Raw genomic sequence first — 133,410 nt, forward strand, 5'->3', positions numbered from 1 at the left:
TGAAAATATCTCAAGAAGGAACCCCTACTGTAGATTGTATGCAAACTATCAAAGGCATCACGGATGTCTTAGCACTAGTCGCTCACTTTTTAAGTGATGCTAAAATTATGGCTTACACTCTCAATTGTCTCAACAACAATTTCAAGGAACTAACAATAGTTATTTGTGTGCAAGACACACTTATGACATTCGAATAACTGCATGACAAAGTCCTTGACCACGAGACTTTCCTAAAGCAAGAAGAAGACGACAAAATTGAGTCTCCTATCACTACTCAGTTTGATAAAAGGGCAAAAAATAAAAATAGATTTGGTAGCCAAGAGAATCAGTTTCAACTCCAAGGGAATCAATTTTAGGCTTTGAATAAAAGACATAATTAGCAAAATTCCAACTCAGGACACATCCAAGGCAACAACAGAGGTGCATAGGAAATTCGATTTTCTTAAGACAATGCATCTTATCTTGATTACAATCCTAATCTCTAGTACCCAAACTAGCAACCACGTCCTAGAAACCATCAACCTATGGCATGTCAGTTATGTGACAAACTTGGGCACTTTGCAAAGACTTGCAAATCACATGCTAGGCCAAAATTCAATCCCAACTTACCTCAAGCAAATTACATGTGTAGCAACACCAACACCAATTCCAATAATAGCAATTGGATAGTTTACTTCGGTGTTGGGATTGAGCCCCTAAGAACAAGACATGATGTAACAAAGATATATTTAAATATTCTCTTGATATCCTTTTGGTGTATTAACATTGATTCGAGCATTCGGCTCATATCTCTTACATTGTACGTGACTTAGGTGCATTAGAAGTTGCACATAAAATACAAGTCATGGGTTTCTTGTAAGTAGATAAGTTGTCAACAGTCAGTTCATGGATTTGGGCAGGCAATCTAGTGTAGACTGTAGTGCACTACCTCTTAATTGGAGGGATGACTTGTCTTGGCCATCGAGAGGAGTTTCTCATGGTGAGTACACTAGTGTATGTGATACATACTTAATAGGACCAATAGTGAATCATGATGCAAGACCATCAATTGTCATGATTTACCAAGTTACTATACTACATGGACTCTCAACCCAAGAGGATATTGAGTTTATGCAAAAATCAATAGGAGGCTTTGACCAATGGGTAAGATCCTAAAGTGGTCATATATCCCTATGGATTGAGTCATTATTGATGGAGGCTAGTGGCAACAGGTATTCTCAATATTGGCACCATGATATCTTATAGATGATCCAAAGGATATATGATCATAAAATATGTAGCCATAGTAATTCATTTAGTGGAATTTAATATATGCTCCTTAGAGTTAGAGTATGTCAATTGATCACATAATAAGTGGGATTTGTAACTTAAGCATTTGAGAGGTAATCTTGATAGGTGATAGCACTACCTTGTTAGATTACAGACACCAGTTCATAAGGAGTCTGCATGTAATGAATATAAGTCACAAACCCAAACACTTGGTGTCTCGTTGTAATATATATAGGGTACTAGAATGCAATTAACTCTCTATAGTGCGATGTTGAGTCAATTTCAGAATTTGATTTTAAAGGAGCCAATACTCCTATGGGTCCTAATGGTCTCCACTTTAAGCTCATATTCCTTGTGGTTTATGAGGGTTGAATGGGTTTTTAGTTCACTTTTGTGCGTAAGGGTGTTTTGGTAATTACACAAAGTTGCACGGGGATAAGTGAGTAGTATATTTGGACTAAGTTAATTGAATAATTAGGGTTTTATATGGTTAATTAATCAATTAGAAACTTTTTTGGGGCTAGATTAAGTGACCCAAGCCTATGGTGGGCTTAATTCACTTAAGCCTAGTAGGAAGCCTATAAATACCCTTTTAGGAGTTAGAGTTTCTTAAATCTAGTCATTCTCTTTTTTAGTCCAACCCTAACCTTCACCATTGAGATCTCCGCTATCTCAGTGCCTATACATAAAGAAGAGTTATCGGGTGAAAGTTCTTGGGTGTACAAGAAGCACACTTGAATCACATAAGCCACACGCACAAGAACTCCATGGGATGTGCACAAGCCACGTGCACGAGAATCACATGTGATTTGCACAGGCCATGTACATAGGAATCGCACGAGAGGCACACATGAGTAGCAGCATGAAAAGAGATTTTCCAATTTTTATAAGCATGTTCTTCACCGTAAAGAATTGATTTGGGAACATCCAGATCCAGATATGAGCACTTTTTTTCTAGATCATTATTCTATAATGGTTTTTGAAGCCTTTATTTTCCTTTACGTTACATCTAGAGAGCCATAAGGATAGATACATGCACCCAATGAGATCCAGGGCATGAGAACGTAGTAATCCAGTGTTCCTAACATCCAATGCATCTCACCACATCACCTCAGACTTCCAAAATCTCTTCATGATTCAGAATATGGTGGAAATGAAGATATTATGGTTGGTGATGGTAAAAATGTTCCTACAACTCATATTGGGGTTCTAATATGCTTAATTCTTCAAATTGCACTTTCAAATTTAATGATGTTTTATGTACTTTTCATATTAAAAATAATTTATTCTCTGTCTCTCAATTATGCAAACAAAACAATAAGTCAATTGAATTCTTTTCTCATATGTTTCTTGTGAAGGAATTGAGCATGGGAGCATCCTTAGTTTAAGGTCAAAGTAGAGGCAATCTTTACAAGTGGCCATCATTGTTGTTGACTTCCACCACCACATCAACGACTCTTCACTCCATTCTTATCATCTCCCTAAAGTTATGGCATAAATGTCTTGGTCATCCCAACATCTCCACCTTACACAAAACCATCTCAAGTCATTATTTTCCAAACTCTAAACTTAATTATGGTGCTTCCCATTATGACTCATGTCTTTCTAATAAAAATCACAAACTTTCATTTGGTTTATCTTCAGTTTAATGTAATCAATTGCCTGAAATAATTTATACAGTTGTTTAGGGACCCACCCCAATTCTCTCATTTGACAAATATCGTTATTATGTGATCTTTGTGGATTATTTTACTAAGTACACCTAGTTCTAGTCACTCAAGCAAAAATCCGACATTCCATTCATTTTTTAGCGATAAAATAAATTAGTTTAAAATTTCTCTCACTCATTAATCAAAACCATATATTCTGATTATGAAACTGACTATCAAGGTCTAGCACAACTTCATTCCTCTCATGGCATCCAACACTTAAAATCACCATGATACACACCACAACTAGTTAGCTTAGTTGAACAAAAACATTGTCACTTAGTCGAAATTGGCCTCACCATTCTTCATCAAGCCTTATTGCCACTCTATTTTTGGACTGTCACCTTTCAAATAGCCACTCACTTAGTTAATCACATGCCTAACTTGATTCAAAATTTCGAAAGTCCATTTGAAAAAAAATATCTTAAATAACATAATCTCTAAAAACTCAAGGTGTTTGGATGTCTGTGTTATCCATGGCTAAGGCCATACAATAAATACAAACTTGAACCTATGTCCCCACCTTGTGTATTCCTTGGTTACTCCTTAGAACACAATGTATTCTTCTGTGTCATTTCATATTCAATTTATTGAAACTATATTTCCTTTTGAAAAGCTTAGTCCAAATACTCCAAGAGTCAACCTCGACATATGGTTTCCCTCCAATGCATTCTCACTTTCCTCAAAACATTATGAGAATATTTTCCCTGTCATAACCCAACATTTACCTCCACCACCCACACATCTGCCTTCTTTTTTACTTTACATGCCTTCCATATATCATACCACACCAACTCGTTCAACTGCACCCAATATAACAAGTTTCATGTCTCGTATAACATTCTAAAATGATATTCTTTCACATGCCTTATGTGATGTCATTCTCTCTCATTTTGGTCAACCAACCTCCACTGAGTCCACTTATAATTTATTTCCATATTCTCCTCCAATGGCTCATGATCCCTGGATGCTTGACTCATCTTTGGTTTGTGTTTCTCCATCCCTAAATATTGACTCCACAATACTCAATCAATTCATCGACACTCTTGCAAGGCAATTCTCCTTGAAAGATCTTAGCTAACTTAAATACTTCTTAGGCATTGAGGCAATCACCACATCAAATGGTTTATTCTTGTCCCAACAAAAATACATACGAGACTTATTAACCAAAGCCAACATGATCAAAGCCAAATAAGTCACAACTCCATTAGCATCCAATGAAAATCTACAGTTGTCTAATGGTAGTCCTCCAATTGATCTGACGCAATATTAACAAGTTCTTCTCTCCGTCTAGTACTTGTCTTTCACAAGGCCAAATATCTCCTTTGTGGTCAACAAATTGTCTCAATCTATGCATAAATCAACCATCTTTCATTGCGTAGCTATGAAACATATTCTTAGGTATCTCAAGAGCATCATGCACCATGGCCTACTACTTAGAAAATGCTCATCTTTCAGTTTCCATGCACTTGCTAATGTTGATTGGGCTAGAAATACTGATGATCAAACCTCAAGATGAGTCTATATAATTTTCCTAGGGAGCAATCCTATCAACTAGTCATCCAAGAAGAAAAAATTGACTGTCAAGTCATCCCCAGAGCTTGAATATCATGCAATTGCAACCACTACAACTGAGCTTAACTGGATCAAAAACCCACTGCAAGAGATTGGAATCTCATCCATTTCAACTCTAACAATTTTTTGTGATAAAGTCAGGGCAACCTATCTTTCTATCAATCCTATTTTTCGCTCTCTCATGAGGCATATTGCAATTGATTTTCACTTCGTTCATGATCAAGTTGTCAACCAATAATTTTGGGTATCACATGTTCACACTAAGAACCAACTTGCAAATTCTCTAACCAAGCCCCTAACTTGCAAACCTTTTCTTCTACATTGCTCCAAGATTGGGCTCCATGATGGATGCTCCATCTTTTGAGGGCATGATAGATCACAATTATAGGAACACTAATTATTTTGGATATGTTACAATTTCCTTATTCTATTATACAACTCTCTCCATCATTACAACCACAACAGTATGTATTGATTTGTTGATTAGCCGCACTCTAATCTGTATATATTGGACTTTTCATCATTAACTAAAATACAACCTTTATACCATTAAATTTTGAGCTTTCTTATAGCTATCATAGGTTTTGGTTCTTATGTTTAATAGGGTTTATTACTCTTTACCCTCCCCCCCTCCCCCCCCCCCCCCCCCCTTTTTAAACTATACTATGTTTTGCACATTGTCACCTCGAATTTAAAATCGAGTAATGTACCCTTCATGCTTTATAATTACATGCAATGTATATTTTTGGAGTGATGGTGTTGCTTGTATTGGATGGAACGCGTATGTGATCTTCACATGACCCATTTAAGTGAGGGTAAAAGGGTCATTTTCATTTTAAAACCCCAAATTGCAACCCTACTCTCCCTATCGATTGTTACTCCTAACCTACTACTATTGAATCCCCAAATTGCAGCCCTCCTCCTTCCTCACCATTTATCCATATGAAGCCCTAAAATCCCAATCCCATAAGGTTGTTGCTAAATCTGCAAATAAGAGTCGTCATCCTTTTCCATCGGGTATAAATTTGAAAAATCCCCAAATAAGAGTCAAAACCCTAGAATCCCACATAACTCCCTAAAGAGATCATCGAAGCTAAAGATTTGTGAAGAAAAATGGTAGTTGGAATATTAATGGATCCTCCGATTCATTGCTATTATGGTAATTAGGCTTGTGTTATTACATTTTGAACAAATTTAAATCCTAGTAAAAGGTTTCTGAGATGATAAAAACAAAAGGTAATATTGTGTTTGTTTGTCAAATTTTTCAAATTGATCATTGGTGTTTTTGTTGACATTTGTTCAATTTATTGGTACAAAAGTATAGAGGCTACGAATTCTTTCAATCGTATGATGCTCCCATGTGTGATAGATCAAAGCAAATAATTTCGGGATTGAGGAATGTTGTGAAAAAAAAAATAGGATGAAGCTATGGTGAATTGAAAAAAGGTGCATGTTTTGGATGATGATGATATCATAGATGATTTGTTTGCTTCTTCTAGTCATCCCAGTACAAAGAAATGTGATCTTTTGGATGAAGGCTTCAAAGCTCTATACACAAAGTTACTTGGAAATTTGTGAAATGGCAAAAGGCTTCCAACTTGGTTTTAATTTTGTGTTTTGTGTAAATAGTTTAAATAGTTGAAGGCTCCTTACTTGGTTTGAATTTTGTATATTGTGTAAACATTTTGAATAGATGAGGAGTAGTGGTAGGGGCCTTGATGGAATTATTGTGTAATTTTGTAGTTAATGGAATTAAGAAACTTGATTGGAATGAACAAATTGAATTACAAATTTGATTTTTAATTAATGGTTTTGAAATGATTTTGTTTGGCACTATGCATTATGCATTCTGAGCAAATGCTTTGTGATTGTTTCAGCAAGTATGGATTGTAGAAGCACTTCAGACTTTCAAGTAAATGAAGTGAACGTACCTAGGAAAGCACTTGAGATTGATTCAGAAGGCAGCATTGGATAGCACTTGAGTTGGTGATGCTCGGAAATGGAGGATGAATATGAAGCACCCTTGCCTAGGGAAGCACAATAAGCTCTAGTGCTTTGTTTACCAGTCCAATGGTAAATAGATGAAGTAGAACAAAGATAATTGCAGGCCTAGAACCCATGTTAGTGCCAAAGAAGGTTCTTTATCAGACTTTAAGCTCTTGAGAATGTTAGAACTTGATTTAATTCTGAAAACTCAATATCTAGCTAGTATTATAAGTAATGATTCATCTTAAAAATAGGCAAATAAAAGTATACACTATCTATTTTAGATACATTTTTTTTATAAGTTATCTATTTAGAAAAAATTAAGCATCACTATTAAAAAGGGCACAAATAAGTCATTGCTAAGAAACAATACATTTGGCATTAATGGTTCCATCTCATCCTTATAGGTGGACAAAAGGGTTGTCTTTAAGGTGGATTTTGGATGGATTGAGATATAATGGGCTTTGAATGTAGATGTTGGAGGTTGATTTATGGATGTTTGACATTAGTGATTTGGTTAATTTTACTGTTTCAATTCAATTGGAAGGCTAGGGATTGGATTTAAGGATTTATTATCCTATTGTGAAGAAATATCTAAGCAATGATGGATAGAAAAAAGGCAATAGAATTGATTTAGTTCAATCTTGTCTAGACTGTCAATGCCTTTAGAGAAAAAGCCTTTAAGTAAAGATTGATAGTTGAAAATGGGATGTAGGTAACAAAGCTGATTTTGTTTGATATAGAGGAAGAGTAGCCTCCTCCAACCACATGCACACCCAATACTTCTCCTCGGGAATGAGTTTGTGAGGCCTAAGCCTACTCTTCAATCTTAGTTAATCCACACATATAAGTTTGGGAAATGCAAGATTTAAAGAGACCTTAACCTATAATTTTGGTACTAAAATATGACACAAACATACATAAGCAAAAGACATACATAGTTCAATTTGATAATTTGATCCTACATTTCCAACAAGGGACAATACAATCCCATAAAGCACAATTGACAGCCTATACTAAATAAGAATAACTTGACGACACAATTGACAGTCCGCACAAAACATAAACCTTGACAAAACAAAGGACAAATGCATTTGCATCTTGTGTTCCTTACATAATCAGTATCACTTGTTCATCTTGTGTTACTTACATAATCATGTAATATATTTTCATTCTATGGCATATAACTATAGTCTGTGTTACTTACAAAGCATGACATACCATTATATTACAAAAAAAAATGTGTTTTCATGATGCCTAACAAGTATAAACCTATAACATAAAAGTATCATTCCCCAAATATTGTCTTTTCCACCCAATCCAACAATTGTATACATTCATACAAAATATACCAAAAAACTATTCTAGAAAATGAAAAAAAAATGTCTTCCTATCAAGTTTTTCCATATCACTTTGTAATACCTAAGATTGTAGTTGATTGTTGAGTGTCATATTCTAGTTGTGTCTCATTTTAACCTTTCCTTGATTTACAAGTTCTTTTGTTATGACCTTGCTTGTCACATACCCTACACTTCATCACTAAATAAGTCATCTTCAACTTAAACACATTCTAACTTAGTTCATCAAGTTCTCTTCTTCTCAATGTCTTCGGTCTTTTAGGTTGTTTATGATATCGTGGAGGATGTACGTACTATAGACATGTCTTGTTTTGGACATATATTAGTTTCATATATTCAATTGATAAGGTGTTCATAAGTCCTTTTATATGTTGCCACATGATAGCATGGATGCACAAAGTTTTTTACTTCCATATTCCTATCAAATATAGCTAACAAATGTGGACAAGGGATACCAGTTAAGTCCCATATTTTGCATGCACATTTTTTATTAGTAAGATTAACAACATATCTAGCACCATGCATGTAATTGATTTCAAACTTCAATCCACCAACCCAAGTAGGTATTGTAGACCCTCCATTTTGTCTTCCTAGCACATGTCCTATTAAGTATTTGTCCGGTACTTTACAACAATTCCTTGGTGGCCCATTACTACTCGTGTAGCCTATCTTTTCTAAGCCACCTTGGGGACTTTGGTTGAGGGATTTATCTAACCCCATTGTGACTCTTGGCAAACCTAATTTAGACTTATGCTCACTTAGGCACTCTAAACCCACTTAGGCACCGTAGGCCCATTTAGGTACACATGGCCCATTAGGCACCACCTTAGGCCAGGTTTCGTCCTTAGCGGCATCGTCGTTGACCCAGGTTTTTAAGTCCTTGCCTCCTAGCACTCTTGCCGGACCTCCATCTGTCATCTCCACCACTGCTCTTCCTCCCTTCTTGACTCAGGTATCAACTTTGTCATCTCCTATTCTCCTCAAATAAATTCCTTCACCCTATTCTTTTCTTCTTCTTATTTCTCTACACCATCATATCCTTCTGTTCTTCCTTCTTCTTTGTCACATTCTTATCAGTTTTCTATTTCGAATTCACTGCCTTCTTCCACTCTACTTGCTGCACCGAATATTACCAATCAAACTTGATTCCACCAACTATCTTCTCTGGAAAGAGAAATTCCTCCCTGTTTTAATTAGCAACGACCTCTTAGGATACGTTGATGGCACTTTTCCTTGTCCTCCTCAATATACCTTAAGCATCCTAGACCCATTTAGGTACACTTAGCCCATTAGGCACCATTTTAGGTCCACTTAGGCACCCTAGGCCCATTTAGGTACACTTGGCCCATTAGGCACCACTTTAAGCCCACTTAGGCACCCTAGGCCCATTTAGGTACACATGACCCATTAGGCACCACCTTAGGCTCACTTAGGTCACATTTCAGGTAATTTTTGCATGTTTGCATGATTGAATTTTTTGTATAGCTTGCATGACTTGACTTTTTATTATTTTATTTTTATTTATTTTATTTACTATTTTGTCTATTTCTTCATTTATTTTATTTCCTTATTATTTTGTCGCTTTTTCGTAATGCTTGTCCTTACTTATCTATATTAATTTAATAATTTTGTTTAAATGTTTTATTATTATTATTATTATTATTATTATTTTATTTTATCTATTAACTTTGACATTTTGTAGGAAAGTCCACCAATAGAAAGGTTGAAGGAAATCATACACGACTGCATTTTGGTGGGATATTTAGAATACATTGGGAGTGGCAGCTGGATATACGAAGAAATTCAAGGAGGGACCACTCATAAGGAAAAAGAAATGGGAAGGTTTTAGAGAAACGGTGTGTTTTTTGGAATGTGGATAATCAGTCCGTGAAGAGGAGGTCATTTCGTTTTTTGAAATATGGATTACCAAAGTTGTGAGGGGCAGAGCAAAAGGAAACATTCAGTGTGTATATGGACAAAATGAGGGTTGTGTTTAGGTAAGGAGGATAGAGAATGAGGAGGTTTTTTTGGGAATGAGAGCATCATCAGGGGGAATCACAGGGAAATTACAACAGCCATGGAAGAACTAGGGGGAGAGGTGATGATGAGTACTCTACTTCGCATCCATGTTTAGAGGGAGATCACTTGAATTCTAGATGAAGAAAGCTCTTCAACAAATGATTCTCACTCTCATCTGTACGGTTACCTTCATCTCTACAATTGAGAATGACTCCTGTGGAATCAGGAAATCTGCTAAATGAGTCCATTATCCATTAGGGTTCTAATCCGATAGCCCAATCAAACTGAACTACTGCAAAGAAGAGGATGGTCTTGCTAAGGAGAGCACTATTAGAATGTTCAAAGAAGAGCACTATGATATTGCTCGTGGAAAAGATAAGGAGAAATGACGTATCAGATGGGATTTCTCCTATGGACAGTAGACATAAAACGTTGGGATTTTCCACATGAAGGGACAACCGCCATCACCGACAGAACATCTCCACACAAGCTGGTGGTGTTTTGGGAGAGAGATGGAGAGAGAAAGAAAAAGAAATGAGGAAAAGGGATTTGCAGCACCAAAAACTGGAGAAGGTGCAGTCGCACCATGGGAGAGGGAGGGAAGGAGGATAGCTTGGTGAGAAAGAGGAGGTTGGGTCAAATTTTTGGAGAAACAATTAGCTTGTGATTGGAGAAGGTTTTTGGGAATCTGAGTAACATATTTTCAAGAGTTGAGAGAATTTGATCTGCATGTGGAGAATTGCTTTTGTATTTGGTGTTTGTGATTGTGTTCAAGTTTGTGTTTGGTAGAATTTGGAATCTGGGGATTGTGATTTTGTTTTCCGGGTTGTTGATAAATGGAGCACAAATTCGAAGGTAAAGCCAATCATTTGCGTGGTCCAACGGTGTCTGATTTGAGGAAAGTTGGGAAAATGGCTCTGGAATGGGATTCAAATAACCAGAAATGGGATAGAGATCTTTTCAAGGCTACTCAACTGAACTCCATGCCATCAGATTGTGGGAATGATGGGAAATGATAGAAGAGGAAAGAAATTCTGATGCAACAGGCTGGCACCAGAAAATTGGACATTATTGAGAATGTTTAGGGCACAAATCCCCATAATATGATTATTCACATTCTGGATCCCATCATGGAGAATGCCAAAGTGGCGGAAGCAAAAATATGGAACCATTTCTGTAGCTTCTACAGACGCTGGCCATCAAGAAGGTGTACAGGATAGATACCACTTTTTTTTAATAGCAACAATTCAGGAAGCACATATATAAAAGGGATAGGATGTGAAGAATGGCAAAAACGGTGTGGATCATGTGTTAAAATGGATCACTATCTATTCTTTCAGCAAAGAACACAATCAAGCATGTGGAACATGAAGATCAGTGATTAGCATTTTAATATTAGGAAGACATCAAATATGGAAGGTCTCCACTCGACAGCATGCTGAGTACGGTTGGTTGGGAACTCACTAGCCTTATCAAATAGGATTTGACTCGGAAACAGGCCTCAAAAGATAGGAGCACATCCAAACAAGCCTATGGGTGGGTATCTCCTGCTTCCGATATAGGGGAACCAGTATTCCACGTCGTAGTTTGAAGCCTGATCGGATTAAGAACAACACACACTCCTTCAGTTGGGTCTCTGCCAAACAACTTAGTGGTGCTCTAAGCTTACATCTTGGTGCACAATCTCCTCCTTCATTTGTTTCTTTGATCAGGAACTTTCAGTTTTGAATTGAATTTTCACATCAATTTTTAACCGAATAATTTCGGCTTCAAAAATTCATCATTAGACCTCTTTTCTAGACAATAAAATCCTTACTTTCAATGAACTTTTGCTGCCAAATTTCCTTTCGGCATGCACCTTCCTAATTTTCTCTATTTCTTTTTAGCAATTTTCTTGATTTTCGATAAGCATGAACAAACTTCATGGTTCCAAATAATGGGATTGATTGAATTAATTCGTGCAAAAGCAATTGGGGAATTGGTGGAACCCCTACATCAGAAAAAATTTCAAAACTCTTCCTCGCTACTAGTTTTCACTCAGCCACTAACCCTTTAGATTTAAAATTAGTTTTAGCAACTTTAGAATGTTTTGAAAATTTTCTAAAACTTGTATGACTTTCTTCACTTCTTGAACTTGAATTTAAAGTTTCGTTTGAGTTAGAAAGTCATTATGGAATAGAAGATATAAACAAGTCTTTATGGGGGCTATGTTTTCACCCAAGTCTAGACACCTGAGATCTTTCTATAAAAATAAAATAACAGATGACTTTTTTAAATTTGATTCGATATTTTTCCTTAATTCTAGGCTTCTTGAAATTGATATTATACATATAATATTAAAAAAAAATGCTTTTTTTTTAGGGAGATATGATTTTTCAAAGTCGTACCTATTGTGCATGTTGAATTCTAGACATCTACTTAGCTTGAGTGTTTTAAAAATATTTTTGAGTACTATCTGACCTCGGATTCATTTATTTTTTGTATGATTTTATGTGATCATTTATTGTTTTTAAAAAATTCATTTATGCATCTCAGTTTTTCTTATCTAATCTGGACTTTGTAGAACCTTTAGGTGTCTTCACTACAATTTGTCCTTTGAATGAGAGTTTAACCTTCGGTATGTTGATCTAGATGTGTAGGAGTTGTTCCTTGAATTTTTTTCGTAATTAAATTCCACTCTAAGCCATTTTTTAGAAATTATTTTTTTTTATGCTCCCTTTTCTAATTGCATGCTGATGGTTTTATACTTTACTTGAAATTGTTATTATTTTTTTAGTCATTTGATTTATCTTAACTCAATTTTGGCTTTGGTACTGTATATTAGACTGTGAAACCAAGGTTTGGTTAATCTTGATTTTGATGATAACAAAACAAGGTTTAGAACTAATGATCATATTTCAAGTGTGATTAGGCAAGATGATTTCCAAAGTGGCAATCACAAAGACAAATCAAGCCAAAGAGAAATCATGAAGAAGAAGACCACCTCAAAGAGAAGAGTTTTTCAAGATCCAAGTTTCATAAGATCTCTCTGTAAGGTTGTTGGTGCACTAGGACTTTCATGCATTTCATTCTTTATTTATGCACCAAAATCATCCAAGAGTAATATTGTGTTAAATATCTTTATAATTGGATGATTTCATGTTTTCAACTAAAACCTTGTGTTAAAGGTTTTAAGTTGGAAAAGGTTGGGTGTTGAGCCAAAAAATGGCTCAACTGATTCAACCGGATGAGGAACCGGTCGACCGATTGTGGTCGTCCGGTCAAGTACCGATCGAGGGAGCCCAAAAAGTTTCTCTCTCCCAGTGGCCTTCTCTTCTCAGTCGAGTTAATTCTCTTCCCGATCGAGGTCCGGTCGAGGATCGGTCGAGGTCCGGTCGAGGACCGGTTGAGGTCCGGTCGAGGACCAGTCGAGGTCCGGTCGAGGGCCATTCAAAGTCCAGTTGAGGCCAAAGGTCACCTGCCAAGCATTAAATGCTAACGGCTAGTCAACCGGTCGACCCCTAACTTGACCGGTCGAACCCCCAAACGGTTAGTTTGGCTTTTCTCTTCTATAAAAAGGCTCTAAACTTCATTGTTTAAAAAACTTAACATTCCCAAATCTTTCTTGATTATATTTGAGCCTTGGAAGAGTATTTTTTTTAGTGCACCATTATTTTAAAATTTGCATATCTTTAGTGCACCATTCAATCCTAGTTTTTCTTGTATCAATTGAGCTTAAAGTTCTTGTGCTAGGATTTTTGTGAGATCTTTTATTTGTAAATCCTTGAGAGGAAGTTGTTCGAGAGAGGGATATCTCTTAAAAAGTGTAAAGGGTGCTTGGAGCCAAAAGTCCAAGATAGTGAATTGGAACCATAATCCAATTGTATTGCTTGAAGGCTTGGTTTGGAAGCCTTGGATTAGTGGAACCTCAAGCTCGGGATTGAAGCTAGAGGATAGTGGATCTAAGCCAGGTTGCACCGAACCACTATAAACTCTTGTGTTTGCATTTTCTCTTCCCTACTCTTTAAATTTATATGCAATTGTTTATATATTGATTATTATATAATTGCATATAATTGTCTCTTGCATTCACTTGTGTAAATTTGCGAAAAGAGACCATCACCCTATTCACCCCCTCTCTAGGGTGATTACCATAGGTTGGATTAGCCTAAAATTCCTAACATAGACATAATAAAGATGTTATATAATATATACTTGTCCTAACCACTCTATCCTTTTTTTGAGGAATCTTATAAATTATGCATGCTATCTAGGTACGCTCTCTATCACTTACTTTTCGAAATTCCATGAACATGCATGTTGTTGTGGGCCTCATTTATGCTTAATATCATCCTTAGGTGCTTAGATGTATGCTTGATTCGCTATGATTAAATACATGTTGTGTGTTATATTTCTATACTAACTTTGATGTTTTATGATAGCGCTTGAGAAGAGATTCAAGCATGCATCCTAACTCTCCTTTATTATGATTTGATCTTGTTTGGCATGCTATTTTTTGAAATCACCTTAGTCTACCTAGATACCCTTAATCAACCAATTAATTACCACATCTCCCTCAACTTAGTCAGTAGAGACCTCTTTAGGGCTTAGAAGGGTGCTACCTCTTAGAGGTACCTTCCCAATAGGTAACTTGATCCCCGGACCTAGACTCGGGTTTTTTCAAAAAACACGTTTTTCCAAAAAAAACTGTGGAGTCAATTTTTTTAGGGTTTTATTTCTTGTTTTATTTTCCCTTTAAAATAAAATAAAATAAATGGTGACCCTGACTTTTTCCAAAACTAAAATTTTTCACCAAATAAAAGGTCAGTCTCGTTGATCGAGTAGGGGCGCACGTGAAAAATATAGGTCCACAGGTATGCAACCACCTACCTCAACCTTATTCTTCTCCAAAATCTTATAGATATTAGGACATAACATTCCATCCCACTTAGTCATGTAAATCCTCCTTGCATTCACCCATCTCATCAAATATACCCTTATGTCCTTCAACATACTTAATATTAGCTTCTATCTTACTTTTGCATTAAATGACTCACACAAATTGTTGAGTAAGATATCACACTTAAATGATGTGCCGAAATGGGATTTTGACCAGTGAACTATCAACTTAGAGGCTAACTAGTTATAAGCATCTCCATTTTCTTTTTTCATACATTCCATGTGTCTACTAAAACTAGGCACATTAGAACCAATGAATGTTTTCCATACTCTATCTTTCAATGCTACTCCCTTGAACTTTTGCTTGAAATTGTTATACAAGTGTCAAATAATTGTTATGCTTTGACTTGGGCACCAATTCCTCAATAACAGGTACCAATCCCTTCACTCACAGAAATAAAATCATTGCCAAAGAAGAGAGGAAATAGAAAATAAATAAAAAGCACAAAAAATTATCCTTAAACCATGCATACAGTTGGGGCATGCCATGATATTACAAATGGAAAGCAAACAAAAATTAATATTCTACCATGCATACAGATCAAACTAAATAGAAAACAAATGGAAAGAAAAAAAAATTACACTTAAACCATGCATACAACTAGGGCTACATAAAAAACAAATGGAAAGAAAAAAAATTAAACTTAAAACAATCATACGATTGGGGTTAAATAGAAAACAAAAGTTCATAATTTTATATCTTCTATTTATTGCTAATGAAATTCCAAACCTCTAAATTGTTGATAAAGAGGTCTTGAATCAATAACTATAGAAACGAAGACCAACTATCTTTTAACTCCACCTCTATAACAGCATAGCATGTTGGAAAGATATAATTATTTGGGCCAATGCCAACAACTATCAATAGTTGCCCAGGGTGTGGCCCTTTAAGACAACACCCATCAAGACCAACTAATGGCCTATAGCCAAATAAACAACCCTTCTTGCATGCATTGAAGCATATATATATAAATCCTTTCAAACACGAGCTTGTCATAAACCAATTCTGTTTTCATAATCATTGTTGAACCTAGATTTGTTTTGTTTATTTATTTATCTTAGCATAGTAGTCTAAAAAGCTTAACATATTGTTTAATATAGATTCCCTATATTTGTTTTAATGTCTTCTTTCTTGTTCTATAAGCTTGAGTTGGAGATACCTCACACGCAAGTGACCTTCTTACTGTATTCATGAATGCTCCAATAGATAACTTGGGGTTGTGTTTAAAATGGTCAACAAATTTGTTACACAAGTACTTTGATGTGAGATTATAATTTTTAAATACCCTGCCACAAGTATGCTCTACATTATAAGTCCTCACTTGAAAGGTCTTCTCATCTCTCTCTTAAGTTGCATAAACAATCCAAGGGCATCCAATTAAGCACATTACCCTTACTTTGTCCTTCTCATTCTTAATGAACTTCATATTTCTTCCATTTTTTATGGCATATTCTCTCATTGCAACTTTGAACTTAGCTGTACTTGTGAAAAGTAGCCCTACACTAAACTAAGGATTGATCATGTATGTATCAACTACAAGTTGAGGATTCCAATGCTTATCTCTATTAATTCTTCTTCACTGCCATTATCTAAACTCCTCATGCCATCATCACAAAGGTTTTTCTCACCCTACACATCGTTGTAACCTTGCACATAATTCATTGTTATGTTTTCCTCTTCAACTCCCTTATCTTTATCTTTTTTACTTCTTATCCCAACCCACTCTTTATTATCAACATAATTATCATATAAGTCATCATCATCACTAACAGGATGTTCATCATCAACAAACTCACTTTCTCCAAATGTATCTTCAGTTTCATCAATAACTGCATCTACATTGGGTGTTGTTGTTGCATTGGTCCTAGAGCCTTCACCTTCACACACACTTTTAGTAGGCTGATCGCAAACATTTGAAGACCCAATCTCAGCTTAAGGCAGATATAAAACCTCTAGGTTCTTGACAAACACATCTACTTCATAATCCTTTGACAATGAGTTGCACATCTCTAATAGAATTTGATCTATTAAGCACCATACCAATTCTCCATTCTTATTAGCATAGTAATACCCTATGCAATCATTATATCCTAACTACACTATTATATGATCCAACTTAATCAATGACATTAAATTTGGGCCACAATTATCAATACAATCTAGTTTTCCACCCATGTAATCACTAATATTTGGTACACCTTCCTTGTTGCCCCTAAACCTCCTTTCATAATGTAATTTTATGGTAAAAGAATTAGTTGGTCAATCTGCAAACATAGAATACATTAAAATTGTGTTCATATTAGGTAAACCGATAATAAAACAAATTAAAATTATCATAACAAATTGCAGATAAGCACAAGATTTAGTTTCCCTGAATTTTCCCCAAATTTTTTGAAAAATCAAAAGGAAACCCTAACCCTAAAAGTAAAGTTTTATTTTCCCCAATTTTTTTGAAACATCAAAACGAAACCTTAACTTTTTTTGCCAAGATTTTTATACCTATTAAAGAAATTACAAGACAAAAAACATATTGTTGAACTTCATGTCTTCTTTTCGATGTTAGCCTTGCATTAACTTCCTTGGGATTCTAAGGTTTCAACTATAATGTGGGATTTTGGGAGTAATGGTCGATAGGAGAGAGGAGGGCTGGATTTTAGGGTTTCAAAATGAAAATGACCGTTTTATACTCACTTAAACAGGTAACATGGAGATTATATGCGTCTTTTGTCCAATATAGGTAATACTATCACTCCAAAAATGTACATTACATGTAATTATAAAAGTATGAAAGGTACATTACTTGATTTTAAACTCAATGGGACAATGTGAAAAACAAGGTATAGGTTAAATAGGTCGTGTGGAGAGCATATGCGTCTTTCGTCCAATACAAGTAATATCATCACTCTAAACAATGTACATTGCATGTAATCATAAAGTATGGAAGGTACATTGCTCGATTTTTAACTCAATAGGGCAATGTGTAAAACAAGGTATAGGTTAGGTGGGTAAAGTGTGAAAAATGGTATTGCTCTTGATACCACTTGAAAAATAACAAAAAGTCAAATAGGAAACACCTAGATGAGGAGTGAATGGGTGATTTAAAAAATGAAATAAAAATTTATATGTTATATCAAAATTTTATATTAAGAGAGATATCAAGGATGTCCCAAATAACTAGATAAGATAAACCTAAAATCTTTAGGTTTATAAAAAATATGATTTTTAACATTTTAGGGATACCCTACAATTGATTAGGGATAAAAAAAAAATATAATTATTAATATCTAAAATATATATTGAGATATGTTAGGGATAATGATTACTACTCAAAACATGCTATTTTGTAGCTTGTAATTAGCTCTTTTAAACACCCTTGAGTAGTAATTATTACCTTTTAACTCAATTGACATGTTAAGGACCCTTGCAATCGTTTCTAATCAAATTGTGTTAAGTTTTGGTGTTTTTGATAGCTTTTAGCTACACCAAAGCAATCCAAGAATGAGAGAGAGCTGTATATAGTTCATGGCAAAGCTTTTGGAAGCTCAAATTCATGAAGAACCAAGCTTTGGAGCTCCATAGCCCTTTTCCAAAGTCGTTCAAAGTATGCAAGGAAAGAACAATGGAGAAGAGGAAAACAGAGTGAAGAAAACAGAGGACAGCAGCTGCAGTCTTCTTTCACACTTTTGGAGCAATTCCCGAAGTCCATTTTCTACATTCTATATACCATTTCAAAGCTCAGGAAGTCAAAAATCCAACGCTTCAAACCATGTACGATTTGGAGCTGAAATGAGGAAGATATGGCCTTCGGAAGACAACTGCATCAAGCCATGGGAACACCATTTCGCAAGGAGATTTTCTTCATGGTGCGAAACTTGGCCATTTTGCACCATGAAGAACCACCTCGAAATTTCGCAAGGTGGATTTAGGCACCTTGCGAAAATGCCTTTGAAATCCCCTGTTTTGAGACGCTGTTGATGACATTCCACTGCCAGTTCTCCAAGATATTTTGCTTGATTTTTAGCTTTGTAAATACCTATTTTACCCTTGTAATCAACCAATGAAAAGGTTGCTTTTGTAATAGCTCTTGTAATTTAGCTTGTTATTGTCTTTAAATAGAGGTGAAGAGCCTCAGACAAAAATCATCTTGTAACCTGTAACTTTATAAGTTATAAGAGCACTTTTGTTCAGAAGCTTCTTTTCTCTTTTCTTTCTTATTTTCTTAGTAACCAAACATCCTTGGAGGATGAAATCCCCAAGGATGAGAGGCTAAAACCTTTTAGTTTCTTGAAGTAATGGATGCCATGTGAAGCTCCTGTGTCAGGATGGAGATTTCCAAGCCATAAATGTTAGTAGTTGAGCGTTATAAATGTTTTCATTCAAAGTAAAGCTTTTAATCCCTCTGACTTGCTTTGAATGGCCAATACTTGATAACCTTTTGGTCTCAGTGGATTCTTATTGTTAGATCCACTGACGTTCATTAGTTATCTCCTACGAGCCATTGTATTGCAAGTCGAGGAGATGACCTATATCAATAAAAGAGCATTTATGAGGTTCAGCTACCCTTTTTGTAAGTTTTCAAGGACTAAAACTTAGTTGCTAAACTCATACCGGTTCGGGAAGTAAGCATCACCTTAGTTGCTTCCCCAACTCGTCCCAAAATCTCCATTTTTACACAGTGAGTTAAGCATGGCTATCCAAAGCTTTGAGAAACTTCTTTTTCCATCTTTTAACCTATTTTCATGTTAGTTTAGTTTACAACACCTTCATCTTTTTATGTTTTCATCTTAACCTAATTTTTATTAAGAAAAGTTCACTCCATCCTCCGAACTTCACCAGTGTTTGCGAAAACCCTTCCCAGTGAATGATCCTAGAACCACTATGCTATAGTAGCTTGGCTACTTTAGTAATAGTATTTAAGGTATAAATTTTGTTGATACGCCTTTAAAGCTAAGCTACCATAAGTCGCATCAGATAATAATAACCACCAGAATAACTAACCTAATAAACTCAATAACAATCCCAACAAATCAATCAAAAATGATCTTGAGAGTAGTTAAGGAAACAATATTTGGTCATAGGTATAACTACCACAACCACCAAGATAATCAACCCAACAACCTTAATAACCAACTAACCAATCAATTATAAGGTTATCAATATCATTAATCAGATATCAGAAGAAATAAAAATATATGCAATGAGGCATAAGATTTTTATGTGGAAAACTCCCACAAACTATGGAGATAAAAATTCATGAGGCCTAAGACCTACCAATCTAAATTCGTTATTTGAAAGCAATTTACACAACTTGATCCTCGTTTGGTTACTCTGAAGGACTTAAGGTCTTCAACCAAATATTCAAAGAATTGAATCTTTTAAGTTAAAATAAAATAAATTATAAAGGATCACTCTTAACAAGTTTAGTAGAAAAATCACTGTCTTAATCATTAGTGAGCTAAAAGGGCCTAAATTATTAGTCTTATTGAGGCTTAAAAATTTAGTCAAGTAGTGATGTTTGTCTTTGAGCCAACTTAACTTCATATGCTTGAAATAAAATTCCATAGTTCTATTCCTTAAATTATAACCACCAATGTGAAGGAATTTAGCAACTTGTTCTTCTACATTATTATGTGTATTATTTATAAGACAACCTATTCCTCGAAGTATGTTTATTAGTCTTGCATATGCATCCTTCCTCATACATAGTTGGATATGACTATCTTCATTGTCCATTAACACAAGTCTTTCTAGTAAAACATGTCATTCATAATCTCCTTCATCAGAAATTAACCTATCTAAATGGTTTGAAAGATAATATATTGAAACAAGAACTACTACATATGCAACATACATAGCTACACAAGTTATAGTCCATCTTTAAAGCCTTTGAATAAGTGTACATGATAGAAAATTTGTGAAATATATATGAAATGATTATTCAACCTCAAAATTAAATAACCTAATGTAACTTTCTTGAGATATTGGAAAGACAAAAGCATTATGCAATAAAAAACCATCCAATACTAGTAAGCTAATACCCAATCAAAGGACAAGTTTTGGTATATTCTAACAAAATAAAACTCAAAAAGATGTTTGCATTCACCAATTAAATCTCTTGCCAACAATTTGACCAATTAGCATTCAACAATGTATATATCATCAAAATTTTAACATAGCCTCCTAAATTTAGACAAGTAATTGATAAAATAATTAAATAAAGTGAAAAAAATACTAACTTTAATATAATAAAAAAAAACTAATACAGAAAATAGACATTATACTTAATTAGAGCACAAATTTAGCTTACTAATATTCATCATATGAATGTGGGAAAAAGTGCTTAAATTTTAGGAATAATAGCCAATTTATAAAATAAGGATTATTACACTTTGTTAGGACATTGAGTCTTATTTATATGTTGACAATTTTGTTTCAATTAATATTTGGTCATAGAAGTCTTTTTAAATAGTAACTTGCTCTCAATTAAAGATCAATGGTTGTTGTTCGTCCAACTAGGAAGTTAAAGGTACATCTAAAAAGGTTTGGCTTGTGGGATATAGGCTTCTTTGAGGTATAAAAAGGTTTGGTATCATTTTTAGATTTAAAATGTTTTAAAATCATTTTTCAAAAGAAGTAGGGGTTGCACAAGTGGTTAATCCCGCTCAAGGGGTTAATCTCAATCAAGCAAAGCGCTCAAGCAGTCTAAGTCCGCTCGAGCGATCATGATAGTCCTGTCGAGTTTAGAAATGGATTTTGGATGAATTTCACTCAAACTCTAATTTTTAAACTTAAGATACCAAGACTCTTTTGGCTTTTACCTATATATACCTTTCTAATAACCTCTTGAGGAACGGGCAAAGAGATTGGAGATCATAGAAATCTTATAGTTTGGAGAATTTTCACTCTTAAGAGAGGGACTCCTTAAGAGAAAGCCTAATTGTCATACTATTCCCTAAAAAACCAACTACTTTTGGCTCCATCTTATTCTCGAAACCTACCCTTAAGAGATTAGAGAAAAAGGAATTCAAAAAAATATGAGTTTGATTTTTCTTAACATGTGTCTTATTATTTATTTTGTTTTTCTTTCTTTCAATTTTTCAATCCTAAAAAAGCATACAAAGCTTAAAACCTTTGAACAACTTTTATACTATCATTTAAACTTATAAGGAGATTGCATAAGCATTGGAATTGGTTCAGAAGCAACAATCGGATAACACATCTCTGTGATAATATACAAGGGCACACATCACCCTAGCTCTACTAGTGAGAGTGTTGCTCCAAAGATTAGTCTATCATAAATATACTGGCTAATTGGGACTTTACTTTAAATATGCATAAAAATGACATAATTTCCAAGTAAATTTTGATTTTTTGTTGTATTCATTAAGAATATTCAGTTCATGGCTTAACTAAAATATTCTTAAGTTTGTACAATTTCACCAAGCAAACTCCAAACAATAATATGCAAACAACTCGAACAATTATGACAGGTCTCATTTAGCCTAAGTGATGAGCAAGCATTGTGCTCAATCCTAGGAAACAGTGAAAATATAAAGTGCCCATATTCCTTTGGAATTCCTCTCTAACACTTTTCTAATTTCTTCATATTTAGTTTCCTAGATTGGCCCAAAACTAACTCTACCTAATACAAATATGGTTCTCTCAACATAATGCTCCACAATCACAACTCTAAAAACACTTATTTAGACAATACATACAATATTGAACCAACACAAAAGGAAAACTAAATGAAATAAAACCAAGAAAATAAGAGAACCCCTCTCTAATAAACAAAATTTGTATATCTCAAGGCCAAAACCAAAAATTCAAAGCATCGAAAACAAACAAGTATAGAATTGTTAGAGACCCATTTGTTGAAGTAGTGAATTCTAGTTCCAAATCAAGAAATAAGAGTTTATACATTTATTTAAGCTCAACATCCAAGTAATAACACTAAATCTAGCTTGTTTGCTTATAACTAAACACATGAAATTCTTCAATTAAATTATGAAGAACCTTGGGTATTAGGATTTTAGAAAATAGAAAAAAGAAACCCTTATGAAATTACAATATGTTGAACTTAATATATAAATCAAGATGTAAGGTTGAGGGAAGGGAGTTGTCAAACCTCACATGAAAGCCATTGGCTCAACTAGATTCATCTTATTCGATGGATGCGGTTCATCCATTAGAGGTTATCATTCAAGTGAAGGTGGAGTTTTAAAAACATTGAAAGGTGGATAGAGAGATAGTGGTGGCTATTGGAAGGCTCATCATCAATTAGAAGCCATGGATGAATTATGGATGGAGGTGAAATAGGTGAACTTTGAACTTGTGAAAAAAGTCCTCATGAAAATTTTCCCATTTTTCTTTCCAATATTCCTCACTATTTTTTGAGGAAAAATAATAGGGAAAATATTTTAACATTTGTCATAGTGTTTTTCTTCCAACTTTTTTCCTCCTTATTTTCCTAGTCATCCAAATATAGGAAAATGAATTTTCATTAGTATTTTTGGGAACCAAACATACTCAAAGGTAAATTTAGGAAGAGGAAGAAATGCTTTGTCTTAAATTAAATATTGGAGTAGCAATATTGTTATCCCTTAAGCTTAGTTAGATACAAAAGAGACTTAGGAAAAGTTGTTAAAGAATTAATCAATTGAGAGTCAATTGCTCCTATCATAATAGTGTATATTATTTTTTTGATAGGTATAAAAAAGGTATCACTACGAAAACAATATCACGTGTACAACTTGGGTACAATAGTTTTGTATTTGATTCTACTCACTTTTTATCATTTATAAGTTTTATTACTTTGTATCTTGATCTCATCTATTCATAATTTGGTCCCAGTTTGTTTGTATACTAATTTTATTTCTTTATATCCCAATTTCATTTTTTATTATTATTTTATTCAATGAGTTATAATTTATTATAGATTTTCAATAAATTAGATTTTGTTTCAATAAAAAAAGAACTTTAAGTAATAAATAAAAATAATTAACTTATTTTTAAATCTACATTTTTATTTTATTTTTTTACTTCTATTTGTCCTAGTTACATTTATAGTCTTTTTTTTGCTGTTCTATAACCTCCATTGTTATTCGACCTTCTTTATCTTAATTATAATCGATAAGAATAAATATATCAATTTGATAATTTATAATAAATTTTAAGTTAATTTTTTTAAATAACTTTAATGCTTAAAGTAAAATTAAAAATTAAAAATTAAATACATTTTAATTTAAAATAAACTTAAATCAATAAATAATAAGTATTAAGTTTTATCAAAGAATCTTTTAATAAATTTTATTTATTTATTTATTATTATTTTTTTAATATATGTTAAAATAAAATAATAATTTATTTAACAAAAGAGGGCACAACTAAAATTGAATGATGGTATAAATATTCTCACTTTTTATCTTTTCGGATCCATTTTGGCAACCAAATTCAGAAATGATTTTTTTTATTTAATGTTAGATGTAGAATCCATTATTTGGATTGACATTTTTCTAAAGTTAAAAACTTGTTTTTGAGTGGACTAAAGATTTTTATTATGGTCATGATAATTTTTTTAAAAATATATTTTTTTTAAAATTTTTTTAAGAAGGTTTTTGCCAAAAAAAAAAAAAAGAGTGGTAGAGATCATCTTATTTCTCATAAAAATAATTTATTTTAATATTTAATATAATAAGACATTTTAGACGTTAAAAAGAATATTTCCCGGTGCCAAACAGACCCAAATCTAAGAATCTATATCTAACATTAAATGCTAAGTAATAAAAGAAATGGAAATATATAAATTAGGTAGGTAAAAAAAGTACAGTTAGCGCGGTCTGCACACACAGCATATGATATGGAAAACGCACCAATAGGAAAAGAAATAAAAATAATAAAAAAATCATTGCGTGAGACGAGTCTTCTCTCTCGTACTCCATTTCTTTCCTTTTTCTTTATTATTAAAATTTTTAAAAATAAAAAAAATAAAAGGGTTTTAAATTTCGCAAAATCCGTACTTCTGACAACGACCACTGAGGGATGGTGGCACATGCCTGGTGTCATATCAGTGGGAAATGGACGGCCGAGATTCGCAGGTACGGATCCCCGAATGGTGGGGATTGGAATTTCCAAAATCTCCCACTCTCTCTTCTTCTCTCTCTCTATCTCTTTCTCTCTCCTCTTCGCCTCTCTGCCATCACTTCCAGCTTTGCTCTCTCTCTCTCCCTTGTTCTCAGCTCTTCAAGACTCGCCACTCTCTCTTTTCTCTAGTTCTCCTTCTGCTCCCTTTGTCTCCATCCTGGTAGTTTCTCTGAATTCGACAGCGATGGCGTGATGAACTGAAAGCAAGCTCAGTTCTACTTTGTTTGGTGGCGATCTTGGAGGAGAGTGGCTTTTGTGGGTGTGATGCTGATGTGACCTCCTCTTAGGGTTTTTGATTTGCTCAAGAGGAAATGGTGTGAATTCTTGTGGTTTTTTTTGTTTGGTGGGTAATTGGAGGATGCAGATGGCAATGGTTGGTGAGAGGAGGATTTGGGTGAGGAGAGAGGAGGTAGAAATGTTAGACTGGAATAGTTCTAGGGCTTGAAAAGTACCAGAAATGAAGCTTTCAACATCAGGGTTGGGGCAGCAGCAAGGGCATGAAGGTACCTTATATCTATATAATATATATATCTCTATCTTTATGTGTGCGTGTATTTGTAGTTATTGGGCTTAAGAAAGATGAAACTGAATAATTGATAATTCATTTGTTTTATTTCTTGTGGGATTGTGGGGAATTGGCGATAGGGGAGAAAAAGTGTTTGAATTCAGAGCTATGGCATGCTTGTGCTGGCCCTCTTGTGTCCCTGCCTACCGTTGCGAGCCGTGTGGTTTACTTTCCTCAAGGTCACAGTGAGCAGGTGGTGTTCAAAATTGAAATTTATTGTTACTACTGCTATTGTTATTAAATATTGTTTTTATTGCTGTTTTTGGTTTATCATTTCAATGGAAGTAGTGGTCTGATAATCCCAATTTGGACTCAGGTTGCTGCCACAACTAACAAAGAGGTTGATGGGCACATACCCAATTACCCGAGCTTGCCACCGCAGTTGATCTGCCAACTTCACAATGTCACAATGCATGTGGGTCTTTACCGAATTTAATACTGTTGCAATTACAAATGTGGATGTATTTTTAGTGAGAAGGATTGTAAAATCTGCAAGGGAATTGATTATGTTGTGAATTATGTGTGTGACATTTCAGGCAGATGTGGAAACTGATGAAGTGTATGCACAAATGACTTTGCAGCCACTTACACCGGTAATCTTGAGTTTCTAGTTCCAAATTGAGTTTCAGTTGTGATGTTTAATTATTTCCTTGAGTTATATTGAGTTGGAAAATTGTTTGTTCTCTGGTGTATACAGCAAGAGCAAAAGGATACATTTCTTCCTGTGGAGTTGGGTATCCCGAGCAAGCAGCCCACCAATTACTTTTGCAAGACTCTCACAGCAAGTGATACTAGTACCCACGGGGGGTTCTCTGTTCCTCGTCGCGCAGCTGAGAAAGTTTTCCCTCCATTGGTAGTCTCCTTTCTTATTTTCTTTGGTTTGATGCTATTCTAATACTGATTTATATTTTAATATTTGGGTTCACAGGATTTCTCTCAGCAGCCTCCAGCTCAGGAACTTATTGCAAGGGATCTCCATGATGTTGAGTGGAAGTTCAGGCATATTTTTCGAGGTAGTGTTTATACTAATTGTTTTTTTAATTGTTTCTGTTCTTCTAAGTTCATAAGAATCTTGCCTTTTGGTATATTTTATGTTTTTCTTAGTTAAGAGTATAGACTTGAAACCATATACTAGTCTTTCAATTTGTATTTTCTATTAAATTTTTAGGTAGCCTTTGTTCTATTCTTATAACTTTAAGGTGACATATAGAACATGTAAATCACGCATTAGATTTACCATTCACCTTGAGGTTAAAACCTGTTTGTGTTTTGGAAACTTTATAATGTTCCAGAATCTGTATCGTTCGGTCTTAACTCCTTTTTACTGCTTTGCTCTCGCCTAATTGTGAATCCGGTCAGTTGCTGCATTGCAAATGGTAGTATTAGAGCTCCTTGTGTGACATAAGTAATAGAACTGGAAAATAGAGAACATAAATTAGTTCTCTTTTCGATTCTAACTTACAGCCATCTCTTTTTCTCTCATTTTCTTCTGTTTTCTTAATTTACAAACTGAAGAAAATATTCTTCTTTTTTTCTGTGTCAAAACTGAATACAAAGGACCTATATATATACAAGTGGGATTCCTAATCTAAGCCATATAATATGCACAATCACTATCTCTAAGGAAACAATAACTAATTAGGAGAGATTCTCTCATCCATAAAATAGAAAGTATCCTAACACAAGGAGAGATTCTCTCATCCATAAAATAGAAAGTATCCTAACACAATCCTTCTAATCTTGGCACTTAATTACAAATCATAATCCCATATTTCCACACTCCCCCTCAAGTTGGGTGGTAGATGTCTAGCATTCCCAACTTGCTTTTCATGTTTTCGTAGGTGGCCTTTGGAAGTGCTTTTGTCAGAATGTCTGCTGTTTGACGACTTGAAGGAATATACATAAGTCTGATTGTTCCCCCTTCAAGTTTCTCCTTGATGAAGTGACGGTCTATCTCCACGTGCTTGGTTCTGTCGTGTTGAACTGGATTCTTTGCAATACTTATGGTAGCCTTGTTATCACACAAAACTGTCATAGTGGAGTTTGATATAATTCCAAGTTCCTTGAGTATTCTTTGGAGCCATATTCCTTCACATATCCCATGAGCCATTGCCCTGAATTCTGCCTCTGCACTGCTTCTCGCCACTACGGACTGCTTCTTGCTTCTCCAAGTCACCAAGTTTCCCACACATAGGAACAATACCCAGTAGTTGACCTCCGATCTGTCAAGGATCCTGCCCAATCAGCATCTGTGAATACCTCAACTTCCCTACTTGAGGTTTTCTTGAAGTAGAGTCCTCTACCCGGGCTCTTTTTAAGGTACTGTAAAATTCTGTATACGGCTTTCATGTGTCTTTCAGTGGGATTGTTCATGTAGCGGCTTACCATGCTCACAGCGAAACCAATATCAGGCCTTGTGTGAGTTAAGTAGATCAACTTTCCTACTAACCTCTGGTACCTGTCTTTGTCAGTTGGATGACTGTCATTATCTTTATCAATCTTACCAATAGGATCCATAGGCGTGTCCACTGGCTTACAACCTAGCATTCCAGTCTCCTGAAGTAGATCAAGGACATACTTCCTTTGCGTGACCACAATTCCCTCCTTAGTTCTGCCAATTTCCATGCCAAGAAAGTATCTGAGTTGTCCAAGATCTTTGATTTCAAATTCTCTTGCTAGTAGCTTCTTGAGATTCCCTATCCCTTCTTCATCGTCTCCGGTAATTATAATATCATCAACATAAACAATGAACAAAGTCATTTCACCTTCCTTAGAGTGCTTCATAAACAGTGTGTGATCTGCTTGACATTGGATGAACCCATGTTTTTTCACAACTCTAGTCAGTCGATCAAACCAGGCCCTATGTGACTGTTTTAGACCGTATAGGGACTTTCTCAGTTTACACACTTTTCCTGAATTTTCTGGAGTTTCCATACTAGGTGGAATCTTCATGTAGACTTCCTCTTCTAGTTCTCCGTTGAGAAATGCATTTTTGACATCAAGTTGGTGCAGATTCCAGTCCAAATTTACTGCAACTGACAATAACACTCTGATGGAGTTGAGCTTTGCTACTGGTGCAAATGTCTCTTCATAATCAATGCCATAGGATTGAGTAAATCCTTTAGCTACTAGTCGAGCCTTGAACCTGTTTATACTTCCATCTGGATTGTGCTTCACGGTAAATATCCACTTGCATCCAACAGGCCTCTTACCCTCTGGTAATTCTGAGATTTCCCATGTCCCATTTTTCTCTAATGCTTGTATTTCTTCCTGAACAGCAGTCTTCCATTCAGGTTGTTGAAGTGCTTCTTGGATGTTGGATGGGATATGATCATCTTCAAGAGAAGTGATGAACGCTTGGAAATTTTGTGAAAGCTTTCCATAGGACACATGATTATTGATTGGATGCTGAGTGCAGGATCTTACACCTTTCCTTAAAGCAATGGGTTGATCAAGATCATCAAGGTCATTATTGGAATTTAGATCATAAATTGTGTTACCTGGTTGTGAGTTTGGGTTGCTTGGATCCTGGTCCGATTCTTGGTTCTGCTCAGGTGAAGTGCTGTCCTCGGGCTCCTTTTGAGGAGGTTTCTCAGGCTTTTCCTTTAAATTTTTTCTAGAATAAACTATTACCTCTTTACTGCCTTGTGTAGTTGACTCAGGTATGACAGAAGGGACATCCAAGGAATTGTTTTCGGGGACAGAAAGAGTAGTATCTGTTTGAGGAGGCAGTGATGAACTCAAAGGAGAAGTAGTGCTGATTTCGGTTTCCCAGAATTGGAATTCATCTATGGACCAGTTCTCCCCCTGAATTGCAATTTTGGGGTAGAAGGGTTGATTTTCGAAGAAAGTGACATCCATGGAAATGTAGAATTTCTTGGTTGTTGGAGAGTAGCACTTGTATCCTTTTTGGTTTGGTGAGTACCCGAGAAAGATGCATTTAGTGGCTGTCGGATCAAGTTTACTACGTAGGGACTTATGGATGTGAACGAAAGTAGTACAACCAAAGACTTTGATTGGGATAGACGAGATTATTCGAGCGGATGGATATGCAGCAAGGAGGATTTGACACGGGGTTTTAAATTGAAGAATCCTAGAAGGCATTCGGTTGATCAAGTAGGTTGCTGTGAGTACAGCTTCACCCCATAATTGTTTAGGCACGTTTGAAGCTATCATGAGGGATCGTGCAACCTCCATCAAATGTCTATTTTTCCTTTCTGCAACTCCATTTTGCTGTGGAGTATCAATGCACGAGCTTTGATGTACGATGCCATTCTCCAGAAGATATGACCCAAGAGTGTTGTGATAGTATTCTCGAGCATTATCTGTCCGAAGGACTTGAATTTTTGCCTGAAACTGCGTTTGAACCATGTTGTTGAAGTTTTCAAATATTTCCCTCACTTCTGATTTCTTCTTCATAAGGAATACCCAAGTCACTCGAGTGTGGTCATCAACAAAGGTGACAAACCATCTAGAACCTGTAATGTTGTTGATTCTAGAGGCCCCCCAAACATCACTGTGAATCAAGGAAAAAGGATGAGATGGTTTGTATGGTTGAATGGAATAGGAGTTGCGAGTATGTTTGGACAATTGACATATTTCGCATTGAAAATTTTTGGAATTTTTATTGAATAATGATGGATATAGTTTTTCAAGATAGGAAAAATTTGGGTGACCTAATCGGTAGTGCCATAACATAACAACACTATCCGTCTTGGTACTAGGGTTGGAAACTACACAAGCAGTCTTCCTTGGTAGCCTTCGAATTTCCTCAGCTCTCAGAAGGTAAAGTCCAGCACGCACCTCAGCATTGCCAATCCTCTTCCCAGAGTTCAAGGCCTGAAATTCACACATGTGAGGAAGGAATTTAGTAACACAATTAAGATCCTGTGTTAGTCTACTTATAGACAATAGGTTGCAATCCAATTTCGGAACATAGAGCACGGAGTGAAGAGTAATATCCTTGGAAATAATAACTGAACCTGTGCCGAATACCCTAGAAAGGGTTCCATCGGCAATTCGAACAGAGGAATTGTTATGGCAAGGAGTATATTCATGAAAAACCATGAGATTCCCAGTCATGTGATCTGAAGCTCCTGAGTCCACTATCCATGTAGTGTGATTTTCCTGTCTAACATTTAGGGCATGGGAAAAAATACCTTTCTGGGCTACAGATGCGGTACCAATAGTTGTTCCAGTTGATTGAAGAGTCTGTTGGAACATTTTCTGTAGTGCCTCCAATTGCTCTTTGCTAAACGGTCCAGGATTTGAGCTAGTGCCAGATGTGTCTTCTTCGGCTGTAGCGGTGTAACCCCGGCCTTCTCTGTTTTGCTGTGGCCGAGAAGGTTTCCAATCAGCAGGTTTACCGTGTAGATGCCAGCAAGTCTCTTTCGTGTGTCCAGGTTTTCTACAATGGTCGCACCATGGACGATTCTTCTTCGTTTGGTGGTTGTTGTTGTTGGATTGGGTTCCTCGTGCAACTAGGGCTGAGTTCTCAAGATTTTTGGAGGAATTTTGGGTTCCCAACATCACTTTTTGTCTGCTTTCCTCTCTGCGAATTTCAAAAAAAACTTCCCTAACACTAGGTAATGGCTTAATACTTAGAACTCTTCCACGTACCTCATCTAAATTCTTATTAAGGCCAAGTAAAAATTTGTAGATGCGTTCCTTTTCAATGACCTTCTTGTATAGGAGTCCATCTTCGGGACACTTCCAAACCAATTCTTCATAAATATCGAGTTGTTGCCAATACCGTGTAAGGATATTAAAATATTCGGTAACAGTTGAATCTCCTTGTCGAAGATCCTGGAGAATACTCTTGATTTCGAAAATCGCCGAGGTATTATCGATGTTGGAGTAGGTCTCTCTAGCTGCATCCCATATCTCCTTTGCTGTGCCATAATACATGAAGTTTTCTCCTATGTCATTGGTCATAGAGTTAATTAACCAAGACATCACCATACTATTTTCCAACTTCCAGGTTCGGTATCCTGGATCATCTTCCTTCGGCTGAACAATGGCTTCCGTAAGGTATTCTTCCTTACCTTTCCCGCAGATGAAGATCCGAACAGATTGAGCCCATTGAATAAAATTCTGCCCATTGAGTTTATGACCTGTTATGGGAAGAATGATGCCGTCTGTGGTGCTGGCACTGCCGGAGTGAACTGCTTCAGGTCTGGACGTCACCTCCGAGTTTGATCCTTCCGTTCTGCTCTCCATGGAAAAAGATGATTTTTTTTTTTTATACGTGGTTCAGATCTGAATGCTCTGATACCATGAAGAAAATATTCTTCTTTTTTTCTGTGTCAAAACTGAATACAAAGGACCTATATATATACAAGTGGGATTCCTAATCTAAGCCATATAATATGCACAATCACTATCTCTAAGGAAACAATAACTAATTAGGAGAGATTCTCTCATCCATAAAATAGAAAGTATCCTAACACAAGGAGAGATTCTCTCATCCATAAAATAGAAAGTATCCTAACACAATCCTTCTAATCTTGGCACTTAATTACAAATCATAATCCTATATTTCCACACAAACTATAGAAACTTTTCCTCATTTTTCTCTATTTGGTCAAAGTGTTGAAATGGATGAAACAACTGATTCATATATTGCCATTGTTGGGTGTATGATGCTGATGCTAGCATCTATAAAAAAACACAGGAGGTGTGAGTTAGATTGCTCTTTTGGGTGCCCGGTGTTTTAGAAATCTTCATGACCACTTAATGTGTTTCTGTCTTTTGTCATACTTGATTTGCATACAGGCTCTTTTTGAGGGGGAAAGATTTGATGTTCAATGAGGTTTGGCAATTTGTAAGATTGATTTGCCTGTCTATGTGTTGCTGGGGCTATCTTTCCATTATTCAATTCTCTCCTGAAGGTTTTGAATTATTTGTGATTCTTGACCATGGGTATTCTTCTATTGGATGTCATTTGAAGTTTGTTAGCTTTGGCTAGTGACTAGAAGAATTTTGTTGTTCTTTCCTCGTCCAGAAAGCCCATCTGTGGTCTGGTTATTTGGCATATTTGAGAAGACATTTGGGGTTACCTCAATTTCAATATTAAGAGGAACTGGAAGTATTTTATGCATGATCAGCTGTTATGATGCCCTTTTTTATGGGAGATGTCACCCGCATTGTAATAGGACAGCTACTTGGAACAGTCCTGGCCAGTTATAAGACTTAGTGGAAGAAGGTAAAAGCTTGGGAGCATGGAAGATATTTGGAACTACATGTATCATGTGTATTACATTACAAGTGGGAAGCCAAGAATTGCTTTAATGGTTTGTAGAAAGGAGAGAAAAAGAGAAAAGAGAAAAGAGAAGGAAATATAAGAACAAAAGGGAGGGAGAGAAAGGAAGTGTCCCCTTTAGATGATTAGCCTTCACCCTAAAGGCTCTTGTTTTATGTGAATTGAATATGATGTATTGGATCCATAATTAATGATGCACCACTTTATGTTTGTATATCTCACATTTTTGACATGTTCAATACCTGATGAAACACATAGCTGGACACTCTTTTGGTATGGACCTTTGCAAGTTGGTTGCAGAGTGGGAAGGGATGATGAGAAGAGTGTAGTAGAGGTTTTACAAGTGTTATATTTTGAGCCGAGCCCCTCTACGAGCACAATGGCGGTGGAAGTGATCTTTGGAAATAATGGCAACAACTTTTTGAAGGAGCAGATTGGGGAGGTAGGCTCTGAGCCCTCTGTGAGTCCCGGTGAGGCTCTTGATGGGCCGTTGGGCTTTTTGCTTCCTAAAGACAAGGTAGAGGTTGGCCCATGCTCTTCAAAAGTGGGCTTAGGTGCAATGGATAAGAGTGGTCCTTATGGCCTTACCAAATGGTTCTTATTGGGTTAGCCCAAATGCACTAAGAAGCCGCCCATTTTAGAAGTGTTGGTGGGCTTGTCTTGGATGGGCTAGGGTGTAGTATTGGTGGGCTTGCCAAGGACGGGCTAGGGTCTTTTTCAAGTGACTCAAGAAGGTTACCTTCCAAGCCTATTAGAGGGGTTTTGGGCAAGGTTAAGAAAGCCTTTGAGGGTGTTCAGTACCTTCTGTTCAATGGAGAGAAAGGTAGCAATGATGTGAGGAGAGGGTTTTTGACGACCCCATTCTTTAGGTGAGGTCTCAAGGATCAGATGGGAGGGGTTCGGCTGTTCACGACACTTTCTTGATGGAAGCAACAACTTTTGAAGGTAGGTCAGCTCTCTGCTTTGGGAAGGGACTTCTTGTTTCTCTTCTCCTTTTGCTTTTGTGGCTAGGTCGCTAGGTAGTTGTAAACCTTTGATTCAACCCTTGGGAAACAATCGTGATTGGAAGAAGAATTCTCAGCCGAAGATGGGGCTTTGTGAAGATCCGTTTGAGGGTTTGAAGAACATCGTGGAAAGTCCTTTAGGCAATGATTTGGTGATCAGGTTTGAGAAGCAGGTGTCTTTAGAGTTGAAGTCTTTCATTTAGCAGGTGAGGGAAGAGGTTCTTTTTGATGATCTCTTTTCCAAGTTGGCTAATTTTAGTAGCCTTATGGGGATGCTTGTCGAGGGATATGAAAATGAAAATTTTCTCCCTTTTGAGGAAGATGGAGACAAGAAAGGGGCGTGGTGTTTGTGTCTCAGGGGGGAAAAATAAGCTAAATTCACCTTCCCGTTTCAAGAGGGAGATCCAAAAATTGGAGTGTTTGGTTAATTACAAAAACTCTCCTTTGTTAGTTAGGGGCAAGGGGAGGAGTAGCGGGATCACACAGACCTTGTTGTGTGAGGTTTTTGTTAGGTTTCAGATGTTGGCCTTGTTAGTTTTCACATCTAGAAAGGTTGTTTTGGGGTGTTGTGGGCAGTGGGCACTGGTGAGGTGGTTACACATAGTTTTGGATTTTTGGATTGTTAGGGTGGGTTTGTTCCTAGCTTTTCACTTTCTCTTCTTGTAAGCCTTTGGGCCCTTGTATAATTCATGTGTACTTTGATGCGCCTTTTGCTTTTTAATATATTCTCTATTTATCGGAAAAAAAAAAGAAAAGAAAAGTTGGTTGCAAGCTCAACTTTATTGGCATGAGACATAGGAAGCTAAAATTCCAGTATTTTGAGAAGTAGTAGAACAAGTCTAATTTGCATTAATGAAGGCATAGTCCTTCTATGGCCATGTATTGAGAGCAAAAGCCTTTGCTAGGTTCAAACACTTTTAAGTTGGTGACTCCATAAGGAGAAAACAGAGGAAGGTTTGGAAGGCTACTCCCCTATGCATATTTTAAACTTTGTGGAAGGAAAGAAATCGATGAGTTTTTGAAAACGATGAGATGTTATATTATAAGTTGAAATGCTTGTTCCTGAGTAACCTCTTAGCATGGGCAGGGATGTACATAAAAGAAAGCTTAGAGACTTTGTTTGATTTTGTTGATTGGTTACGTTCTTGTTGAGTGAGAGAGGGAGGGAAAGAGGAAGAGTTGTTTTTTGTGTTCTCTCTTGCGTGGGTTTGCCTTGTTGTGCCTGTTGTGTATGTCCTATTGTTCTTTTTTTACCATATGTATATATCTTTTTGGTTGCTTTGTATATGTTGTGTATACCATATTCTTTTAATATAATTGCCTTTACTTATAAAAAAAATAACCTATAAAAAAAAGCCTTTGCCAGTTTCAAGTTCCTGGATACTTTTTGAGTAGCCTCCAATTGATGAGGAGTGGAAGAATGCATTTTATTAATGACAACTCTGATGGCATGAATGGCAACACTAATTACAAAAACAGTATTTGGTCTGGTAAGTGTACTAGTAGATCGGTCTTCATATGCAAGTCTGGTACATACTTGGATTTGTTTGCGGGGTATCATTTTCATCAATAGCTTATGATTCACCTAGTGCATCAACAATTTGCATCTCAATACCCCATTTCTTTTAGCAAGTACAGACATATTGCATGAACAATGTTGATTGCATGAATGGTGACACTAATTGTATCTAGTGAAGGAGCAGTAGATTCCTGGGTCTATTGAGAGTTTTGCCTTCATCAATTAACTTTTGCTTCACCACAATTGGTGTCTCAACTGGTTTATCTCTTAATATTCCAGTTTCCTTTATCAAGTGAATACATATTTCTTCTGGCTTTTCGAATAAGTCTTTCTATATCGAGCAGTGTCAAACATAATAAGTTGTCTGAGACTACCCAAGTCCTTAATCTCAAACTCCCTTCCCTGGTTTTCTTTTAACAAGGAATGCTTGGTGGCATCATTGCTTGTTAACACAGATATAATTTGCATATATATGGTCCTACCAACCTTATGCTAGCCAACAAGTCCAAATAAATCTAATTTGCAAACCTTGCTTTAGGGGATTGTTCAAAACTATATGGAGCTTTCTTCAATTCTCATGGAAAAAAAGGAGATCTGCTCTAGTCACACACTTTTCCTCACTTCCTAAAACTTTGAGTCCTAGAGGAGGCACCCTACATACTTCCTCCTTAAGGTCACTATGCTGGAAAGCATTCTTCATGTGTACTAATGAAACGCCAATCTGGGCCTATTAAAAAAAAAAAGGTAAAAGAAAAAAACTAATATGGGTAGGTAATTCAAATTGTGTCATCTCAGCAGAGGAGCAATGATCTTCTGATAGTTAATCCCATAAGTTTGTGTAACATGCTTGAACTTGGCTTTATCCCTCTCAAGTACTACCTTTTGAACTATGTTTCAGCATGAAAGCTAGTTCCATGTCATAGGATTCTTTTATTGGTAGATCAATATTGCAGAGTTTTACATTTTTCCATAACTTTTATTATTTTACACATTTCCCTTCTCTAGTTGGGTTGTGACATTGCTTCCAATACTGGTAAGGAACTGACATGGAAGATACAAAAGACAAAAGTAGGGTATTTAGAAGAAAGCTGAAGGTTGGACACACTCTAAAAGTGAAAGCAGGTAAACATTTACATTGGGAATATTTGTGGATAAAGGGAGAACATGACATGAAATTGGGTGAGCTCTAGAGATGAAGACGCTAACAGTCCTTGTTATCTATATAGGTCTCCATGCTCTTGACATGAATAGACCCAGTGGGGTAGCGAAACAATGTCTCTTGAAGTGAAGATAGGATGCATAGGCAATGCCAAAGAGTACTTTTGACTTCAATTCATCAATTAAAGAGTACTTTTATTATAAAACCATGGAACATATTAAAAGTAGCTATGATCCATATGAGTACATTTCTAATTGTAGGATGGTGATGGTGATAAACTATTTGGATACAACGTCTCCTAATAACACATGTTTTGGAGCTTTAGTTTTGAGATTAGTGCAATCTAAATAATTAATATGAACATATTAGACATGCTTGGACCATTTAATTTTCAAATCCTCCAAAATAATCTTCAACATAGTAGTTTACAAACTCCTTGGACCATTGCTCGAAATTTTGCTTCTACACTGGACCTTGCCACCAAACTTGTTTCTTGCTTTTCCATGTCACCAGACCACTAAAAAAGGTGCAATACCCAATAGTTGATCTTCTATCAACTACAAATCCAACATAATTTGCATCTATGTATGCTTTAAGTACTAGTCGTGAATTTCGTTTAAATAGGATGCCCTTTCTTGGAGACCCCTTAAGGCCTTGTAGTACTCGGTTAGCAATTTATAGATGAACCTTTTTTGGACTATGCATGAATTGGCTAATCACACTCGTAACATATACTATATCTGGTCTTGTGTAAGAAAGATAAATGAGTCTTCCTACCAGACGTTGATACATCTCTCTATTTACTACAGTATCTTCAGCCTTGTGAAGCTTATGATTAGGATCAATTGGTGTGCTTGTTGGTTTACATCTCTCTAGATAGTCCATGCCATATGTCTTAGTGTATCCTTTAGTTATCAGTTTTACCTTGTACCTCTCTAAGGTCCCTTTTGCCCTATACTTGGCAGTATATATCCACTTACATCCCATTGGTTTTTTCCTTGCAGACAAATCTACCATCTCCCAAGTTTTATTCTTTTCCAAGACCTCCATTTTTGCATTCATGGCTTGTCTTCAATTTTCATTAGATAAAACCTTAGATAGAGTGATAGGAATATGGATATTTATCTAACTTGTGAGAAAACTCTTATGGGATGGAAACAACTTTTTGAATGACATAACATGAGAAAGTGGATACAAAGGGGGTTAAGTGCGTTCCCTTGTTCTTTTCTAGATGGCAATAAGGAGATTTTGGTCTATAGATTTTTTAGACTGAAGTTCTGACTTGGTTTATGAGGAAGGATGAGAAACTGTTTCCTCATTTTTAGAAGCCAGTTCAAATTCTTGAACTTGTATACGTTTAGGGATTGTAACTTTCTTCCTTGAGTACACCTTGCTAGTCATTCGATCTTTAGGAGCAGGCTTAAGTGGTGGCGACTCGGGTTTAGAGAAGTAGGGTGCGGATGTTGGACCAAAGACTGTAAGAGGGTTAATGAGAAAAGGGATTAATGAGATAGGAATCCTTATCCTTGTTGTCCTTGATGGAATTCTCCCCCTCAAGACAAGGAGCGGGAAAGTAGGACTCACTCTCGTTGAAAGTAACATTTGTTAATGGTAATGCTTATACCCCTTTCGAGTTGAGGAATATCCCACAAAAATACATTTGATTGCTCTTGGGTCCAATTTTCCCTTGTTTAGACTGTGAACATGCACAAATAACACACCCAAATATCTTAGGAATGAGATGGTTTGTGGTTCTCATATTAGGATAAAACGATGAAGTATGTCCATGGGACTTTTGAAACCAAAGACTTTGGAGGGTAACTGGTTTATGAAATGTGTGGCTGTTAGGACGACTTCCCCCCAATAAAATTTAGGCACATGCTTTTGAAATAGAAAGGCTTGTGTTACATCAAGAAGGTGACCGTTTTTCCTCTTAGCAACTCCATTTTGTTGTGTAGTGTTGACACATGATGATTCATGAATTATTCCTTCATGTTGAAAGTATAGAGTTAGGACTTGATTGAAATAATCTTTGGCATTATCGGATCAAAACCTCTTGATAGTGACACCAAATTGGTTTTTTATCATTTTCATGAAAGTTTGAAAGAACAAAACTCACATCAGATTTGTGTTTCAGTTAGAAAATCCAAGAGATCCCAGTATAATCATTGATAAAGGACACAAACCAACGTGCCTCAAATGTATTAGGAAGAGGGGAAGGGCCTTGAATAACACTATGAATTATATGAAAGAGCTCTAAACTTCTTGTATTATTATTGGTGGGGAAGGTTGAATGCTTGTGTTTGACAAGTTCACATACATCACAATGGAAACTCTCACATGTAATTTTCTAAATAAAGAAAGAAACATAATCTTAAGAGTTCTAAATGATGGATGTTTAAATCTACAATTATTAAGCCAAAATTTTTCTATATTGACAAGATGGTGCTTAGAAAGAAAAGATACAAATTACTCGCTTGATGTGTCAAGGTAGTATAGCTCGTTCCATTCCTTAGCAAGTCCAAACATCTTCCATAAGGCCTAGTCCTAAAATACATAATGAGTAGGGTAAAAAGTCACATTGCAACCTGAATTTTGTGTAAGCTTTTGTATAGAGACAAGATTAGTGGACAACTTGGGAACATGAAGCTCATTTCTAAGTGTGAGTGTAGGACAAATTTGGACATCTCCTACACCTATGACAGTGGTTAATGAACCATCTACTTTGGCTATTTTCCTATTGCTTGGACAAGGGTTATAGTTGTTAAATTGGTGTGATGAATGAGTCATGTGATCTGTGGCGCACCTGAATCTAAAACCAAGAATGTGGCTATTTTCCTACTACTTGGACAAGGGTTATAGATGTTAAATTGGTGTGATGAATGGGTCATGTGATCTATGGCACCTGAATCGAAAACCCAAGAATTGGCAAAGGTTTCATTCAAGACTTTTAATCTAATGGAAATAGGAACCTTACTTGAAAATTCTAGTGAGAAGGTACTTGAAGATTTGTTATTTGAAGGTTTCTCAAGAGTTCCCAAGAAAGCTCTTAATTTTTCAATCTCCTCCTAATTAAATCCGCCTTGTTTTAGGGATTTTTCTTCAATTGGTTGAATAGAAAACAAGTTTGCTTGCCCGTTATTCCTTTGCTGCCTTCCATTTTAACCCCACTCATTGCTAGATGTGGTTGGCTTACCTTGAAGCTTCTAGCATTTCTCCCGTGTATGTCTAGGCTTTTGGCAATAAGTGCACCATAAGTTATCCTTGTTATTACAATTTGAAGGTCTTGAACAATCAATTTTTTTTGTTATCAGCAATGCTTGCCTTTTGATCACTCTCTTTGTTAGCAACCATAGCCGAGGTTCAAGCATGACACTTCTTTTGCTTTCTTCTGCTCAGATGATAGAGATAGTCTTATTCAAAGTTGGAAGCTCTTTGCTTAGAATTTGAACTCTAACTTGGTCAAACTCAAGATTGAAACCAACTAGCAAATCATAGACTCAATCTTTTTCGATATAATCCTCAAGGATTGTTGCATCCTCAGGACATTTTATTTCAATGCATCAATAGTAATCAAGTTCTTGCTATAGATTTTTCAACATATTGTCGTACTCTGTGACTGTCTTGTTTCCTGTTTCGTTGCTCCATCTTAACTTTATTTTTGTACACTTGTGTTGTATTTAGTGCCTTCGAATATGTTTGGTGAACTACATATCAGATTGACCGAATGCTTCTCACCATTGTGAGAATTCCATTAAATAGAAAATCTGGTAGCTATACATGGAACCTCTAGCTATACACAGCCATACATTCCAACTATATACGACAAAGCTAAGAAAGGAAAACCAATTTGTATGGCTAATGTAAATAAGGTAAGAAAGATATAGATAGAATCTGCCGATCCTATTGACATCCCCGCTCAAATTGATGCGGGCTGATCAAGAAGCATCAATTTGCCAACTAGAAATTGATGTCGTGGTCGAGGCAAAGCCTTGGTGAAGGCATCTGCAGTCTGAAGATCCGTAGATATATGAGGAATACTAATTATTTTCTTGTCATAGGCCTCACGTATGTATTGACAATCGACTTCTATGTGCTTGATTCGTTCATGGAAGACTGGATTGGCAACAATCTGAATAGCACTAGTGTTGTCGGCATAAAGAGGAGTAGGCTCGCTTTGAGAAAAACCAAGCTCGCCTAACAACCCACGAAGCCAACAATCTCAGAGCAAGCATATGACATGGCATGATACTCGGACTCGGTGGAGGATTTGGAGACCTTAGTTTGTTTCTTACTTTTCCACGAAATAAGTGCATCGCCAAGAAACATGCACCAACCAGTAACTGAACGATGATTATTCACACAACCAGCCCAATCAGCATCACTATAAGTCACCAACTGAATTGGTGATGCAATAGGAAAGTAAAGACCACGATGGGAAGTACCCCTTAGGTACCGAACAATGCGACAAACAACAACCAAGTGTGGAAGACGAGTCTGCATAAACTGACTAACCCGCTGAACTGCAAAAGAAATGTCAGGCCTAGTGATGGTCAAATAATTCAAGTTGCCGACCAATTGTCAATAGAGAGAAGGATTAGGTAAAAGCTCTCCCTCATCCTTATGATGCTTCACATTCACCTTCATGGGAGTTTGCACAGAATTCCCTTCCTGGAGACCTGCCAATGCAATCAACTCTTGAGTATACTTGTGCTGATGTAAGAAAGTACTAGCAGGAGTAGTTTTCACTTCAAGACCCAAGAAATACTACAGAGGACCTAAATCCTTCTTATGAAAAGAGGCTTTGAGATGTTGGAGTTGTGGAATCAATATAGAATCGGTCCCTATAATAACGATATCATCCACATAAACCAAAAGCAACACAATACCACTAGCAGTTGTACGCAGGAACAAGGAAGAATCATATTGGCTCTGGACAAAGGAAAAATCAAGTAAAGTAGATCGGAACTTATCGAACCAAGCCCTAGGAGCCTGCTTCAACCCATAGAGAGACCGTTTCAATCGGCACACATTTGAAGGAGTAACAAACAAGCTCTGTGGTGGAGTCATATAGATCTCTTCCTTAAGATTACCATGCAAAAAGGCGTTCTTGACATCCATCTGCAGCAGAGGCCAACCTCGTGAGGCATCTATGGCTAAGATAGTTTATATTGTAGTCATTTTAGCCATAGGAGCAAATGTCTCCTCATAATCCACCCCATACTCTTGTCTGTTACCAGGCACCACCAACCGTGCTTTATACCTATCTAGGGAACCTTCAAACTTTAGCTTGATGGTATATACTCATATACACCCAATGGGCTTAACACTAGATGGACAAGAAACAATATCCCAAGTATGGTTCTCTTGCAAAGCTTGCAACTCTTCATCCATAGCCTTTACCCAATAGGCTTGCGCAGTTGCTTGAGAGTAAGAATTAAGTACATTGATCTGAGCTAAAGTTGCATTGAGCGATGTGTGCAAAAAGCCATACCTTTTCGATGGATGAGATGGTCGGGAGGACCACCGAGGTGCAGAAGCTTCAGGACCAGAGGCTAGATCAAGGTCGGGAAGGGGCAATGATAGAAGTGGAGGTTGCTGTCTCTGATAAACAACACCTGGTTTAAAGTGCTCAATAGGTCGAGATACATCATCAAAGTTAGGAAGCATAACCAAATCAGAATTAGGATCGATATGGCTTTGAAAGAAATATTGATTCTCAAAGAAGATCGGATATCTAGAAATACGAATGCGATCAGCCATAGTATCAAAGTACACAAAGTCCTTTTGAGATACACTGTACCCCAAGAAAGCACATTGAACAGATTGAGCAGCAAGTTTGTGATGTTCAGGAGAAGGTAGATGAACAAAGTACACACATCCAAATGTATGCAAGGCTTGATAACTAGGTTGCAAACCAAATAGATGATAATATGGTGACTCCAAGTCCAAAATTTGAGATGGCAGGTGATTAATTAGATAGACAGCAGTGGACAAAGCTTCCACCCAAAACTTAGAGGGTACGGAGGCCTTTAAAAGCAAAGTCCAAACAACATCTAACAAATGGCGATTCTTGCAATTAACCATAACGTTCTGTTGAGATGTATAAGGACAAGAATGCTGAGAAATAATACCTTTCTGCTGCAAAAAGGCTTGGAAAGCATGGGAAATATACTCACCACCATTATCTGACCTCAAAACCTCAAGACATGTAGAAAACTGGGTCTCAAGGTAGGCAACAAAGGTCTGAAAAACTTGAAGCACCTCAACCTTAGAACGGAGGAAATACACCCAAGTAAAATGACTATAATCATCAATGAACGTCACAAAATATTTATGACGGGCATGCGAAGCAACTGGTGTAATACCCCAAACATCACTATGGATAACATCGAAGCATTTGGTAGCATGACTACCATGCATAGGGAAAGGAAGAATTTTTCTTTTGCCAAGTTTGCAAGAAGTACAATCAATAGACAAGCCATGAGCAGGAAATTGATCTTTATTGCCCAGAAAACCATGCTTAAGCAAATGATGTAAAATTAGAGAATTGGGATGGCCTAATCGCTTGTGCCAAACCTCACTCTGATTGCTTACAGTACTACAAGCCAAAGATAAAGCGCTAGGAATAGAAAACTGCGGAGGAAACAATTGCCCCACTTTAGGCCCCTTCATGATCACCTTCCCCGACACCTGATCTTGCACAAGACAACCACCGTGAGAGAAAGAAACGTTACAGTTATTATCCACTAGTTGTCCAACTGAAATCAAATTAGCAGATAACCCAGGAGACACAAACACATTCTGGAAGGAAGGGCCAATATCACCAACTGCATTAATGGGTAGATGACTCCCATTTGCTATCTGAATGTATTGAGGACCATTATAACTCTGAACATTAATCAATGATTCAGACTGACCAGTCATGTGATTGGAAGCTCCTGAATCAACAAACCAAGGAGAGGAGACTGTCTTACCATTACCTTGAAGTCCAAATGTAGAAAAAGTTGAGATGATCATCTGCTGGACCATCTCAGGAGTGAGGACAGCTTGACTAGTACTTACTGGAGTGACTGTCGGACCTACAATAGGTGAAGATTGTGCCGCTGGTGTAGCTTGGACAGCAGCTTGAAACGCTTGTGCCTGCCGATTTTGAGGACGGATTGGACACTCTTTAATGATGTGTCCTCGTTTCCTGCAATAATTACAATATGGCTTTGTGCAGCTGGTAGCGATATGGCCAAATTCTTTGCAACTGTAGCACTGGATTTGACCTTTTTCTCTTCCTCTTCCCTGGGTAGCATAGGCGACATTCACTATCTCTAAATGCAGCCTCTCTTGTCCCATTTCAGCCTGAGTAGCCAATCTCTGTTCTTCCCGCAGCAACTCTCCAAGACAAATATCCAAGGTAGGAACTGGATTTCGTTTTAATAACCCAGCCTGTGTAGTTTCATATTCTGCCCTTAATTTCATCAGAAATTGATCACATCTGCTCTCTTCATGAACTGTCTGAAGTGCGGACAGCACCTCCTTGGGTACCTTAGCATATATAATACCAGAATATTCGGCCCACAAGTTCAAGAAACCAGAATAATACTGCTCAATAGAAAGATTACCTTGAGTGAAATATGCTATCTCCAATTCCAACTGAAAACAGCGTGCATTGTTATCTTGATTATATATACGCCTTATATATTTCCACATCTCTTTAGCTGTAGAAAAAGACCTGAAGTTGTTCACCATATGTGGTTTAATGGAGCCCAACAGCCAAGAGACAATACGTGCATCCTTTGCCTCCCATAGACCGAGTCCCTTGGTGTCTTTGAGGGTTGAAGACGTCCCATCAATATGTCCCCACAACTCCTTTCCTTTCACAAACATCTTAAACTGAATCTCTCAACTAAGATAGTTTTTGCCATTGAAACAAACAATAATATTTTCTCCAGACATTACAAAGACAAAAATAGTCCCAAAAAAAAAACACCATCAAAGAGCCTAAATCTGAGAACAAACCTCCAAATAACCTGAGAAAATCAAGAACCAAAGATCTCCAAGAGCCCAAAAGCGAAGAAACCCAAAGAAAACTCCAAGATAGCACCACAAATGTGTTGCTGCAACCATCGGAAAAACAAGAACCCAAAAGCTAGGCTAGAGTCCGAGAGCCCCTAGGGCTAAGTCCAAGAAAACCCAAAGAAAAAACTAGAAAGCGTTTAAACTCTAGGTTTAGAACACAAGCTCTGATACCATATCAGATTGACCGAATGCCTCTCACCATTGTGAGAATTCCATTAAATAGAAAATCTGGTAGCTATATATGGAAACTCTAGCTATACACAGCTATACATTCATAGCTATACACGACAAAGCTAAGAAAGGAAAACCAATTTGTATGGCTAATGTAAATAAGGTAAGAAAGATATAGATAGAATCTGTTGATCCTGTTGACACTACATCCTTAATATCTTTAGTAGTTTTCAAGAGCATACAAGTGTCACTAATTTCAGGATCATTGAGTTTCACAACCATGCCATAATCATTGATTCTTGCACATCCCAGGCATCAAACCAAGGGCCTCATCTTCTTGGTCTCGTTCCTAAGAGATGACCTAATTTCCCTTTTCCCTTCAGAAAGGTATGAACAAACTACGACCATTTTAAATAATTTTTCCCATTAAGCCTGTATGCTGCTTGAATATTTTGCAATTCTCCTGTGTTGTGACTGGTAATCACTCCTTCACATTGAGCAATGATAGAGGTAGTTTATAATATGTTGGACTTTTTTTTTTTTTTTTTTGTCTTTTTTTAAACAAGAGCAAACTTTTAAAAACTTTTTCTTTTTTAAAAATATAAAAACAAAACTAAGGGTTTAAATAACACATTGATTCGTGTTACAACCCTAGTGGACAGTGGTCTTTGGTTTCTTTCGTGATGGGTTCCTGATCTTTGGTTGTATCAATGATGCAAAGACGACGATGGTCATTGGCTACTTTTGCGATCTGTACTTGTAGTGACGGTCATGAGGATGACGATGGAGATGGTTGAAGCGATCTCAATGAAGATGGTGTAATGGTAGTGCAAGGGGGATATGACTATAGTGCGAGGATGAGACGTTTGGCGAGGATGAGATGTTTGGCGAGGTTGAGGCAAGGTCGACAACAAGGGGCGACAACAAGGTAGAGGGCAACGACCCAATCTTTGATCTGTAATGTGATGATGATAGTTGTTACTAGGTCATTGGTGTGAAGCGGAGGGTGCGACCTTGGTTTTGTAGCAATGGCTCGACTTAGACAAGAGTAAACTTTAAGATGGATGATGAAGGTTGATTATGGTTTTCAACTCGGCAATGAAGGTCGAAAAAAGAACTTCTCTTACCAGATTTACAAGGCTAAAGCTTTGATGCCATGTAGAAGAGAGATGGAAGGAATACAAGGTAAATTTTTTTATCCTTAATCCTTTTTTGTATAGAGATTCACATATACACACACACAATCACATATATATATAAATCCTAGCACCTAAATTAGGAACTTTCCTAACTCAATTACAACAAATCCCTTTGATCACGGGATTGTTGGATTCTCTTTACAAAATCACAACTTCCCTAATTCCATTCTTCCATAATTTGTGTTGGTTCGAAAATTGAATACAGTCATATTTCTCTTGTACCTTGCAGCCAACTTGAATTGGTCTTTAAAGTAGTTAGATGTCAAAAAATGCTTTATTAAATGGTGAATTAGAGGGAAGAAGGGGTTATGAAAGAAGATTTGGAAGTGAAAAGGTATGTAGGTTGAAAAATTCACTCTTGGATTGAAATAGCCACCAAGAGATTGGTATAATAAATTTGCTTAGTCCATTAGAAGCCACAAGTACTCACAAAGCTAGGCTGATTATACTCTCTTTTACAATCATTCTAGTGATGGCAAACTTTCTATAATAGTACTATATGTGAATGATATCATCCTTATTGGTGATAATCTAGTTGAATTGGAGAGATTGATGAATTTTTTGGCTAAAGAGTTTGAGATCAAGGATTTAGGAACCTTGAGGTGCTTCTTGAAAATAGAGTTTGCTAAATCAAAGGAAGGTATTTTTGTACCACAAAGGAAGTATACACTGAATTGATTTAAGAGATGGAATTGCTAGGGTGTAAACCAACTGATACTCTAATTGATCCTAATTGCAAATTAGTGCTATAAGAGAGTAAGCGTGTTGACAAAGAATGCTATTAAAAGTTTGTGGGAATTGATATCTCTCTCTCATACTTGACCATATATAGCTTATTCACTAAGAGTTGTGAGCCAATTTATGCACTCTTCAAATTAAGAACACCTTAAGGTGGTTTGTTGGGTTCTTAAGTGCCTGGAACAGAGTCTAAGAAAAGACTTGATGTTTAGAAGCAACAATTGCCTTCATATTGAAGCCTACAACAATGATGATTGGCCTTGGAGTATAACGGATAAGAGATCTACTTCAGGTTATTATTTTGTTGTAGGAGGAAACATAGTGACTTGGAGGGGTAAGAAATAGTCTATTATTGCAAGAAGCAGTGTTAAAGATGAACTTAGAGCAGCTATTCATAATATTTGTGAACTTCTTTGGTTGAAGAAACTACTTGAAGACCTAAGAATTCCCAATGAGAAGCCAATGAAATTTTACTGTGATAGCAAAACAACTATTGACATTGCTCATAATCTAGTTCAACATGATAGAACTAAGCATGTTGAAGTGAACCGTCACTTCATCAAGGAGAATCTTGAAGCAAGGCTGATTTGCATGCCTTATGTGCCTACTGAAGAACAATTAGCATATGTTCTAATTAAGGGACTTTATAAAAGAGATGTTTATTTGCTTAATTAACAAGCTGGGAATGACAAATATCTTCAAACTAGCTTGAGAGGGAGCGTTGAAGATTTCCGAAGTTTAGGAACTAGTTATATTCTAATTGGGTGCAAAAATAGTTAGGATAGTTTAGTTTTATTTATTTGTATTTTTTAAAAAATGTTTGTTCCTAGTTTATATGAAATTAGTTGTATAGTTTGTGTTAGATAGTGTATAGTTATTTAGGTTATTTACTTTTCTTTTTTTTTTCCTTTTCTTTCCTTATTGTATTGTGGGTCCCACTAACTTGTATATATATACCTAAGTCCAATGTGTATTCTTTACAGTTTTTTAATAACAATAATTAGGGATTCTCCCTTTTCTCTCTCTCTCTTCACATGGTATCAGAGCCTAGGGAGAAAAAAACCCTAATTATTTTCGGTTTATCCGTGAATCCATTCTGGGAAGTCTTTCAGTGACTGTGTTTCATTCCGGTCATCCTTCCCATCTCCTAAAGCTTCCGATCAACCGTATCGCCGTCAAAAAACCCTCACCGCCATCAGAAAACCCTCACCGTCGGCGACTTTTCTGGCGAACTTTTCCGGCGACTTTTCCGGCGAAGTCCTTTTCCGACACCGACCATACCATCAGGTGCGCAAGGAGGAGATCTTCAACTTTTCTCAAAGCATCGGAGGAAGAATCCTAGCCACGTGCCAGCCACGCGCGTCTCTTCTCCGGCGGCCTGAATCTCACGTGCCGGCGCGTGAGGGCGTGTGAGGCACTTTCCAGCCACGCGCTTCCACCTCCAGTCTCGCCTAACGCCGTCTAGCCACCCTTCACCTGCTCTTGTGTCATCTGAGCCCTAAAAGTGCATTTTTTGGGGTTTTTTTTTGTCTCCATTGGCCCTCTAAACCGCCTTTCTGACGACCTCCGGTGACTTCCTCTCCACCCCGAGCCCTGCACGTGTCTTAGGAAGTCCGCGATAAGCCGTATTAGGGCTTTCTTCGATCCAAACGTATTTCGTTCACCAGATAAGTAGATATGGCTACTAAAAGTTTCACTTTTTCCTCTGTCATATCTGGATCTCCTATGATTACTTCGGAGAAATTGATTGGGAGTGAAAATTATTTGTCCTGGTCTGCCTCTGTGGAGCTTTGGTTTATGGGTCAAGGTTATGAGGATCACCTTGTTACGTAGGAGGCAGATATCCCTGAGGTTGACAGAGTACAATGGAGGAAGATAGATGCACAATTATGTAGTGTGTTATGACAATCAGTTGATCCTAAGATTCTGTTTCATCTTCGGGCCTACAAAACATGCTTTAAATTTTGGAATTAGGCGAAAGGGCTATACACGAATGATATCCAACGTCTTTATAAGGCGGCTTCTTCTATTGTCAATATCAGACAACAAGACATGGATTTATCTACTTATATTGGCCAGATTGCCTCTCTTAAGGAGGAATTCTTGACCGTGATGCCTCTTACTACTGATGTTGGAGATCAACGAACACAGATTGACAAGTTCTTCATGGTTCTTACGTTTATTGGCCTCCGTCCAGATCTCGAGACCGTCTGCGATCAGATTCTTGGCAGTTCCTCCGTTCCATCCTTGGATGATGTGTTTGCTCGCCTCCTCCGTATCTCCTCCACTCAGACTTTGCCATCTGATAACACTTCAGATTCTCCTGTGTTAGTTTCTCAAACTAGCTCTTAAGGAGGACGTAGTGGTAACCGAGGTAGAGGCCAACGTTCTCATTGCACCTATTGTAATAAGCTTGGCCACACTCGTTATCGATGTTATCAGTTACATGGGCGGCCTCCCCGCACTACCCACGTGGCCCAGTCATCTGATCCTCAGTCGCCTCAACCTCCCAGTTCATCCACATCTCAGGGTATTTCCCTCACTGACAGTGAGTATGATGACTATCTCCGCTATCAGGCCACCAAGTCAGCTTCTGTTGTTTCTGTTGCCTAGACTGGTAATGCTTCTGCTTGTCTTACCCACACATCTTCTCTTGGACCTTGGATTCTAGATTCTGGCGCTTTTAATCACATATCTGGTAATAAGGATTTTTTCTCTTCTATTACTACTACCTCTACCTTACCTACAGTTACTTTAGCTAATGGTTCCCAAGCTATGGCTAAAGGTTTTGGTTTCGCTCATCCTCTCCTTTCCTTACCTCTCCATTCTGCCCTTTATGCCCCTGAGTGTCCTTTTAATCTTATTTCCATCAGCAAAATAACTCGCACTTTTAACTGTTTTATCACTTTCTCTGATAAATTTGTGACCTTGCAGGACCGGAGTACGGGGAAGACGATTGGCATAGGACGTGAGTCTCAAGGCCTCTATCACCTCACCGCGCCTTCAACTCTTGCAGTTTGCATTTCCACTGATGTTCCCCTTCTCATCCATAGTCGCCGGGGCCACCCTAGTCTATCCAAGTTCCAGAAAATGGTCCTTAGTTTTTCATCTTTGTCGTCGCTTGTGTGTGAGTCCTGTCAGCTTGGGAAACATACTCGTGTTTTGTTCCCAAAGCGTTTGAATAATCGGGCAAAGTCTCCTTTTGAACTTGTCCACACTGATGTTTGGGGTCCTTGTCGGACCGCGTCTACTTTAGGATTTCAGTATTTTGTCACTTTCATTGATGACTATTCTCAATGTACTTGGTTATTTTTAATGAAAAATCGAGCTGAGTTATTCTCTATTTTTCAGAAATTTTATGCTGAAATCCAAACCCAATTCAATATTTCTATTCGTGTGTTGCGCAGTGACAATGTCAGGGAATATTTTTCTACACCATTTACTTCATTTATGTCCCAACATGGGATCATTCATCAGTCTTCTTGTGCTCATACTCCTCAACAAAATGGGATAGCTGAACGTAAGAATTGACATCTTGTTGAGACAGCTCGTACTCTCCTTCTCCATAGTCATGTTCCTTTTCGTTTTTGGGGGGACGTTGTTCTTACAACATGTTATTTGATTAATCGTATGCCATCATCTGTATTACACGATCAGATTCCTCATTCCCTTCTTTTCCCTGACCAACCACTTTATTTCCTTCCTCCTTGTGTTTTTGGTTGTACTTGCTTTGTTCATATTCTCACTCCTGGACAGGACAAACTTTCTGCCAGAGCCATAAAATGCATTCTCTTGGGATATTCCAGACTTCAAAAAAGGGTTATCATTGTTATTCCTCTAAGACTCATCGCTACTTTCTCTCTACTGATGTCACTTTCTTTGAGGACTCACCGTTCTTCTCCACCTCTGAGTCTCTTCCTGTTTCTGAAGTCTTACCCCTTCCCATTATCTCCCCACTTGATGCAGTGCCTTCTCGCCCACTTTAGGTTTATCATCGCCGTCATCGTGTCGCTGTTCCTCCTTCTTTGGCCGAGGTACCTGTTGACTCACTTCATATCCCTTCGGTTTCTCCTGCCCCGACTTTGCCTCCTCCTGCTGACTTACCCATTCCTTTTCGGAAAGGTAATCGATCTACTCGTAATCCTCATCCTATTTACAATTTTTTGAGTTACCATCGATTGTCTTTACCCTATTCTGCATTTGTTTCTGCTATATCTTCTGTTTCTCTTCCTAAGAGCACTCTTGAGGCTCTTTCTCATCCAGGCTGGCGACAGGCAATGGTAGATGAAATGACTGCTTTACACTCCAATGACACTTGGGATCTTATTGTTTTACCCTTTGGTAAATCTACCGTTGGTTGTCGTTGGGCCTACACAGTTAAGGTTGGCCCTGATGGTCAGGTTGATCGCCTTAAGGCCCGCTTGGTTGCTAAAGGCTATACTCAGGTTTATGGTTCTAATTATGGCGACACTTTCTCTCCTGTTGCCAAGATAGCTTCTGTTCATCTATTGCTCTCCATGGCTGCTATGCGTTCTTGGCCTCTTTATCAGTTAGATATTAAAAATGCTTTCCTTCATGGGGATCTTGCTGAGGAAGTTTATATGGAGCAACCACTTGGTTTTGTTGCTCAGGGGGAGTCTGGTTTAGTGTGCAGGTTACGCCGTTCTCTATATGGCTTGAAACAATCTCCTCGAGTATGGTTTAGCCGTTTTAGTTCTGTTGTTCAGGAGTTTGGCATGTTCTGCAGTACAGCAGACCATTCCGTTTTCTATCATCATAACTCTTTGGGGTAGTGTATTTATTTGGTAGTTTATGTGGACGACATCGTCATTACAGGCAGTGATCAGAATGGTATTCAGAAACTAAAGCAACACCTTTTCACCAACTTTCAGACTAAAGACTTGGAGAAACTCAAGTATTTCTTAGGGATTGAGATAGCTCAATCCAGTTCCGGTGTGGTTCTTTCCCAAAGGAAGTATGCTTTAGACATCTTGGAAGAAACCGGTATGTCAGACTGTAAACCGGTAGACACTCCTATGGATCCAAATGTCAAACTTATACCAGGACAGGGGGAGCCTTTAGGAGATCCTAGGAGATATCGGCGACTTGTAGGTAGACTGAACTACCTCACCATTACTCGTCCAGACATTTCTTTTCCTGTAAGTGTGGTTAGTCAATTCCTACAGTCACCATGTGATAGCCATTGGGATGCTGTAATCCGCATTCTTCGATATATCAAAAGCACACCAGGCCAAGGTGTGTTGTACGAGAACAGAGGTCATACCTAAGTTGTTGGTTACACAAATGCAGATTGGGCTGGCTTACCCACAGATAGACGGTCCACTTCCGAGTATTGTGTTTTTATTGGAGGTAACCTAATATCTTGGAAGAGTAAGAAACAAGATGTAGTGGCCAAATCTAGTGCTGAAGCCGAGTATCGAGCTATGGCTCTGGCAACATGTGAACTCATATGGCTGAAACATCTTCTTCGAGAGTTGAGATTTGGAAAGGATGAACAGATGAAGCTCATTTGTGACAACCAAGCCGCTTTGCATATTGCATCCAATCCAGTCTTCCATGAAAGGACCAAACACATTGAAGTTGACTGTCACTTCACTAGAGAGAAGATCGCATCAGGATGTGTGGTGACTAGTTTTGTTAACTCAAATGATCAACTAGCAGATATTTTTACTAAATCTCTCAGAGGTCCTAAAATTAAATACATTTGTAACAAGCTTGGTGCATATAACATATATGCTCCAGCTTGAGGGGGAGTGTTAGATAGTGTATGGTTATTTAGGTTATTTACTTTTCTTTTTTTTTTTCCTTTTCTTTCCTTATTGTATTGTGGGTCCCACTAACATGTATATATATACCCAAGTCCAATGTGTATTCTTTACAGTTTTTCAATAACAATAATTAGGGATTCTCCCTTCTCTCTCTCTCTCTTCACAGTTTGTTTCCTATATTATTGCTAGAATTCAACATGTATAGTTGTATTTAAATAGGCATTTGTATTCTTATTTTCTTAGCGAAAAGATAATTAGAATTTTTCATTCTTCTCTTGGATTGCATTTTACTACTGCTTGTGGCTATTGTCCTAAGGGAATAAGCACTACTTAGCTAATTTTGTATGGAACAAATCAAGCGTTGCTGTCTTCTAAAAAGTTATTGGATAAAAGAAGAGACTTTTGCATGAAAAAATGAAACTTGATTAGGATATCAATGAATAAAAACCTTGGAGACTTTTCAAAAATCCAATTTTTGATCTAGTAGCAAGGAATAACATATATTGATGAAGACTTCCACTCTTTCTAAGATTGAATAATTGATATAGATCACTCAGATTTGGAATGTAACTTAAAACTTGAAACTCCAATTCTTAACAATGCACAAATAATAAATGGATGAATAGTTTCTGATCTTTAAAACATTCAGAAGCCTGTTTATTCGTTTCTAATACCATGTTGTATTTCTTGCTATCTTCAGGACAGCCGAAACGACATCTTCTTACAACAGGATGGAGTGTGTTTGTCAGTGCCAAAAGACTTGTTGCTGGAGATTCTGTCCTATTTATTTGGTATTCTTTCTCTTATGTTTTTGCTATATCAATCCTCAACTTCTCATTAGATTCTTGCAGATTAAGATTTATTAATTATCTACTTATCTTTTAATTTCCATCATTAGGAATGAAAAGAATCAGCTTCTTTTGGGAATTCGTCGTGCTACTAGGCCACAAACTGTGATGCCATCTTCTGTTTTATCAAGTGACAGCATGCACATTGGACTCCTTGCTGCTGCAGCTCATGCTGCTGCCACTAATAGCTGTTTCACAATCTTTTATAATCCAAGGTGGCAATTCAAAGTTTCTTATGCAAATTTTCATTCTCTCTTTCCTCTAATATCTTTCTTATGTCCAGGGCTAGTCCATCTGAGTTTGTCATACCCCTTTCGAAATATGTTAAAGCAGTATTTCACACTCGTGTTTCTGTTGGAATGCGTTTTCGGATGCTTTTTGAGACCGAGGAATCAAGTGTTCGCAGGTATTATGCTAATTAATAATTCACTATGACATTAAGTACCTTCAATTGATTCATATTTGTTGAAAGATTATGTTTCTTTAGTTAGTTTAAATTTGTGTTATTTAATATAAGATCAGATCAGATTTGTTTGTTAGGCAACTATCTTATCTGATCAGGGTGTTTATTTTTAAATTTATTTTTATGTTCCTAGATTTTAGGTCAGGCAAGAGGTTATCTTTGGCTTCTGTTTTACATTTGTTGTAACTCTATAAATTAGAGTTTGATGCAGTGGAAAAATGCGGTTGAATAAAAAATTATTTTTTTCAATTCAATATGGTATCAAAACACTCTGATTTCCTAAAAAAAGGTTATTATCCATGGTTAAAACAACAATGATTGGCCATGCTTGTGATGGAGCCTCTAGAATATCCTTCGAGGCAATTACCAAACCATCCAACTCTGTTTCTACCAGCAATATTGTTGAATCTCACACCCTGTAGATTACCCAACATAAATTAAATGGGACCAATTGTTTGGACTGGTCCCAATCTGTCCTTCTTGTCATTCGCAGCAAGGGATGACTAGGCTACTTAACAGGGGAGACTCAAAAACCAGCAGCAACTGAACATGGCTATCTCACATGGGAATTCAAGAATTCCATGGTGATGGCTTGGCTGGTAAACTCGATGGGACCTAAAATAGGGTGGAATTATCTCTCTTACAAGACAATGAAAAAGATTTGGGACATTGCTAGGGTTATGTATTCAGATCTTGGTAATGTTTCTCAACTCTTTGAACTACAGTTTGAACTCAAGGAGAAGAAGCAAGGCGATTCCACAATGACACCTTGATTGGTTTGTGGCAGGAGTCAGATTTGTTTGATGATAACACTGGGGCTTGCCCTGATTGTAGTGTAAGATATACCAAGAAACTGGAGAAAGAAAGGTTGTTTGCTTTTCTCCATGGTCTTAGCCTTTGCTGAAGTTAGACGGGAAGAAAGTAGAAAGTGAGTAATGCTCAAAACCTCCAAGGATCCATCAGCCGAATCCTTGCTGCAAAACTTTGCTCTTGTCACAAAACGTAGTAGTTTGGCCTCTGGAGAGCAGCGTCCAAATTATGGAGAGCAGCGGCCAAATTTTGGTGAGTAGCGTTGGACTCCTAACCTGCGTGAAGGGCGATGGAATAATCGTGTATGGTGTGATCATTGTTAGCGATATAACCATAGTTGAGAAAATTGTTGGAAATTACATGGGAAACCAACAAATTGGCAACCAAGAAAGCAAGGTGATGGACGAGGATAGCAGGCCACAGTAGAGGACAACAAGCCACATGGACATTCTACTTTTACCATTGAACAGATGACAAAACTGCAATAACTTTTCATGCAGGCACAATTCCAGCAACACAATACTCAACCTAATCCTACTCCCTCTAGTTCTATAGCCCAAAAAGGTAGCTTCTCATTTGCCCTGACCACAAAATCAGCAACTGTCGAGTCATGGATTATTGACTTCGGTGCACTCGACCACATGACGGGCAACCTTGACCTGTTTACTAATAATACACTATGCCTTGGGATTTTTAAGATTTAAATTGTTGATGGCTCCTTGTCATCTGTGGCTGGCAAAGGAACAGTGTCCATTTCACCTAATATAACACTACACTCAATCCTCCATGTTCCTAGTCTCAATTGCAATTTGGTTTCAATTAGCAAATTAATTAGGGAGTTGCAATGTGTGGTTAAATTTTTTCCTTATTGTGAGTTTCATGATTTGTATTTGGGGAGGACGGTTGGCAGTGCTAAGGAACATGATGGTTTGTACTACTTAGAGGATCACAAACAAGTCGTGAATAAACAAGCTCAAGCTTTAAGTAGTGGATCTGTTCTGATTCCCATTTCTGTTTCAGATAAGATTATGTTATGGCATAAAAGATTAGGGCATCCTAACTTCTCCTATCTAAAAAGATCATTTCCCTCGTTATTTTAAAGTAAAGATCTAAATTTATTTTAGTGTGAGATATGTCAATTAGCCAAGCATACACGAGTTGCTTATCCCATCCGACCTTATAGAATGTCGAAACCGTTTTCAATGATTCATAGTGACATTTGGGGACCTTCGAAAGTAAATAATATCACAGGAGCTAGATGGTTTATCACCTTTATTGATGATCACACATGTCTATTTTAGGTCTTCCTACTTAAGGAAAAATCTGATGCTGAGTCCACCTTCCATTTTTTTCACCAAATGATCAAAACCCAGTTTCAAACCCACATACAAATTCTACACACAGATAATGGTCGCGAATACTTTAACGCTATCCTTGGGACCTACCTTAAGAATAATGGAATTGTTCATCAAAGCACTTGTGTTGGAACCCCACAATAGAATGGCATAGCTGAATGAAAAAATAGACATTTATTAGAAGTTGATTGTCCTATAATGTTCACAAATAATGTCCCTAAGTTGTTTTGGGGAGAAGCCATCCTCACTGCCTCTTATATTATAAATCGTCTTCCATCTAGGGTTCTCCAATTTCAAACTCCCTTACAAATCCTACTCCAAACCTATCCTCACCCACGATTAATCCAAAATCTTCCCATAAAAACCTTTGGTTGAATTGTCTTTGCTCATATTTCCACTAATACCAAGCTTGATCCTTGAGTCACAAAATGCCTTTTCCTCGGATATTCACCATGCCAAAAAGGATACAAGTGCTATTGCCCTAAAACTAGAAAACTGTTTGTCACCATGGATGCTACTTTCTTTGAGGACCAACCATGCTATCCAAATCCTTCTCTTTAGGGGGAGAAATTAAGTGAAGATTGTCTTTGGGATTTCTCAACTATTCCTCTTCTAATGTCAATCGGGTCACCAAATTTGTCCAAACCTCCAGCTGAGTCAATTATGGTACTAATAATTATGGAAAATATAGAAACAAAGTTGGGAACAGGAGGAGATTTTCCCATGCTTAATCACCAACCTAAGCTTCGTGTTTATTCGCGAAAGACAAAGCATCAGGTTCCTCAGGAAGTACTTGCTGTCACACTCCAATAGCACTGGCAAGAGACTGAATCGGAAACAAATCCCGAATCTAAAGGAGTCTTAGGGTGGGAAGGAGTCTCAAGTTTCCCGGGCAATCAACAAGAAGATATGTTGCAACAACAAAATGACTTGGACTTTGACATGCCAATTGTAGTCAGGAAAGGTATTAGATCATGTACAAAGTATTTGATATCCAACTATCTGTCCTACAACAACCTATCTTCACCATATTAGGCTCTAAGTGAAAAAATTATAGTTAAGAACTGTAAAGAGATGAGCCTTAGGGGAGGAAGAAGTCGATTTGTGGTGGAGTCCAAATTATTTGAGATTGTGGTTGAGGATTCGAGTGGAAAGTTGAAAGGATGTATATGGGAGAGAAGTAGGGGTTTTGCTTCTTGGATTAGATTTGCGGGGGCTAGCCTTCGTTGTCTTTTGGAAGGCGTTGAAACCAGTTGTAGAGAGGTGGATGATCAAAGATGGGTTATTGAATGGTTGGAGGGAAACAGAAAGTTTAGAATGGAGCGACGGTTGAACAAGGTAGGGAGGTTCATCCTATGCTCTGTTTGAGATATGGAAGCAAAAGATATAGCATTATCTTCCCTGAAGGGAAGGGTTAGGCCAGTGGATGGAACACTTTGGCCGTGAGGTTGAGAGGTCTTGGAGTGACACCGTCAGAAGGATTAAAGTTCATCAATGTGCCAGAGGCTCCGTTCAAGCTGAAGGGAGTCTTGAAGGTTCAGTGGAAGGAAAAGGGGGTGGAATGAAGTCTTTTGCAGAAGCTGTTAAATCGACCCCGAGAAGGGCGGGTGAGTCAGTGTGGTTAGAGGTAGGGGAAAAAGAGGTGTGTGGAAGATTAGAGCAACTGAAACATTGTCTAATAGGGAGGTGGGGTTCTATCTCAGCCCCATTACCTGATTTGGATTACGTTAGGTTCTGGACCCGTCAAAATTGGGAGGTTAAGGGGAAGTTGTCGATTGCCGTGTTAGGCAGGGGTATTATGATGTTCGATTTCGATCTGGCTCAAGAGGTTGAGTGTGTTTTGGCCAGAGGCAAAAGAAGCATTAAGGAAAATTGTCTTATCTTGGGCAAATGGAACCCAGAGGTGGGGTGTTCCTGCAAGAACTCCATTGCCGTAGAGACATGGGTAAGGGTGGTCGGGCTCCCACTCCATTTTTGGAGTTTTGAGGTGTTTAAAAGAATTGGAGATGGGTGCGGAGGATTTATAGCAGTGGATGAAGGAACCAAATCCATGTCTGAGATGCAATGGGCGAGGATTTTGGTGAAGCGTGCAGATTAGGAGGTCCCTAACTCTGCTCATATAGTTTTGGGGACGGGGTGCTTTTCCCTCCATCTATGGTGGGAATCTGCACCTTGGTTCTCGCAGGTGGTACCGGCGGGAAGCTCTTCCGGGAAGGGCGGGCTAAGGGTAGGCGAAGAAGTTGTTGGGTCTCATCGGGTGGCTTGTTGTGGGAGTCAAAGGAAGGGGGTGGAACAGTTGTGGTTGTAGGCGGAGGTACAAGACGTGGCGCGTAATGGAGGGAAACCACCCATACCTTCTGATGAGGCCTCTGTAGAAGGGACTGTTGAGAGGAGATGGGTTGGTGGTCCAGCCGACCTAGTGGGAGGGGGTAGGGAGTCCTCTCCCATCAGTCTGGTCAATTGTGGTAGTGGGCTGGCAGGCCCATGCAGTGGGCCTAGCTGTGGTCCTTTAGCTTTAAGCTGTGGGGAGGCCCAAGACTTTAGTCTTGTAAGCCGGGTGGTTTTGGGCCGGGATCCAAGGCCCAGTCCCCTAAAGAGCTCCTTAAGAGAGGGGGTGTCGGGTGAGGCTTGTGGGCCTGTTTAAGCTGTCGCAATGGAAGATGGGGCCTTTTATGGAAACGAGACCCAAATCTCGCTTCCTAGGGCTTGGATTTTGTAGTTGCCTTCCAAATCCAGGGGTGCAAGTCAAGACTCAAGAGGAGAAGCCGATCCCCTTGTCGGGTTGCCGCGAGACTCGATGATGCGATACTCCTCACAGATGATGGATCGGGGGCTCTTGACTGACGAAGCACTTTGCGAAGAGGCTTCCGGTATGTCGATCTCTGTTTTATTCCTTTGGGGGGTCGGGATCTCTCTTCTCCTTCTCCTTCTTTTTTTGGACGGGCGACGTTGAATGAGGGGTCCTTCGGTGTTTCGGTTTCTAAGGTCAACGAAGAGAAGCAGACTCCGTTGAGTATCATTCTGGCTGACGGTAGCAATGGGGTGCTAGCCTCTAAGGAAGAGAAGCCAATGGCTGGAGAAGGTCCAGGTGGGGAGTTTGAGGGGTTGCTTTAGGATCTGGATGGTTGCCGGTGGGACGACAGTTGCCTGGAGAGGTTTAGCAAATTCTTAGGATTCTCCACGGAAGGTTTTGAAGGCGAAATCCTGAATTTGCTCCTAAGGACTAAGAGAAGAAGAGAGCAAAATTTGAAGAAGGGCACGTCAGGGACCATTAAGTTTGATCGGGAGTTGAAAAAACTTGAGTGGTCTATCAATTATAATGGGGCGAGAAAGGAGAATTTTGTAGTCAGAGAAGGTGGGGTTAGAATCTCGACAGTTAGATGAAGCTAAAGATTCTATCTTGGAATGTCAGAGAGGCTAATGACAGAAATAAAACATAATCAAGGCCCTAATCAGATCGCAAAAAGTGGATGTGGTGTGCTTGCAGGAGACCAAAATTCAAGAAATGTCCCAAGGGGTTATTCATAGTCTTGGCGTGGGAAGATTCTTAGGTTGGGGAGCTGTGAATGCAAGAGGGGCAGCTGGAAGGGTGGTGGTTTTCTGGGATAAGAGAGTGTTGGAGTTAGTAGGCCTGGAAGTGGGAATCTTCTCAATCTTGTGTTGATTCAAGAACTGTGAGGATGGGTTTATGTGGTTCTTTACGGGGGTCTACGGCCCTACTTTGAAAAGGTATAGAGAACCTTTTTGGGAAGAGTTAGGTGCAATTCGAGGTTTGTGGTCTGATCCCTGGTGCATCGGTGGGGACTTCAATGTTATTAGATTTCCCAGTGAACGTAGTAGAGAAGGAAGATTGTCTGGTGCTATGAGAAGGTTCTCGGAGGTGCTAGATGAGCTGACTTTAAGTGATTTGCCTCTTCAGAGGGGTCCTTATACGTGGAGTGGGGGGCTGAATGGCCAATCAAGGTCAAGACTAGATCGTTTCCTAATTTCGGAGGACTGGGAAAACCATTTTAGTGGAGTGTCTCAGTGCACACTCCCAAGGCCTGTGTCTGACCATTCCCCAATCCTGTTAGATGGGGGTGGAGTTAGGAGAGGTCTTATTCCTTTTCGTTTTGAGAATATATGGTTGAAGGAGGAGGGATTTAAGGATCTTCTGAAGGGCTGGTGGCAAGGTTTAATTACAGTGGATCTTATAGCTTTGTCCTCTCAGAAAAACTAAAGGCCTTAAAAGTTAAGCCGAAGAATTGGAATAAGGAAGTCTTTGGTAAAGTGGGGGTGAACTTGAGGATGGCTTTGGGCAAAGTTTCTTTTTGGGATGATCAGGAGAGGCAGAGAGTGTTAAATGAGTAGGAGTTAAAGGCTAGAAAGGAGGCCAAGGAGGAGTTTAAAAAGTGGGCGATTATGGAGGAAATCTCGTGGAGGCAGAAATCAAGACAAACATGGTTGAAGGAAGGAGATAAGAACACGATTTTCTTTCATAAGATGGCAAACTCCAACAGTAGAAGGAATTGTTTGAAAAAGATTAAAGTCAATGGTAACTGGCTTTTAGAAGATCAAGAAATTCAAAGGGGAGTGGTGAGGGCCTATCAGGACTTGTTATCGGATCCTGGTGGCTGGCACCCGAGTATGAGCAGCATGGAGTTTGATAGAATTGGGAGAGAGGAGGCTGCCAGGCTGGAGGAGATGTTTTCCTTGGAAGAGGTGTATTTGGCCCTATCGGAGCTGAATGGGGACAAGGATCCTGGACCGGATGGATTTCCCATTGCTTTCTGGCAGTTTTGTTGGGATTTTGTCAAAGACGAAATAATGGGCTTCTTTAAGGATTTTTTTGAGAGGGGGAAATTTGTTAGAAGTCTTAACTCCACATTCCTGGTTTTAGTCCCTAAGAAAGGCGGGGTTGAGGATTTACGTGACTATAGATCCATCAGCTTGGTGGGTGGTCTGTACAAGATTCTCGCCAAGGTCCTAGCCAATAGGCTGAAGAAAGTAGTGAGTAAGGTGGTGTCTCCTACCCAAAATGCCTTTGTTGAAGGAAGACAAATCCTTGACGCAGCGTTATTGCTAACGACGCCATAGACTCGCTGTTGAAAGGGGACGAAGCTGGTGCGTTATGCAAACTGGACCTAGAGAAGGCTTACGACCATATTAACTGGGATTTTCTGATGTCAGTGATGCAAAAAATGGGTTTTGGGGAGAAGTGGGCTGGTTGGATCAGGTGGTGCATCTCCACCGCTTCCTTCTTAGTTCTAATCAACGGTTCGCCTATGGGTTTCTTCTAGAGCACTCGAGGGTTAAGGCAAGGGGACCCCATTTCCCCCTACTTGTTTGTCTTAGGAATGGAGGTCTTAAGCTGCCTCATTAACAAAGCGGTTAGGGGGGGCTTCTTGACCGGCTACAGGTTAAGGGGTAGGGGTGGAAATGGGATTCAAGTATCTCACCTGTTGTTCGCGGATGATACGTTGGTCTTTTGTGAGGATTCCCAAGACGAAATGGCTGTTCTAAGCTGGCTTTTAATGTGGTTTGAAGCCATTTCTGGTCTGAACATCAATTTGAACAAGAGCGAAATTCTGCCGGTGGGAAGAGTTGAGAATGCCGAGGTTTTGGCTTCTGAATTGGGTTGCAAAGTGGGTTCCCTTCCCTCCACTTATTTGGGGCTACCTCTAGGTGCTCCTCACAAATCGGTGGTTGTGTGGGATGGTGTGGAAGAAAGGATGAGGAAGAGACTCGCTTTGTGGAAGAGGCAGTTCATTTCTAAGGGGGGGAGAATCACTCTCATTCGGAGCACTTTGGCTAGCATGCCGATCTATCTTATGTCTTTGATGCGTATTCCAAGAGTTGTAAGATTGAGGCATGAGAAAATCCAAAGGGATTTCCTTTAGGGTGGGGGTGCGTTGGAGAAGAGGCCTCATCTTGTAAAGTGGGATGTGGTTCGCTCTCATAAAATGAAGGGTGGCTTGGGGATTAGAAAATTTTCTATCCTCAATAGGGCCCTGTTGTGTAAATGGAGCTGGCGTTTTGCGGCTGAAAGAGAGTCTTTTTGGAAGCTTATTATTAGCACAAAGTATGGGGAAGAAGGAGGAGGGTGGATCTCTCGTGAGGTTAGGGAAGGCTATGGGGTGGGGTTGTGGAAGGAAATTAGAAAGGAAGGCGTTCTAATGTTTAAAAACGTTCCCTTCACTGTAGGGGATGGTAGAAGGGTGAAATTTTGGAAGGACATTTGGTGTGGAAACATTCCCCTTTGTGAGGTTTTTCCTTCTTTGTTTGCCTTTGCGGTCTCTCAAGATGCGTGGATAGCGGATTGTTGGTATTCTATGGGGGATGCAGGGGGATGGTATCCTTGTTTTTCTAGACCATTTAATGACTGGGAGTTGGAGGCGGTGGCGAGTCTCCTTTCGTTCCTTCAAGGAAAGAGGCTTAATGTTGGGATGGAGGATAGAGTGTTGTGGAATGTTTCTAAGAATGTGATTTTCTCTGTAAAATCCCTTTACAATACTCTTGATTCTGGTGGTGCAGTCCCGTTTCCGTGGAGAATCATATGGAGCCCTTGCGTGCCTACTAAGGTGGGTTTTTTTGCTTGGGAAGCTTCTTGGGGGAAGGTGCTAACCCAAGATCAACTCAAAAGGAGGGGTTGGATTTTAGCAAACAGGTGCTTCTTATGTTGTGATGACGAGGAGACAATAAACCACATCCTTATTCATTGCCCCAAGATGAGGGTGTTGTGGAATCTTGTGCTTTCGTTGTTTAGGGTTAATTGGGTCCTTCCGCTTACGGTTAGAGACACTCTCCTTGGTTGGTCCGCTTCCTTTGTGGACAAGAAGCGTGGGAAGACTTGGCGGGCAGCTCCCCTTTGTTTATTTTGGACGATTTGGAAAGAAAAAATAGGATAGTTTTTGATAATGTGGCTTTGTCGATCCAAAGATTGAAAATCTCCTTTGTTTGTAATCTTTCCTCTTGGTCTAAGTCTTGTTTAGATGGAGAAACCCGCTCCTTAATTAACTTTGTGGATTGGTTGGGTTCTAATTGAGGGTTGGTGAGTGTATGCTTCCTTGTGTTTTTTGTTGTGGGGCTTCTCGTGTATACTTCCTGTATGCTTCGGGTTGCCTTCTTGCTCCCTTCTTTTAATAAAATTTTCTGTGTTTATCTATAAAAAAAAAAAGTGAAAAAATTACAGTTGCAGAAGTTCCTACAAGAATTCATGAAGCTCTATAAATTCCCAAGTGGAAAGCTGCAATTATGGAAGAGATGCAAGTCTTAAAAAAGAATGATACTTGGGATATTGTGGAGCTACCAAAAGGGAAATACCTAGTGGACTGCAAATGGGTTTTCACCATCAAGTATAAATCAGATGGCAATATAAATAGATACAAGGCTCAACTAGTGGCCAAAGGTTTTACCCAAAGTTTTGGTGTCGATTACAATGAGACTTTTGCTCCAATTGCTAAGCTTAATACCATTAGAGTACTGTTTCAACTAGCTGCAAACCTTGATTGGCCGCTTCATCATATGGACGTGAAGAATGCTTTCCTTAATGGGGAACTTGATGAGGAAGTGTATATGGACTTACCCTCCGGATTTGATGGGGATTATGAAGGTAAAAAAGTATGTAGGTTTAAGAAATCTCTCTATGGATTGAAACAGTTACCAAGAGTTTGGTTTGATCACTTCACAAAGTCTGTAAAAAAATATGGGTACAATCAGGGCTAGACGGATCATATATTATTCTTCAAGCACTCTCAAAATGGGAAAGTGGCTATTCTAATAGTGTATGTAGATGATATTATACTTATAGAAGATGACTCGGAGGAATTAGTACAATTAAAAGGATTTTTAGCACAAGAGTTTGAGATCAAGGGTCTAGGTCAACTGCGGTACTTCTTAGGCATGGAAGTGGCTAGAACAAAAAAAGGGATTTCTATATCCTAGAAGAAATACATAATTGACTTATTGAAGGAAACAAGCATGCTTGGTTGCAAGCCATCTGATACACCTATAGAATGGAATGACAAACTAAGAATGAAGGCAGGTAATCCAATAGATAGGGGGAGATACTAGAGATTGGTTGGAAAACTAATATACCTTGCTCACACAAGACTTGACATAGCTTTTGCAGTGAGTTTAGTTAGTCAATATATGCAAGACCCATTTCAAGAACATCTAGATGCTGTGCATAGAATATTGAGATACCTAAAGACTATACCTGGAAAAGGGATATTCTTTGGCAAAAATGAGAAGAGGGGTGTGGAGGCTTATACAGATGCAGATTGGGTGGGTTCTATTGATGATAGAAAGTCAACAACAGGATACTGCACTTTTGTATGGGGAAACCTAGTCACATGGAAGAGCAAGAAGCAGAATGTTGTGGCCCGGAGTAGTACAGAAACTGAATATAGAGCATTAGCATGAGCAACATGTGAGTTGATCTGGCTTCAAAGACTGTTGGAAGAACTCAAGATACCAAGTAAGAAACCTATGAAGCTTTTTTGTGATAACAAAGCTGCGATTAGCATTGCCTACATCCTAGTTCACCATGATCACACGAAGCATGTAGAGGTGGATAAGCATTTCATCAAGGAAAAAGTTGAAAATGGAGTGATCTGCATGACTTATGTACCAACCACACAACAAATAGGAGATATACACACCAAAGGACTGTCCAGACATATTTTTGAAGATTTGGCAAACAAGCTGGGAATGATAGATATCTATTCACCAACTTGAGGGGGAGTGTTGAAAGATTACGTTTTTTTAGTTAGTTTAAATTTATGTTATTTAATATAAGATTAGATTTGTTTGTTAGACAACTATCTTATCTGATCAAGTTGTTTATTTTTAAATTTATTTTTCTGTTCCTAGATTTCAGGTTAGCTAAGAGGTTATCTCTGGCTTCTGTTTCACATATGTTGTAACTCTATAAATTAGAGTTTGATGTAGTGGAAAAATAAGGTTGAATAAAAAATTATTTTTTTCAACTCAATAATATTTTCACATTACTTGCATTATGCAATGACATTTTTTATATTCTGAGGCTTCTATGATGTTGAAAACTTTTAGCAATTTTATGGCATTTGTTTTGCCATTTCTGCAATTTGTTGAGTTAATATCCTTTCAGTCTTTGATCAATGATGAATGAGCTAGAATTATGGGCCACTAGAAAATATTTATTATGTGGAGGAAGTGTTCCCTGCAAACTAGTATGGAAGGGCAGGCCATTTTTATAGGTTTTACCTTTGGGGCAAAGCAGATTTTTGAGTGGATTGCCAAATAATTTCTGCCTTAAAACTAAGATTTTATGTTTAAATCATTTGCCTCTATTGTAAGCTTGTAGTGAACCCCTTAGATTAGAGCATGTAAACGTAGAGGCCAACGGTTTATTTGCCTGTTGGATTGATTTGGTCTTTAAATTGGTGAGTGGTAGAAATAGCTTCTTGCAAAAGGTGCAGCCTAAATTCTTGTTGCATATTCCTGAATGGTGTGGCACCAAGGAACTGCTTTGTGGAGGTGACAAATATATTATTATTCCATGTTTATAATTACATGTATATTTATGTGTGAAGCTTGTGTGGTTCAGGTACATGGGTACGATAACTGGCATAAGTGACCTGGATCCTGTTCGTTGGCCAAATTCTCATTGGCGATCGGTTAAGGTAAATATGTGTAGTACCTATACGTCTTTCAACATGCATGCAGTTGTGCACTCTTATTTTCCTTGATAACGTTTCAGACCTATATAATGAAGTACTTATGTTCAGTATAATGTTGCCTTAAGAAAGGGTTTCTGTGTGAATTTCTTTCCAGGTTCTCTCTTGTTAAAAGTTCCACTGATTTTGAATTATTATGGTTGTTTGTTATCTAAATATGCCTTTTTATCAATCTTAAAATGCAAAGAAGCTATTTTTTATTTTTTATTATTTATTTATTTATTTATTTTTATGTCATGACGCTATTTTATTTATTTCATATTTTTTTGGGTTTTCTTTTGTTAAAAATTCCATGTGGGGCAGATTTCAATATAAGGATGTGCTCATGTATGTATTTTCAATTTTTTTTAGCTTTTGAATAATAATTTAAGAACAATCAATTTGAATTGGTAATATCTCGTGTTATTTGATGGTGCTGTTCTATCTACTCTGTGCTAGAGTTATTACCACATTTTCACTTGCCCTTTTTTTTTTTTGTTTTTTGTTTGGTGTTGTTGGTTGTAATTTGATTGGGTTGATGATTGAGTACAAGTTTCTCTAGGTAGAGTTAACATGTGGGAAAACTGGCAAACCATTCAAGTATCCATTTCTTTTAAGTTCATTGAAGATTAGAGGAGAATTTATGTCCATGATTTTTTGTACTTCAGACTACTAATGTTGAAAGAAATTATTATCTTTTTAATCAGAATCAAATAATTCATTTTATTGAATTTCAAACAATTATATGAAGAAGAATGAGTTATCCTTTCCAAAAAACAAAGCTTGTCTTGAAGGAAGAAAGAGTTGTAGAAAAGAAAGCAAAAAAGGAGAGTTAGAAGTAAAAAAAAAAAAAAAAAAAAAATCCCCAAATATAAAGCAGCTACAAAACATGAAATTAGTGCTCATGGAGGTAAAAGATTCCTTACAAAATGCTCTAATTGATTAGCTTTATGCTTAGCTAGATGATTTGCTATCTGATTAAATGCAATACAAATTGATGGTGGTGAAAGGATGTGATGATGCCTGAAAAGCACATGGATAGAGGGCATTGTTGCCAAGAGCTTAACGGAGAATGGATCTAGATATAATTGGATGCCAAAAATGCAATTATCTAGGCAATCCTAGGCAGCTGGTATCAAGGCTTTATTGACCTGAACTGGATTGAAATATTGAGTACAGTTGCAAAAGGTGTAGGACTTTGGTAATGTTATAAACCAGAACCTTACACATATAGTCCAATTTGAGAATTGAAAGGTTCAATTTCAGTTTTTGTTTTTAAGAACTTTTTAAAAAGAACACATTGTTCTTTGATTGGTATTTCAACACACACACACACAAACACACACACACACACACCTATTTGGTCATTTAAATCTATAATTGAAATTTTTGTTGATGCTTGTAGATATTGGCCATACTTGACATATCAGCTGATGCTTGACGAGTCAAATCTCTTTGTTAAGTTTCTCATCTTAGGAAAATATTCCACTAATTGAACAAATGTGAGATTATTGACTCATCACTTGGCTAATTTACCTGTTTGGACTAACTTGTTAATTCTGAAACTGTTGGAAATGAAAGGGCGAAGGAGTTTACATCATTTGTGAGACAGCCTTGTTACCAAAATGAATTGTTAGATTATCCTTCAAACAACTTGGTCCCATACATACACAAACACACACACACACACACACACGCGCACACATGTGCACATACACACACACACACACACACACACACACACATATATATATTTGTAGTTGGGGATTAAAATATCAAGATATTTCAGCGATATATCACCGAAATATCATGATATTTACCATGGATATATTGGTGGTCAATGCGGGTCAACGCAGGGCGGTTAAAACTAAAAAATTGGCTTTTTTTTTTTGCTGCTGAGGGGACTTGAACCCTAAACAAAACGTTTGGTAAGCACCTCAGCGCACCATTGGGGCAAGTTTTCCCCGTGATAAATATTTTGCACCAAACATATATATATTATACGTTATCATATAAACAAAATATTAAAATAATACTTTAATGAACAAATTAATTATAATTATTTTATAATTAAATGAAATTTTTTTATTTATTTGATTAACAAAAATATAAAAATTATCATGATAATTTTCTTCAGTGTTTTTAATATCATTAATATATTAATTAAATATTAAAAAATTATACATTTATCATCATTTATTTTACATCATTTAATATAATTGAATTAAATCTATCATAATTTTAATATTAAATATATTTTAAATTTGATATATTATAATCAAATATTACAATATTATATCAAATAATATTTGATGTAATTTAATAATCAACATACACTTATAAAATTTATATTTTTTTATTGACACATACAATATTATTGTCAAATATGATAAATTATATCACACACACACACACACATACACACACACACACACACACACATATATATATATATGTATATCAATTTCTTCAGCAAAACAACTTTAAAATGTCTATTATAATTCTAATTTCATTTCTAAGAGGTTTTTATTTTTTTTATTTTTTTTTTATGTTTTGATCAATTTTGGGTCTTCCGATATTTTGTGTCAAAATAACTGCCGATATATCTCCAATATATCTGTGATTATCGATATTTTTATCCTTGTTTGTAGTAGTGGCCTGTGTGATAGTAAAGTGGTTCCATGGCCATGAGGAAGTTCCTAGTAGAGTGATCACTAAGCAAGGGTATAAAATAGAGGAAGTTGCAAAGCTTGTAACCTCCATCTAGAACATCATCAAACCTAGACTCACAAATCAGTAGATCTTCTATCATAGGAATACAAGTAACTTGAACTAAACTTAGGGCACAATTAGGAGTCATAGCTATGGTTATAGTTTGTAGGCTTGAAGTGATCATAAGGGTAGTTGATTAGCAAGTCAAGCTTTCACTTTACTTGTTTTCTTTGTAATTCTGTGAACATCTCCAAGTGCTTCCAAGAGAAACTAAAATGCATTCGTTACATTGCTTGAAGGAGATAGAAGTCTTGGTTTTTTTTTTTTTTTTCTTTTGGTGATGGAAAAAGCTTTGAAACCATTAGTTGTGGTAAATTATGACACAAAACAATAATAGGGAGAATAATATAAGAAATGAAAATAGATAATGAAAAGCATATAAGGAGTTATGTGGTTTTGCTAACTATGCCTACATCTATAGATGAGAAAGAATCATTCAACTATACCATGGAAAATATAAAAAATAAAAAACTATTGAGCTTGAAACATTCCATGTTTTTTTTCTCCATTCATACATCTGAACCTTGAGCTCTTACTCCTGTGGGTGTCTCTCACTCTCCCTCACATTTCTACCTACTCAGTGTAGGTTTAACGACTGGTATTTGTTTTATCTATTCCATGTAATATTTGTTATGGTAGAATAGAATGATTTTCTCTTATCTTTGGATGTAGACATAATTGGTCAAATCATGTCAAAATCTCATGGTTCTGTTTGAATGATTTTGCTTTATCTTGATGTTTTAAAGTAATTTATTGTATTGAAGCTTCCACTAGGACAAATAATGCCAAAGCTTTTGCTGACGCCACAAGAATATCAGAGCTTTTTCAGCACAACAGTAGGCTAACATTAGGATGTTGATTGTCTTTCAGCAGTGGCTGACCTTGTAACATGCTGGTCTTTGGTCACTGTTTGTTCAAGTGAAATGAATTGTTCCTCTTGCTTAGGTGCACAAGACATCAATTGATTTTGCCACATCTGATACACACCTGCTATTAAGCATTCCTGGAACACACAACAAGGATGTTGGACTTGATGATTTTGTTAACTAAGGGCATCAATTAGATGACCTCTCAGAGATGTGCAGTTGAGACTTAGAGCCCTCAAGGATTTAGAGGACTGAAGATAATTGGCCAGGTTGAAGAAGGATCATAAACAACCCTAGTAGTTGTCTGTGACTATAGCTGAAGTTGTTTGTCTCATAGCTTGGGCAGGCATTTTAGAGCAAGTTACTATCATATATGGGAGTTTGGAAAAGGCTATGTCTATGACTCAGGCTTTGAGGCCATTATTTGAGGAGTTATGACTGTCTTGATGTATTGTTGAAGAGGACAGTTGACACCAATCCTCAAAGTAACTAGGAGGTTAGAACTCCAAATCTCCTTTGTAAAAGCAGCTATTGGCAAAATGATGGATGCAAGATGTAAGTAATTTCCAGAGTGAAGCCAACAAAACAACAGTCAGCAAAGTTGGTCCTTCCAAAGAAAGGAAAAATTTGTGTAAATGTCAACCTTGCAGGAATAGTTCAACTGTTGAACATGGTGAAAATTGCACATTATTTTTCCATAAAAGAAACAAGAGGGCTTTCAGTGGATCTAAGCAATAGACTAAAGGTATCTCTTGTGCGGGAGAGGCTTCTTCAACCACTGATTCCAAGAAATTTAGCACAAGATGGATATTTCTTGATCCCTTAACCCAAAAGGATTGAACTCCAGGTTTCTAAAGCATGTTTTCACATGGTCTCTTTGATACCCTTTTTGTAGTTGGTGCATTTATTTGTCTGCAGCATTTAGGTACTTCGTTGTTTTGCAATTCTTTTTATGATTGCAATTACAATTAGGACCACCCTTAATTTTGTTTTAAGGTGGATGATTATGTGCAGATGGGATGATACAGTAGCTTCTATATTTTTTCTTATGAAGTATGTTTCATTAGAGAGACTAATTATTCCATATTTGGAAGTTCTCATTTTGTTACTTCTATCCCAAAGTTGGAAAAAACACTTTCTATTGCTTGTATACAAACCCTTAACCATGTAGTACATCATTAGCTTCAGTTATGTTGGTTTGTTCTGATTCAGTCTGCTTTTTGATGGATGACTTCATTGAATATTTGGGATCATACCCACTTATATAACTCCTATCCATATGATACACTCTCATCTGTTCCCATTGGGGCGATGTCCCTTTGCTATTTGGTTGCTTTCAACTAAGCAAATACAGTGTTCCAATGCTTGAAGTTTCTCTATTGGAGTGTTTGTGTTAACAGCACTTGGATAATCTTTCCATTAACAAATATTGGAACTATTAGACTTCCTATAAACCATCTGGTTTACTTACTGTTTGCTAAAATACTAACATAGTTTCCCTCAAAATTCGTCAGCAACAATGATTTATTTTATTTTATTTTATTTTTTTGTCTTCAGACAATTTTCTTATCAATAGCTAGGATAAGATTTGTTTCTGTTTGAGGATAGCATGAGCCAACAACATATTGTTCTTTGTAGTACTTATTATTTGTTATTTTAAATTTTTTAACTTTTTATTTTGTAGGTTGGTTGGGATGAGTCAACTGCAGGTGAGAGGCAGCCAAGGGTATCGTTGTGGGAAATTGAGCCTTTAACAACTTTCCCCATGTATCCATCATTGTTTCCCCTCAGACTAAAACGACCCTGGCATCCTGGGGCCTCATCTTTGCATGGTACACATTCTAAAATGTTTCTTTTGGTGCTTTTACTTCAAACACCTTACTTTTATTGGTTAGGATGAAACCATAAATGCATTTATATGTGATGTCAAAGGAGGCTTAAGTTGAGGTGGGGAAAAATAAATCTCATGCTAGGGTTGGTGCGTTTTGAAAAATTTAAATCTGATCAAATAGTCAGTATCCATCTTAGTGTTCTGGAGTATGGTAAAGGCCTAGTTCTATTGCCTTGAATATTATGTTTTCTTATTTTACTAGAATTGTTGTATGGTATTTATGGATGAAACTACAATAGAAGTTGGCTGGAATAGGCATCCTGTGCTTACAAAGCTGGATGTACTCTTCATGTAGATGGCATGTGATCTTTTCTAGATAATGTGCTTAATACATATAGAAGAGGATGATGGAATTTAAGTTGCTCAAAGATTTACTTTCTGTAACAATATCATTTATATTCACCCCAGTAAAGCCCTTTTCTGAATGTTATCCTTGTTGATTTTAATACACGGGTATTTGGATTGCATTGGGTGTCTTCAAATACCAGACCACCTGTTTTTGTCATTTGTTTTTTCTTTTTTCCATTGTCTTGTTACAGACAGCAGAGACGAAGCTGCTAATGGCTTAATGTGGCTAAGGGGAGAAACTGGAGACCAAGGTCTTCAGTCACTGAATTTTCAAACTGTTGGTATGTTTCCTTGGACGCAGCAGAGGCTGGATCCAACATTTCTAGGAAATGATCATAATCAGCAATACCAAGCCATGTTGGCAGCTGGGTTGCAGAATTTAGGAAGCGGGGATCCTCTGAAACAGCAATTCATGCAGTTTCAGCAGCCTTTCCAATATCTTCAACAGACGGGCAGCAATAATCCATTGTTGCAGCAGCGGCAGCAGCCCCAAGTGATTCAACAAACAATTCCTCAACATATGTCGCATGCACAAACTCAAATTTTACAAGATAACTTGCCCCGGCACCTTCTACAGCAACAACTTAACAATCAACAGGAGCAGCCACAGCAGCAACATTCTTATCAAGAATCATTTCAGATTCAAAGTGATCAGCTCCAGCAGAGGCAGCAGCCAAATGTGTCATCTCTATCATTTTCAAAAGCTGACTTCCCAGATTCTAACACCAAGTTCTCATCTATTACTCCTTCCAGTATGCAAAATATGCTTGGTTCTATGTGTCCTGAAGGGAGTGGCAATCTCTTGAACTTCTCGAGAACAACTGGTCAGTCTATGCTTAGTGAGCAGCCACCACAACAACCATGGGCAACAAAGTTCGCACATTCACAGTTCAATGCCTTTGCCAACTCAACTTCGCTCCCACCATTTACGGGGAAGGATGCTGCAGTGGAACCAGAAAACTGTAACTTGGATGCCCAGAATCATACTCTTTTTGGTGTAAACATTGATTCGTCTGGGCTGCTACTCCCCACAACAGTGCCCAGTTTTGGTAGCTCAGTTGATGCTGATGTTTCCTCGATGCCATTAGGGGCTTCTACGTTTCAGGGCTCTTTATTTGGTTGCGTGCAAGACCCTTCAGAGTTGTTGCAGAATGCAGGACAAGTTGATCCTCCAACTCCAAGCCGAACATTTGTCAAGGTGTGAACCACAAACAAATGGACCTTTCTTTTATTTATTATCTGTTTAAGAGTGCTGGGCAAATCGTGGCCTGTTTACTTGTGTAGGTTTACAAATCGGGATCGGTTGGGCGGTCATTAGACATCACCCGGTTCAGCAGCTATCATGAACTGCGAGAGGAGCTGGGTCAGATGTTTGGAATTGAGGGGAAACTAGAAAACCCTCTGAGATCAGGCTGGCAGCTTGTATTTGTTGACAGGGAGAACGATGTGCTTCTCCTTGGAGACGACCCATGGGAGTAAGTGTGAAATTTATATTGAATCATCCCATAATGTTAGTAGGATTTAAAGAAGTGGCCTCAATTATCCTGCGCAAACTAGGGACTCTAGTGTTGGGTTATGATGGACTGACCATGTGTGATTCCCATGTGCAGGGCATTTGTGAATAATGTCTGGTACATCAAGATACTTTCACCAGAGGATGTGCAGAAAATGGGGAAACAGGGGATTGAATCAGGATTCAGCCCAAATAGTGCTCAAAGGATGAATAGCAGTGGAACTGATGATCGAGACCTTGTTTCTGGACTACCCTCTGCTGGGTCGCTTGAGTACTGAGAATGCATGGAAAATCAGTTCTATAACACGCCAGAGTCATTGCTTCAAGTCCTACTCTTGGGAGTGAAATAAATGTCTTGTTGTATGCATTTTGTCCGGGATTTCCACGTTATGGTGTGTGCCATTTCTCTCCTGTCTGTTTGCTGTGCACTTGTCTGTACAAGTATTGTATACAACCTGTATCACCCATGCTACTTAGTTATTGCCATGAATGGGTTTCATATATTAAAAATGTGTAGGATCAGGACTTAGAGATTAGATTTTATTGGAAAATGATAAAACATTTCTTGCCAGCCTAGGCTTGTGGGAACTAAGCTATTGAATGACACCCTTGTTAAGGTATCGCCACTCTCACACCTCTATTGTTTCATATTTATTCTTATAATTGCCAGTCAGCTGTTTTCGAAGAGTACTTTCAGACTCCTTTGAACCTTCACCTCAATTTGTGATGTATGAAAAAATGGTGACAGGAGAAATAAACAATGAAAAAATGATCGGGAGAACAATGCAGAAATTCATACAACTTTCAGTGATACAGGGGTTTTATGCATAGAATAAAAAATCCATTCTAAGAAACTGTTAAGACTGTTTTGTTATTTCCACTGTATGCACATTGAATTCTTGCCTTCCAAATTACAATTATACCAAACCAGAATAATCTATTTTCCTTTAAATACTCTCCCTCAAGTTGGAGTGTGAATGTCAAGAACTCCCAACTTGTTAAGATGAGATTTGAAAGCTATTTGCTCCAATGGTTTTGTGAATGTGTCGACAACTTGTTTCCCCGTTTGCACATAAATCATTTCAATTTTATTGTTTTGAATTTGCTAACGGATTGTGTGACAATCTAGCTCAATGTATTTAGTGTGTTCATGATACATTGGATTTGCTGCAATGTATATGGCAGCTTGATTGTCACAAAACAACCTTGCAGATTCATGGTGATCAGCGTAAATCTTGAAGCAAATACCTAAGCCAAGTAAGTTCGCACGTGATCGCTGCCATTGACTTATATTCGGTTTCTATTGGAGGTTTGGGCACTGTTGTTTGCTTCTTGCTTTTCAAAGACACAAGAGCTTTGCCAAGAAATATATATTACTTTGTGATTGACCTTCGCGTAGTTGAGCATCTGGCTCATTCCGCAACACAATAGCCAACTAATTTCAATTGGCCATGTCATAGGAAGAATAGTCCTTGCCTTGGTGCATCTTTTAGGTATCAAAGGATGTGATGTACGGAATTAAGATATGGTCTTCTTGTTTGTCGCATAAATTGACTAAGAATGGATATTGAATATGTGATTTCTGGTCTTATGATAGTAAGATAAATTAATTTTCCAACTATCCTATGATAATGGGTTGGTCCTTGAGAAGATCATCGTCAATTGGAATTAGCTTCAAATTTTGTTCGATTGGAAATTTGGTAGGCTTCACACCAAGTAATGGAACTTTTTCTAATGTCCAATGTATGTTTACATTGGCAAATGGAAATTCCAGCTTTGGAGCGTGTAACTTCGACCCCAAGAAAATACTTCAAATTTCAAGGTCCTTGACTCGAAAACAAGTGCTTAGATGCTTCTTAAAGTCACTAATCACCTCTTCATTGTTCTATATTATAATCATGTTATCAACGTATAGTAATATGTTTGTGAAAGAATCACATGAACCTTGGTGAATAAAGAATAGCTTGCTCTTGATTGTTTGAAACCAATATTTTGGATCGCAGAAGAGAACTTATGAAACCAACTTTGAGAGGCTTGCTTAAGGCCGTATAAAGATTTATTGAGTTGACATACAATTTGCTCTCTCTATCGACGAAAACCACGTAGGAGATGCATTTTAACTTCCTTAAAGAGTTCCCCATGTAGAAAAGTGTTTTGGACCTCCATTTGATGGAGATCCCAATTTCGAACAACAACAATAGTTAAGAGGCAACGCACAATGATTGGTTTGGCAATTGAGGCAAAAGTTTCCTTGTAGTCAATGCCTTCACATTTTGTAAACCCTTTGGCAACTAGTTGGGCTTTATAATGCTCGACAGTTCCATTAGAGTTATATTTAATTTTGAATATCCATTTACAATTGATGGGGTGATGACCAGGAGGAAGAGGAACCATGGTCCATGTATTATTGTTTATAAGAGCACAAAGTTCTACTTGCATTGCTTCAACCCACTTAGGATTATGGTGGGCCTACTTATAAGATGCTGGTTTTTCCAAGTGAGAAATATTATGCACAAATTTATGTTGAGGAATAGAAAAGTTAGAGTAAAAGTGATATATCGATTGAGAATGTACCATGTACTGGACGTGGAAGGAGTGAATACTCCCTAGTTAAACAACAAGGCATGGTTGACTTGATAGTCTCTAAGATGAGTTGGGGCCTTGGTGGATAGAGTAGAATGACAAAGAGGGGGCTAATGTTGTGGTGATTTGTGTGGATTCAATAGGAATGGAAATTTCCATAGAGGATGATGGTTCGACTTAGGAAAGTGATGAGAGAGAATCAAGAGAGTCAATCATGGCTGAGGGAGTAGTGGTTGTGACTTCATCAAGAGGTTTAGGTGAAACAGGATAATCATATTGATTTTTGAGTGGTGAGGTAGAAAAAGGAAACATGTGCTCATGAAAAACATCCTAAGAGGTGAAAAATTTCTTAGTATCAAGATCATATACACGAAATCCTTTTTGGCCAAGGGGATAGCCAACAAAAATGCACTAATGGGCACGCATGTTAAATTTGTGCATGGGTGTGAGGTTGGTTGCATGGAATAAACATCCAAAAATTTGAATGTGAGAGTAAGTGGGTGACTTTCCATGTAAAATTTCATATGGTGACCTGTGAGACAACAAGGGTGTAGGTAGATGATAAATGAGATAGTAAATTGTTTGGACACTATCTCCCCAAAACTCTATAGGTAAATTTGCTTGAAAGTGAAAGGCATGTCTTGAACCACACAAAAATCAGGGTAAAATGTCACATTACATTTCAATGCTTGAGTGAGCTTGCTAACTGACAACAAATTAGCTCGAAATTTTGGACCATGTTGTCCCATTAAGAATCAAATTAGATGATAACTCAATAGACCGAGTCGACTTGATTTCAACTTGACCATCATTAGTCGACAAAATCATGATTAATATCCAATTTATTTGGTGACAATGGTGACTTAGGTATGTGATTGATCACACTGCTATCCACAATCCAATTTAAAGTTGAATGTGAACCATATTGAGTATTATTGCAACTGGATGTGGTTATACCTATAGTATTTGTGAAATATTGGTTATTACCATTCTCTTTTCAAAACAAGGCCATGAGTTGATCATACTCTTTAGTGATAAATGAAACCGTCCTTATAGTTGGTCCTTTGATTGGTTCCATTGTATTAGTATGAATGTTGTGTGCAACTGGTTTCTTTAGCTTCACATTCTTGTCATGCAATTTGTGACCAAATGAACACCCAAGCAAATAAAAACAATGATCAACAAGGTGGCCATTTTGATTGCAATAGCTACACTTGAGTTGCTTTCTTGGAGTCCCTCTTGCATCGTGGAAGGTCAAATTGTTTGGGCGAGTTGTATCATCTGTTGCAAATGAGTCAGTTGCATTGCATGATGGTCAGTATTAGGCTTGCATTGCGAGGCCACATCAACTTGTCTTTCTTGTTGATGCACTGAAGCATGGGCCTTGCGCGTGTTTAGTAGAGGACTCATCATCAAAATTGATCCTCATACAGTGGCATAGAATTCGGTTAGTCCCATAAGGAATTGCATGACCCTTTCATTTTCTTTTTGTTTGGCAAGGTCATTTAGCCCACCATAAGTGTAAGCTAGGGGATTAAGGTATAAATTTAGTTCATCCCAAAGTGCTATCATTTTGGTGCAATAAAAAAAAAAAAAAAAAAAGATTGCTATTCCTATTGATGTTCAATAATTTCTTATCGAATCTGACAAATTATGGAGTCATTTCCCTATGAGAATCTCTCTTTGAGATCATTCCAAACTTCGGCAACTGTCTCGAGATAGATAACACTGCTGACTATGCCAAGGATGGATTGAGTTCAGGATTCATGAAAACACCATGTCATTGCATCACCGCCAAATGGGAAACTTTGGATCTATAGATGCTAGTGCCTCAATGGATCCATTGATGAATTTGATCTTATTCTTTGCACTAAGACTTATATGCATGACACGACTCCATTGCCCATAGTTGTAACCTTCAAGGAGTTTGGAGACAAAAACAATTCTCGAATGGCCCAAGTGATGCAAAACAAGAGGATTCGAAACATTAATCATTGTTTCTACAACCTTTGTTTCTTTGTATTTCTCTATTTCTTTGTACATACAACTTTTGGTGATATGAGGGCTTTCTACATAGAATAAAAAAATCTATTCTAAGAAATTGTTGATTGTTTTGTTATTTACACTGTATGCAGACCAATTTCGTGCCACAATCTGGATTTCATGCCTTCTAAATCACAATTATACCATACCAAAATGATTATTCCAAATCATAATTATACCAAACCAAAATAATCCATTTTACTTTAATAATGTTTGATCAATGCAAGATATATAAATGCCCTTAATTCTTTTTTATATAGAAAAAAGTATAATGACATAAAAGACAAGAAAACCATAAAAAAACTTTTCTAGACTATGTAGCAAGAGGAAAAAAAATAGTAGAAACTTTAAATATTGCATAATGAACCGAGTTTAACTACTTATACTGTGTAGTTTTACGCTTCAACTATGTTAGGACATTAAGTCTTATTTGTATGTTGACAATTTTGTTCCTTTTTTTTGTTTGACCTTAGAATTCTTTTAGATAATGACTTGCTCTCTATTGAAGATCAAGAGTTGATGTTCGTCAAATTGGAAAGTCATAGGTACGTCTAAAAATGTTTAACTTGTAACAATTTAGGCTCCCTCGAGGTATAAAGGGAATTAGATTTGTTTTTGAACTTAAAATGATTTAAAGTTAGCTTCTAAAAGGGGAAATCAAGTAAGAACAAAACCCCTAAAATGACTCCTAACTCTTGAAAAAGTTGTCTGAGGAAAACTTTAGTCTGGGTCTAATGATCATGTTACTTATTGGGAAGGTGCCTAAAATAAGTAGCACCCCTCTAAGCCCTAAGATGGTCTCTACTAATTGAGTTGAGGGAAATATGACAATTAATTAATTGATTATGAATAGTAAGATAGGTTAAGGTAATTTCGAAAGTTTGCTAACCCTAGTATGCCAAACAAAGATTCAAACCACAATCATAAAGAAAAAATAAGATGCTTACTTGGATCTGCAACTTAAATGTTGGGCAAAACACCAAAGTTAGTTCAAGTATTATATCACTCAACATGCATTTTATTAGAGGAAATCAAATGAACATCAAGGCACCCAAGGTTAATATCTAACAATTATATAGTTCTTAATGACATACATATTCATGGAATTTTGAAATGGGAAGATAGAAAGCATACCTAGGTAGCAAGCACCCGTGCTTATATAGAAAACGAGGTTAGCTCAACAAGAAGTGTAAAACAATCTCATATAAATCATAAAGCAAACTGATATGCCAAACAAAAATCAAACAATCATATCTTTTGGATTATTATTGAAGGGAAGAAATCAAGGATGATAGCCCTAACCATGTGAATTTTCACTTTAATCATTTTTCACAGTGGATCCTCTCTAGCTCCATTAAGATTGCCTTTCAACATCATTCCAACCTTTCGTACTAGGAAAATCCCAACCATGTGCACTTGCAGGTTGGTTTTGTGAAGAGATAACAGGTTGTGAAGAGATAGTAGGTTATTGTTATCTGGTTATAAAATTAGTTACATATTGTTTACCTGTTAGTTACACATTATTAGAAGTAGTTAGATACAGAGAGAGTTATTTAAGTTGTAAACTTTGTTTTCTCATCAATATGAAATACCCATTTTATCAATTCTAGTATGGTATCAGAGCCATTCTAAATGGCTGGAGAGAATTCATTTTTTTCTTTGTTAGAGAGCTCTCCTTTCATGGCGAAATTTGTTCCAGTTGTATTCACACACTCGTTGTCAATCAAATTAGATGATATCAATTTTCTTTTTTGGAAACAACAAGTTGGAGTTGCAATACGAGGTCACAAACTACAAAAATTTATTCTGGAAAATGAAAATCCACCAGAAAGGTTTCTTACGGTTGGAGATTGTGTTCAAGGGAAGATAAATCCAAAGTATCTTGACAGGGAACAACAAGATCAACTGCTCTTTTCATAGCTACTTTCTTCAATGACAGAAGTGATGCTCACATGAATGGTTGGGTGTGAAACTTCACATCAGATTTGGAAAACTCTTGAGGTGTTCTTTCCCTCACAAACCAAAGGTAAGATATCTCAGTTCAAGACTAGACTCCATAACACAAAGAAGGGTGATATATCAGTAAATGATTATTTGTTAAAGATTAAATCCCTAATTGATTAGCTAGCTTCTATTGGATATGTTGTTACAACCAAAGATCATATAGATGCAATCTTTGATGGATTGTCTTCTGAGTACGATACATTTGTTGTTTTGGTGAATTCAAGAAATGATCCGTATACAGTTGCAGAGATTGAATCATTGTTGTTAGCACAAGAAAGCAGGATTGAAAAACATTCTAAGGAGCTTGATTTAACAAATCAAGTGAATATGGCGAAGATAGCTAACAATCAACAGCCCCATAAAATGTTTAATGGAGGATAAGGTGGTTTTCAATGCAATTTTACTGGACAAAGTAATTACAGATCTCAAAATTTCAATCCTACTTATGACACACATAATCAAGGAAATAGAAGAAGTGGTAGGCAACAATGGAAGCCACAATGCCAGTTGTGTGGTAAAATTGGGCATGTAGCTGGAAAATGCTATCATAGGTTTGATCCAACCTTCATTCCAAAAAGCTCACCATTTTTTGCTTTCGTAAGATGCAACTTTCACACATGTCAAAATCAATGGACTTCAATTTTGGTAGTTTTCCTTTTGACAACAGAATCTTCATCCCTTTCTCACTCATGTGACCAAGTTTGCGGTGCCATAGGCTTGTATCAGTACTTGCATCAGAAACTGCAATTGTGTCTCTTGGACATGAGGTCATATACAGAGTACCAATCTTCTTTTAATGAGTCAATACCCTAGCTCCCCTTGTAACCTTCCAAGTACCACCAACAAATAGTATTGCATGTCCTTTATCATCAAGTTGTCCAACAGAAATCAGATTCCTCCTCAGGTCAGGAATATGTCGAACCTTCTCCAGTAACCAAACAGATCCATTGGGCAATGATATCCGGACGTCTCCCAGACCCACAACATCCAAGGCTGAACCATTAGCCAAATACACCTTACCAAAATCACCTGTAGCATAATTCTGTATGATTTCTTGGTGTGGAATGGTATGAAACGAAGCTCCTGAATCCAAACCCAATCATCAAGTGGACTGTCTACTGCAAGAAGTAATGCATCCTGTACCTCTTCTGTTACAACATTAGCAGAATCATCTTCATTCTTCTTTTTAGGACTTTTGCATTGCCTTCTAAAGTGATCTGTTTTCCCACAGTTCCAACATTGTACTTGTTGGCTTGATCTAGATTTGCTTCTGTTCATATTAGAATTCTTGGATTTTGATCTACCCCAGTTTGAATTTTTGTCATTACCTCTGCCTCTTGTCTCAAGCATTAGGGTAAAACCAGATCTTAAGGTTTCGCCTGCATCTCTTCAGCGAGTCTCCTCAGCCAGAATTAAATCTCATATATCATTGTACTTGAGCTTTTCCTTTCCCGTAGAATTGCTTACTACCATCCTCATTGCCTCCCAACTATTTGACAAATAAGCCAAGACAATCAGAGCACGAATCTCATCATCAAAATCAATTTCTATAGACGACAATTGATTTGTGATTATATTAAATTCATTAAGATGTGCTACTGATGCATTCTCTGTCATCTTCAAATTGAACAATTTCTTCATCAGATGCACCTTATTGTTTGCATACGACTTTTCATACATATCGGACAAAGCCTTCATCAGATCTGTTATGGTCTTCTCCTTTACAACATTGTGTGCAATAGACTTAGACAAAGTTAACCTAATAACTCCTAGAACCTATTTGTCAAGAAGTGCCCATTCCTCAACCTTCATACTCTCAGGTTTTGTCCCCAAAAGAGGCGGATGCAATTTTCTCCCATAGAGATAATCTTCAATATGCATCCTCCAATACGCAAAGTTTGTGCCATCAAACTTTTCTATTCCAGACACCTTTCATGTTTCCTCTGCCATTGCTCCCACTCAAACCTAACCCTAGGCTTTAATACCAGTTGAAGGGAATTAAGTCAAATTCCCAACCCGTGAGAAACAAAAAAAAAAAAAAAAAAAAAAAAAAAAAAAAAAAAAAAAAAAAAGAGAAAACACACTCCAAAGAAAAACAATCACACACACAAGACAGTATTTATGTGGTTCGACAATTTGCCTACATCCACGGAATTGTAAGGATATCACTATTATCAAGGAATAATACAAAGTATTACACAGTTTCAATATTTTTCTCTCTATATATAACACGACAACCACACCACACTAAAAAACCTTAATTCCAAAATGCGGTTCCACAATGGGCTAAATGGACCCAAAATTTTTTCTCAAGTCGGGTCGTCAAACCGGATCAAACAAAACTATGCTCCACAAAGCCCAACATTTAGGTCCATCAAAGTAACTTTTTACAATAATGCTTTTCTAAAAAAATCTTTTAATTTATTTTCCAAGAATCATGATATTTTATTTTATTGCCCATTGTATCTTCAAATAATTTCCTTTCATACTTATTTGATCTATTTTTCTCTCTCATCCATCTACTTCATTACCTTTTAAGATTCTTGTTATTTTAAAAAAAACTAGTTATTATAAATATATTAATTGAATAAAAATAAAATAGGAAAATGAGAGTATTACTTCTACAATGCCTTTGGATATATTTCCTATTTGTTGTTCTTAATATAAAAAGTTTCTATACGAAAATAGAAAATCTTTTACAAGAAGCATAAATTTACATTTAATCTCTAAAATTCATTTTTAAAAATTTAGAATATGAGCAGAGTAAAATTTAATAGCCCAAAATTTCAAACAGTTTTAAAAACCACTAATTTCTCAATGTAAGTCTATCTTATGTAAAATGTAATAGGTATTATTTTTTTTATTTTAAAAGTAAAAAAAGAGGGAAATCTATCCAAATGGGTACTTATTTAATAAAAAATGATTTTATATCAAAATATGTAAAATTTTAATATCCTTATTTGATCTCACAAATGTTTGTTAGTTGATAATAAGGCAACAATATAAATTATCAAATATTTAAATATTATTTTTGAAATATGCATGAAAACTGATTTTTTCTTATTCCTTAAAAGTTAAAGCAACATTTCATGTATCTAATTAATTTGCATGTATTCAAGATATAAAAGAAATGATAGTATATATATAATTATTTTTTTATCAAAAATTATTTGTAATTTTATTTTCAATATTATGTTTTCTTTATTGTACAAAAGATATAAAAAAGACTTATGAAAAAAAAATTTACCATGATGATATTTTTAATAATCAAATAAATCAAATTTAGAGATAAAATAATTAAATAATTTGTTTACTAAAGTTAGTTTGTATATATGTCAAAAATTTATTTTAATATTTAATTATGCATAGATATATTAGAGGGGTACTTAAATATAACAAAAGCAAATATCAATAATAAGGGCAATATAGCCTAGCTGCATGGTAAAGAAGCTATTTTTCCCCTCAGAAAAATAACAATAAATTTACCAAAATTTCGATTGAAATTTTATAAGTAGCCCTGCAAAAATATTCGGAAATTTTTGGGAAACTTCAATCAAGTGGCTGGAGAAGTGGGTTTGGTTTCTTATATCAATTTTCTTCTAGAATGACTGTCACCTTTCACCTGTATACATTTTCTATTTTTCAAATTTAAAAATAAAAATTTTAATAAAAGATGTAGAAATTCTTATAAAAAAAAAAGGTACATACATATCATTTAAAAAAAAAAAAAACAGTTGGGAAAATTAATATTAAACTTGAGGAAATAAAATTTTTCATATTCTCAATTTTTTTAAAAATTGGAAAATATTTTGAATAAGAACACACAAGTCTAAGAGTTTCTAATTTTAAAAATAAAAAATAAAAAATATAGCCAAATGTAAAATAAATTTTACATTTTATCTGTTTCGTGCCATTTCGACGCCCTTAATGATGATCATATAAGACCATATAATTTAAAGCTCCACGTTATACATAAGTTTGTTTGTTTGTTTGGTTTTTATTTTATTTTATTTGTTGGTTTTCTTGTTTATTTATTTATTTTAATTTTTATTTAACATTTTAGGCTTTAAATTAAACTGTATTCTATGACATCATGAGGGTTGGAAATGCTCAAAGTAAGGGCACGAGTTCACGAGGGTTGCTTGTGAGCAAGGGGTGGTGGTCTTGCATGTCCGGAAACTTGACCCGATTCACCAACGCGAACACCATTGCTTTCAGCCAGGTGGTGCCTGATTTGGGAGTGGTGACAAGGAGGATGTCGGTGTCCTAAGCTCGGAAACGCTGTTGGCTGGCCAGCACTGCTTGTATCTGCCTTGACGGAAACCAAAAACCTTGGTATTGATAGACATCAAAAAGCCATCCTTCTTCTGTAGGGAGGGAGGAGAGTAAGTCCCTGCATTCTTGAGTGAGCCCATCTTCTTGCAAATCCTGGGGAGCAGGGATGGGAGGTTGAGAGCTTGACATGAGGATGCGCCTTCCGCTGTGTCTCCTTGTTTTATGGCCAGTAACATATGAGCAGCACAAGTGACAGGTTTGTATAGGCTCTGGGGCAACCACTTCATCTCAAATCGTGCATGACACCGCTTTGCTTACAATTAAAAATTGAACAGCAGGTTCAAGCTATGATGATTGCAGCTCAGACGTTCAAGCCAACTTTAAATGAATTTTAAATTGTGGATCGGTTCAAGTGCCACCAAGCGAAGACAACTCATTGGTATTTATTTATTGTCATTAGATGCTGAGTTCAATCATTTAACGCCAGAAAATGACAACTCATCGATATCGTTATTATTATTGTATTGATGGTGCAAATTGTTGGCAAGCAGCATTATTAGATCTGAAATTTTTTTGGGAAAGTATCTTAATGAATTAAGCGGCTGTGAACAGCGGCCAAATGCATTTTTAAATATGATTGACTAGAACTTAAGCATGAATATCGCTCATTTTCGACCTATTATATCTAGGCTTTAGTAAAGCATGGAGGTCCAATTTCCCGCAAAGGTAACTTATATTGAACAAATTTTTCTAAAGTTAATACTATATTTTATAAATTTCATCAACCTCTAAATAAAAGGAATTCCTTTGTTATGAGAACAAAAGATCCTATAAATGAAAGATCCGTACACTATGGTTTGACGACATGAAACAAATTATTTAAATATGAACAACAATAAACAAAAATGGAAAAGAAAATAATTATAAGACGATGTTAGTGTAAGTAGGCCACACATCCATGATAGTTTCGATCATTTGGGTTAATTGATTGAAAACAAATCTTCTTACCACTATGTAAAACTTCTTGAGCAACATCCTAAAAAAAGAAAAAAAAATCATTCTATTTTTTAAGTGCTTAGAGTTACAACTTAAATAATTTTTTTTATAATTTTCTAAGCTTTTATTGTATGAGTTGTCTTGGTAAAAGTTCATCACATCTTTTGTCCTTCGTGCATTTGCTCCATTAGCCGATCAATCAAAAAGTTATCCTTTTGTCAATCCCAGTTAGTCAAATTTTTCTTTCATTTACAATTTTATGCAATTCAAATCCTTCATTATGTTCCATTTAAAACAATAAACAAAAGCATAATATATTTAAAGTATGATGTTAAGACAAAATATTGTTTGTATGATCAAGCTAGTATATATACTGTGAGCCTCTTCCATTCTTCAAACATGATAAACCCCACTTGTATAAGAAGTATAACTTGAATATCACATGAACAATATTCAAACATAGAAAGCTATACAAGAAAAATCAACCAAATACAAGAAAAATCAAGCATAAATAATTGAAAACCCTTTTCTTATTCAAAAGTTATGCTTCAAAATTGCATCATCCATCCATGGCATGAACCACAGCAAAAAACAACATTCAAATAACAATTTTTATTGATCTTATAAGTCCAATATGGAACAATAAAAAACTAGGGCTCTTTTGAATAGTGCATCTTAATCGATGGGAGTAACTATTCCCACTAGAAAGCCCGAATGAAGTTTTTTTCTTAAAATGCAAGGTGAATGGGTATGAAATTCAGAGGAATATGGATGGGGACCAAGATTGATGTACTAAAAGAAGAGAGGACTAATCTTCTTGAAAAAATTAGATATCTTGAGTCTGAACATCATTCTTTCCTTAGAAGAATAATGCTTTCACTCAAGGGATGAAAAGTAATAAGTAAATGAGATCTTTCACCCTGAAGCCAAATGCTTAAGGAAATACTTGATAATTGTAAAAGCCATGGTAATAAAAGAGGTTTGAGGTACATTAATAAAGATGAAACTCTCTCTAGTAGAGAAATTGTGTTTGTTAAAAGTAAAGATGAAACCTCTAACCAAGCAACATCTCCTAAAAACCCATCACTAAGCACACACTATAAGAAAACATGATACATTTAGTATAGGTGTTATACTAAGTTCTTATAGAAATTTGAATCTCAAATGAGTAGGTTAATGATTAATTCCCTTAAAAATAACATTTATTCATTTTTTATTTTCCTTCACTTTTTCTTTCCTCATATTTTTAACTCATTTCTATTTTATTTCTCTCATATTTTCCCTTAAATTTTATGAGAACCAAACATGGCTTTTATGTTTGTGTTAGATTTTTATATCATTTTCTCTCAACAACTTTTTGAAGAAGAAGAAGAAACCCTATGGAAAATGAAGAGAAATGATGAATTTTCTTTTATTTATTTTTGAGGGATTTATAAATTTACTCTTATGTCCTCTGTATCTTCATGGAGTACCAAAAAAACCCCTAATTGATATAGGAATAATAGGAATGACCTTAAAATCTCTACACTTTCTAAGCGTGCAAGTGTTCCCTAAAATTACTCACTTTAAATTTATTAACTAGGATCTTCATTTTTCTAGTTACTTTTAATTACTTAAATTAAGGTTGAAATTTTAATATTTTAAAATTATGAGAATTATGATTTAAGATAAATTAAATCAACTATAAGAATTAGGAAAATTTAAAGAAATTTTATATAGAAAAAGTCTTTAATTATTATAATTTAATATAATACTTTAGTCCACTCTGTTAACTTTCCTCAAAAAAGTTATTTTTATTCCTTACATTTTCTCCAAACTTTGCTATCCACAATCCTTGCTAATTTAATTAAATTCTTTTTGTTTTCTCTACATAATTGTATTTAATTTAATTTGATTTATTTTTTTTTCAAATTTTTTTTTAATCCTATCTAAAAGGCTGAGATGTTACATTGATTTTAACAAAATAAATAAATAAATAACTTGTTCACTTCCACTACACCCCTTAGCATTGAATTTTTTATGATAGTTACACCCAATTTCTCATATAAATGAAATCGAATTTATTTTTGAATAACTTTTACCTTACAATTAAATTAAACTACGACAAATTTATCTAATTTGGATGAAAATAAATTCACATTAAATTAGTGAATTTGTCGTATCAAGGAAAAAAACTGACTATAACTGAAGTAGATATTGTTTTTATCCATTTTTCACTTATTTCTTAAGAAAAATATATTTAAATTTTATTATGAATTTTTACTTTTTAAAAAAACGAACAATATAAAAATAATTTAATTTAGATAAAAATAATAATCTAAAGTGAATTTACGAAATTCCAAAACCAAACCAAATTGTTCCCCATGCAACCTCAGATTTTACCTTATAATTCATCTAATGGTCAATCAAATTAGATTTGATGTTTCACAAATATTGAAAATGACAATAAAATCACAAATTTGAATTATAAATAAATTTACTATGAATTTTCAAAATATCATATAATAAAATCGAAATAAAATATCATTAATTTCAATGATTTTCCTTAATTAGAATTAAACAATATAATTCAAACTCATCTAAGTATCCACCAAAATGAACAACTCTAGTTAATTTGAAAAATAAAAAAATAAAATTAGGATTTCATACTATTTCCTAAATTAAAAATATGAAAATTATGAATTAATCATAATAATGAAATATATATTTCAATCACAATTCTGTAAATCTGAATATAAGCAGATCCAAATAACTATTAATTTAAAAATTCACAACTTTTTTTAGCTACTAGATATAACTAGAAACCCCAATTATTATTTTATTACTAATTTTTAACTAATCACATAATTAACTATTATAAAATTTTAATTATGAGAATAAATTATAATATTTTAGAAATATGTTAAAATTATATCTTTTTTCAATTATTAGTTTTCAAATAAAAATAAAAATAATATTTAATTTTATCAAAATAATTTCATATTCAAATATGAATAAAAACAAATAACTTAATACTTAATAACGACATTCAAATATTAATAAAATAAATAAACAACCTAAAAACTTAATGGTAATAAGTTATATTCAAATTTAAGTTAAATTCAGATATATTTATATTTGAGGCTGAAAAAAAATAAAAAATAAAAAAACATAAAACACCACCTAACTTTCTTTTAGATTCAAGTTCAAATGTTCCATTAATGCTGTCCAAAAATTCAGAGTTCGAAAAATGCCATTATGGCAATTAAATGTTGTCAAGTATAATCGTACATAAGTCAATTTACAACTTGAGATACCAATGTCATATTCTCTTAAAGCTAAACATGAAACCAATGTCATAGCCTCCATCATCATCAAATAAACATGAAAATGAAAAACCAAGTAGACGTGCTACTCAGATAAACGACACTGAAGGGCCAAAACAATGTCAAAATACACATTCTTGCAAAAGAGGAGCAAAATAATACAACTTAAGATACCTCAAATTTTAAACCAGAACCATGGAGCTTCTCTTCAGTTATATGATCTAATCTATCAAGCATCTCAGCTGTCAAATAGTTCACCCAATCTCCAACTTGACCTCGTCTAAAGAATGCGCTGTGTTCCTCCCCTGATGACAGTTTCCCATTCTTATTCACCTCCAAATTGCTCAAGTTCTCAAAGCTGCACAGCTGTAATATCTCATCCACCACACATCTGGTTTCTTCCTCTGGGCAAAATGGGCACCCCAAGAACTCAGCCAGTCTCCTTAACTGAACATGGGGTTGTGCTTTCATCTCCTCATACTTCAAGAAAAGTATCTTCTCAGGCTTTTCCAAACTTTCCTTCCAATAACCCAACACATGGTCCCAAAAGGGTCCAGACAAACTCACTCCCCTACAGAACTTATCAAAAACCTCCTCGAGCAGATTAGTCCCCATATTCTCGAGTCTCAACTTATTAGTGAACTGCCAAAATGACACGAAGGTGTCCCTGGGGTTCCTACATAGATACACAAGCTTGCAACCTGAGGTATTCACAGATTCTGGCAGAGATGTGAATGGTAAATGAGTTGAAAAGAGCCTTGGAGGAGTAAATGAGGTGAGATCAGGAACCTTGCTTTCAGCATAGAGCTTAATCTCTAAGAAGGGCACGAGTTCATGAGGGTTGTTTGTGAGCAATGGGTGGTGTCGGGCATCAGGAAATCTAACCCTTTTCAATAAGGCAAAGGCCATTGCCTTCAACCACGTGGTGCCTGATTTGGGAGTGGTGACAAGGAGGATGTCAGGATCGTGAGCTTGGAAGTGTTGTTGGCATGCCACTACCCCTTTCAAATGCCTGGATGTATGCCAAAAGCCTTGGTATTGAAAGAGATGAGATGTAACCCAACCCTTCTCTCTGGGGAGGGAGGACAGTAAGTCCCTGTGTTCCTGAGTTACTTCATCTTCTTGCAAATACTCAGGAAGAGGAAGAGGGAGTTGAGAGCTTGACATGGTAGTCTGCAATGGAGAATCACCTTGTTTATGTGGGTGACGAATAGTATATTCGTCAGTAAGTCCCTTTGCTACTCAGTAAGCCCCTTTTTCATTTTGTTTTGTTTTGTTTTTCCTTATTTCTTTTTGGGACAATTGTGTTTTCAACCCTATAACCAAGATAAGGTCCTCCAACCACCCATAATTGATTATAAGAATATGAGATAGTAATCGATAAAAATACCCACTTGACTCATTTTTGTCTTTATTCTACCACTTGCCACTATTATTTCTTATTTAACAATTTTTGGATTTTTCATTATTTTTTTAAACTCTTTTATAAATAATTGAAAAATCAACATTATTTTTTATTTTTAAATTATAAATAAACAAAAATTATATTAATGATTCAAAGACTATTTTGGAAAATACTTTCTAAAAAAATATTAATTTAAATAAATAAAAATTATCTTTTACATTTATTTTTATCATTTACATTTAGAAGTAAATAATTTAATGATTAAAATACTGTTTAAAATAAATATATTCACTATTTTAATTTTTTTTATACTAAAAAGTATTTTAAAGTTTTTTTACTATTATAAAATAAAAAGTTTAATTTTTTTTTTAAATTTTCTTCCTTCCTTATTTTAATAACCTTTTGAACATGACTTTTAGTAATATGTTACATAAAATGTTACAAATTTGTTTATTAAGGATTTTTTTGAATGATTTGAATTAACTGAAAATTTATTAAAATGAGAAAAAGAAAAAGAAAGAAAGAGGATGGATGAAGAGTTTTTATTTTAAGTACTCAATTAAAATGTTTTCATATGACCTAATTTTAGAAGTGAATTATATCAATACATAGTAGAGATTGAATTTTTCTTATATAAAATAGTTGAAAGATATATTTACTTATTTTAGATGAAAACAAGTAGTTAAAAATTATATAGATTATATTTGAGTTTGGTTTTAAAATATTTTTCTAATTTTTATTTTTATTTTTATTTTTTAAAAAATAATTTTTATTTTCTATATTCTCTTTTTGAAAATACGTTTAATTAAAAAATGAAAAATATTTTTAAAAATGAAAATTGAAAACCTTGTTTAGTACTATTTTTTTTATATGAAAATAAAAAAATTATTTATTCATTTATTGCGCCACTGTGCAATTGTATTACATTAATAGTACAATGAAAATGTACTAAGTGTACAAAGTTGTACAAGGCTACCCTTTGTGAAAGATTATAATAGATTATGAGTTATTCTTTTAATTTTCTTATCACTCACGAATTGTACACATATGTCATGCACTTTATTTTGATTCCCGCATGGAAATTCCAATACTTTCCCTAATAATGATATTTGGGGAAAAAAAAATTGATCTTAAGTCATCCACCATCTTCTCAACTAAACCATTGGAAATATGGTTAAACACTCCTACGTGGACACATAACTTAGGAGGGATATAAAATTTGTGTCATTGTACAAGAGTATTACACTAACTGTACAAGGGAAATGTATTAATTGTACAAAGGTGTACAATATTACCCTTTGTGAATTATTTTAATCAATTCTAAACCACTTTTTTTTTATTTTCCTTATCACCCAAGGATTGTACGCCTATGCCATGCATTTTATTTAACTCTTGCATGGAAATTCCAATATTTTTTCCCAATAATGATATTTGGGGGAAAATTTTTTGACCCTAAGTCATCCACCATTTTCTTAACCAAATCATTGAAAATATGATTAATACATCTACATGAACATATAACTTTTGAGAGATATGAAATTTGTGTCACTTTGAATCCTTATTGAGAGATTAGGAATGATATGACAATTTAAGCTAAACCCCTCAGTGAATGTCCAACTCTAAAAAGGTTATAATGGGCTTATAAAAGCATCTAAGCTCTAAGGGATCGGTATCTCAAAGTTTCCAAACTCAATTTGCATGAAATATTTAAAATCTTCCCTATTCTGGTAGATTCTATACAAGTGCTCAAACGCACTTACCACCACTCAAGTGCCTTGGGCGTTTAAGTGTTGGTCTTGCTTTTGAGTAGTCCCAATGCTTAAGCATTGTTTCTATTACTCGAGCGGCCTTGCATTTTTCAAAATATTATTTGAATATTTTTAATTAAATAAAAAAATACCGATCCATTTAATCTTTTAATTAAGTACCTAACTTGTCACAAGCCAAACCTTTTAAGATTTACCTGTGACTTTTCGGTTGAGTGAACAATAACCTTTGTTAGGACATTAAATCTTGCTTATATGTTGAAAATTTATTACAATTTAATTTTAGTCAAATAAGTCCTGCTTAGATAATGACTTACTTTCCAATGAAGATCAAGGGTTGTTGTTTGACCAATCAAAAAGTCACAGCAACGTCTAAAGAGGTTTGACTTGTGGCATATTAGGCTCCTTTAAGGTATAAAGAGAATCGGTATTTTTTTCTCAAGTTAAACATGTTTTTATTTATTTTTAAAGAGAAACTAACCACTCAAGCGGTTAAATGGCTTAAGCCGTGTAAGTCCACTCAAGCGGTTAGGACCACTCAAGCGGTCATACCCATTTGTCGAGATTTTTTTCACATAAACTAAATTTAGAACTCTTCCAAAATCGAATCTCTTTAGGCTTTTTACTTGTATATGCCTCATTATAACCTCTTGAGAGTAAGAAATCATATAATTTTTTAAAGGGTTTCATTGAGGAGAACGACTAAAGTGTCACACCATTCCCAATCTCTCATACACAGGATTCAAGTGTTGAATCTTGAGTTAAAGAGCTTCATCCCTTCAATGAGGCTGAGATGATCCATTAGAGTAATTGAAGGTTAATGTGTCGTAGACATGAATCAAGTTGTAGGTACTAAAGAGTAGGTCTTTAAGGTAAAGCGGCTAGGTAAATCTGTGTAAATTGATTTCATATAGTAGATTTAGAATAGTAGGTCTTAGAACTTGTGATTTTTTATCTCCACAGTTAGTTTGGGTGTTTTCCATATAAAAATCTCCTATGTCTCATTGATTATTATTTGATATTTAGTTTGAATTGCCTACAATAGAAAGAATTGATAATCCTTAATAACTCATAAGGTAAAAATTGAGTATAACATATAAATCTTTATTTAAATTTTTTTAATTCACCCATTCACCTCCCTTTTGGATATTCCTTATTGGACTTTCGTTTTTTCAATTGGTATCAAAGAGGGATAAAATAAAATTGATTCTTTATCCTATTGATTAAAAATCCAATTTTTATTGATCAGATTGATTCAAAATCCAACTTTTATTGATCATATAGACAAAAATCAAATTTTATTGATCTTGTAAGTTCAATATGGATTAATCTAAAAGTGGTGGCCCTTTGAATAGTCTACCCTACTTTGAAGGGAATAACTATTCCCATTGGAAAGATCGAATGATGTTTTTCCTTAAAATTTGAGGCGAAAGGGAATATAATTCAATAGAATATGGATGGGCACCCCCATTGATCCTTGATGCTTAAGGAAGATCAACAGGAGAACTGAAACCTAAACACAAATGGGACAAAACTGATAATGAAGGTAGTGAAGTCAATGTTAGAGCTTCATTTAGTATTTTTAACGAAGTTTATCTAGATGAGTTTCGCAAGATAGCAAATTGTAAACGTGCAAAATAAGCATGGGATATTCTTCAAGTCACTGATGAAAGTATGTTTGTAGTTAAAATATTTAAATTACAAATGCTTGCTACTAAGTTTGAGAATGATGCATGAAAATAAAAAATTTCTACCTTTTATTTTGAATTGAGTGATATAATTAATTCTTCCTTGAACCTTGGAGAACCTATTCCAAACTCAAAGTTAGAAAAATATTGAGATCTCTTCTAGAGAGATTTAGACCTAAGGTTACTGCCATAGAGAAAAACAATGACATTGATTCCATGAGAGTTGATAAACTTGTTGGCTCTATACAAACATATGAGATGACCCTACGTAGTTCTCAAAGCCTAAAGACTCTTACCTCTAAGGCTTCTAAGAATGAGTAAAAAGATATTAAAATGTCATATAACATGATTAGGAATGAATTGGCTCATATGGATAAAAGGATTAAAAAGGTCATGAAATTTAATAGAAAATATTATAAAAATCAAGAATCTAGAAAAGAAAAGAGACCTAATGAACAATCATCCAAAGAAAAGGATAAAGGTTCCTTCAAATGTAAGAAAGTTGAATGCTTTAATTGCGAAGGTCTTAGACACTTCGCTGTTGATTGTCCTAGCCCTAAAGATATCAGAAAGTTTATGTAGACAATATGGAGTGACATAGAGTTTGAACAAAGTGCTTCAATAGCTTCTGAAGATGCAAGGTACGATCCCAATTAATTTTTAGCTTTCATTACATCTACGGAATCTGAGCATTATAATGATTGTGATAGTGATAGTGATGATGAGTTTACTGATGATCAAAAGGTTTAGTTTTTGAGTAATTTTGTGTTAAGCATGAAAAACTAATTAAAAATATTTAAAAGATCATGATATTCTTGAAGCTCATAAAATGAAGATTGACATGCTTAATATGGAAAGACTAATCTACTTAACCAAAATCGATTTCTTAAGTTGGAACATCATTCTCTTTTTGAGAAAAATAATGCTTTAACTTAAGAGATAAAAAAACAATAAGTCTTCTTCCTCTGTGAATGAAATCTATTTCCTCTTCTGTGGACGCACTGAAGTACAAGCCATTCTCATACAGTAAAAGTACATTTTGACTTTCTTTCACACTAGAACTAAAGTTCTTAATGAATACTTGATAAATAAAAAACCTATTGTGATAAAAGAGGTTTGGGGTACATCAATAAGATGAAACTCCCTCTAGTGGAGAAACTGTGTTTGTCAAAGGTAAAGATGAGGCCCTTATCCAATCATAATCTCCTAAAAACCCATCACTATGCATACAATGTAGAAAACTGGACACACTCAATTTAGATGTTATACTAAGTTCCTAGAAGATTTGATCTCAAATGAGTAGGCTAATGAATGGCTTTAATTCCTTTAAATTAACATCTTGAAAATGGGAAAGGGAATAAAACTAATCAAAAGCCTAGAAGTCAATCAAGTTCCACTAAGTCCCACCTAGGACCAGACAAGTCTAGATAGAAAAGATAGGGATAAATGTCAAGTAGTCTTCATTGCACTTAAAGATAGATCTTCTAGTGACTAGTACTTTTATAATGGCTTCTCAAGACATGACATGAGACAAGTCATTTTTCCCATCTTTGGAGGACTATAATGGTGGGATAGTTACTTTTGGAGATGAGAGCTTAGCTTGTGTGAAAGGAAAATGAAGTATATCTATCCTTGGTTGTCCTAATTTAGATGAAGTTCTCTATATACATAGATTAAAGGCAAACCTTCTAAGTATTAGTCAAACATGTGACAATGATCATAGGCTGATTTTTTGCCAAAACTTATGTAAGCAATTAACAAAGAGGGAAATGTCATTATCGTAGGACATAAGACGATTGATAACTATTATGCAATAAATCCTATTTCTAGAATACCTCTTGTGTGAAGTATGGAAAAGTTAGATCTTACCCAACTTTGGTATAAAAGGCTAGGTCACATAAATTATAAGGACCTTATGTACTTAGTGAATAGTGAAAAAGTTAGAGATATACTTAGACTAAGTGGTGAACCTAAACCCATTTTTCGAGAGTGCATGAAAGGTAAACAAACTAAAAGTTCTCACAAAAAGGTTAAGGAAATTAAGACCACTAGACCTTTAGATCTTGTTCATACGGATCTCATGGGACCCATGCATGCTGAAAGTAAAGAAAGTGAGAGATATGTCCTTATGGTCGTGTATGATTTTTCAAGATACTCCTTTGTGAGTTTCTTAGAGAAAAGTCATAGGCCATACAACATTTGAAGTCATTGTTCAATAGAATACAAGTGCAAATAGGTCATCCAATTATAAGGATTAGGAGTGATAGGGGGAAAGAGTTTGAGAATGTAGATGTTGACTTCCTTTATGAGCCTAAAGAGATTAAACATGAATTTTTAACCCCTAAGACTCCTCAGCATAATGGATTGGTTGAAATAAAAAATAGTGTTACAAGAAATGGCTTGGGTGATGATTCATATGCATAATACCCCTATGCAATTTTGGGCAAAGCTATTAATACAACATGTTATGTTGCCAATAGGATTTTTCTTAGACCTAGAACAAAGAAAACATCTTATGAATTGTGGACCAAGAGAAAACCTAACCTTAAGTATTTTAGAACTTTTTGCGTCAGTGCTATGTACTCATGGATGGGGAAAACCTAGGTAAGTTTGATGCTAAATCTAATGTAGGCATCTTTCTAGGTTATTCTACTTCTAGTAAAGCCTACAAGGTTTATAATCAAAATTCACAAGTCGTCTAGGAGTCTTCTAATGTGGTTATAAATTATATAGGGTATAATTGGGATATAATTAATAGTCAAATTTTAACCCAAGAATCAATTGGTGATAACCTTAAAGATGTGGAGATCACAAAAGAAAACCTTAATAATGTCCCTAAAAGTGACTTTGACCCTAACAAGGATGAAACTATACCTCTAGAAAACACATTTGAAGAAACGGAGAATAAGTATAGATCCAAAGTTCCTAAGAACCACCCAATCCCAAATGTTATAGTAATATAAATGAATGTGTAGTTACTAGGAGACAATCAAGAATAAATGAAATGGGTCTTATATGTTATACTTCCTAATTAGAGCCAAAGAATGTGGAGGAAGCTTTAAGTGATGAACCTTGGATTACCACTCTACAAGAAAAGTTAAATAAATTCACCAAGAATGATCTGTGGTACTTAGTCCCTAGGCCTAAAGATAAACATGTCATAGATACAAAATGGATTTTCAAGAACAAATAAAATGAAAATGAGGTCATTATGAGAAACAAAGCAAGGTTGGTTGCCCAAGGATACTCACAGATAGAAAAGATTGATTATGAAGAGACATTTGCACCCATAGCTAGATTAGAATCAATTAGGATACTTTGGCAATAGCAAAATCCTTGGATAAAACTTTACCAAATGGATGTCAAGAATGATTTTCTAAATGGAATTCTGAGTGAAGAGGTTTATGTCGAGCAACTTAAGGGTTTCGAGGATTTAAAATTCCCTAATCATGTCTATAGGTTAAATAAAGCCTTTTATAGATTAAAGCAATCTCCTAAAGCTTGGTATGAGAGGCTCACAACCTATCTTTTGGAGAAAAAGTTAAAAGAGGGGGTTTGATAGAATGTTGTTTATTCATAAGTCTAAGGATGAGTTGTTAGTGGGACAGATTTAAGATATTGTTTTTAGAGCCACCTCTAGTGACCTTACCCTTAGCTTTGCTAAATAAATGAAAACTGAATTCGAAATGAGTACGGTAGGTAAACTAACTTTCTTCCGAGGACTGCAAGATTAGGCAACTAAAATATGAAATCTTTCTTTTTCAATCCAAGTATGCTAGGGAGTTGGTTAAGAAATTTAGTCTCAAATCTACTAAACACTCTAGGACACCTATGAGCACTACCACTAAGCTTAGCAAGGATACATCTAGAAAATATGTTGAGCAAAAGTTCTATAAGAATATGATAGGAGGCTTACTATACCTCACAATAAGTCCTGACTTATCTTTTACTGTTGGAGCTTGAGCTAGGTACCAAGCGAACCCCAAAGAGTCACAGTTAACTACTATTAAAAGAATTACATTTTATATAAACAGGACTCTTGACTATGGTCTGTGGTATCCCTATGATTTTCTCTTATGATTGTTGCTTATTCTAATGTTAATTGGATCGAAAACTTTAAGGATAAAAAAAACACATCTGGTGCTTGTTTCTTTATTAGTGATTGTCTTGTGGCTTGGCTTAGTAAGAACAAAATTCTATATCTTTATCTACTATGGAAGCTAAATATATTGTTTTTGGAAGTTGTTGCACACAAGTTTTATGGATGAAACAGATGCTGAAAAACTATGGAATTGAGCAAAGGACCATGAACATACACTATGACAACTCTAGTGCTATAAATATCTCAAAGAATCCTATTCTTCATTCCCATACTAAACACATTGAAAATTTTCATCATTTCATTAGGGATCTTATTTAAGAAAAGGTTGTTTCTCTAGAGTTTGTCCCTAACAAACATCAATTGGAAGATATTCTTACCAAACCCCTAGATTCTCTTAGGTTTGAGTTCCTTAGGAAATCCTTAGGTAGATGTATAATAGATTAATCATTAAATGTTATAGGCCTTAAAGGTTTGGAGCTTATTTTTTTCATTATTTATTTTCTTTGGCCTTTTTTTAGTTTACTTTAGGCATATAATATCTAAAGTAACTTACTTGATTTATTATTGATTAAACTAATCTTGAGAGTTCTTGATCAATGATCTGTCTACGTTGTATGGTTGTGTTTTTATCATTACTTTGATTTTGTGTTGAATTCCTTTGTTTTTCAAGGCTTCTTAGTATTTTGGTTTTTTCTTTTAATGCCGAGTGTTGTTACTAGCGCTCAAATGCTCCATCTAATGCTACTTAGGCTCAAGCATTGTGAGTTGTATCAAACGCCACTTTGAGCGGTTAGATCATTTAAGCGCTATAAGTTGCATCCAATGACGCTTCCAACTTTCGTGACACTCAAGTACTAATCTGCATCTAGCAATCCTAATGTCTATTTAAGTATCTACTGCACTATTTTCATTTCAAACATTTTTGTTTTCTCTTAGCGCTAGGATTTTGCTTCTTTACCATTTGAGGTCAACTTACTTTGTTTTTTGAGGTTTGGCTTTCATAGTATTGCTCTACACATTGTTTAGACTATTCCTAGTGGGTTAGTTTTCTTTCGTAGTTTTTTCTTGTTTCTTGTGACTTTATCTATTCCATCACCTTGTTATGGGAAGTCATAGATGCCTGTGAGAAGAGACCCCTCTTAGGTCATCTAAGCCCATCCAAGATCACATTTCAAGGTCCTTTTGACCCTACTACTCTACCAATGGAGTGTTTCCACTATCAAGAGACCCAAGATCGATATTACGCATCTTTTCACCACCGAAGCATCAAGGTTGAGTGGCCTATCGATCCCTTAGCCTTCTAAGACACTTCTTTCCCTTGTATTCTTAGAGAAAGAGATTAAGAGTCTTTGTTTTCATTTTAGGGGACCTAATACCCTCACTTAGTTCGCATATTCTATGCAAACATGCATTCTATCGTGGTCGGCATCACCTTTAGAGTGACAATGTATGGCTAGTCCTTCCCAATCTTCTCTCACTCAATCAAGTGTGCACTTGGCATGCCTAGATTGGATGCTCATCTTTCTTCCTTCGCTTTGGATGTACAGGCTCTCACTCAAGGAGAGCTTGCGACCATCTCAACCACCCTCTTCGGTGCCCATCGAGTTTTCTTTCTTATATCTTTATTGTTGGATTTTCCAAGCCAGCATGGATCATTGTTACATTCCTCACTTATTCTTTCTACTTCTCTACCCATCATACCGAGATCTAGCAATCAACTGCTCGGTTAATTCATGACATTCTCACAAGTTAGTAGTTCAATATTGACCAGGTTATTCTTGATACTTTGACCTCTTATCACGACTACTCCTTTTGATTGAGCGATCTTCCTTTTGTGTTCCTTGTTTCCTGTATCCTTAAGGATGTAAGTTTTGAGATCAGCAATGCCAAGAGTGCCTTACTGGATGAGAGCTCCTAAGCTAAGCACTATAGTCATGTGTATGGTCTCATGGCTCCTCTTGCTCCCCATGGCCCACAAGATGCAACAACAACACAACAAGCAACTTGGGAGGCTATCACCATCAAGGAAAACAAGATCTGAATGATGGAGAAAGATGCTCCTACTTTCCAATGATGACTTTCCCAAGCATGCTTTAAGGACTCACTCGAGTCATGGTCGTGCTAGATCTTCTCGAGCTTCTCAAAGTGCATCGACATCTATTGACCCAACCCTTAGAGAGCTTATCGACTTCATAAAGCATGGTCACCAGAGGTTGGACTCATAGGACATTAAGCACCATGAGTTCCAAGGTTAATTGACTTACATTAGCTCATAGATCAATTCATAGAGTGCCTCGAGCTTCTTCCCTCATTCGTCTCTTCTTGGTGGTTAGATTTTATTTATTTTTTATGTTTAGTTGATCTAAATTTACTTTATACTATATATCTCTATATCTAGAATCATATTTGGATATATATGTATATATATACATATACATACATACATACATACATACATACATACATACATACATACATATATATATATGATGATCTTTTCCTTGCTCTTGTGTTTGTCATATCTCTTTTAAGCTTTTATTTTGATATCCTTATTGCTCTTTGACATTTTTGTGACAAAAAATGGGTAGAAAATTAATGAGTTTTTTTTTTTTTTTTTGAGAACACATCACTAGATAGAGCCAAAGCTAGTAAAAATAGGGAAAACTTTTCTTATAGAAGTTATTGTTTAATTTAAGGGAGTTCATAATTCTTAAATAATTTATTTAGTTCATTCATTTAATTCTTAAGGAAAATTAATTGAAATCTTGGAGGAAATAAATGTAAGACACTGGAGGAACCAAATCAACAATTGAAAACATAACTTAGAAGTTATAAAGAGATACCTGACACAAATGCTTCTTGCAAAATATTTTGTCTGAATTATTATCTCTCTAAACTATTCTAAGTCATAGACTCTTCTTCATGTGGTTTTCACTACCTATTTTTGGTTGGAGATAGACTTTTAAGCATATAGTTGATCTGCTGTGTCTATCAAGCTTGTATTATGTTATTGATTCGCATGCATCTAGATCCTGCCAAGCTAGCTTTGTACCTTAGTGTCGCTACAGGATTTGTTCCTCTTCATACTTTCACAATGCATCAAGCAAAATTTCCAATTATACTATTTGTTGTCTTGATCATATCTTATCCCACAAATTATTTACCTTTGCATAGTTTTTTTTATCTATGCAAGTAACAGGTTTGAAGTTTAGTATAACAAGATGGTGAAAACATTCCCTTAGTTTATTTAATTGAATGTTAATGTGTGTTATGTAACTCCTTTATGAGGTACAAGTGGGTTTATGTAATGAAGTTTGTCACAAAGTTACCAAATTGGGAGATTGTTAAGAATTGGGTCTTATTTATATATTGGAATTTTGTTCCAATTTAATTTTGGACATAAAAGTCCTTTTTAAATAGTGATTTACTCTCATTCAAGATCAAGGTTATAGTTCAATCAACCGAAAACTCACAAGTACATCTAAAGAGGTTGGCTTGTGGGATATTAAGTTCCTTTCAAGTATAAAGAGAATCAATATTTTTTTCTCAGTTTAAAATTTTTTTTATTGATTTTTAAAGAAAAAAAAACTGCTCAAGGGTCAGACCATGTAAGTTCACTCAAGTAATCAGGACCACTTAAGCAATGTAAGTCAGCTCAAGCAGTCATACCTGTTTTACTAAGATTTTTTCATGTAACTGAATTTAGAACTCTTCCAAAACCAATCTCTTCGAGTTTTTTTCTAAAATATACATCATTATAAACTCTTGAGAATAAGAGATCATATAATTTTTTAAAAGGTTCATTGAGGAGAAAGTCTACAGTGCCACACCATTCTCAATCTCTCATACAAAGAATTCAAGTGTTAAATCTTGGGTTGAAGATCTTCATCTCTTCAGTGAGGTTAAGATGATCCACTGGAGTAATGAAGGTTGTTGCATCATAGACGTGAATCAAGTTGTAGGTACTAGAGAGTAACTCTTTAGGGTAAGGAAACCAGATAAATCTGTGTGACTTGATTTGTATAATGGATTGAAATTAGTAGCTTAGATCTCATGGTTTTATCTCCACAATTAGTGTGGGGGTTTTTCATGTAAAATCTATTGTCTATTGCTTATTATTGATATTTTGTTTGAATTGCTAACAATAGAAAGAATTTATAATCCCTAACAACTTCTAGGGTAAAAATTAAGTATAACATATAAATCTTTATTAAATTGTATTTCACCCATTCGCCTCCTTTTAAGTGTTCCTTACTGGACTTTGGTTTTTCAACCTTGAATCTTCAATAAAGTGTAAGTCACTATTTAAAAAGATTCTTAAGTCAAAAAATAAATTGGAACAAAATAACCAAAATACAATGAAGACCCATTGTCCTAACAATCTATCCTTTAGCATTTTGTGTTACATAAACCCCTCAAACTCTCATAATGTATTTACATAACATTCAGTACGCTCAACTAACAAGGACTCGAGGGAAACATGCATCATCTTATAGTACGAATCTCCCAACAGTGTAACATGCACACATAAATATATATATATATATATACCAAAGTAAAGTGTTATCCCAAGGTTCTCCTAATTGTGTTTTGATGATATAAATCATGGTTAAGTTGCTAATCGTTTTGAATTAAAAGAATTTCATATTTTAGTTTGGAAATTCGAAAGAACTCAATGGACGCAAGATCGAGGCACATAGAAGACTTTTTAATCTTAGGAAACATATGTAAGTGGAATGCATGGGTGCACTTAGGTTTTTCATGTATTTCATACATCTTTAAAAACTCAGTTTATGCATTAAAGTTAAATTTCCATTAAAACCCGAGTTTTCTTATACAAACCTTAGGCAAATCTTTTTAATTTTGACTCATTAGTGCTCTTAAAGACCTTGCCTAAGTGTTAGAAGTGAAAGGAATACAAAATGATAGGTTTTATGGCCAAAATAGGTGAATCGTCAAAGACTAGTCAACTGGCTCAATCGTCAAGGTACCAGTCAACTGATTAAGTCTTCCTGATCGAGACCGATTAAGGTATGCAAAAAATCTTCTTTCTCTTCTAGTAGCTCTATGCATTCCTGGTTTATGATAGGTCTTCCAAGTTAAGGTTCAGTTAAAGCTCGGTTAAGTCCAACGTCACCTACCATGCATTATTACCCAACGACTAGTTAACCGATCAATCCCCAGCTCGACCGATCAAGGCTACTCTTTGTCATTTTGGTTCCCGAGGCTAGAAATCTATAAATTAAGATCTCAACTTCGTTAATGAGCAAGAGAACATATACATTTAATTGTTTAACTACATATTCTTTTCCCAAAAGCTCTCCTTAGTGCATTAAATCCTCACTTGTATACTCCTTAAGTGCACCCTTGTCATTCTTCCTAGCAATTTCAATGTATTTGAGCCTTTATTAAGCTAGGTTGAGAGTTTCCATTTATATTTAAGGTTTTAGTGAGTGTTAAAAGCTTCAAGTGAGTAGAAACTTGAAGGGATTGTGTAAAAGCCTATTGGAGTCAAAATCCAAGTGTAAAGACAATAGAAGCTTGGTTGAAACTTCAAGATAGTGAAACCCTTACTCAGTTAAGAACTTAAGGAGAGTGGATATAGGCAAGGGTGCTGAACTACTATAAATTTTATTTGCTTGTTCTAACCCCTATTTCTTTATATTTGTGCTTATTTTTCTTAAGCTGTTGTGGTTGAAAAGATATTTTAAAAACCCAATTCACTCTCCCACCTCTTGGGTGTTTTCCTAATTAAGATTAACCTTATTTTTTCCTAAAGCAATGTGTGGATATAATATAGTCAAGGAAGCAAAACAAGATAGTGACAAGTTTTGATTGATACATTGACTATGATTGAAGAAGAAACATAATACTGTAAAGAAACCAATGTGCAAGGTCCAATTCGACACACATATGATTACATGCAAATCAACCAAACATATTTGTAAAGCTTTGTAAGAAGTAGCTGGTCTCAAGGGGAGACCAATAGCTTTACCAACTAGAATATATGTAAAGAAGACCATGAGAACAAGTTTCTACTATTTAGAATGGTTCAAGAGAGTTAGACAAATAAAAAGAAAAATTTTGCAGGAAACATCTATGTTAAGTGTTTTCTCAAACTTTTAAAACATGTAATCGATTGGTAATTTGGTTTTCCCCAATATCTCAAGTTTAGTTTCCTTCAATGTCACAAGTAGCTTCCCCCAAAAACAAAAAAATAAAAATAAAATAATAATATAAAAATTACTACACCAAAATTACCCCCCCCCCCCCCCCCCCCTAACTTGGTAAGTTCTCCTCAACCAAGCTCCATTGTTAAGTTATATGTCTCCCTTTTTTCTCACAAAAATGACAAAGTATGATAAACAATAAGCACAAAGGAGAAATGTAAAGCGGTAAATGAAAGAACATAAATATATATATTATATATATATATATAAGTAATCATTTTGGATACAATGAGATATAAGTAAGAAAAAAAAAGACAATTGTCTAAGCATCAAGGGTGAAGGAGGTAGAGCAGAACTTGAGGCACCCTGAGAATGAATCCAAGATATGATGTAAGTGACTTGTCCTTGGATCTCTTGAAAGCGGGTGTCATGATCATCTAGCCTCAAGTGAAGACTCATCATCAAATCCATGAGCGTTCATTGAGTGGATCAACAGAAGAGAATGCAAAACAAGAAGATACATGTGAAAGAACTACATGACCTTTGTTATGGCATGTATCGGTGTGGGCTTTGGAAAGTCTACCTTGGAAACTAATACTTCTACTCCATGGCACAACTCTCCTCTTCCTCTAATAGTGCCTCTTAAATAGCCTCCTGTGTTACGTAGCGGGTAGAACATGATACTAAGCGGGTGTAAGAGGAGCTATAAGGCTATCAACATAACTGTAGTGCTTGGCCTAGATGCTAGCATCTATGAGAGCATAAGGCATTTGAATAGCTAAGGAATGATCGAATTTTAATCCCACATCCTCTAGAATCTTGGAAATGAGAAGGGCGAAAGAGAGAAAACCAAATCGATATAATGGATCTCGGTAAGGAGTCATGGTATTAAGGATGACCTGGCCTATATCGAACTACTGAGTAGTAAGAATCACATGAATGAATTAAGTTGCAGAATAAAAAAATTGGGAGTAATGAGAGGAATGATAGAAGGAATACAAGAGAAAAATACCAAAACCCATGTTGACTTGATGAAGTCAACTATAGTGACGTTGGTCTGCAAAGTAAAAATGGTGATCAGAATGGCATCAAGCTTGCTATGTGTGAGAACCTAAACCTCTGAAGAGAAATAGGGTGCACATTCAGTGAGACAAGGCATGCCTAATACACGCTTGATAGAGCTTGTGGAAACTATGAAGGTCTACCTGTACATGGTGAATCTAAAATTAAAATCAACAACTACATAGTGGATGTTCGCATATAACATTTAAACAAGGTGAGGATAATAAGTCCCTTAAAGCGAAAACAAGGTCTCCCAACCTGTTTCACGAGTAATGGCTAGATGAAGACTATCTTGGAAAGCATGCAACTCGAAAGGACACTCAACCTCTACACGATGGATCTTAAAATTGGCATAAAATCGAGTACACGCATCCTTGGAGTGAAATCACTCTAAAGGAAGATCATCCAAGTTGAATGGACCATGGAGAAGGATACCCTAAATAGACTTAAGTGACCTTGGAGGAGTCACGTCTCTAGGATGACATCTAATAGCCATAAAGATAAAATGAGGCATGAAAACACGAAAAATGGAGGAAACTACCTAGCAAAAGTAAACCACTAGGAATACTTAATACAACTTCCTAAACAATGCTATGCAAATGAAAAAGCGAGAGAAGACTCAGACTAACCTTAGAAAGGAAAAATAAAGCAACTAGAGCACTTGAACAAACTTAAAAATGTACAAATGAGCTAAAGCATACATTAGATTCCCTTATATAGGTGTTTAGAGCATTGGATTTAGACTAGCGCTTGAGGAGTACGAGTGATGGAAGTAATATTGGAAGTAACTTAAAGCGCTTTAAAAATTTGACCGCTTGATGAGGCGTTGGATAGAACTTAGAGCGCTTGAGTACCAAGAGCATTAGAAGACAACACTTAAGCATTGAAAGCAATGTTTGAGCACTCGATGCAATACAGAAAGCTCTAGGAAAAAACTGAATACTTAACAAAGGAGCTTAGCAACAAAAATATAAACAGAAAAATAGCGAAAACCAATAATGAACTAGGAACATGATAATCAGACATCCTATGGCAAATTCATAATGTAGAAACTCGTAGAATTAAATTGAAATATAATAAAGCAAGTAGAATTCCCACATAGTATAACTCAATCAAGCAAGAATGATGTTTTAGCTCCAAATAATAGGATTAATCCTAATCTCATATTAGAAACTCGATTATCAATGTATAAGGATCAACATAGAAACATAAGTATTGATGTTCAAGGGATGATAACTTACTATCTAGTTCTTTATTTTGAAATTTAATTCTTAGAAGAAATCAAGTCATGTCTTTGGTCAAATTAAGAATACATCCAATCAATTTGTTCTAAGATCATCATATTTTTGTTTAACACAACCTCGTTGATCTATATACAACACAACTTAACTCATTTTTAATTTGATATCATTTTTTTTTCTTTTGAAAGTGGAGACATTACACACCATGATCTCATTTGATTTTTCTTTATTTTATTCATGGTTATCTTTGTATCCACTTTGGGGTGTTTCTAAATGTTGCAAGTGAGTAGTAGATATTTAAAGATTGAATCTTGGAAGGTATATGAGAGTTGATTCGTAGTTAAGGATTCAAAGTTTGCATTGACTCACTTTGGGGAACAATAGTAATTAACTTAGTCAAACAATGTATGTGGATAATAAGATATAGCATGACACCTATTCCTTCTAAAGAAACCAAAGTCTACTTTATTAGGTAAACTTAAGAAGTCTACCTTTTGATCAATCACAAAGTATAACTATTGTTGGTTCTCAACTATACAAAGATAACTATCAAGAATCATGTACCTCAATAGTGATTAACAAATATCTAGTGAAAATTGACATCAAAACTTGTAGATTTTTTATATTTCTTTAGGTCAAAAACTTAATATATTACAAATCATGCTAATAAGGTAAGTAAACATAAATAACCAAATGCCCTAACATTTAAAAAACGAAGGTCCAAAGAAGATAAGATGAAGGTCAAAGGAGACCAAAAGAAAAGACAAATAAGGACATAAACTTTAAGGCCTAACATAAGAATATTAATCAATCAAGCATATGCCGAGAGATTTTCAAAGGAATTCAAACCTAAGAGAATCAAGGGGTTTAGTAAAAATGTCTACGAAATTTTGTTTAGTTGGAAAAAACTTTAGAGAGACAATCTTATTTTAAACTAAATCCCTAATAAAGTGATGATTAATATCAATGAGTTTAGTACGAGAGTGAAGGATAAGATTTTTAGAAATATTAATAGCATTAGAGTTGTCACAATGAATGTTCATTATCCCTTACTCAATTCCATAATCACTTAGCATCTATTTCATCCAAAAGAGTTAAGTACAACAACTCCTTGCAACGATATACTCTACTTCAACAAAGGTCAAAATATTGAATTTTGTTTCTTACTTAGCCAAGCTATCAATCAATCACCAATAAAGAAATAAAGCACTCGAGGTGCTTTTCTTATCATCTACATTTCTGACCCAATCAGCATCAGAATATCCAACAATAATAAGAAAGGAATCATAAGAATACCATAACCCATAATCTAAAGTCCCACTAATATAATGTATAATCCTTTTAACAAAAGTTAAGTGTGACTTTTTGGGGTCTTCTTTGTACCTAACACAGACTCCAACACTAAATGATATGTTTGAACAACTTGGTCAAGTATAACAAACTTCCTATCATGCTCCTATATAGTTTTTGCTCAACATCCTTTCCAAATGTGTCCTTGCTAAGCTTGGTGTTAGTGCTCATGGTTGTCCTTGAGTGCTTAGTGGATTCAAGGCCAAATTTCTTTACTAACTCCCTAGCATATTTAAATTGAGATATTCTATCTTAAAGTTGTCTAATATGCATATCTAGGAAGAAGTTGAGTTCACCTACCATACTCATTTCAAATTTTAATTTCATCTCCTTTGCAAAGCTAAGGATAAGGTCACTCGAGATGGCTCTAAAAACAATATCATCAACATAAATTTGAGTCATTAAAAACTTAGACTTAGACTTATGGATAAACAAGGTTCTATCAACTCCCTTTCAAAATCTTTCTCTAAAAGATAAATAGTGAGCCTCTCATACCAAGCTCTAGGAGCTTATTTTAAACCATAAAGGCCTTTCTTTAACCTAGAGACATGATTGAGGAATTTTGGATCCTTGAAACCCTTAGGTTGCTCAACATAAACTTCTTCACTTAGAATCTCATTTAAAAAAGTGCTTTCACATCCCTTTTGAAATAGTTTCATTCTCAAGGGGCAAACAATGGCTAGGACAATTATAATGGACTCTAGTCTAGCTATAGGAACAAAAGTTTCCTCAAAATCAATCTCTTTTATTTAAGAATATCCTTGGGCTACTAGTTTAGTTTTGTTTCCCACAATGAACCCATTTTCATCTTGTTTATTCTTAAATATCCATTTAGTACCTATCACATGCTTATCTTTAAACCTAGGGACTAAGTACCACACTTCATTCCTAATGATTTGATTTAGTTATTCTTGTAGTACAGTAGTCCAAGATTCATCTCCTAAAGCTTTCTCCACATTCTTAGGTTCTAATTAGGAGGTATAGTATACAAAGCATATCTCATTTATCCTTGATTGTCTCCTTATAACCATGGAAACATCTAAGTTACCTATAACATTTGAAATAGGGTTTGGATTCAGGTTTATTTCCCACTTTACCTAATTTATCAATTTGAAGTGCATCTATGTCCTTGTTAGGGTCAATCTTATTTTTTCGGATACTTTCAAGATTATCTCCCAAGCTTTCCACCTTTTCAATGTTATCTCCGATTGATTCTCTGGGTTAAATTTTCACTTTCAAATTCATCAAAATCATACCCAATGTCATTAATAACCACATTTTTAGATTCTTAGATAACCTGTGAATTTTGATTATTAACCTTATAGGCTTTATTCTTATTGGAATAGCCCAGGAATCTACCTAAATCAGATTTTGAATCAAATTTGCCTAGGTTTTCCCCATCATTGAGTATGTAATATTAATTGACAAATACCCTAAAGCACTTAAGATTAAGCTTTCTTCTAGTCCACAATTCATCAGATATCTTCTTTGTTTTATACCTAATAAAAACCCTATTGGTAGTATAACAGGCAATAGTAACAGCTTCAGCCCAAAATTGTTTGGTGTTATCACGCATGTGTAGCATGACTCTAGCCATTTCTTGAAGAACTCTATTATTCTTTTCAGCCACTCCATTCTATTGAGGAGTTCTAAGGGCTGAATTTTCATGTTTACTTCCCTTTGAATCACAAAAGAGGTTAACATCAACATTATCAAACTTTATCCCCTTATCATTCCTAATCCTCACAATTTGATGACCTATTTCTACCTGAATCCTAATACATGGAGACTTCAAGTGCTCAATGGTATCATATTTTTCCCTAAGAAAGCACACAAAAGAATATTTGAAAAATCATCAACTATGACCAAGACATATCTTTTCCCTCATTTTAGTGTGCATGGGACTCATAAGATCCATATGAAGAAGATCCAAAATCCTAGTGGTATTAATTTCATTACTTTTTTTTTTTGTGAGTACTTTTCATTTGTTTACTCTTCATGCACTCACCACAAATAGGTTTGGTTGACCACTCAACTTAGGAATACCCCTAACTAGGTTTTTGTTAGTTGTGTGAATCAATAGATGCTATCACTATCATGCACAGAATCAATAGATGCAACAACAACCAAAAAGTCATTTTGATCATACTTAACATCTTTAAAAGTCATGGAGTAACTTTCTTCAGAATCTCTCTCACTCCAAGTAGCCTACATAGATTTTTTTTAATTTCCTTGTGATTACTACTAAAAAAGTACTTTTATATAGCTTGAAACTAATTGTTTTAAAGACTTTTGAGTAGTAGTTAAGACCTTTTAACTCAATTGGCACATTAAGGAACCTAACAAAGGCTACTACTCAGTTTTTGGCAAGTTTTGGTGTTTTTGGTAGTTATTTGATTATTGAAACAAGCCAATAATGAGGGAGAAGTTGGTGAAATCTATGGCAATGCAAGTTAAAGCTCAAATGCATGAAGAATCCAAGATTTGAAGCACTTCATAGCCCTTTGCCAAGCCAATCAGAGATGCAAGGAAGGAAATCAGAAGAAGAAATCCAACAACCAACAGTTTCGCATGGTTGTGCGAAATTTCGCACACCATGTGAAACCACTTGAAGCAGCCAACCAATTTCTCACACCATGCCAAATTTCGCATGGTACGTGAAATCTTCCTGTGCACCGACCCCGTTAGATTTTTATCTTAAGATATTTTCTATAATTTCCTAGTTTCTCCTTGTAACCAACCTAGATACTTTTTTTTATATCTTTTTATATATCTTTTAGGTAGCTGATATATAAGGAGAGAGACAAAAATGATAGGAATGATGTTTTTTCATTAAACACTTGTAAATTCCTGTAGTAAGAAATATACAAAGCTTTTGCTCTAAACCATTGATGGTTAACAACTATTGTCATTTAAAGCAAGGACAACTCCCACCTTTGCATTCAGGTCCTTCACCTAACTTCCATCACTCCAAGAAATGTAAAACCTAGCCACTCATCCCTTGAAAAATCATCCTCAGAGGTTGTTTGGCTAGAAAGAAAAATAAAGAAAAAAAATGAGAAGGAAAGGCAGAGCAAAATCTTTTTAGACTTACCTATGACTTTTTGGTTAAGTGAATAACAATCTTGAATCTTTAATAGAGAGTAATTTACTATCTGAAAAGATTCCTAAGCCAAAAAATAAATTGTAACAAAATTATTAACATACAATAAAAACTTATTGTCCAAATATAAATAAATATTAATATTTAAATTAAAATTAACCATAAACATTAAGGTTATGTTTGGTTCCTGGAAAATATTAAGAAAAGAAAAAAAAATACTAGGAGAAATAATTTTTTGTCATATTTGGTTTCAATATGGAAAATAAGAAAGAAAATAAAATATAATTAAAATTAGATAAAAAAAAATGATATATTTTTAAATTATTTAAACTTTACATAAAAAAGGGAAAATAAGTAAAATGGATTTAAAGTAGCATATAAAATAATTTATTAATTTTAAATCTATTCTTTATTTATTTATTTATTTTCCTTCTATTTTTTTTTTCTCTCATTGTTCAAGAACATAACTTTTCATAACATTTTACTCCCCAATGAATATTTAACAATTGATGTTCTGTTGGCTAATATTTGATGCTGCGTCCTTTATATCCAAATGATTTCATCTATAGTTTGTGCTGTCTAATATTTATTCCTAAAACAATATTATGATATTTCCTTATTCCATAAAGTCACCTGATCAATTATTTCTTTATTACCATGAGGCAGCTCTTTATTTTCTTCCTTGACCTTCAATCATTATTCATTAAAAGGCAATTTGGGTCCAGCGTGTCTTTGGGTCATTGTACATGCTGTCCCTAAGCTGGGAATTCTGACACTGGGACTGGTACAATAAAGCCTTGCTGGTCCTTCACGTGCTAGTCCATTAAACAACAGTACATAGGCCAATTGCCACAGGATACGAAGGACCTGGTATAGCTGTTCTATTTTTTTACTTAAATTTAAATATAATTTAATTTAATAGTATTAACAATTAAGTTGTTTATTTTTTTATTATTTTATTTTTATTAAATGTAAAATATTAATAGGGTAAAGGTTGTGCGGGGATCTTGTTTTAATTGTTTTAAAAAGTCATTTTTAATATTTAATAAAAAAAATCAAATATTTTAATTCTTTTTATTCAATCAAATTTTTTTAAAAAAATAAATAATAAATTAGAAAATAAAGTTAAAAAATAATAATATAAAATTTAAAAATGAATTGGATTCAACATTAAATTAAAAAAACAAATACACCTAAAACAAGACCAATTGTCAAATATTCCTGTGGAATCAAACATCAGCTTCCAAATTGGCTTGTAGTGGGTGTGGGTTAATGGGTTAAAAATCGCAAAATTTTATTGTGACAGGGTGTAAGGACCACTATGGCTATATGTACTCTGCCATTCTCGGGTGTCGTTTGGCCATTTTCCCTGTTGTTCGTAGTGACAGCCTGGGACTGTCCTTCATTTGCCAGTCCATTAAACACCACACCACACTCTGCAACTAGGCAAAGTTACGCGGTGAAGTTTAAACTTTCTCCATATATCCTTCGTAGATCCGATACGAAAACTATCTATCAATTAAAATTTTGCCAGTCCTTCATTTTACTAATATTTTATCAATTTTTTAATTTTTTTTTATATTTCAACTGATATTTTTAAATATTTTACTAATATTTTATATTAATATATTAATATATCTCCAACTGATATATTCATAAAATCAACTATCAATATATCCGAATATTTTCATGTTTTTTTAGGTAACTCAAAATTTTGAAAATCTCAATGCTCTTGTGGCAACGTGTTATCCCAACCAAATGATGCTCTTATCAAATAATATATTGTTGGAAAAATTTTGGTTTTAGGTTTTTCAAATTTAAACAAATAAAATAAAATAATAATATTTGGTTTTTGTAACTGTGCAAAACGAGTGTTTCCACACACTTAAATGCAAAAAATCACATTATAAGAACCCAAATTTTTTAGATCTGAACTTCAAATGACTATTTGAAAACAATATAAATTTTATATATTTTTTGGTAAAAAAAAATACATTTAACTAAAAATATTATCTTTTTAACTATTATCTTTCATCGATAAATATATAAAACTTGAATTATTTTTAAAAGGTTTCAATTTTATCATTATTTTTATATAAGTGTGTGAAAACACACATTTCCTTTTTACCATGACCTATATTTTTTGTGTCCTTATTGTTATATAAGTGTGACAACACATGATTTGTAACTTTTATGTGTCTTTATTGTTATATAATTATAAAAACATACTTTTCATTTTTTACGACAATTTGGATCTTTCATGTGTCTCATTTTTCATTTTTACGAGGACTTGTATCTTTCATGTGTCTTTATTGTTATATAAATGTGGAAACACACTCTTCCTTTTTACGATGACTTGTATTTTTCATATGTCAGACTCCAAATTTATGAAAATTTTAATTTGATAAATTTTTCTTTATTGTTTCTAAGTCACCATTTATTTTATAATTTAAAAAAAAAACTAAATTAAAAATATTGTATAACTCCTTAAAGGAAAAAAAAAAAGGATAGTCTGCAAACTAGGATGAATGCTATAAGCTCATATCTCTACTAAACAAGTGAAAAAAAAAAGAAAAAAAAAATTGTCTTTTAATCAATTAATTAATGAACATAATCATGAATAAGGTTGTTTATAAAAGAAAATTTTGATATTTAATTAATTAATAGAAAATGCTAAGGTACTGCGTCGGTACCTACCAAACATGGGATCTTAACCATTAGATCTCATAATGGAATCCAAGCCACTCATTAAGAGATAAAAAAACAAAAAAACAACAACAAAAAAAAAAAAAAACAAAAACAAAACATGATATGTGTTGTAAATGAAGAGTAGTGAATGACCACATTGATGGTCATTATGAACTCCATTTACTCATCTTTAAGATGAGTAATGGGAGTTCATATTATGAAGCCTATAAAAGGCTTCTTACACCCCATGTAAGAGCATCCCGAGAAAAAGAAAGAAAAGTTCTTCTTCTCATTCTCTCTCTCTCTCTTTCTTTCACTTTCTCAATTCTCTTCTTTGATTCCTTCTTCCATATTATATATCAAAGTAAGATATATTTTATCTCTACTACTTTGATTTGCATTATATTTGTCCTTATTTTATAACACGTTATCAGCACGAATTGCTCTGAAGGTAATTCTCGTATCTTAAACTTGAAGTTATTTATATAAAATAAAATTTTACATATTTTATTATTGTTGATTTGTTTTGTTACATATTGTTAAAAGTTATAAACAAATTATTTGATTTTGTTTATAATCAAAGTTATACCAATGCTATCAAGTTATTATAATTGATTCTAATAATATTGTTTTGTCATATATATGAAGTTATTTGACAATGTCAAATATCACAAAACTCGAATTTGTGGCACTTGACATTTCGGGAAAGAACTATCTATCTTGGATCCTTGATGCTGAATTACATCTTGATGCAATGAACCTTGGAGCTACGATCAAACAAGGAAATCAAGCATCCCTGTAGGATCGTGCAAAAGCATTGATTTTCCTTCGCCGTCACCTCCATGAAGGTTTAAAAAATGAGTATCTTACGGTAAAGGACCCTTTTACTCTATGGAGTAATTTGAAGGAAATATATGACCACCAGAAAACCGTGATTCTCCCAAAAGCTCGATATGATTGGATGCACCTAAGGTTGCAAGATTTTAAAACTGTTAATGAATACAACTCCGCACTTTTCAAAATTAGCTCTCAATTAAAGCTATGTGGAGAAAAAATCACAGAGGAAGACATGTTAAAGAAAACTTTTACTACGTTTCATGCCTCGAATGTGCTCCTGCAGCAGCAATATCGAGAGCGTAGATTTACAAAATATTCTGAATTAATATCATGTCTTCTTGTTGCTGAACAAAATAATGAGCTTTTGATGAGAAATCATCAGTTTCGTCCAACTGGATTTGAACCATTCCTTGAAGTGAATGTCATATCGTCCCAAACTTGTGGACGTGGACGAGGATGAGGACAAGGACGTGATCATGGAAGAAATCCCCGATACCATGGTTCTTATAGTAATAATTCTCAGAAAATGAAAGCCTCATTGCACCACCAGAAGTGGAACAATACTGAGATAATACAAGAAAATGAGAAGCGTTTACAAGATAAACCTCCTAAGAACCATGAGAATAATTGTTATAAATGTGGTATAAAGGGGCATTGGTCGCGTACCTGTTGTACGCCCAAACATTTGGTCGACCTTTACCAAGCATCAATAAAAGCTAAAGGAAAAGAGATAGAGATGAACTTTACCGATGGTGATGGATTGGACCTAACCTACTATGACAATGATTTTTTTGGAGGCCCCAATGAAAAAACAGACCATTTGATAAATGATGAGAAAATTAACATTGATTGATGTTATTTTATATATGAAATAATATATTATTATGTCTTATATTTACATTTGATTTACTTTGTTATTTACATTATGCCTTGTTTTTTTTTTTTGTTATATCTGAAATCTATGTGTTATTTGGTCTCAAGATGAATGAGGATGATGTATGTCTCGCAGATTGTGAGACCACGCACACAATTCTTCGAGATAAAAGATATTTTCTTGAATTGACATTAATAAAAGCTAATGTAAGTACCATATTTGGTACTACAAACTTAGTTGAAGGCTCTAGAAGAGCAAACATAACGTTGCCAAATGGAACTAGATTCCATATAAATGACGTGTTATATTCTAACAAATCTAGAAGAAATTTGCTCAGTTTTAAAGATATCCATAGAAATGGATATCATATTGAAACTATGAATGAAGATAATGTAGAATATCTTTATATTACTTCCATTATATCTGGCCAGAAGCTTATAATGGAAAACTCCCGGCTCTGGGTTGTATCATACAACTATAAAGCCTATTGAATCATATGTTGTCGTAAACCAGAAGTTCAATGACCCAAAAGTTTTTGTCATTTGGCATGACAGGCTAGGTCACCTAGGGTCTTCAATGATGCGTCGAATAATCGAACACTCACATGGGCCTTCAATTTGTGCTTGGAAAACAACCAAATATCTCTCACTTACGAATCTTTGGTTGTGCAGTATATGTACCAATTGCACCTACACAACGCACTAAAATGGGTCCCCAACGAAGACTTGGGTTTATATAGGTTTTGATTCTCCATCTATCATAAGATATCTTGAACCTTTGACAGGCGATGTTTTTATAGCCCGCTTTGCGGATTGTCATTTTAATGAGAGTGTTTTCCCATCATTAGGGGGAGAAAAGTCGATTCCTGAAGAACGACGAGAAATTAGTTGGAAGACATCTACTATGACCCATCTTGATCCTCGTACAAATCAATGTGAACTAGAAGTTCAAAGGATCATTCATTTGCAAAATCTTGCAAATCAATTACCAGATGCATTCATTGATACAAAGTAAGTGACAAAGTCACATATCCCGGCTACAAATACTCCAGCACGGATTGATGTCCCTCTAAGACAGTTAACAAATGAATCTAAGATACGCCTGAAGCGTGGTAGACTTGTCGGCTCAAAGGATGTAACTCCTCAAAAGAGGAGAACCCAAGAAAAACTTGGCACTCTAGAAGAGACCATCAAAATGACTGATGAGTTTAAAATTGATAAACCTATAGCCCTAGAAAAGGCACAAATAATGCAGAAAGCCCTTGAAGAGGTACATATTGAACAAGAAGCCCCTAAAGAGGCACATGTACTTGAAAATTGTGAGATCTCAGTAAGTTATGTACAAATAGGAGAAAAATGGGATCGAAATAATATTGTTATTAACAATATTTTTGCTTTCCAAGTGGCCTCTGATATCATAAGAAATGATGAAGATCCCGAACCACGAAATGTGGAAGAATGTCAACATAGAAATGATTGGCCAAAATGAAAAGAAGCTATACAGGCAGAATTAAACTCATTAACAAAACGAGAAGTTTTTGGACTTGTAGTCCAAACACCTGAAGATGTAAAACATGTTGGGTGCAAATGGGTATTTGTACGAAAGCACAATGAGAATAATGAGATCATAAGATATAAAGCGCGATTAGTAGGACAAGGTTTCTCGCAAAGACCTGGTATTGACTACAAGGAAACATATTATCCCGTCATGGACGCAATCACATTTCGTTTCTTAATTAGTTTGGGGAGTCTCAGAAGGACTGGATATGCGTCTCATGGATGTTATTAGAACATATTTATACGGATCCATGGATAAGGATATATACATGAAAATCCTTGAAGGATTTAAATTGCCTGAAACAAATAATACAAAGCCTCGTAGCATGTACTCAATCAAGTTACAATATCCTTGTATGGATTAAAGCAATCTGGACGCATGTGGTACAATCGCCTTAGCGAATACTTGCTAAAAGAAAGGTATGTGAATAACCCTATATGCCCATGCATCTTCATTAAGAAATCAGAAACCAGATTTGCAATTATTGTAGTGTATGTTGATGACTTAAATCTTGTTGGAACTCCTGAAGAGCTCACAAGAACAACTAAATTACTTGAAAAAGGAATTTGAGATGAAAGATCTTGGAAAAACAAAATTTTGTCTCGGCCTGCAGATCGAGCATTTTCCAAATGAAGTTTTAGTACATCAATCAACATACATTAAGAAATTTTTGAAGCATTTTTATATGGATAAAGCGCATCCTTTAAGTTCTCCAATAGTTGTCCGATCACTTGATGTGAAAAAGGACCCATTTCGTCCTTGCGAAAAGGATACATCGTACTTGGTCCTAAAGTACCATATCTTAGTGCTATTGGTGTAGTTATGTATCTTGCCAATTGTACACATCTAGACATTGCTTTTTCTGTTAATTTTATTAGCAAGATACAGTTCCGCTCCAACTCAAAGACATTAGAATGGTATCAAACATATATTGCGTTATCTTCGCGGAACTACTGATATGGGTTTATTTTACTCAAGGGAATCAAAGAACAATTGCTTGGATATGCAGATGCAGGATATCTTTCAGATCCACATAAAGGTAGGTCACAAACAGGGTATGTGTTTAATTGCAATGGTACTGCTATTTCATGGAGATCTGTCAAACAAACAATGATGGCCACATCATCAAATCATTCAGAAATACTGGCAATTCATGAAGCAAGTCGTGAATATATATGACTAAGATCCATGATCCAACATATTCGGGAATCATGTGGACTCTCCTCTATCAAAGGTGACCCGACAATATTATTTGAAGATAATGCTGCATGCATTGCACAAATAACAGGGGGTTATATTAAAGGAGATAAAACTAAACACATTTCACTAAAATTATTTTATACACATGAACTCCAGAAGAGTGGTGAAATTGATGTGCAACAAATACGCTCAAGTGATAATCTAACATATTTATTCACAAAATCATTGTTAACCTTAACATTCAAGAAGTTAATACACATGATTAGAATGCATCAACTCAAGGATATCGACATGAGGGGGAGTATGCTTGTAAAAGGGTGTTAGTGTACTTTACTCTTTTTTCCTTCATCCAGGTTTTGTCCTATTGGGTTTTACTGGCAAGGTTTTTAACGAGGCAGTCCTAATATACTAAGAAAAGAATATTGTACTCTTTTTCCTTTACTAGGTTTTTCCTATAGGGTTTTTTACTAGCAAGGTTTTAATGAGGCATATTATTTTAATATGGTGGTCATCCAAGGGGGAGTGTTGTAAATGAAGAGTAGTGAATGACCACATTGATGGTCATTATGAACTCCATTTACTCATCTTTAAGATGAGTAATGGGAGTTCATATTATGAAGCCTATAAAAGGCTTCTTACACCCCATGTAAGAGCATCCCAAGAAAAAGAAAGAAAAGTTCTTCTTCTCATTCTCTCTCTCTCTCTCTCTCTTTCTTTTGCTTTCTCAATTCTCTTCTTTGATTCCTTCTTCCATATTATATATCAAAGTAAGATATATTTTATTACTACTACTTTGATTTGCATTATATTTGTCCTTGTTTTACAACAATATGGTAAATAAACCAATTGTTCCTCTAAGAAGTAAAATCCTTTTTTTTTTTTTTCAAAAAAAATATTTAGAAAGAATATTAGAAAATAGTTAATTAAAAAAAATTATTGAAGAAAAACAAATGATCAAAATGTATTAATATGGATTTATTAACATTATCATTAATATTGGAAAAAGCATATATTCGTACGAGATAATTTAGTAACAAATTTTAAAAATAAATTTTGAAAAATAATATTAGAGGTGAAAATTGATTCATATAAGATTTATTTAAGTAGTTTATAACAATCAATGATTATTAGATAAATATAAGATTTATTTAAAATAAAATTAATTTACTTATCATAATAATTAATTATTTGGATAACAATGAAATAAAGGAGTGAAATTAAAATCATGTTATCTTAAAGAAAAAAAGGGAAAAAGAAAATATTAATGTTACACCATAAATAAATTGATTAATATATTAAAAAATTGAAATTTTGTCCATAATAATGGAGATTTGTGAAGATGATATTATATTTAACCAATTTCTTTTCTCATCTAATAAAAATTTTAAATAATTTCATTCTTGATAATTTTTTTTAATAAATAATTTATTCATAAATAAAATATATTTACTTTTATTTTCTTTTAAAAAAAATAGAAATAGAATACAACTAGTATGGTTACAAGGATGTAGGGTCAAGGTATAAAGAAATGAGATGAAGGTATATATAATGAAATGAAGCTTCACGTATAATGCTTTAAGAGTATTTGTAATTATATCTTTGGCAATCGAATTGAAGAATTAGAGAACAAAATTGATAAACTAGGGAGTAGATTGTGAAAATATATATAGGAATTGAATCAGTGAAACTAAGAAAATTTGATAAATGTCAGTATCAATTATCTATGCATATATTTCAAAGATCGTAAATTTTTTTGCTCTCTTAATGGAAGAATCTTCTATTATTTAACAACACGTTTTTTATTTAAAGCAATTGATAATGCATATAAAGTTATAAGACCAAGGTATAAAATGATAGGACCAAGGTACAACAACCAAATGAGACCATGGGTAGCCTCGGGACTAATTGTAATTCCTTCTGTTACAGCGAAATTGGAGAGCTTGGGAGCAAAATCACAAAAATTATAAAAAATTGTCATTTGTTAGGTTGCAACAACACACATATGTTATACAAATAATAAATTAAGCATATAATTTATTTAAAGGTATAGCATCACTTAAATACACATCATATTTTAAAAGAATAATCCCATGCTACAAAGAAATGAGATCAAAGTAAGAAGAAATAAAAGACATAAAATCAAGGTACAAGTAAAAAATGTATAAACAAATGAAATTAGATATAAAGAAACACGACCTTGAAAAAAATTGTCGCCAATTAATCAATGCTTATAAATAGGTAAAAATTGGAAGGCTGGCATTGAAAAGATAAAAAAAAAAAAAAAAGTCATGATTTATTGTTGAGTATTGTTAATTTTAGTAAAATATTAATGATTTATCCTTCTTATATTTATTATTTTTATATCTATCAATTAATTTTACTTTAAAAGAATTAGTACAAAATTGTATTACATTAATTTTTTCATACTTATCACATTACTAATTTTTTTTTTAAAAAATTGGTCACTCTTCACTATTAAATTTTTATACATTTATCATTTATAATTTTAATAAAATTATAACTATAATAGCAAATAAATGAATAAAAAATAAGTTTTATAATTTTAAAAGTATAAGTTTTAAAAAATATTTTTTCACAAAAATTATCAATTTAATTTTAATTTATAAAATATTAGAAGTTTATTAAAATTTTATATTATAGCAATTTTTTTTGGGTAAAATTATATTTTTAATATTTTAAAGTAAAAACATTTAAAATTAAATAAAATTGAAAGGATAATATATATAAAAAATTGAGAGTGAAGTGATAATAATTTTTAAAAATAGGATTAATGAGATATATATGAAAAATGTTAAAAATAAAAGGATAATATAAAATAAAAACATGGATGAAATCTGCGGATTGTCAAAAATTCAAATATGGGAATTTTCAAAATTTTAAAAAAAGTGGCAGAAAAAATCGATGATTTTTTGACGATTTTTTGATGTGATTTTTTTATGTTCTCCTTGGGCGCGTCGCTTCACTCGTGATTTTATCTCCGATTTATTGGTTCCAAAGCCAATATTTCTACAATTTTCCTCATATTTTTCCAATTTATTGGTTCTAAATCGATATATCGTCAATATTTTGACAATTTTCTCGATATTTTTCTGTCGGTGTTCAAAATCGCTTCAAGGTTGTCCAATTGTTCAAAATCGCTTCAAGGTTGTCCGATATCCGATATATCGACAAAATATCTCCGATAAAAAGCGAAAATTCAATCCATGGTCTTGTTCCTTCTTATAATTCTTTCATTGGGATCAAAATTAGAGAATTAGGGAACAAAGTCAATAAAGTGGGAAGTGGTTTTGAAGTTAATTCTACGTTGTAAGCAAAATAGGAGAATTAGGGAGCAAAATAGAAAAAATATGGAGCAATTTGTGAAATCATGGGAGTGTAACGAGTGAAATTAAGAAAATCATTATTCCAAACATCTTGAAATTTTTTGTTCCTTTAGCGAACAAAAATCGTTATTTAATTGCACCTTGTTATTTAAATCAATTGACATATAGTACAAAGTCATCGGACTAGAATATAAAGATATGAAACCTATGTAGAACCAAATGAGAATTTGGGTATAAAGACTTGAGACTAATTATAATGCCTTTGAAGTGGAATTGGACAATTTAGGAGCGCAATTGGAAGACTAAGGAGAATTTGAATGTATCAAAATTCTTTAACATTCATAAGCCCATGGTACAAACAAATGAGACAATGATACAAATATGTAGGACCTTAAAAAAATTAAAAATAAATTGTCAATAAATTGCAAATTAATTGATACTTTATAGTTACCCAAGAAAAATCATATGATCGGCATTTAACAGATCATAAAGTCATGATTTATTGTTGAATTTCAACGATAAAATTTTTAATTTTGATAATAAAATTGGTTATATTAAATTTTTTCTATATTTATGACTTTAATTGTATTAAATTTTTTTCAAATGATTGCATATTTATGACAATGGTTTTTCCAATTAGAAATTTTATTATTTTTAGTAAAACGTTAGTGATTTACCTTCTTATATTTAATTATTTGTATATCTATTAATTAATTTTATTTTAAAAAATAATATAAATTACATATTTATTTAATTTATTTTTCCATATTTATCACATTAATAAAAATAAGAAAATTGTTCACTCTTCACGTTTCAATTTTTATTCATTTCTGATTTATAATTTTAATAAATTTATAACCAAAATAGAAAATAAATAATCTAACAAACTTTTATAATATTTTTTATAGAATAAGTTTTAAAATTTAATTTTGACAACATTGCTTTGGGAGTACTTATAATTATGTCATTGGGAGTGCAATTGGAGAACTATGGAGTGTAATTGTTAAATTAGAGAGCACTTTGTAAAGTTATGAGAGCGAAATAACTAAAATTGTGAGAAATTGAAAATTTTAAAATAGTCAATAATATATATCATTTAATGGAAGAATCCAAAATTATATAAATTCACTTCGTATCAACATATTGTATGTAGCCATATGGTCAAGATAGAAAGGAATGAGAGAGAGTACAAGTAAATAATACTTTAGGTACAAAGCTTTGAGAGTACTTATAACTCTATTTTTTGGTGCGAAATTGGACATGCAGGGAGTGAAATGAGAAACTTATTGAGTGGAATTTGAAATTGTTAGAAAAATTGGCTAATGCAACTTACGGTAATTACCCTAGAGGAGGGTGAATAGGGTGATGGTCTCTTTTTACAAATTCAAACTATATGAATGCAAGAGATAATTACATGTAATTTATATAATAAAAACAATTGCATATAAAATAAAATAGTAGGAAAGAGATGATGCAAACACAAGATTTTATAGTGGTTGGACACAACTTGGCCTACGTTCACTCTCCTTAAAGCTCCTAATTGAGTGAGGATTCTATTAATTCAAAACTTCCAAACAAAGCCTTCAAGCAATACAATTGGATTATGGTTCCAATCCACCATTTTGGACTTTTGGTGAATAACCCTCAAGTGATACCCACACTTGAGAATCCCTAAGTGATACATCACACTTATACTTTTCTTCTCAAAGTTTTACAAATAAAGATAAGAAATAATCTTAAAAAATCCTAGTATAAAACTTTAGGCTCATATGATATAAGATAAATTATATAGGATTAAATGGTGCACTAATGATGTGAAGTTTTAGAATAATGATATGCACTAATGATATGCAAGTTTTAGAACAATGATATGCACTAATGATAAATTAAAACACTCTTCTCAGACTTAAATATATTCAAGAAAGGTTTAGGAAGGTTGAACTCTTAAAATAATGAAAATTGAAGCTTTTTTATAGAGGAGAAAGACCAAACTAACCGTTAGAGGTTTGCTCGGTCGAGCTTCATTTTGAACTATTCATTAGTCATTAACATTTGATGCATGATAGGTGATTGTTGAACCTTGACCGCCCCTCGATTGGTACTCATCCGAATGAGGTTCAACCTCGACCAGTTAAATGGGAATTTTGGAAGAGAGTGAAGGTTTTTGCACTCTTCTACTGATTCAATTGAACTGGTCGATCGGTTCCTCAACCGATTCAACTAGTTGAGCCATTTTTGGCTCAATAACCATTTTTTTTCAACTAAAAACCTTTTAAACAAGTTTGAAAATCATTTGACACAAGGTTTTAATTGAAACATGAAATAATCCAATTTTAAAAGATTTAAAACAAAATAACTCTTGGATAATTTTGGTGCATAAATAAAGAATGTAATACATGAAAAACCTAATGCACCAAAAACCTTACAAAGAGATCTTATGAAGCTTAGGTCTTGAAAGACACTTCTCTTTAAGGTCTTCTTCTTCTTATTGATTTCCCTTTGACTTGATTTTGTCTTTGTAATTATCACTTTGAAAATTATTTTGCTTAATCACACTTGAAATATAATCATTAGTCCTAAACCTTATTTTGTTATCATGAAAATCGAGATTAACCAAACTTTTAGTTTCACATAAATTATGTGAGATGAATCACTAATTTTGTGAGATTGAAAATTTTAATATGTTAATAATATATATTGCAAAAATCATAGATTTTTCCATTTCTTTAGTCGATGAATCCAAAATTATTTAAATATAATTTGTTGTTGAAAGCAACCAACGTAGAACATAATAGCATAGGAATAAGGTATAAAGCAATAGGACATTTGTACATCGATACGAAGTTTGGGTACAAAGGTTTGAGACTACGTATAAATTTGGTTTTTGGAACAAAATTGGAGAATTAGGGAGTAGAATTATAGGCCCACATTTTTCATGTGCGTCTCCACTAGATGATGAAACTTGATTTTTAGTTTGAAAAAATTGAAATCACCACTTATTTTGATTTATTTTTTTTAAAGAAACAAAATAAAAAATAAAACCCTAAAAAGTAACTCTTTATTTGGAAAAGGCAAGTTTGCAATAGCCGAGTCCAAGTTTGAGGGTCAGGTTACTCATTGGAAAGGTACCATAAGGTAATACCCTTCTAAGCCCTAAAAAATGTCTCTACTAATCAAATTGAGGTAACTATGACAATTTGTTAATCAATCATGGATACCGATAAGAAAAGTGTATATCAAAGCAAAGTATAGCCAAGTGCTTTTATAAAACATGTAGGATGGTAACAAATAAAAGCATGGTAAGAAAACACTCAAAACAATATATGCACACTAATAAACTCAAATAAATGAGAGTGGAGAGGAAGGATACCTTAAAATCAAGCAAAACACTTTCATAAAAATAAGGTTAGCTCATATTCAATAATAATAAGCATTGAGCATAGCATATTCATCGGTTATGATTGTTTCATGTTGCATATTAGTCAATGATCAATTGAGTGCCTTTATTGAGGAGATGGAGATTCTCCTTCAATTGTGTGAGTTTACTTTGAGAGGATTTGGCATAAGTTTTTGCTAAAATGTTCTAAGCTTCACGAGATGTTCTTACCGAAGCAATAAAGGAAACAAGATTGGGAGAAATGGAACTGACAATAACATTGATAATTAATTGGTCTTATTGAACACAAAAGGAATGGTTTGGATTTGGAATTTTGTCATCAATAGTTGTGATAGTTCTAGAGGGATAGGGATGGGTTTCAACAATAAATTTTATATGATCATATCCTATAAGAGTGAGATGAAATTGGAAGGGCCATAATGTGTAATTGGAGGTTCCATGATAAAAGAACAATTGTGGTTAAAGGGATTGATGATGCTAGAAGAGTTTGTGGAGATAGGAGTGTTTTGAGCATTGGTCATTTTAGAAACAATTGAGGGTTGTACTTGTGGGAGTTTTTAGGAGCTTTGATACCATATGAAATTTGAGAGATGCAAGGATTGAGGAAAATGGCTTACCAACTTTTCATTGAGTGAAAAGATTGCAATATATACAATATTCACAATTGACTTGAAGAGGAAAAAATAATTCTCTAACCATTAATTTCCTAAAATATGGAAACTGTCCAAAAATAAAATATTTACATAATATTGACAACTAGTAAAAGAAGATATACAACTAGAATTTAGAAACTACCTAGGAAGAAAATATTTATAGAATACTTTTTAAAATCATTGACTATCTATTTCCTTATAAGAAACTTTAATTAGTTTTAAAGGTTCTCATTTTGTGATTCTTTTTCAAATGTGTGTATGGAAGAACACTTTTTTGCTTTCATTTTTCTTGAGAAAATTAGAAAACACCAAATTAGATTTTTCATTTTTTCGCTTTTTTTGAATTGAGTTTTTCAAAATATAAAATGAAAAAAATAATATGCGAATATGTTCTTAATCTTGATTTTATTTTTTTAAAACCAATAAAATATTAAATGGATAATGAAAGGGGGATGAAGACCAAAATTAATCAATAGAAGTAATGTACATCTTCGAAGTCATCTTGTATATTTGCGAGATGTTGATAACATCGCAACTTCCTAGAAGGGAAATGGAAAAACCTAACAATCCATATGAACATAAAAAAAAAAAAAAAAAAAACAAAACAAAACAAAAAGAAGCTAATGTATTTTTGTTTTGCATAGAGGTAGAGACACTAAATAAAATATCTATTAAGGACTTTAAACTGCAACAAATCAAATTGAAATGCATACGGTGGAAGATTGTAAATGCCCTCCACCTTATCAAAAGTTGCCATGAAATTCCATAGAACTATGTAAAAGTTGAGAAAAACAAAGAGGTAATTAGTAGTAGGGAGGGAATAGAATATCAATTAATTTGGTTTCAACATATCTTCTATTATGAAGCAAGTCATAATTAGGCAAGCCAATCCAAATTTTGAGATAAAGAAACAATCACTTTATAGTAATTGGTATCATTTTACTTTAGAAAAGAAAAACATGCAAAGATCTTAAACAATTTCTAGAAAGAAGAATGAAAATCCATGACTAGTATCATGGCCCCATAATATAAGTATGAGAAAATAATAGAAATAAATTAGAAAATATAAGTATGAGAGAGAAAAAAAACAATAATATCTTAATAATTTTGAATAACAATGATAATTATGTCATTTTTACTCTAACAAACCCTATTTACAACTAATTCCAATTGCTTAAGGGAAATAAAAGTACTATTGAATAAAATATGATTGAAATAAGAAAGTTAAAGGTGAGAAGAATTTGACTCCTAATTCTAGTAAGACTTGGAATTTCTCTCGTCGACTATTTCTACTTGAAACTCGGTAGTTTAATTTGGTCATGGTTTGTGTCATTCATTTACTCGAGAAATTCAAAACGAATATTCAGTTTAGGTATCTCAAATTAGTATTTTACATTAGCATAATTAGATAGATAACAAACTAAAAAAAAAAATTCTAAAAGAGTTATGAAATTTTCTAGAAAAATAAATGTTATTAGATGGACTCAACAAATTAATATAAAAAAATATTTAACATATTTAACATTGTTCAAATTTTAAAATATATATTTGTATTGGTTTATGATAATATTAAAAATTCAAATTACTACTATTTCAAGATTTTTTTTTTCAATTGAGGACATATAGTTTTGAATCCAATTCCACATTAAATATCCCAAAGGTTTAAAATCATTGTTAATAGTAACATGACAAGTATATTATGATAGTAGTTTCAATAGTAAGAGTAGTGGTTGAAAGAATTATGTTAAACTTGACTCTACTGCTTGAGATTGATTGAATTAATGATCCACAATTGGAAAAATATGGATTTATAGGCTACATAATGGTGGCAACATTATAATATTAACCAAAACCTCAATAATTGATGGAAGATTGATCATGTCCATAGTAGTCATTGGTTACTCACGTTCTAGTATTTGAGTATATCTATCTAGAAATGTCCTCAAATTATAATACTCACAACTAGAAGTAGTGGTAGCTTTATCAAGCTATTGAGATTTGACTTAAATTACTTATTTTTTATTTTTATTTTTAGAAAAGTCAATATTTATAGAGTTTGTATTTTGGTAAATTACCTTAATTTTGACTAGGATTAAGAAACTATTGTTTTAGGGTTAAGACACGAGGCTCTTTAAATACGTGGTTTTATATTAGCTTAATAGAAAGAGAAAAAAAAAAACAAAAAGTAAGAAAAAAGTGAAGAGAGATAGGTAAAGAGTGTATTGGGTTTTTGGGTAGAGAAAGATTGAAAGAGCTTGAAGTGTGTAATCTTAAAGGTTACAACAAAATTGAACTCTCTTTCTTGTGAATGTAGGTGTTTACATTGAACCATATAAATAGCTTGTCTTATTTTATTTTATTTTTTCCTATTACGTTTGGGTGTTGTAATTTTTCCCAACAAGTGGTATCAGAACTTTCACATACTTAGTAGAAGCTATCTAGACCCACTGACATGAAATATATATATAATTATCTAGAATAAGAGAGCACGTTTTCATCAATGCCATGATAATTCTGGCAACTATGATAATGATATTCATCAAAGTAATTATCACTAGAAAGTTAAGCTATTTTATCCAATTGCCTTTATTATCCTCATATTCTAATTTATATTAATGTTCCTATCCTATTTTGTTCTTTGTGTTTAACTATAAATGTCAGGATGTGCCTAATTTCCAAAATAACCACAACTATAAACACTTTTGTTGCTTCCATTTTTTGTTTAATATAGTGACTAGCATCATTATTGTTATTTATCATAATCACCTGAACTAGAAAATATTTTCTCCAAATGTTAGTCTTACAATTAGACTCACTACCCATATATTCTTTTCAAGAAATTTCATGTATGTGTGGACCCTCCATTTTGTCATCTTAGCACATGTCCTGATTAAGTGCTCTTTCAGTACTCCATAGTAGTTCCTTGTGGCCTATTGCTACTCATATATTTTACCTCTTTAAGCCACTTTGGATATTAGGTACAATTTTATGACAATTTGCTTAGTTTTACCTAGCCCGCTTAGATTTACCCCAACACTCCTAAGTCTTTTGCATGGTTTACATTACTTGCATGGCTTACTTGGTTTGCATGACTTACGTGGCTTGCATGACTTATATGGCCTATGTAGTTTGCATGTTTTCTATATAAATACATGTTGCATACTTATATCTAGTTATTTATTTATTTATTTGTTCATTTTCATATCTACTTTTATTTTATTTACTTGTTTATTTAGAAAAAAAAAGATTCTTGAAGAAAAGCAAAAGATTTATTTATTTATTTTTTATGGGAAATGAAGTCTACGGGAGACATTAATGGCATGATTGATTGATTAGAGGCATCACAACATACATCATGTCAAACATCAAGTCTGTGCACGTGTATGCAACCTTGCCATGCATGGTTCCCTTTGATGCATCATTTTAAGTGCATTGGGCCAACTTCTCTCCAATCTTCCAAGGCCCACCAAAAGTTGTTAAACTGCAAGGGCAACCCAATAGGAGGAAGGTGCTGCATGGAAAATTGAAAGAGCAATGAAAAACGCAGAATAAAAATAAAAGCCATTGGGACTTGAAAGAGATTTAAATAGCGTTGGAAGAAAATGAAGCATGGGGAAAAATGAATGGGCTATGGTTTTTTAAGGGACAGAGAGAAGCCTTTAGGAGGAAGGATTCTGAAGAGGGTTCTAATTTTTAAGAGAGAAAGAGGAAAAGAGAGAAGAAAGAAAGGCTTGGAAATGTGGTCTCCAGAATAGAAAAAAAAAAGAAGGGTCTTTTCATCTTTGGGGAAAAATGATTTTTTTTTTTTTTTTGGGAAATGATAGGGAGGTAGAGAGGTGGAGGCGTATTAGGACATAAGAAAGACTTTGAGAAACCTAGAAGAGTTGTGAGGGAAAATTGATGGGGAGGGAGAGAAAAAAGACGTTGGAGGAAAAGAAAAATTTCTGAGAAAGACACTAGAATTTTCTTCTGATTGAGGAAATGGGGGTTTCGAAGCAAGGGTTTAATGGGTTTAGTATGTATTGGTGGAGAAATGGAGTGGCGACCATGTTAATGGAGATGTGAGGTGCATGCATTTTCATGGTAAAAATATGAATTCGGCGAATAAGTGGAAATGTGAAGCTAAATTTTATGAATTAAATCATGGCATAAAGTGGCTTTTTATAAGGTAATTTTGTGGCAGAAAATTCTCTTAAATTCATGAGAATAGTGGCTGGATACGTGTGTGCATGGCTGAATTTTTTTATTAAAAATTGATGGATGAAACCGTTAAGAAAACCAGAAAGACTTACGTAAAGATAAACAAATTAGGAGGATTCACTTTCATTGTTGAAAAACAAACTTGGCTATTATATAGCCTTACAGAACAAGCTGAAACAAGAAATAAAAACCCACGTCTAACAAATCCTAATAATGTGGTATGACTAAATCAATCAAACAACCATCACTTAACAATAGGGTGTTATTGACTAAGTGGTAACAAACCAAAACAACCTAACATCTAGACTAAAAAAACTTAACAATTCCTCTCTTAAACTGAATGCTATAAGCACTCAGTTTATATCCATCTCAGAACAAACTCCTAATAGCCCTCACAGCTTAAAAAAACATCCAGCTTGAGTGGTTTAGTCATCACATCAGCCAACCGTTCCCGTGCGCCACAATGCACCAACTCCACAGTTCCAACCTTTGTGAGCTCTCGAAGGAAATGAAAACACACATCTATGTGCTTACTACGACCATGCATTACTGGGTTCTTCAAAAGTTTAATTGCAGAGCTACTATCACAACGAATAATAGTTGGCTTGCCTTGATTCTAATCCAACTTTCCCAACACCCTTTTTAACCATACTGCTTGGCATGCACATGAAGCTACAACGACAAATTCTCTTTTTTTGGAGGATAGACTTACTATTGGTTGTTTTTTTTATGACCATGATACTGCTCCTAAACTTAATAAAAACACATAACCTAAAGTACTCTTTCTATCATCCAAGTCTCCAGCATGATCATTGTCAGTGTAAGTAACAAGTTCATAATTTCCTAACTTCCTATAGAAAATTCCAATCCCAATTGTTCCCTTCAAATATCTCAATACCCTTTTTGCTGCTTGTAAATGAAGCTTAGTAGGATTCTCCATATACCTACTAATAAGACTCACCACATATATCATGTCTGGTCGAGTAGCTGTGAGATACATGAGACTACCCACAACTTGTTTGTATCAAGTCTTGTCCACCTTAACGCCACCTTCATCCATCATGAGCTTAAAGCTAGGGACAATTGGATTATGAACAAGATTACTTTTGTTCATTCCAAATCATTTCAGCACCTCCAATGCATACTTCTTTTGAGTGATAAAAACACCATCAGATCTTTGCAAGACTTCAAGACCAAGGAAATATCTCATCTTACCAAGATCTGTCATGTCAAACTCATCCTTCATGGAATTTTTAAACTCTATAAACATCAGTTCATCATTTCTAGTAAAAAGGAGATCATCAACATAAATACTTACAATTAATACTTTGCCTTCTTTTTTTTGTCTTAATGAACAAAGTATGCTCATAGTCACACTTCTCAAAACCTTCTTTCATGAAATAGGCTTCTATATAGCTGTACCAAACACGTGGGGCTTGCTTAAGCCCGTAGAGTGCCTTCTTTAACTTGTAAACCTTTTTTTCATGTTCCTTTTGCACATAACCACAAGGTTTCTCCACAAAGACCTCTTCATTCAACTTACCATGTAAAAATGCAGACTTCACGTCTAGTTGGTAGATGGTCCATTTTCTCTTGAGCTGTAAATGCCACTACCAACCAAATTGTCTCCATGCATGCCACAGGTGCAAATATTTCAATATAATCTACCCCATGCTACTGAGTATACCCCTTTGCAACAAGCCTAGCCTTGTATTTGTCCATTTGTCCATTTTCATTAAATTTAGTCTTATAAATCCATTTCACTCCAACCTTCTTTCATCCCTTAGGTAACTTTGTCAATTCCCATGTGCCATTTTTGTTAATTGCTTCCTATTCTAGATTCATGGATTTCCTCCATTTTTCACTCTTCACAGCATCTTCAAAGTGACTAGGATCAGTAGTTGCAGACATGGCCAAATGAGCTTCATTATCTTCTTCAGAAATGCCTTCTTTTATTGTATTGTCTCTCATCTAAACTGGTGGTCTCCTATTCCCTACTTCATTCGAGCTAGGAGAGTTGTCTTTAGTCAAAGAATCAGAGGAAAAATTCTCATCTTCTGTTTCTATATCAACTTCAAGATCAAGTTCGATCCCTTTTTCATTTTCATTAAACACAATTGCTTCTTCCTCATGATCACCCCATTCCAAATTGCACACAATGGATTCTTCATAGGTCTTGTCCCAATCCTAATGTTTGTCTTCTTTGAGTACAACATCCCTACTTATTATGATCCTTTGTGAAGTTGGATCATAGAGTCGATAAGCTTTTGACCCTTCACTAACTCCCAACAGAACACAACTCAAGCTCTTATCATCCAACTTAGTTCTTTTATTGTCAAGCACATGAACATGAGACATACATCTAAAAACTCTAAAATGCTCAACTAAAGGCTTGACTCCACTCCAAGCTTCTTCTAGAGTCTTATTGTTTACTTCCAATGTTGGACTTCGATTCAAGACATGAACCGTCCAGTTGACTACTTCAGGTCAAAAAGTTTTTGGAATTTTCTTTTCTGAAATCATACTATGAACCATATTCATAATAGTTCTATTCTTTCGTTCCGGAACTTCGTTCTGTTGTGGCTTGTATACAACTGTCAATTGTCTTCGTATACCATTTACATCATAGAAATTGGTGAACTCTTGTATGTAAACTCTCCTCCTCGATCAGTACATAAGGCTCTAATAAACGAGTTTGTTTCCTTCTCAACATGAATCTTAAAGCTTTTAAAAACAACAAAGGCTTCTGATTTCTCTATTAAAAAATAAACCTCTATTTTTCTACTAAAGTCATCAATGAAAGTAATCAAATACCTTTTCTTGCTATTGGAGATGGGTTTGATGGGTTCATAAATATCAACATGCACTAATTGAAGAATTTGTGAAGCTCACCAAGTGCTCTTCCTTGGAAATGAGTACCTTTGTTGCTTTCTCACCAAGCAATCCTTACATAGCCTCAAAGGAGACTTAAGTTGTGGCAAACCATTCACTATCTTATTTTGTTGAAGAGTCTTTAAGCCCTTAAAGCTCAAGTGTCCATATCTACAGTGCCAAAGTTGCACTATATCTTTTGTAATTGTATTGAAACAAGTAGATGCTATAGGTTGAGAGATAGCATGAAGTATGAACATTCGATTTGAAGACATTTTCGTCTCTATGATTAAGCCTTTCTCAGGATGAAATACTTTACACTTTTTACTTTGAAATAGAATGGTAAGCTCATTTTCTTGCAATTGCCCAATACTCAGTAAATTGTTCTTCAGCTTCGGCACATAAAATACTCCTGTGATGATCTGTACTATTCTATTCACTTGCAGTCGCACATTACCTTATCCTATTACAACCATGCTTGAGTTGTTGCCCAACTTCACTAAATCTCTGAAACTTTTATCAAAATATGAGAAGTATTCCTTCTTCCCACACATACGATTACTACATCCTGAGTTAAGGAACCGCATATATTCTCTATCGACCTTATTCATATCCATGTAAGCCATCAAAAACATCTCTTCTTCAGTCTCTACATAGTTGGTCTTATTCTCCTTGATTGGACATTCCCATTGAAAATGCCCTAGCTTGTGACAATTATAGCACTCCATCGTGGTCTTGTTGGAGCTTTGTCTACCTCATCCCCTTCCTCTTCTATTAACACTTCTACAACCTTGACCTTTTCCTCCAGATTGATCTCCATGAGTAATTTTCAAAGTGTGTTCTTCTTCAACATGAGAACTCATGCGTTGTTCATGCACAAGCAGACTATTTTTTTAATTCAGTAATAGTTAAGGTGTCTATATCCTTAGACTTCTCAATGGAACACACAACACAATCAAACTTGGGAGTCATGGATCTCAAAATCTTTTCAACTACAATAACATTTCCCTTGTTCTCACCATTTGCTTTCATCTTGTTGGCTATGGTAAGGGTTTGAGCAAAATACTCATTCATAGATTCTCCTTCCTTCATGTGAAGAATTTCAAACTCCTTTCGAAGAGCTTGCAAGTGTGCACGCTTTACTTGTGTTGTACCTTGATATTTTTGCTTCAAAGAATCCCATATGTTCTTCGTTGTATCCTTTTTGAGGATTGTCTCCAAGATTGAACAATCTAATGCTTGAAATAGATAGTTCTTTGCTTTCAAATCTTTCAACTTCTGATAATCAATGTTCTTCCTTTGGGCATCTGTGAGAACAACACCTTATGCTGTTGCAGGAATCCCATTATCCACCAAGCCCCAGTACTCCTTTGAATGTAAAAAGTTTTCCATGAGCATCGCCCAATGATCATAGTGCCCATCAAATTTTAGAACTGTTGGCTGCACAAATGAATTCTTTGTCATCATACTTCGATTACTACACACGTAGAAGACTGCTGCTTCGGTCCCATGATGGTGCTCTGATACCAAATGTTAAGAAAACCAGAAAGACTTATGTAAACATAAGAAAATTAGGAGGATTCACCTTCATTGTTGAAGAACAAACTTGGCTATCATATAGCCTTGAAAAACAAGCTGAAACAAGAAATAACAACTCATGTCTAACAAATCCTAATA

The 133,410-nt window shown here is 35.0% G+C and overlaps 2 protein-coding genes across 3 annotated transcripts; one reads left to right on the forward strand and one right to left on the reverse strand.

The window, feature by feature from the left end:
- Nucleotides 1–25,035: 25,035 nt before the first annotated feature.
- Nucleotides 25,036–73,700, forward strand: LOC117912834 (auxin response factor 8). Of its 2 annotated transcripts, XM_034827575.1 has the most exons (14): nt 25,036–25,501; nt 25,644–25,756; nt 25,880–25,978; nt 26,100–26,156; nt 26,261–26,416; nt 26,492–26,576; nt 53,177–53,267; nt 53,375–53,539; nt 53,608–53,730; nt 65,521–65,596; nt 70,952–71,099; nt 71,698–72,704; nt 72,791–72,981; nt 73,117–73,700. In XM_034827575.1, exons 1-14 carry the CDS (start codon nt 25,456–25,458, stop codon nt 73,295–73,297), a joined length of 2,538 nt encoding a protein of 845 aa, XP_034683466.1. In that variant the 5' UTR covers nt 25,036–25,455; the 3' UTR covers nt 73,298–73,700. The 2 variants fall into 2 exon arrangements, with proteins under 2 accessions (XP_034683466.1, XP_034683467.1); XM_034827576.1 differs by lacking the exons at nt 25,036–25,501; nt 25,644–25,756; nt 25,880–25,978; ... (1 more) ...; nt 26,261–26,416; nt 26,492–26,576 and adding an exon at nt 45,803–45,935.
- Nucleotides 73,701–88,191: 14,491 nt separating this feature from the next.
- Nucleotides 88,192–89,467, reverse strand: LOC117913361 (cytosolic sulfotransferase 12-like). The gene has a single exon (XM_034828302.1). It carries the CDS (start codon nt 89,390–89,392, stop codon nt 88,391–88,393), a length of 1,002 nt encoding a protein of 333 aa, XP_034684193.1. The 5' UTR covers nt 89,393–89,467; the 3' UTR covers nt 88,192–88,390.
- Between the last annotated feature and the right edge of the window lie 43,943 nt (nt 89,468–133,410).

Source organism: Vitis riparia, chromosome 4 (assembly GCF_004353265.1).
Source record: "Vitis riparia cultivar Riparia Gloire de Montpellier isolate 1030 chromosome 4, EGFV_Vit.rip_1.0, whole genome shotgun sequence".
In the NCBI taxonomy this organism is placed as follows: domain Eukaryota; kingdom Viridiplantae; phylum Streptophyta; class Magnoliopsida; order Vitales; family Vitaceae; genus Vitis; species Vitis riparia.

Bases quoted from the DNA above. Each gene is read 5' to 3' on its own strand.
- LOC117912834 (XM_034827575.1), top strand. From the start codon at position 25,456: ATGAAGCTTTCAACATCAGGGTTGGGGCAGCAGCAAGGGCATGAAG. The intron at 25,502-25,643 runs GTACCTTATATC...AATTGGCGATAG, and splicing joins GCAGCAGCAAGGGCATGAAG to GGGAGAAAAAGTGTTTGAAT. The intron at 53,731-65,520 runs GTATTATGCTAA...TGTGTGGTTCAG, and splicing joins GAGGAATCAAGTGTTCGCAG to GTACATGGGTACGATAACTG.
- LOC117913361 (XM_034828302.1), bottom strand. From the start codon at position 89,392: ATGTCAAGCTCTCAACTCCCTCTTCCTCTTCCTGAGTATTTGCAAGAA.